We start from the raw sequence: 144179 nt of genomic DNA on the forward strand, positions 1-144179 counted from the left end.
CTCAAGGAACTGCAAATACATAAGTTTCACAGCAGCACCTTCCGAGTCCGGAAACATACATCCACCAATGATCAGTAATGCAACACAACGGGAATATTGTGCCACGTTCTTTTCAGTGCTTTGATCATTAATCATATTATTTAGGCAATGGTCTAGCAAAGCGGTCAGATAAAGATGTGCGCCTTTAATCTGAGAAGATGTAGGCGTAAAACCCAACCAAGTAGCGCAGCGCTGTTGTAAGGTATGTTTGTTGTACGCGGTATCTACACCAGTGATAGGAATGCCATCAATATTCAACCCCCAAATAAGAGCAACGTCCCGCAGAGTGATTGTTGCCTCGCCCACGGTAAGGTGAAATGTGTGTATCTCACGACGCCAACTCTCAACAATGGCTGTAAGCAAATGATTATCATAATATTTAATAGGACCACATTGAATGACACCATAGAAGCCCATGCGTGCAAGACATAGGCGGACACGGAGGTGAATCCCAGCATTAAGCAATCTCCAAAGACATTTGTCAGACCGTCGTGGCGGAATTATTGCATCCATGTTTTCAGCGTTGATATTATTTGATATGTGTCTACCCCACAAAATACAACACATTATCCGTATTTTCAGCCATCTTGCAAACAAAAAATCATTAGTTAACAAATATTATATTTTATATCAACAAAATTTAACAACATATTTTATAGTAAACGAAATTTATTTACAATTTTCAGCTCGAAAAAAGAAAACTTATATATTGATAACAAATTGGTAATAAAACTAATTACTGTAATTAAATAATTTTTAAAAAAATCAATATTACTTCATAAAACGTAACAAGTAATTATAATAAATACATTAGTAATAATAATTATTAAATATGGTAATAGTTATAAAACAAATACATTAGTAATAATTATTTATTATAACATGTAATTATAATAGTTACAAAATAGTTATTTATTATAACATGTAATTGTTTCTCAGATCGAAATTATATCAGTGTCAGGTCGAAGAAAATGAATTAAAATTATAAATTTTAAAAAAACAATGATAAATAACTAATAATAAAATTTGATAATATAAGAAATCAAATTCTCAACTCATAAAATAGTTATAAAACATATACATTTATTGTAACTAAATTAAGTATATTTATTATTTTACAATTAATATTATAATTATTTCAATAAAATAATAACTATTACAATTTTTACGTGATGCGTTCATTATTATACAATTATTAATATATAATTAATATTATAACTATTCCAATATTATAATTATATAGTTATTATTATACAACTAATATTATATTTATTCCAATAACACAATTTATATTACAACTAATTCCAACACTACAATTAATATTATAATTTTCGTAATTAAATTAGGTACAGTAATTTTTATTACTTAAAACTACTATGATGCGTTTATAAAGTGTCCGGCAATGCAAAAATTCTAAATTATAGCAATATAATTCCAATAATACAAGTAATATTATAACTATTATTATTACTTAAACTAATACAATTAACGAACAATAATAAAACAATAAACAAAAATAATATCGTTACTTCTGAATATTCTGAAAAAATATCGAAAACTTACGCTACTGAATAAATGGAATATTCTGAAGATGGGTGCTGGAAAGATGCTCGGGACTCGACGAATGGACAAAAAAAAGGAAAAAGATGCTCGGTGCTTGGCCAACGAAAATAAAAGAAGAAATTGATGGTCGGTACTCGGCCAACGAAACAAAAATAAAGAAAAGAGGAGGTGTAACGACCCGAAAATCAGACTATGTATAAGCCATGCATAATTATTACTATTTAAATTTAAAAATGATTTTTATGTATATATATATATATATATATATGAAAGGTCTAATTCATTTTGATATTTGACAAGTCATAACTATTTATTTTAAAAGCAAAAGTTTAGTTTTATTTTTCAGTTAAATACGCGAGGATGGACCGGAGTTTGAAAATTAGAAATAAGATTAATAATAAGAAAAATATCCCTAAATTTAATCTAAGTCAAGGAATAATTTAATTTAAAGAAAAAGAATGTCCTTGGGATTTAATAAATTAATTAGAGCTAAGTTGGTAAATAAGTTCTTTAGGTTAATATTTAATTAAAGATTAAATTAAAATATGTAAACAAATGGGGAAAAATTAATCTAAGTATAATACATTCAAGAAATTAATCATAGCATTTGAATATTTAAATTTGAGGTCATGAATGCCATGCAATATTCTAACTTAAATTTAATGTGTAAATTCACTAAAATATATAATGAGGGTGCTAAACTTTAACCAATTAAAATACAAGATTTAAACAATAAAATACCATACAAATTAGTAATAATAATTTTGAGTCCAACATTTAAAATAATTCAAAGGTTAGTAACACCCCATTTAAAACCACTCCTAATTGCACTTCATGGAGGATTCATGTCCCAACTTTAATTCACTAAGTAGTAGTAAATTCAAATACTATAATCCACATTATTTTCCTCAAACCATTATCTAAGTAAATTAACGTGCATGCAGTAGGAAATAAGAAACAATTCCAAACCCATTCAAATTCTTGACTTGTAACCCCCACCTTAATGCATTTTATGGCATCTTTAACAACTCTTGTAACCCTCATCTCCCTTACATAACACCCCTACATCCTATATACTCAAAAATATCAGCAACAATAAAATAAATTAGCAGCAAGAATAAGGGAAAGGGATCGGCAGAAAATTGGAATGAAAGTGTATTTCAAATTCCATCCAACTTCATCACTTGTAACTCTCCCCTAAATGCACTTCAAGACACCTTTAACCCCACCATTAACATTCATCTTCCTTACCTACATACCCTACACACATATGCACGAAATATCAGAAGAAAACATCTGCTGAAAAATCGTGAAAGCAACAGCAAAAACAGTAGCAAAAACAAGAGGAAAGAATTCGACTCCGTTCCGTCACGTCGTATTGATTTGTTTTCTTCAAAACAAATTCCAGGCATGTATATATTACTTCTTTGCTCTTCAATCAAGTTATACTAGCTATTTTAAAACAATATATGATCAAGAATCATGAGATCACGAAATTGCAGCAAGGTTTACCAAGCAAAATGTGCACAGATTTTTCCTAAACTCTTTTGTTTCCAACTTCATGGGTTTGCTAAGTTTTGTTGATTTCAGGATGTTTCTCGGTTCCAGGCTCACATGGCTGATACTAGGCATGAATTAGAATGTGTTAGGGTGTTTTTGAGGCAATGGTTCAAGTCCATACACGCACAACAAAGAATTGACAGCAACATTTCAAGGAGTTACAGCTTTGTGTCAAACATTTTTGTCATTGATTGTCTAAGGGATGTGTTCGAATCCTGGCGATCCTAGGGGCTGTAGCCATGGTTAGAACCCTCCCTTAGCATGTCTAGGATGTGGCTAAGGAGTCCTTTCCAAGTTTGGTTCATGGATCCATCATAATTTCATCAAAACAATACAGCTACATTATGTTTCTTCAAAATTCTGCATGAGCACACTTTCGGTTTTGGGTGTTTTGTTTGGATTATGGTTGGCTTATAGCCCATATCCATGGTTTATACAACACTCCATCATGTCTAGGTCGAGCCATGGTTGATCAAATTGCCATTGGAACGACCCAAGACAGTAAAACAAGTTAATACATCTCAAGACACAGCATGCTGTATTTCTCGGCTAGTATGATGCATTGTCCTAGGTGTTGGCTCCGTTTATGGTTGGAATTTAGCCCTTAACCATGGTCCAAGCCATGCCTTAGGATGTTGGTAAGAGTCCTTGGGCGGTGGTTCAAGCCCATAGTCATAAAATTCAGGATTTTCACTACAAAAGACACAAGCTGATATTGCTGCCTTTTTACAGCAACTTTGCGTCGCAGTTTAGGAGGTGGTTTGAGTTATTGGTTGGCTTTTAGCCCATGGCCTTGGACTGGACAGTACCTCAATGAGTTAGGAAGGTCATGTTTTTGGCCGTTCGTGATTTGGTCAAGTTTAGAGGTCGTACGGGAATTTACGGTGAAAGGTGCCAAAATGACTCTCGAAAGAGTGTTTTATGTTTTTGGATTTCTTTCACCTATTTTCGTGGTTTGCAATTCTTATGCATTTTTTTCAGTATGTTTGGGGTATTTTTAATCATGGTTAAACGTCGGTTTAATGTTGGTTCGGGTTGGTACGAAGCCATGATTAAAAATAAAGTTGTTGGTCCTAATCGTCTCGTTTTTGGTTTAGTGGTTAAGTTTTTGTCAAGTTAAAATTATTTGCATGTGTCACATATTAGAATTATGTCGCAGCGAGCCTGGGAGCGATCCAACTCATCCGGTAAAAATAAAGTTATAATTATATTACGTGCATAAAAATATAAAATGTTTATTTTTGAGATATATGCTATATGTCTTGTGGCCACCTTATGCTTATGGGTTTGGAAGTCGGTAGGAACAACCGAGGACCTCTCCGCCCGGTGACTTACGACCGGTTTATGATTATGTATGGGTACGGACATCCAGTCCAAGGGCTGTGATTGATCTCTACCGCCCAGTATACTGTGGTTTAGTCTGATCAGGCGCTTACGCTATGTTATGGGCCACTTGCTTAGAAACATTATCTCTACCAGAAAATTATGATATGTTATGACAGAGCTCCATTGAGCAAAGCTTTTACGTATGATTTTCAGATATGCACGTAGGTATAATTATTCATGATATGATTTTCATCGTACGCTTTACGAGACTTTAATTTTACGTTGCATGCGATTTTATGATATATATTACTTGTTATTCACGATATATACATGTTGAGTCTTTAGACTCACTAGACTTGATTGTTGTAGGTATTGATGAGGTCGAGACCGCGGGCGGAGACCAGTGAGCGATCTTGGGTCAGTAGTAGTAAACCTGAGGACCTCATGATTTAATTTATGCACCTTTTATTATGCAAACTCAGTTTTAATATGTTGGATTATTTTAAATTGATGTTTACGTTGGATTATTCTTAAATTGTTGGTTGAAAACATTATTCGCTTCCGTTGTTATTTTAAAGTTAATAATTATTTACATGCTTATTTAATTAAATGAGATAAAATAATTATTTACTTAGAAAATTTTTAATAATTCCGCAAAATTATGAATACAAAAATACGGGCCTTTACAGGAGGAGTGCTCACGGTGATAATGAAGAGGTGCGCCTCAGTATTTAAAGACGGGCTCTCACGGGTTACAAGAATACGTGACGACTGCCACGGATTCAGAGTCCGTGACTTTGTCACGGATTCTTATAATCCGTGAGTCTTAATTTTTAAAAAAATTTTAATTGAATCCGGGAATCTGATTCCCGGATTATAATATTTTGATAACACTCTTAATTTTGTTATATTTTAATGAATACCTTTTAAAATAATATTATTTTTTTAAAAAACCCCTCAATTCGACACGAGTCGTCGTGAAAAATATCAGGTTCGGATGTATTTTTGGGTCAAAATAAATCGAACCCAAACTCAATCCCATGAATTTTTTCAGGTGGGTTCAGGTTGACCTGATAAAAATATCATATCATTCATTAACTCGAATCCACCCGACTCACCATATTTTTTTTAAAAAAAATATGGTGCACTAGTTTACATCTTTCAATTTTTTTGTTTTAGCCTTTTGGTTTTTGAACTATATTAATGTCAAACCCAAATACCCAATAATATTCTTATGCCTCAATTCCTTTTTTTTTCAGGTTGCAGTGTTTGTAGATTTTTTGTCACTTGAAAGTTAAAAATTATTTTGTGATGTTTGAAGACATTTCGAAGAACTTTTGTTATTATGTATTTGGATTGAAATATTATCGTTATATATTTTGAATATTTATTTAATTATTATGTTAAAAAATTACATAATGTATTAGTGTTGCAAAAAAAAATCAGGTCGTTTTATTCAGGTTAATCGAGTTACTTTGGGTTCGAGTTTTCTATTTTCGAGTCGGTTCGGGTTCGATTTGAATATTTTTTGGTAATATCATGGTTCGACCGTACCTACCCAAATTGACCCTCCTGTCTTTTAATCAATTATTAGAACTGTGAAAAGAGGCAATAGTTACAGCTGCTAAAGGGTTAAAATGATATTATAAAATAGTGAGGGGTCAAATGAAAAATTACCAAATTTATAGAGTATCAAACTTGTCAGTATAGTAATAGAGGAGTCAATGACAAACGTAATTTTCAGTTTTGCTCTACAATATGGCGGAGGGCTATGAAATGTGCAACTCAACCAGCGGGCAGGTAGCAAAACATAATTTGGTGGTTGTTTCAATCATCATAAATGTGGCCCACACATTACTTGAAAATGTTTACATTTATCGATCGAGACAAGATCAGATCAGATCAGATCAGATCAGGTCAGGATTTTTAATATGATTAATTCTTTTGTGAGACGATCTCACGAATTTTTATCTATGAGACGGATCAATCCTACCGATATTCACAATAAAAAAAGTAATACTCTTAACATAAAAAGTAATATTTTTTATGGATGACCCACATAAGAGATATGTCTCACAAAATACGACCTGTGAAACCGTATCATACGAGTTTTTGTATTTTAATATTGTAATTTTTTTATTAAAAAAAATCAATGCTAAACGAGCAATAATTTAATCAACTACAAATAATAATATTGAGAGTTTCCAACCATCCTACCTCAACCAAACCAAGACCAAATAATTTATGAAAATAAGAGAACTCATAATATTATAAATTTCATTCAATCAATAGTCTAAACATTGGTCATATCCAATTATACAAACTCATAAATCTGAATCAGATACATCATCATCTACTGATATTTATCATAATATGACACCTTAATTTCATTAGTTTAATTAAAATCGTTCAATCACTACCACAAAAATAAAGGGTAAAACATGGTTAATTACTCCAGCCATCAAAATTGAATTCATGACCAAGAATTCATCAACCAATCCCCCTCCCTATGTACGGCTAAACAAAACTTAAAGTCGAAAACAATAAAAACTTAACAATAGTCTTCATCCCTTACCTGATGAGCTATGTGAAGATAAAAGTACTAGACAAAAACTTGAAAAGAAACTGCAACATTAATTCTATACCAAATCCTTTTTGAATTTCCTTTGTCTGCCATTCCTTCGGTCATTCAATTTGGTTCTTATGGTCATTCAATTCGGCTTGTTTGCTAGATTGAACCAAACTCATGATCATTCTGATTTAAATTTGTGTAGAACTCGTATCTTCATCGTCATTTATCAGCATTTTAAACTTCGATTCAGATTTTCACTTATAAATATGATTTGTAAATCATCGTCTTAAGACATACTGATAGACTTAATTTAATTGTGGTGATGATAGTCAAAACCAGTATATCACGTGAATAAAAACCTGAAGATAGTTTAAAGCAGTACTTAGTATAAAACCAGTAGTTCCCTTATCGCTTTTACAAAAGCAATACTCTTCGAGTACCTATCCGCTTAGAGAAACAGAAGCAGAACTTGACTTTTACTGAATCAGAACCAATCGATCTTATATTAAATGTTACCGTTACTCTACCAAGTACGAGTATTAAATGCTTCATTAATGCTGAAAAAAGTCATTTAATACGTCTTACCTATTTTGGTATAAAACAAGACTGATTGTTTTAAAGTCTTTTTGCAGGAACTCTTTTATGCAATAAAGCTGATTTTTTCAGAAGTCAAAGAAGCCGTTTTTATTTATAGACATTGGATTCAAGACTCCTATAAATACACGAGATCAACAACGTTTACAAGTTACCAAAAACCACGAGCTTATTCTCTAACATACGAACGTTGATTTGAGCACTCAGATTTTCTTATCAAAGCTCAACATATAGAAAAACAGCACACGCTTCACTTAAGTTATCTGATCTTTTGAGATCATATTGTGCTGACTGTTTCTTACTCTCTCTACAATCATTATCGCGTTATTACATATTTGAGAAGAGTTTGTAAACTGGAAAAGAGTCCTTTCCAGAACCTTATTGTATCGTTTTTATTGTGTTGAGAAACCAAGAGTTTCAGTAGACGAAGGATAAGTCGTACTGAAGTAGTGTGTACAAGTGTTGTACTGTAAAAACCAAAGTCTTTTAGTGATACCTTCTGGAAATAGAAGAAGGGGAGACGTAGAAGATTTGATCTTCGAACTTTCATAAACAGTCATTGTCTACTGCTTACTATTTTATCATTTTACACCCTTAAACCATCAGATCATTTCCGCACTATATTGTGGTCTGCTGGTTATACACTTGAACAAAATTTGCTATAATCTCTAACAGGATTCTAGCACCCATTTGCAAAAAGGACTGTCAAAGGAATAGAGTTTATTCACCACCCTTCTAAACTCCATATCGATCCCCAACAAGTGGTATCAGAGCAGATTTTTCTTGTTCTCTATTTACAACAGATATGACACACTTCAACAAGGTTCCTATGTTATCAAAAGAAGACTTTGATGATTAGAAGATCCGGATGCAAGCTCATCTTGCAGCCCAAGACGATGACATGTGGTATGTCATTACAGATGGTCCTTTGAAGATCTTAAAATCTAACACTGCTGTTGCTATTACTGAGGGAGCGCCTCAAATGGTTGAAAAGCACAGAAGTGAATGGACTGACGAAGATAAGAAGAAAGCCAATCTTGATAATGTTGCGAAGGACATTCTTTACAAATCCCTCGATAAAAATACCTTCAGCAAAATCAAAATGTGCTCTAAAGAGATTTGGGATAAGCTCATCCAAATCTGTGAAGGAAATGAGCAGACGAAGGAGAATAAACTGTCTGTAGCAATGCAAAAATTCGAGAATCTCAAAATGAAAGCTGGAGAAACTCTGAATGAGTTTGATGAACGTTTCAGCAGCTTGGTTAATGAACTAGCAGCTCTTGGGAAAGAGTACGGCAACAGAGAAATAGCACTCAAGGTGATGAAAGCTTTACCCAGAGAATGGGACGTTAAAACAATGGCTATGAGATTCTCTAAAGATCTAAACAAGTTGGAGTTACATGACTTGTTCGCTGACTTAAAAGCCTATGAGTTCGAACTGGAAATAAGAAGCGGAGAAGAGCCTTCAACAAATCCACCAACCAAGGCTCTTGCTGCTACTGCTGCTGTAGTTGTTCCACAAGCAGTACCTGTTACCATCATTGAGAGCACCTCTGAAAAGACTGCTGAAAAGATCAGCAATGATGCTATGTTTTTTTTTTGTGAAGAAATTCTCTAGATTCATGAGAAAGAATCACCGAGCTTACCAAAGCCCTAATCAGAACTTCAAGAAGGATTCACCACCTGGTGACATGGCGTGCTTTAACTGTGGAAAGATCGGTCACTTTATTTCTGATTGTCCAAAGCCCAAGAAGGATGACCAGAAGAAAAAGGAATACAAGAGGAATGACAAGAAATTCAGAAGAGACCGCAAAGCAATGATTGCTGAGGAAAGTAAATCTAAATGGGCGGACTCTAGCTCTGAGTCTTCTGATTCAGAAAGTCATTCCAGGAAAAGTGATGCAGAAGAGATCAAATGTCTCATGGCAGATATTGAACCAACCTCGACATCTGAAGAGGAACAGGAGAGGAAAGCCAAAATCACCAGCTCCACATGGTATCTGGACAGTGGATGTTCCAGACACATGACTGGACAGAAAAATCTACTACCAGAAATAATGAGTTGTACTGGACCAAAGATAACATTTGGTGATAACTCAAAAGGTAAAACCGTGGGTAAAAGTAAGATTATCCATGGTAACATTGCTATTAATGATGCACTATTAGTTAAAAATCTTTGCTACAACTTGATTAGCATTAGTCAACTGTGTGATAATGGTTATTCTGTAGCTTTTCAGAAGCACACATGCATAGTTAAAAATGCCGATGAGTCTACTGTATTAACTGGAAAAAGAGAAGGCAACACATACAAAGTCTCTTGGAATACAGATCCTATTAATGTTCCTACGTGTTTAGTTGCTTCTCTTAGTGATAAACATTGGCCATGGCACAAGAGATTGAATCACCTGAATTTCAAGTCAATCAATAATCTCAAGAAGTTGAACATAGTTGATGGTTTGCCTTATATTAAATTTGTTAAGAATCATGTTTGTTCTGCATGTCAACTTGGCAAGCAGGTGAGAGATCTAGCTTCAAGAACAAAGGTAGTAAATCAACTTCAAGGTGTTTATAATTATTGCATATGGACTTGTTTGGTCCAATCCCTATCATGAGCTTAGGGAAAATGAAATATACACTTGTTGTTGTTGATGACTTTTCCATATTTACTTGGGTAATATTTCTTGCTGGAAAAGATCAAACCAGTAGTCTCCTGATCGCTTCTGAAAAAGATTCAAAATGAAAAATCAGTTTCTGTCATTAAAATCAGAAGTGATCGGGGTACTGAGTTTACTAACAAGATTCTTGAGTTATATTTGAATGAACATGACATTCATCATGAATATTCAGCTGCTAGAATGCCTCAACAGAATGGAGTGGCTGAGAGGAGAAACAGAACTCTAAAGAAGCTGCTAGAACAATGCTAGCAGATGCATACATCTCTCAGCGCTTCTGGGCAGAAGCAATCAACACAGCATGCTACACACAAAACACAACCATGATCAACAAAAGGCACAATCAGACTCCATATGAGATATGGAAAGGGAGTAAGCCTAACGTATCTTATTTTCATGTATTTGGTTGCAGATGATTTGTTCTCAATAACGGTAAAAATTATTTATCTGCATTTGATTCAAAATCAGATGCTGGATTATTTCTTGGTTATTCAGCAGTAAGCAAAGATTTTAGAATTTTCAACAATAGAACTCTTAATGTTGAAGAATCTATTCATGTTGTCTTTGATGATGATAACAGTGCCCCTGGAGCTTCTAACGTGTCAAATCTAAGTAACAGGTTAGACATGATTCATCTGGAACTAGATAGTGAAGATGATGCAGAATCTAGTGTTAAATATGCTCAAAATCCAGAACCAGACATTCCTCTGGTAGAACCAATTGTTCAGACACAAGATTTACCAGAACCAGAAGTGAACATTCCAGAACCTGCTACTGCTCCAGCTGAGCCTATTTCGAATACATCAAACCAGGAAGAAATCTCTTTAAACCCTTTTGTTTGGAGGAAATCACATCCTCCATCTTTGGTTATTGGTAATCCTGCAGCTCCATTAAGAACCAGAAAGCAAATGATTAATGAATATATGCATGCTGCTTTATCTCCCTGGATGAACCAAAGAAAATTGAAGAAGATCTTCTGGATCCCAGTTGGAGCGAAGCTATGCAAGAAGAGCTGAATCAATTTAAGAAAAATGAAGTTTGGTTTCTTGTACCCAGACCATCTCATCAAGCCGTCATTGAAACTCGGTGGGTATTTAGAAACAAGATAAATGAAGAAGGCACTGTGGTCAGAAATAAAGCAAGACTGGTAGCTCAAGGTTTCAGACAAGAAGAAGGAATAGACTATGATGAAACCTATGCACCAGTAGCAGGGCTTGAAGCGATCCGAATATTTTTAGCCTTTGCTGCTTTCAAAAATATCAAAGTTTATCAGATAAACGTGAAAAACGCATTCCTAAATGGTCTACTGCAAGAAGAGGTCTACGTTGAACAACCTCCATGTTTTATCGATCATTTCTTACATCATCATGTATTTAAATTACACAAAGCCCTGTATGGTTTAAAACAGGCACCTAGAGCATGGTATGACACTCTATCACAATTTCTTGTCAACCATGATTTTACAATCGACACAGTAGATAAGACTCTATTTACCCTAGTTAAGAATAAGCACATTTTGTTAGAACAAATTTATGTTGATGACATTATTTTTGAGTCAACTAACCCCAAATTTTATGTGCAAAGTTTGCTAAGTTAATGCATGATCAGTTTGAAATGAGCATGATGGGAGAATTAACATTCTTCTTAGAACTGCAGATCAAGCAACTTGATACTGGAATTTTCATAAATCAAGCTAAGTATACCAAAGAGCTTCTGAAAAAGTTTGCTGATATTGTTGCTAAAGCACTGTTGGTCAAAGCCGGTACCTTTGACAAGCTAACCAAGGAGAAAGTTCAAGTGATGTTGGCCATCACCTCTGAATTTAAAGTAGATTGGAGTTCATTCCTGTTTCGAATCATGAAGGATATGGTGTTAAGAAAGAGTTCTGGGTTTGCTGTTCAAATCAGCAAGATGCTGGTTTTCCTCTTACTACTGATCAGGACGTTTCTTACATCACTATGGCTGATGCTGACAATGTGCTCGCCTTGAGGCCAAAGCCATCTGTTGCTGAATTCATTGTCTTGAAAAAGGAAGTGGGAGATGCTCAAACTGAGGCTCAAGGACCTTAGAAGAAGATAAAAAGAAAAATAGTGGTTATCTCCACTGATTCTGACAAAACAGTATCTGAGGAGTCTGCTGCTCCTACCAAGGCATCTCTACCAGCAACACCTAGCAAGAAGAAAGCTCGCACTGTTGTTCGCATCAAGAAAACAGTTGCAATCACTGATTTAGACATTGTTCTCTTGAGACAAGTGTTTCCAGAAGCCACCTCTTCTGTGCCAGAATCAATCCCTGCCTCTAGACCAGCAGCTACTTCTATTGCAACCACTTCCTCTATTGCTCCGCTCTTCAGACCAACTTCTGGAATTGTCATTCAAGAATCCACCGCTGGGTCTTCTGCATTTAGACCAGTGATGCCTATATCATCCTCTGACAAAGTCAAAGAAAAACTTGCTGTAGAATCACAATCTCTTGGCACCAAACCATCTGCCTTCACTGGTGTTGATTTTCACTTAGAGGAAATCGAGAGAACTGCCAATGAAGGTATGGAGTTTTTCGACGAATGGCATAAGGTTCGGATTTTTCATCCTCTCTCATATTTCAGGACAAAAGGTACCTTTGGAAGAATAGCGAAGTATGAGGAGAAAGTTTTTGAACTTGCCAGAACTGATAATGTGATTGGAGCGATGAGCAGGCGAAGCTTTATTCTTGAGCAACAGAAGCAACAGAAGCTGAAATCTGTCTTAAAGACTCTTCAGTCTAATTTCGACTCTTTGATTCCTACTGCTGCTCAAGATCAGCATGTCATTCGCATTCTGACTGATCGATTGAGAATAATGGATGAGCAACTTCTTGCTCAAGTACAAGCCTTTGGAGAACCTGCACAATATTCAGTAGGTTTCGTTCCAATCTTTACTCAGACTAAGCCAGTTGAGGAACGGACTACAGCTTAACCAAAAGCTAAGGTCTCCAGTACTTCTGCATCACCTACGCGGCCTACTCAATCTTCGTCTCTTATTTCTGTTCGAGAATTGTCTTCGGTGGACGAAGTCATTGAATCCATTGTTATTACTGCCTCCACTACACCAGAAGCAGTTCAGGCTGAAGAAGTGGTCCCACCAGCAGTTCAACCAGCAGACCTACCCATGGCAGTATCAGATGCTACTCAATCTCAATCATTGTCAAATCTAGAGATTTTCTCTGCTGAACATCGAGTGGAAATGGAAGCTATTTTGAATTATCCATCTATATCCATTCCAGCCACCAAACAAATGGAAACTTCGGAAGCTGCGGAACCACAAGGAAATGCAGCACATGAATCATCTACTGCTGCTAAAGGAATATCTTCTAAACAGCCCGTTGTAATCGCTACTGCTCCTACCGAACTTGTCTCTTCTACTGCACTTATTGTCCATGCTGAAGACTCCCCAACTCGTATTGCTCACGTTGCTCATCTTGCTGAAATCAAGCAACGTTTTCTGGCCAGAAGCCCCTCCCTAGAAGAAGAGTAATTCAATCTTGAGTTTGAGATCGATACACTAAGGCGATCTATTGATAGAATTTTCGAAATCGTCAAGCAGTTATATTTTGATCGTGCTGGTGAGGTCAGCGCCACCGACTTTTTCCGCAAATGCATAATGGATTATGTCCTTAAAACGGCATAATCATTGTCAAAGCTTGAAGTAGAATTTGATCTCTTCCGGAAAAATGTCTTGACAAGTCATACTAACCTCGTGCTCGGTCAAACTGATGTTCTTCGTACTATCTCTGCTCATGACTCGTCTCTTCAATCCATCTCAACTCAACTTGCGGCTACTGACTCCAACATCGAAACTATCAACGACAAGATTGAGTACCAATCTCAATCAATTCAAGCTCGGAATGAACATGTTTCGAATCAAACGCCAATTCTGGAGATACTGCAAAATGGTCTTATTACTCTTACTAGACGAGTGGATTTCTTACTTACTCGAGCTCAAGGGTTTGATGCCAAAAAAAGGGAAACAGAAGGCAGACCAGAAGCAGAAAGAAGGAGGACATCATGCAGAATCATCTTCTAGAAACCAAGATCCTCAGGATGAGGACACCTTGTTCCGAGACATTGGAACAGATGATTAAAACTCCTTAACGCTTTCTGAACTCTGATTTACTGTTTATTTTCTTAATTGCTTTTAAAGGCTATCTGCTTTTATATTCATCTTTATTAACTTCAAGGTTTTGGCATCACCGCAAAGGGAAAAATTGATAGACTTAATTTATTTGTGGTGATGATAGTCAAAACCAGTAAATCGCGTGAATAAAAACATGAAGATAGTTTAAAGCAGTACTTAGTATAAAACCAGTAGTTCCCCTATCGCTTTTACAAAAGCACTACTCTTCGAGTACCTATCCGCTTAGAGAAACAGAAGCAGAACTTGACTTTTACTGAATCAGAACCAATCGATCTTATATTAAATGTTACCGTTACTCTACCAAGTACGAGTATTAAATGCTTCATTAATGCTGAACAAAGTCATTTAATACGTCTTACCTATTTTGGTATAAAACAAGACTGATTGTTTTAAAGTCTTTTTGCAGGAACTCTTTTAGGCAATAAAACTGATTTTTTCAGAAGTCAAAGAAGCCGTTTTTATTTATAGACGTTGGATTCAAGACTCCTATAAATACACGAGATCAACGACGTTTACAAGTTACCAAAAACTACGAGCTTATTATCTAACATACGAACGTTGATTTGAGCACTCAGATTTTCTTATCATCCTTAAAGCTCAACATACAGAAAAACAGCACATGCTTCACTTAAGTTATCTGATCTTTTGAGATCATATTGTGATGACTGTTTCTTACTCTCTCTACAATCATTATAGCGTTATTACATATTTGAGAAGAGTTTGTAAAGTGGAAAAGAGTTTTTTTCAGAACCTTGTTGTATCGTTTTATTGTGTTGAGAAATTAAGAGTTTCAGTAGGCAAAGGATAAGTCCTACTGAAGTGGGTGTGTACAAGTGTTGTACTGTAAAAACCAAAGTCTTTTAGTGATACCTTCTGGAAACAGAAGAAGGAGATACGTAGAAGATTTCATCTTCGAACTTCCATAAACAACCATTGTCTACTGCTTACTGTTTTATCATTTTACACCCTTAAACTATCAGATCGTTTCTGCACTATATTGTGGTCTGCTGGTTATACATTTGAACAAGATTTGCTATAATCTCTAACAGGATTCTAGCACCCCTTTGCAAAAACGACTGTCAAAGGAATATAGTTTATTCACCCCCCTCTAAACTCCATATCGATCCCCAACCCCATACTGAAGCATTCCATTTGGATAACTGAGCTGATCATGCTGACCAAAATACCGCAACTGCTCATACCCAATTGATCCTTGCTGAACAACCAAACTGATGAACCTTCCTTCCATTAGTTTACTTAGATAACATCTGATTTAACCTAACTGATGTGAAATATGACTTGTCATAAATTGAGTTTTTTGTTTATTCACTTTGGCGGCTGGCCATTTGCATATTCGATATGGGATATATCATTGAAACATTGCAACTCGCCAGATTTTCAGTTTGCTAAATTCGAGTTTCAGCTTTCATCTTAAGTTAACAACTTCACATTTGAGTAAATATGTTAGAAACACAATAAAAAATTTATTATCATCAAAATAAATATTGTTAAAGTTTCAATTACTGTAATGTTTCAATTAATTGACTGAGAATTACATTAATTAAAATGAAAAATAGATCAATTGAAAAGTTCAAAGATTGCAAATTACATATTTCATCTCCCCTAATCTATTGACATAGAGTTTGTGGATGATAAATTGTTCATCTGTCATTTGTGAAGTTTCCTTCGAAAAGATTGCATATTCCTTCAGTTGAACTTTGGCTGCGATAGATTTTGCTTTCATCTCCTCTACTTTAAGTTGTTTTTGTTTCTTTCAATTTCAATTTTTTTTATGCTTGTATACTCAATAAACTTTGTAAACATGTTGTCTAAGTTTATTGTCATACACAACATGTAAACTGGCATCTTGGTTGGATGAGGTGTTGCTTCCTCCCGACTTCGAGGTCCTTGCCTTCTTCGTGCCAACAAGGTGATCAACAGACTGTAGAGTAAACATCGGACGATCTTTTACGATTCTTGCTTTATATTAAATGTGACGCCGTTATTTTCCTAGCGATATTTTCATACGCAAGCCGCAATATATCTTCATCATTGTGGTCGGTACGATACACACTATAAAGCCTATTGTAATTTGCGTTGAAGCAATGTACTTTTTTATGGTATTGTGTCATTGCGATCGTATGACACTTGCACTTCTATTGGACGTACCTGCAATACGATTCTTATTGTATTAGCTTGCAACACGTCCCCAGACAGCATCCGCCTTCGGATCATTGCCGATGATTGCGTCATCACTGATAGTGATAAACGATCTTGGTAAGACCTCGTCTTCGACCTTTCTCCTGGTTGACCTCTTTCTCCTGTCCTCAGCTCCAGAATCCGCCTTCTCCAAATTTACGAGTTCAACTAGGATTCACGGTCGAACAATTGAGTTTTCGGGACAAAAGACAGTGTGACAAGTTTATTTTCTGTCGAAGATGTAAAATGCATACCATTTTAATTTGGTGGATATGAATTATATGGATAATTTGGTTGATTAATGTGGATAATTTGATGTATATGGACTATATGAAAAGTTTGGGTGGAATTTGTGAATTTGAGGGAGAAAACATTTTCTTCCAGTATTTTTGGATAATTCACGAATTTTGTACAAAAAAACATCGTTATTTTCATCGATTATGGAAAAAAAATTATAAAAATAAATATTAAAAATAAATTGATATTATGAAAATAGTAGAGAAAAGATTATTGAAGTGCTTTATGATGTAGAATAATATGTTTGGATTTTTGAAATAATTTATGGAAGATGATGAATATTTATAGATGAAAAAATGATTTTTTTAAATAACCCTTAATTATTCGTTAAATAGGCGTTGAATTTTTTTGCTTTTTAAAAGAAATTTCAACCATTACAAAAATTTTGCAATAAAATATGTTTTTTTAGATAAAATATAAAATAAAACGTTTGAATAATTTAAAACAAAAAAAATTAAAACAACATTTTTAGAATAAAAAAGTGAGTATGTGGTGAACCAAGACTGTTGCTCACCAATTTTTATTTATTTATTTTATCCTAGCTATTGAACGTTGATTTGATATGCACTGACAACAAATATTTCTCAAATTTTCTACTACAAGGGCATCCAAATATTCACCACTGCACAGTATTGATTTGCGTGTCACAACAATACTCGGTTACAAATTTATAACCGGATATTGAATTTTTTTTAATTTCTTCAAGCCACGTGATTGAGACGCGCTTGTTTTTTGGGTCGAGCTCTTTTTTTGGGCAAGATGGGTCGACCCAAGCTCTTCAGCTTGGAGACCCAAGCTCTTCACACACTTTGAGTGAAGAGCTTGGGTGGTGAAAAGCTCGACCCAAGCTCTTCAGCTTGGGTCGAGCTCCTTTTTATTATTTTTTTAACTTTTTAAATATTTATTTAATTATAATTAATTATTATATGAAATATAAATAGACAATTGCATGAAATCTGCATAACGTTTTTTTTTTCTGATCAATTAAGAACGTTGGATTTTGAACGTTGGGTAACATTCAAATTTTTGTCTATAAATATTGTTTTGTGGAAATGTTATAAATATTGTTTTGTGGCAAATTAATTTTTTATAGTTCGTTAAAAAATTTTTTATTTTATTAATTTTTATTTTTTTACAAATTAGTTATTCAAAAATAATCGTTATAAGCATTCTAATTTTATATTTCAATAAAAATATAATACTAAATAATAGATAATAGTAATTAAAGTGGTGAAATGATTTTATTTAAATGAAAATAAAATATTAATTAAAGTGATCGTGGGACCCATAAACATTTGGTTGATGTGATATTTGATTGTGAAATATGATATATTTAAATAGAGAAATATTTGATTGATGACGTGGATCAGGGGGACTACAAATATTTGAAGGAAATATCCTCCTTATTGTGGATGGCCTAAATAAACGTCTGTACACTGAAATCATCACATAATCAAATCTATTCTTTTTGAAAAATGGTGATAGGTTCACTGCGCAACCTTATCAACTGCCACAATGTATCACCTATGATAACGGGCTCGATTACGAGTTCGTTCCGGTTAACATGAGGACCGATGAGCACAAAAAAGATCCTTTCATATCCTTCCAAGTAAGCACAAATAAGGTCTGTATTAAGTCTGTTGTATCCTAGGTTCATAATATAAAAATCAACTTTTTTGTACCATCTCAGCTCTTGTTTGAGACCATATAGGAATTTTCTTAACCTGCAAACTAAGTTCTTTTTGCCTTTTTTCTGTAAAATTTTCTGGTTGGAGCATATAGATTTATTCTTCAAGATCTCAATGAAAAAATTTTGTTTTTACATCTAGCTGTTCTAGATGTAGGCCAAACAACGCACACAATGTCAACACTACTCTGACTATTGTAAGTCAAACCACGGGAGAAAGTATCTCATTAAAGTTAATGTCTTCTTTCTGAGCATACCATTTTACCATCATTCTAGCACGATATTGTTTCACTTGAGTTATTGTCATCACGTTTGATCTTACAGACACATCTGTTACCAATGATTTTCCTTCCTCGTAGTGTAACAAGATCCCAAGTTTTATTCTTATCTAGTGAATCCAACTCTTCCTGCATTGATGTCATCCACATTGATACATTCGAGCTTTGATTAGACTCATAAAAACTCGATGACTCAACATCCTTCGTTAATAAACAATATGCAATGAAGGATCGTTTGTTGGGCATCTTTGGGATGCTTCAAACAAAATATTCCCCAATGATCTGCAATAGCTCGTGTTCTAAGAGTATTAACACCGATAAATTAAATCGAGTTTGGTTAAGAACCAAGCGGAAGAAACTCGAAGTAATCCTTCGTGAAGAAGACTGTTATATTAGAAAACATTTTTTCTTATGTAAACTGAATAACCGAAAAGGGACAAATTAGTTTTTGCATTCATCAGTTCAGTTATGGTGACAACTGAACTGAAGGATACTCTAACTGATCCAGACAGTTTAAAAACAATAGTTAAACAGTTAAATACACAAGATATGTTTATGGATGTTCGGAGACTTCAACTGCTCCTACGTCACCCCTTCTACCGCCTCAGGTAGGATCCACTAGAAGACTTTGATTTATACAAACACTTGTACAAACCCACTTAGCTAGGACTTACACTACTGCCTAAACTGAACTCCTAGACTAGACTGAAGGCAGCACCTTCCAGTCAACACTTCTTTAATGTCTATGTGAGAAAGACTACATACACAAGTTTAATGTCTTTGTGCAAGACTGTATTTTAGTGATTGAGAGTATATGTGTGTGAGAACTGAACAAGGATGTTCTCACGCACTGAGGGATATAAGCTTTTAATCTAAGCTGATACAACTGTGAAGAGTTCTCTCTGGGCTGATTGCTTCTGAAAGCTGATGTGCAATGAGCGTGCCCTTTCTTTTCTCTCGTATATGCTTAAAAGCTTTTTCACTCCTTATTCTTGTTCTTGTTATGGTTGTTGTTGTTGAGTCTTCACTGATCTTCTCTTTATATAAGCGGGAAAAAACTGATCGTACAGTGAGACTCATTGGTTTGTATCTGTTGCATCTTGAATTCGTTTCTTGGATTTTGTGTCTCGACTTTTCGACTGCCCTTCTGAAAGTTTTGTCTTTAATGCTCTGATGCAACGTCCATTATTGTCCTTTGACTGGATAATGGCTTTGTACCTTCACGTACAGCTGGATTCCACTTGAGAGAGTTTGTCTTCATTCATAACTGAAAGATTCTAACTGATGCTTCGAACTGGTCAGTTGAACTGATCTTCAGTTGGGCTGGTGAAATCGGTTGACTCGTCAGTTGAACTGATTTCACTCTAGTTCAGTTGGATTGATCAGCTAGGTTTCTTCATCAGTTGAACACTCTTTCGGCTGGCCAGGCTTCTGAGGTTCTCCTACTGAATCACCTATCAACTGGACAATCAGCTGAACTGCTCAATTGACGAAACCATTTAGACTGATTCTTTTTGTACGATCAGTTGGGTCTTCAGTTTTGCGATGTAAACGTCCCGTGAGTGATCCTAGATGCTGAACATTTAGGTAGATCATTAGTAACATAATTAACAAGTTTTGTTATCATCAAAATCAAGATTGCGAACTTGAAAAGTTCCAACATCCAATATTGCTTTCAGTGACATAATTTGAAAGCCAACTTAGTGGTCTTCTCTCTCAAGTTAACTGCCTCACTTTTGAAACCTTATACTCAATATGTTCTTGTTACTCGTGCTCTATTACTATTTCACAAGAAATTTTATCTTTGTCTGTCTTATTTTCCACTTGAATTATAGTAATTTCTGAATTCAATGTGAATTTGTCTCCCTTTACTGATAACAAGCTTGTAGGCAGTAAGATCCCACAAGCGAAACTCATTTACTACATCAACATAATCCAAGAAGACACAATTTCTGGATTTTGAATCCAACTTTGATTTACTTTTTTTTAAAATCATTGTACAAAATGTACAAAAGACTTCCAAAAATAGGCAAATAAGAATAATCAACTGGCTTTCCAGTACACATATCCATAGGAGTTTTCAGATCAATCACCACTAAGAAGAATGATCGATGATATAACAAGTGGTTTACACTGCTTCCGCCCAAAATGATTTGGCTAGACCTGCAATCCTCAACTTGAGTCTTGTTCTATCCAACAAGGTTTTGTTAATCTGCTCAGCAACTCCATTCTGTTCAGGTGTGTAAGTCGACATGAATTGTATTTTGATGTCTTCGTGTTGACAAAACGCATCAAATTCTTCACTTATATATTCTCATCAATTGTCATTTCTCAAATACTTGATTTTCTTTTTCAGAATCAAGTTCAACATGCGCTTTGAAATCTTTTGAAGACTGAAAAAACACATGATTTTTACTTGATTAGATACACTCATCTCCTAGAGAAATCATCAATGAAAGAGGTAAATTATCTCACTCATCTTAGGGATACAACTGGCACCTGTTAAACGTCAGAATGAATCAACTCCAAAGCGATTTTGCTTTTGGCAGTAGAAGTGTCAAACTTTAATTTGTACTGTTTACTGTTAACACAATACTCACAAAATGGTAGATACTTTTTTAAGCCCCAACAGCAGCCTCCGTTATGGGAGAATTTTCAACTCTCGTTCTAACATATACACAAACTTTATATGTCATAACACTGTTAATTATTCTCCAAAACCTATTTGATGCAACAACTAGTTCTGCTTCTTTGTGTATTTCCCATAAAATTACGTACATATTTGCAGAAACCTTTTTTTGTCTTCATTATTACAAGTGCAACCTTCACAATTTTTATGATCATGTTCTCGATGCTGGTTTTGCACCTGATATCATCCAATTGCCCCAAGGAAAAAAAATTCTTCGTCAGCCCCTTCACATGCCGTACCTCCTGTATGGTGTGAATGATGTTATTAAACATTTTTATTTTGATGGTACTGACTCCATCAATTTCCAAGGCATGATCATTTTCAAAGAATATAGATCCTCTCGAGACTGGTTCATACCGATCGAACCATTCTCTCGAGACTTCATGTCAATGTTGCTCTTGAATCCATAATCCATGCATCACAAAATTTGTGTCTGCCTTCTGCAACTTTAGCTGCTTCGCTGAATGGTATTTCACCACCGTCTGAAGTACCGATCACATTTCATTTAGAACCCTTCTCGATACTTGTACACTCTATTTTGAAGTGCTTTTTTTATCTCCAGATTTAAAAAAGTAAATATTTTTTCCTACTTCTCGACTTTGATCTACCTCACATGTGGTTCCCGCTGAAGTCACGGTCCATAAATCCTTATCATCGGTAAAGACTTGTCTACTTCGAAGTTACCCACCTATCTTCTTTATTCTTGCACCGAATTTTTTCTCCGAAAACCGCAGTTAAGACGTCGAATTTTAGAGAGGCCATAAAGATATTGTTGGCTAATTTGATAATTAGTTAATCATATCAATCTGATGGACTTTGAAGTAGAACCTCTCAACATTTATTTTCCTCTATTTTATGACCCATAAATTTAAGTTGACAAGTAGAGTATTTTGTGTTTTGATATTTTCGATCCTCGACGAGCATTCCACCATACAAATACTATAAAATATTCTTTTTATGAAAATCTTGTTGTGTAATAATTTAACTTCGTAAATTTTTGTTAGAATATCATAGATATTTTTTATCGTTTTTATCTCAAAGATGCTTGACAGTACTTCGTCTGCTATAACGAAATATAAATTGTCAACATCATTATCATTCATGTCATTCCACTTCTCGTACGTGATTTCCTTCAGTCTATCTACAATAGCCGCCAAACAATTATTCTTTATTAAAACTGCTTATATCCTTATTTTTCATAATATAAAATTGTTCTAATTGAACTTTGTTATCTGTCCGCCGTTATGCCTACAACAATTTAGTAGACTAAACAAATAATCTCGATTTAATAAAAAATATCAAAAAAATCTTTTTGATGTGGAAGATCAGTGCTGCAACCAAATAACATACTCGAAATTTTAAATCAAGACTCTAATATCACTTATTGGTCTTATGTGCGACATCTTGAGAAATGAATATGAAAATAAAGTATAAAATTGGACACCGAGATTTACGTGAAAAACCCGTAAAAATTGTTAGAAAAAAATCACGGATAAGATGAAAAAACTTTCACTATAATATTTTACAGTATAAAGCCGCTCACTGTATTTCCAAATATAACACACTCTTTTTAAATATAGGAGAATAATCACGTCACAAATATTATAGAACTACACTCAAATAAGAAGAGATGTTCAAGAGAAAAGCATAACAGATTTCTTTTTGAGATACCTTGAAAGAGCCGAATCATCATCTCAGTAAAATTTTATCCGGATGATAGGATCCAAATTTTTTGTTCGTCTGTCATCAACCATCTTCAACGAACAATGCTCCCACCTAATTCCATTAATTTGCCAACAAAACACAAGAAATCTAACCGTCATGATCCAACATACTTGTAAGCACAGAAGGATTCGATTGTGGACATTGTATAATCTTTCTATAAATATCTGATATAAGCCCCCAACAATCAGACTGCACCTGAATTTTTATCATAAATTTTTATACTGAATCAAGGGCAAGTAATCAATATATTGCATACGCTTATGCGGACAAGTGACAAGGGAACCCCGTTGATATTTCCAGAATCCAAAGGAGATGGCAAGCCCATTGGTATGGATGGAAGGGGAGGCGCAAAAGTATGATCTTGCAGCATCAAAGTTAACATGGGAACTCAGCTTTAAGCCGATGATGGGGAAGCTTACGGATGATGCTGTCGTTAAAGAATATGTATCTCAGCTGTCTAAAGTTCTTGACGTGTATGAAGCACGATCGGCACATTCCAAGTGAAACATTTTCACTCTAGCGGATCTCGATAATCTCCAAACATTAAGCTACTTGAAGGGGACAAGCGTCAAAGCAGTTTTTGATTCACGTGCTCATGTCAGAGCTTGATGTGAGGATATCTTGGAAACGGCCGCTTGGGAAAAGGTTGTTGTCATGAAAAACAACCAGTAACCCATAGGGTCTTCATCTTTATGTTTAGTCATTGTGGCTTCTCATCCTATCACTCTCTGTTTTGCTTCCAATTTCCCCTTTCAAATCTTCAATAAGAATCTCGTGGAAAGAATCTGCGCATGATATAATGTCTAGCTTACAGCTCTTTTTCTGAAATTTGAATAAGGATCTTGATTCATAATTTCATATTCTGATCAGAAATGTATGACAAAATATCGTTTCATATTGAGAAATGGATATCGTGTTTTGTTTAATGCAAGAAAATACATGAAGGATGAAAATATTTTCAGTAGCATTCCCCAAGATGTAGTACTATTAATTTCTGTAAGGCAGGTAAACCATGAATTTTCGGACACCAATAACACCATTGGTGGAGCCCTTCTCCTTCGCAATTCCTTAACAGGAAAAATCGTATGGAAATTGTGATTTTAATCTTTGGGAGTTACCTTGTGCATTCATTTAAGCATTATTCCTGTCTAGAGTAACAGTTCCAAGCAACTATACATATAACGTGTGGCTTGTAAAAAAAGAAAAGCCATTTTTTTTATCATAATGCATTCACATGTTTCCTAGGCTGACTACCATTCACTTTCTAAATGTTGTACCATGGCATCAAAATTCATAACGTGGCACAAGCACTAACACAAGGTCCATGCACCCTGGTGCATATATGCCATAAAATTCCATGCTAAACTAGGTCAACTATGTTACAGATTTCTTTCACACGCCTTCAATCAAAGTTATGAAAAAGTTTGTCTACACATGAGAAACTGGATGCAGCAATAAGCTGATTCTATTGTCCAAATATCCTATTCAAGTGAATGCAGAAATAATGCATTATATCAGAATGTTGAAATTCTGGGCACAGTAATTTTTCATCGTGCTATATTTTCTCCCAGAAACACAAAAGGCTGACTTACCGAAGAAGGTTTTCTCTCTCTCCCAAACAGCATAGAAAACAAACACGTCAGGCCAACCACTGAACACTGACTCCCTTGTGTTCATGTTCAACTGAACTGCTACCCACACGCTTCTTTGGTACCCTCACTTTCATCAAGTTCCTAACTTTCTCCACATCACTCCATCTTTCCATTACTGCGTACAAATTAGACAACACAACATAATAAGCACTATTCTCAGGCTCCAACTCCACAAGTTTCCAAGCAGCAATCTCACTCAGTTCCAGGTTAGTTTGAGCTCTACAACCAGAAAGTAGAGCTCCCCAAATACTCACAGTAGACTCAAAAGGCATCTCAATGATCATTCTATGAGCCTCTTCCAAGCACCCAGAACGTGCTAAAACATCGACCATACAAGCGTAATGTCTAACATCTGGTGAAAACCCATATTTTCCATCAACCAGTGAAGAAAATATCCGCCGCCCCATATGTACAAAACCCGAATGCACACAAGCACACAGCACCGCAATTAAAGTGACCTCATCAGGTTTAAGACCTTGTTCTTGTTCCATCCTGAAAAACCATGTAACAGCTTCCTTACCATTATTAGCTAGAGCTAGCCCTTTAATTACCGTGTTCCATGTGAACACATTCTTCTCATTCATTTGGCCAAAAACCCACAAACCCTCCTCGATTTTGCCACACTTCATGTACATATCGATCAAAGAAGTACCCAAAATCACATCCAATTCCCATTTACTTCTCTTTACAAATTCATGTAACCAAACTCCCATATCCAGCGCCCCAAAATCAGCACACACAGCCAAAACATTCACCACTGTCACCTGATTAGGCATCACACCTTCGCCTTTCATCCTCTCAAAGGCAATCAAAGCGTCATCCAACTTCCCAGCTTCCCTAAATCCAGAAATCATAACCGTCCACGATACAACGTCTATCTGTGGCATTTCATCAAATACTTGCCCGCACAAACCCATTTCCTCAACCGCTGCATATAAACTCATCAATGCATTCCCAACATAAATATCACCCAAAAAACTCAACTTGATCACCTGGGCATGCACCAAAGTTCCTTCTTTCACCAACTTCAAGTCCGCCAATGCCTTGAACACAAAAGGGAAAGTGTAATTGTTGACAAGAATAGAATTCCTGTGCATGTATGAATACAGGCTAAGCGCGTTACGAGGAGTGGTGGAATGAGAGAACAGTTTCAGAAAGGTGTTGCAGATGAAAGTGTGCGGTCTTGAGAGGTTGCTGGTGTAGAGGGGCAAGGCGTTAGAGTGGAGGAGGTCTAAGGAGTGGCAGGCGGTGATGAAGCGGTGGGCGACGGTGGTGTTGATGTGAAGACGAGAGAGGATGAGCTGAGCTTGAATTTGTCGGAGGTCTTGGGGAGTGGAGCAATGATCTAACAGGTGGATGATTCTGCTTGCCGTTGGTTTCAGATTTTGTGGGCTCATGTTACATTCAGACATGTGTATCCTTTTGATTATCATGGATTCATTCTTAGAAAATCAGGTTGTTTGCAGGATCGTCTCGAATATTAGACCTTTTTGAAGACGGTGTAATATGATATATAATTTTTTTATTTTTTTTAAATAATTATTTGACATATTTTTTAATTAATTTATATCGAATAAAAAAAATATTTTACTGATTTTGAATTCGAATCTAACATAGAAAAATTATTTAAAAAATATGGAGATGAATACAAAATAATTATATATATAAATATACAAAAAAATCGCATAAACATCCGTCTAAACCCATACTTTAAGGAGACGGTCTCACGAATCTTTATATATGAGACGGATCAACCCTATCGATATTCACAATAAAAAGTAATACTATTAGCATAAAAAGTAATATTTTTCATGGATGACCTAAATAAGATATCCGTCTCACAAAATACGACCCGTGAGATCGTCTCATATAAATTTTTATATACTCTAAGTTGTCGATGATCGTGCTGCTACCATTTACCTCTTTTTAGAACAGTGATGGTTTGATCATCTAGATGATTCTTTCTTGAAATTATATGTATTTCAAAAGATTACAAAGACAATGAGAGCATCCGATGATATTTTTTAGTTGATGTTAATATTTGAAATAACGTAATTAGAAAAATAATATCGTAAGAGTAGCTTCAAATTTAATGACATCAATTTAAAGAAACATTAATTTCGTATTGTTTCATTATATTTTTACATATGCTCGTATAACCATTATTTCTCAAATTTTCGTCACTCTTATTTAGATGTAATTACATATAAATTTAAGTTAAAGCAAAATACATTTTCGGCATTGACCATAGATATCAAAACAAAAATTTGTACGAGACGGTCTCACGAATCATATTTTGTGTGACGGTTTTTTATTTGGGTCATCTATGAAAAAATATTATTTTATGCTAAGAGTATTATTTTTTATTGTGAGTATCGATAAGATTGACTCGTCTCACAGATAAAGATTCGTGAGATCATTTTACAAGATCTACTCAGATATTAATTATAAAAATTTCATTTTATAATCCGTCACTTATAATTTTTAAGGTGGTTTAGGTTATAAAAAGATAAAATTGAAGTAAATAGAAGATGGACGAGAGCGTTGTACCCACGTGTCCCGCCTTGTCGCCATTGCGCGCCACCTCACATAGCCACGAAGCTTCTCTCCAATATAAAATCTTGCGAATAAATTTCCTTCTTCAATAAAACCCCACCACCTGGTAATTCCTGGTATGCAATATCGTTTCATTTCTTCTCCATTAATCTATTTCAATGGATTCCCGCGATCTCAAACATCGAGCCACAGAGAAAGATGAGTCGAATGTCATCGACGCCACCCGCCCTTCAGATCTCAGCTCTAGTAAACCGAAGAGAAAAGGCATGGCTAGGCGCGGCTTCCGCTCCTTGGCCATGGCCATCGCCTTCCCTATCTCCCTCGCCGTCCTCGTCATCTACCTCTTCGGCTCCACAAATCGCTTCGGCAATATAGAGAAACACTTTTACATCCCTCCCCTCTGGGCGCTCCACCTCGCGTGTCTCACATCCTCCTTCCTGTCAGGCCTCTCGTCTTGGCTTGTCTGGGCCGACCACGGCTTCCACCGCCGCCCAGTGGCACTGTATCTCTACATGGCTCAACTGGGGCTCAGCCTCGGGTGGTACCCGATCGTGTTAGGCGCCGGTGCTGTGAGAGTTGGATTGGCGCTCTGCGCACTGCTGTTTGTGTCGCTGGTCGGGAGTTGGCGGACCTTCAAGAGTCTGAATCCGATTGCCAGTGATCTGTTCGTGCCGTGTCTGGTGGCGGCGCTGCTTCCAGCTGCTGTGAATTACAGGCTCTTGAATCATCAGTGAGCGAGAAAGGAATTGTGTGGGGATGCTTTGCTTTTTCCAACTTGTTTGAACATGAATTTGTGTTGTAGTATAATAAAGAGGGATGTACTTTATGTTTTGCCACAAAGAAAATTGATGTTTTTAGCTGTCGTTAGAATTATATGATCCTGTACTATAATACAATATATTTTATAATGTCTTTATAATAAATATTTTATCATAATTATCATATAAATTTTATATCATCATGTTAGGTTATGGAAAATAAAATTTTAAAATACAGCAGTATTTTTATTTAATAACAAATATTATAAAGATTTATTTTAGTAAGTTTGTAAATTTTGACGTCATTATCATATTTACTTTCGAATTTTTTCAAAATGACTTAAAATATGTTTTTATTTTTATCTAAAATTGTGAAATTTTTATAAACATTTTCATATCATCATAAACATATTCATATTAAAAATGTTAATATTCATTTTTGTTGTATTCACATCGTTAATTGTGATTTCGTGTTCGTATGCGTATTGGTAGATGAATCAATCTATATGTAATCATAGTATTGAGCGGCGAGAACATCAGCAACACTTTCACTCGTTAACTGAGCCTACATATCATTGTATCAACTTATTACTCACAATTACTTCAATTTTTTCCATATTTCGTATTTTCATCACTTATAAAAATTAAACATGCATATAATGTTTTTTTAAAACCAAACATGCAATTTGTCTTTTAATATAAAATTTAATCATAAAATTCCATAAACATGCAACATTATTATATTAACATATAAAACAACATTCAGGACACTGCCATGACATTTACTAATTTTCGGGTGTAAAATTATCTTTCTACTCTTAAACGTAAAATTTTACGTTTTTGACATTTTCTTAATTCCGTTGACACTAGAACATCCCAAATAATTATTTAAGCTTACATTAATTTTCTCGTATTTTTATTTAACTTAAATCGATGACTTTTAATTTATTATTTAATCATAACATATTAATGTGTTTTAATCCCGAATTAAATCAAACTTTACTATAAAATTTCCAAACTTAAAACTTAGACTTATATTAATTATTTAGCCATCGTTGACCATGACTCGACCCCCGTTGAGCCATATTTCAAACTTCTAGCCAATAAAATCCTTGTTCGAACCTAAGCACTAAACCGTCGAGTCATCTTATTTTTTCACCGAACCACCCCGAGCCAACTTCGAACCAGAACCTTTATGGACCTTACTGGACCCTTAGAACCCTTAGGACTCGAACCCAAGCCCCAACCGAAGCCACAAAACCAAAACACATGCCATGGCCGAGAACCCTCCATGCACTAGGACTCTTCGATATGTGCCTAGGACTCTAGCCACTGGACCAGCCTCTGAACCAAACCCTTGTGCACCCTCTTAGGATCCTAGTGACTCGAACTAGCCCAAAGCCCCCTGGCCGAGCCATCCTTCCCCGCGCGGCTGCGCACCCCATGCGTAAGCTTGAAGCTTCTCGGGTGGAGTCCTAGCTTGCTAGGGCTCCTCCACAGCCCCTTGACTCGAGTCGTAGCCATCGAGTCCTAGCGTGGCTAGGACTCCTTCCTTGACCCTAGAACGTCCCTAACCCAGCCCTGGTTGCAGCCGTGCCAAGCCATGGACCAAAGACCCTTGAACCCGAGCCCTTGACATCGCCACACACGCGGTTGGTTCCAGCTTGTTTCTATTATTGTGTGCAGCGATTCGTGCGTGACTTTAGACCCTATAACTCGTGTAAAACATGACCCTTGTTTACTCCTAATCATGGCAACCCATTAAGAACATATCAAACATGTTTTTGGATCAAATACATGCTTTAAAAATCCACATATGATGCATGAACGAAAATATTTGAAAGCATCACTTGTTTTTCATGCAAAACACATTTAAACAAATACTATGGTGTGATGGATGAGTAAATAAAAGAATATGGTGTGCCTTTGACGCACTATGAAACGTTGGCGAATCGAAAAACGACGACGATGAGACGTTGGCTTGAAAACCTTGAAGAAATTCGATGCTTTCCTCTTCAAACTTGTGTGTGCCATGTGGTTTAGTGAAAAGGAGTCCTTGTGTGTTTGTTATATGGTGGAGGCGTGTGATAATGAGGTATGGGGTAGGTTTAAGGCTTTAAATAATTAATTTAGGACACTAACACTAGCTTAGGCCCATTAGAAAAGTTAATTATGCCCAATAAGTTCATTAGTGCTAAATAAAATTATTTTGATTAGTAAAGTTTGTGAAATTATTAGTGAAACGTCTACCGTTTTAAAAGTGCGAAAATATAGATTTTTTTTTTTAAGCTCGCAATTACAAAATAACATTTAAAGTAATCGTATTTATTTGCCAACAAGAATAATGCAATTTAAAAATAACTAACGTCATCCAAAATCAATGAAAGCGTAAACGTGTAAAAATCGTAATATCATCAACATATAAAAATGTGCAACTCCTCTCAAAAAACGTGAATCAATATGCGGAAAAATAATGGTCCTCGGGTCGTGTCACCGCGCATCCCGCCTGCCCACTCAGTCTTCGGCACCTCCGGTCCCCTGATCAAAATGCTCACCTGCACCACACACGCCTAGTGAGTCTAAAGACTCAACACACCTGTACCAGTAATAACAAGTACATATACGTAGCACACAGCAATGAAAAATAGCATAATCAAAATACATTTCATGAGCTTAAAAACATGAAATAAGCGTTTCGTGTAAAATCGTAACGTATCAAAACATGTCTCATCATGTTATCATATCATATGCGTAACTGTGACCTGTCAAAACATGGTAATAGCATGTATCATCGTATCAGCATATACGTGTTAAAATCTTAATTTGAATTTCGTTCATTAACTGTGACTTTCGTATCATCATGTCAGTCGATGGATCCATCTACGTGTAACCGCGGTACCCGGCGGCGGGGGACATCAGCGACACTCTCACCCGTCAACTGAGCCCGAGCCTATCATGTCATCATATCATGTCAATGGAAATACGATCGTCGGGCTCCCTCTGGGGCCTTCTCCCGTAAACGGGCTCCCTCTGGGGCCTTTTCCCTCACGATATCTCCAATCATATCATCGTGTCATCGTGTCAGTCACAACTAAATCACTTCATTCAAAATGTGTCATCATATTCATCACTTAATAAAATCATACATATACATAATTTTTTCTTTAAACCAAGCATGCATCATAATTATCATAATAGCATAAAAATCGTAAACATGATGCATAATCATTTAAAATATTATAATTTGTGCTCAGGGTGCTGCCAAGACCAAAATCTCACCCTGGGTGCAAAATGACCATTTTGCCCCTGGAAACCCAAAAATTAACGTTTCAACCCTGGACCTCTAAAATTTACCCGAAGCTTACCAAACTCTTTAAAATGTCCCAAAATATTTTCAAAAGCATTCCTAGACATAAATTCGAGCTCATTTTATAACTTAACCAATTCGTTTTGAAACTTGGACCGATGTCCCGATTTTAACCCGAATCGAACCAAAACTTAACCAAAACTTTCCCAACTTTTTTTCCACACCTAATACAATCATTTACGGCCTTAAAACCATCCAAGCCAACCCCCTAAACCTTAGAACAGTAGGCCACCAGCTGTTGGAGTTGCGACACTTTCCAATCCAACCCATCCTAGCGCACCGCTTTACATATTTGAGATCCTAGCCTTCTACTGATGGGACCAGCTGCGATCCACCCTTCCCTAGACCCCCTAGGTCTCCTCTGAACCTGCTGAACCCACCCACACAGCCCCTTCCCGCTGCTATCTTCTAAGAGCCGAGAAACATCCCAAAAAAATTCCTACTCGCGGCCTACCCGACTCAACCTTGCTCGATCAACTTTTCCACCGACTCCAGCATGGTTCGAGTCATCCCAGATCACGACTCAGACCCAACAGGGTCTGGTCCAGGGCTGGGGATGACCCTCGCACAACCGGGGCAACAGAATTTCCGATCGAGCCCCCACACAAGCCTCAACTCCAATCGGCTCTCAACAATCTCAACGACCCCGATCGAACTTCGACTCCAGCATCTAAATCTCATCACCCTCGACCTTAACAGCTCTCTGTCAACCTATTACAGCAGCACCTTACACCACAAACCAGAAAAATCATGAGTGAACAACAAAATAATGCAAGAAATACATTGTATCACCAAAATCTTTTATGCACAAGGGGGGATCGAAAGTTTTCTTGGATGTACACATTCAACAGCATATAAAACGTGTGTGATGAGTAAAGAAGAGATACAACGCGTGCCTTGATGATTTCTAAGCAAGAACGACGAAGAAATGAGCAACGGGAAAGCGTCGGAATAATTTATTTGCAAAGACAAGCCAAGGCCGATGCTATTCAGCTGTTAGGGTGCTGAAACCGAGAGGAAAACCTGCTGAGGGGAGGGTGTTTTAGGTTAAGTGAGGTTAAGGTGTTAATTAAATAATAATTTAGTATATAATGGGCCCTAAATTGCCAATTAGGAGTTTAAAAATATATTTAAGCACAATAAGCTTAAAAGTAGGTCCATTAAATTCAAACACACTCCCTAAAAATATTTCTTGTTGGAAAGTTTTTGAAAATAATAGCCGAGCCCTCAAAAAGTCTCCGATTCGACAAAATTTACGTACCGTTAAAAATAAAATCTTGCGGATAAAAATACCCAATAAATCCCATTTTTGAAAAATACACTTAAAAACATCTTAAAATAATTAATAAAAATTAATCATGTAGTAAAATAATTTTTTCTGATAATTTCTCGGTCTTCGTTCCTCGTTCGAGCGCGAAAAGCAACTTAAAAATCTATATTGCATAAACCTTTAAAATTTCATGAAATAAATTCTACCATGCAATAATTATGCATAAAATGCATGAAAATAATTAAATACAATTTAATGAAATAAACATGCATTTAATGCTTTAAAACAATTTAATAAAATACCAAAGAAATTTAATAACTCGCATGCATGTGGTTCACGTGGACCTTCAAATTTTTGGGACGTTACAATTAGCCGGGTTGTCAAAACATTTGTATTTTTGTTGAAAATCCAATGCCGATAAAAATTACGTTCCGGCGTATAAAATCAACTCAAAAAACTCCTTAATTTCAAAAATAAGAAAAAACATCAACCATATTTTAAATAATTAAAAACAATTATTTAATAAAAACATTTTCCATTTTTTAGCCTTCGGTCTCCGTTCCTCGATTGCAACTCGAATAACCCTTAAAATATATTTTAATGCATTTAAGTAGAAAAACTACTAAAACATCATATAAACATATCACATAATCAATTTAACAATTATTATCAATTAATTAACAATTTTCCATATTCCCTATATTTGCATGCAGTTGGATTATGTCGTCTTAATTTTGGATCTTACAATTCCTCCCCCCTAAATAAAATTTCATCAACGAAATTAAAACTTACCGAATAGTTCTGGGTAGCGACTCCTCAAGTCCCTCTCGGTTTTCCAAGTAGCTTCTTCTTCCGAGTGATTCAACCACTTGACATTGACAATTGGAATGACTTGTTTCGGAGTCTTCTTTCTTTCCTTCCAAAGATTTGGACAGGTCTTTCTTCATAAGTCATATTTGGAGTTAATTGTAGAGGTTCGTGATTTAGTACATGTAAAGGGTTCGACATGTACTTTCGCAGCATCGAAATATGAAACACATTGTGTACTCCAGAAAGCATCGATGACAATGTCACTTTATAGGCTAGTTTCCAATCCTCTCCAAAATCTCAAACGGGCCTATAAATCTTGGACTAAGCTTACCTTTATTGCCAAATCATTTAACACCCTTCATAGGTGCTATTTTCACAAATATGTGGTCTCTCACCGCAAACTCTAGGTCTCTTCGTCTCTTGTCAGTATAACTTTTCTGTCGGCTTTGTGCGGTCTTCATTCTATCTCGAATTTTGACTACTAGCTCGGCGGTCTCTTGTATCAAGTCCGGACCAATTTCTCTTCTTTCGCCAACCTCGTCCCAATGAATAGGAGATCTACATTTCCTTCCATAAAGCGCCTAAAAAAGAGCCATCCCAATAGATGATTGATAGCTATTATTGTAGGTGAACTCCAATAGAGGTAATTTCGGTTCCCAACTTCTTTGGAAATCGATCACACAAGCTCGCAGTAGATCCTCTAAAATTAATTAACTATTTTCCATATTTCCTAGATTTGCATGATGTTGGATTACATCGTCTTAATTTTGGACCGTACAAAAAACTTTAAAGATGAAATTCATGCATCTATCTATATATAAAAGCACAATTTCAGCCAAATATAGAAATATCCCGCCAAATTGATTAGTTAAAAAAGGAAATAAAGTGAGAGATTCTAATTTATTAATTTCGGTTCAAACTACTGACTTGAGCCTTTATGATTCAGAGTAAATGATTTGTCTTTCCCATTGTTAAATAAATTAAGTCTGACAAAATATCTTTTTTCAATAATAAATCAATAAATTAGGACAACAATCTTAATTCCAATCGTTTGGGCTACCTTAGCCTTATTTGAATTTGAATTCAAATAAGGCAGCCCAAGAGCCTAAAATAAAGACAAGACGTGTATAAATATTTGGTAAAATATTAGTCATTTTTACATATTCTGTCAAAATCAATCTCAAAATTATCAAATCTCAAATTCAAAAATTCCTCCATTGTTTAGCTCCATCTCTGAGGTGAACCTTACGAAGACACAATGGTGCCTTAAACTCAGATTGGTTCGAAGCTATGAAGTACATGTATTTCAAAAGGACACATATAGTTTAGAAAATGTCATTCATGATCGAGAAGTAAGAATATTTATTTCTCTATTCGACATCAATTTAAATTATTATGTATTAGCTATTATGAAAGTTTCTCATATATGACAGGGTTCACGCATACATGCTAGCATTAAAAAGGATGAGGTGATGCAAAGGTTGAAACCAATTCTCAGGGAAGGACATGTATTTGCCATAAAAAATATTGTAGTTGCAGAAAATAGAATGATGTTCAAGACCACAAAGAACAAATACAAAATTATTTTTATTGCAAACACTAATGTCAGTGAAATTTTCGAAGATACATTTCCCAATTTGATGTATGAATTCAAGTCTTTTCCTGTACTATCAACTGCATCACATGTAACGGATGAGACAACCCTTTTTGGTATGAGAATTTATAGTTTCATTTTCATGGGCATTTTAACTAATATTATTTTCCTACACTTTTGAATTTTTTTGGATAGATGTCATTGGACGATTGGTGGCAATAGATTCCCCACAAAACAAAGAAATCGAAGGACATCCGCGAAAGCTTATTGACATTGTTTTAGAAGACACGGAGTAAATATTAATAAAATAATTTGCATATTTATACATTTTTCACTAACCATCTAATATGTTTATTTTATTCAGGAATAATAGGTTACCATGCACTTTATGGGGAAATTTTGTTGATAAAATGACAGCCTATTTGAAAAATATTGGTGTGAAACCTGTGATTTTTATTCTTCAAATGCGTCGAGCAAAAAAATTTCGAGGTGAAATACGGGCATCAAATGTATACCATATCACAAACTTGGTAGTCAATGGAGATTTAGATGAAATTGCTGAATTCCGAAAAAGGTATTTCTCCATTTTTTTAATTTACTTTAAATTATTTTTTATTACATATTAAATAAAAAATAATAATATAAATCTTCATGGAAATTAACTAATTGGATATGCATTTAGGTTGGTCAACGAAATCAATACCCCAAAAACAATCAGTACCATTTCATTGGCTTCATTGGCATCAACTAACACAATTTTAGAGGAGCTTTCCAAAAATAATATTCGAAGTATAGAACAAATTTCTGAAGATAACCAGGTAAGAAAATGTCATAAATATACTAATTACAAAATAAAAATTTCAAATGATAAATTTTAAATTTAATATCATTTTTCATGTAATTTTTTAGGTCGGAAGTTTTTGGGTTTTCGCAAAAATTGTAGGTGTTGAATCTTCTCGTGAATGGTCATATTTGTCATGTAAGAAATGTCCCAAGAAAATGACACCAGTGGGTGATAAATTTTATTGTGAAAGGTGTGATCGTTTCGATGTGACTGGAAATTTAAGGTTTGATCAATAATTTTCAATTAAATTATGTTTTTTTTACCAAATATATTCTTTGATGATTACTGTTCGTTTTTGGATAAAAAGGTTTAAGATTCATCTTCGAGTTGTTGACAACACTGGAAACATTGTTTTCTTACTTTGGGATCGAGAATGTGTTGGACTTATAGGGAAGACAACACTACATTTGAGGAATGATGTCAAGGAAGAGGTTTTTGTATATTTATTTTTTACTTCTGCTTTGATATAACACAAGTTATACTAAATTTATTTTATGTTTCAGCTATCAAATTTAGAAAAAATCCCTAGAGAAATTGAGGATTTAGTGGATCACAAATTTCTTTTTAAAGTACAAGAACGACCAAATCAGATTCATGGATTTTTTTGGAACCTATACTGTCATGAAAGTCACTGTAGACCCCACTGCCATTGAAAAATATTGTGGAGAAACTTTTGAAAGTCATGTAAATTGATTTTTCTTTAAACATGTTAGAATTTATATTTCTCAAGAGACGTCTAGATTCTAATACATGCAACATTATATTTATTGTTCTACAGGAGTCTGACATTTTTTCAAATAAAAAGTGCAGACATTGGAGACATAAAGGAGGTAAAGATTAAAGTTTAAATCATTTCATAACATCAAAATTCTGACTGTTCATTTTTTAAAATTATAGATTTGTTCATCTGAAGATGAAGTAACAACTCCTTTGAAATCAACAGCCAAGGCCATCATTTCAAGCGATGTTTTCAATGATTCAACATTAAAGAGATCTCTAATCGATGAATTCTCTTCAACAGCTACCGACAAAAAAATGAAATCAACAATCAAGCAAGAGAAAGATTAAATTATGTCTTTTAACTTATTTTAGAGTTAAATCTTCAGTAAATTAAGAGGAGTGTGGTTCGGATTTGCTATATGAAGTTATCGTTATGCTTTCTTTTTCTTCATGATATGTTTCACAGCTATGTTGGTTGTTGGATTGTTGACTTTATAAGAATTTGCTTTTTAATAGTTGCATTTGATTTTATTTTTTACCAAAAGAACATATACCCTATTCCAACAGAGCCATTATTATGTCTATGCCCAAAACAATCTATGGGCATAAAAGTAAGTATAATACAACGGAATAAAAACTTAAAAAATTATTCTAACAAAAATTTTAAAGGGAGTTTAAATTTTGATTATGGCTATATTTGAGGTAATAATACAGAGAAAAACTACAATTGATGATACAACCAATAATGAATGGTACATATATAAGAATTCTGAAAACTAACATTACGAAAGTTAAGATTTTGAAACCTACTTTATTTTGGCTAATTAATTAAGTACTTATATAATATTTAAAGCCATAAAATATAAAAATACTATAAATAATTATCCCCTTAGATTTTTAAGAGTTTGAAGTGAACATTAAAAATAATCATACATTCAATAATTATTAGTTGAAATTGAAAAAATATTTCAGAAGGTAATTTTAACTGGAACGTTTGTAAAATGGACTTGTGTTTTATTTGGATTAATAAAGCAATCAATAATTACAGTTTAAAAAATAAACTACTGTGAAAATAATTATGATTATGTCATTAAATTATTTAGAGTTTCAATACATTGAAAAAAGAATAAACACAACCCAATGTTAAAATATTTACACAAGCCAACCACATATGCACAACCCAAGTACGAGCACCATTTTTCAAAAAAAACTCCTATAAAGTAGCTTTTACTCTTACAAGTAGAAAAAACAAAATTCTCAGAAGCTCAAGATAAACGGTATGTTTCTCAATTCTGTATCTTGAAACTACTTTTTGAGTGGAATAAGTTTACATATCAAATCTTAATTTTATATGTTTTTTGACAGATTTTCTGGACACAAAGAGAGAAGTTTAGGCTCCACCATCTTACAGAAGAAACACATCTCAAAAACTCAAATAGAAAATGAAAAGGTTGACAACATCTACGGTTATTAATAACAAGAGCACCAAGAGTAATACTCAAACAAACGGTATGTTTCTCATGTATTGGTCTCTAAATTTATATTAAATATAAATTATGGTCAGGAAAGTTAACTTATATTTCTCTGTTGTGTGCAAATAATCCAAATGTTTTCTTTCCTGCTGAGGACTGAAACTGCAAAAATATATATAAAAAACGAGATTTTTACATCTTCCACGTTTAACAACTGCCAAAATATAAATTTAAATCATACTAACTCTTTCGAAATGTATATACAATAAGAACAAAAGATTAATAAAGAAATATAATCCGAATATAATATGTATAAAAATTAATTATTATATTCAAAAAGTCAAAAAATACGAGAACATCAATGCACGAGACTTTTCCTTAATCTATCTGAATAAGCATTTTATCTAGGTTTGTTTTATATGTAATTTTTTTTAAAAAAAACATATCAAGAGATATAGTCACTGAGATATATGTTGAATTGAGATTGTTGTATCCAAACAAGAATATGTTCAGATCTTAAGTGTGTAATACTTTTAAATAAAGCTCGAGGTTCAGATCTGAATGAAAAATGTATAACATAGCTTTTAATCAAAATTAAACCGATTAGTTAAAAAAACATAAAAGAAATCATATGATTTCTCAAATCTGAAGTGTGGAATAGCTTTAAATAAAGCTCTAGGTTTATATCTAAATAAAAAATGTATAAAATAGCTTTTAGTAAAAAAACGAAATCGATCCAACAACATAAAATAAATCATATAATTTCTCAGATCTGAAGTGTGGAGTAGCTTTAAACAAAGCTCTAGGTTCAAATCTGAATGCAAAATGTATAAAAAAGCTTTTCGAATAGCTATTGAAATTCCGAAAAATATGTGCATCATGTCTCTTGAGAATCTTTGAAATCGATCCAACTACTAATCATGTTGTCAACAAATGTTGATTTTCAAGAGCACAGGAACCCTAAAAAATTAAAAACTTAAAAAAAACCGGTGTGAGTTTGTATTTTGAGACATGGGAAAACGAAAAGTGGAGAGAAGTGGTGTACAAAATAAAAGTTTTTGCGCATGTATTGTTTATATATTACAATAATTAGGTTAAATTTTTTCTTTGGGCCAAAACACACAATGTGAATATGTCCAAATATTAAATGTTATATTGGACCTTTGTTTATATGAAACTTGTGTTAAATTCAAGTTGGTGTGGGCCTTAAATTTTATACAATAGTAAGTTATGTTAGGAGTTGCAAAAAACAAACACAATTATAATTCAAAGGAAAAATTTGAGGTCAGATCGGGGTTTCAGGTTCGGGTTAGACTATGAATATGTCCTGGAAATAAAATTCGGGTAGGGTAGGGTAGGGTAGGGTAGGGTCGGGATCATGTTGACCCATTTGGACCCATAAGACGTTGCATCAAATTATGGATACACACTTTAAAAAGTCACTTAATTATTTGAAATTTATAAATTAAGATTTAATAAAACTTTCAATTTTTTTTTTATTTTTTCTTGGTTTCAAGGTTTGACAATTGTAAAAAATATCGAAAAGTGGAGCTTCAAATAATTAAGTTATTTTTTTATTCTTCATTTTTTTGTATACTGTTATCACAAAAAATTCAAAATTTAAACATGTAATATTTATTTTCTAAAAACTTATTATTTTTCCATTAATTAATCATTTCGAAACAAACGGGCTACTAAATTTAAATATATAAACACATGAAGCATAATTATCTTATTTTAAAAAATAATTCATATCTAAGTTTTTTAAATTTATATTTTTTCATGATTATATGTTTTCAACATAATCATCAGGTTGGCAAGTTGAACTGTTTAGTCGGATCGATTTTAGTTTTGTAAACACACGAAAAATAATTATCTTATTTAACGAAAATTTGATTATCATGTTTGTAAACATAAATAATTTTATTATGATTATATGTTTTTAATCTTTATAATTTTGTTGTATTGTGAACCAAAAATTTGGATTTCAGACCAAGAACATCTCAACGATGTAGCTTAGATGATTCAGTTAAGAGGATGATTTTTACAAGATCAAGATCTCCTTTATGTGATATCACAAACGGTATGATATTTTTGATTCAACCCGATAATATTTTATGTTTTTCATTTCTTTTTAATTATATTAGTTTGTGCACTTGTGCATTAAGCCAATTGTCTGCAAATTTTACTTCTCAAACATTTTCCAACTCATCCACAAAACTTTCAGCGATAATTGACCCAACAAATGATGTTGATTTTCATCTCTCTTCTTTTACGACCGATCAAAGAGTGAAAACATCGTTTGGTAAAATGAAGTTTGTTTCTCACTTTAATTCCCAAAAAATAATTTTGTTTTCCTGTTTGTAATCAAATGTGTATTTTTTTCTATTATGTTTTTTTTTTGTGTTCGATCTTGTGATAAAATACAAATGAAATTTTTGTTCATGTTCCATCGAGAGACATGTCACACATTATAAAAATATATACAATTTTGCACATTAATTAATTTTTTTTTTCGCATTTTATAAATCTTTTCAATTTAGCATAGTAATTAATTTCACTGTATGTGTTAAATTTTATGTAAATTTGTTTCGTTATACCAATAATTATACTGGTTTTGCAACTAACATATCTGTTCCAGTACCTCTAAACTTAACAACCACATCAGAGAATCGACAAGATTGCCATAATCAATTACAAATTATTTCACTGCCATCAATCGGTAAGATTATATTTTTGTGTTTCTATCTATTTTTAAATACATTTTCTAAAAGATTTTTTTCATTTTATTTTTCAAATATTAATTTTTTATTTTACTAATATATGTTTGATGCCTACACTGTATTCATAGATTATTGGGATACAGGGGATACATCATACAAACGTGAGTTTTGTGGTGCGATGTTCTGGTATGAAGAGAGGTTGTGTTCAAATAATAAATCTCAGAGTCCTAAGTACTCTTTATGTTGTATCCAAGGAAAAATACAACTTCCATTTTTTAAGAAACCACCTCAAATATTACATGATTTATTGTATGGAACGACCGACAAGAGCAAACACTTTTGTGAAAACATCCGATCATACAATAACATGTTTTGCTTCATGTCGATGGGAGGAAGGATAGTTTCAAGTCTAAATCAAGGCGACTCTCCTCCAGTTTTTAAACTTCATGGTCAAAATTATCATTTAATCGGAAGCTTACTTCCATGTCAAGGTGTATCCCCTAAGTTTGCTCAGCTATACATTTACGACATAGAAAATGAAATTTCAAATCGGATTTCTACTGTCAGGTATATCTACAAACTATATTTATATTACTTTATCATGTTTACGAATCAGTTCATACAAACTAAATTAAATTACGCCTCATCAATTTTTGCAGACAAAATAGCGACACAAATAATTTTCATTTCCAGATAATTTCAGATTTGAAGGTCATGTTAGATGAAAACAATGTTTTGGTCAAGTCTTTTAGGATGACCAAAGAAAAAATGATGGAAGAACGACGATCCGGTGTTAAATTAAAGATGATTGGTAGAAGATGTGGTGATGGAAGAAGATATAATCTTCCTTCTGCTTCTGAAGTTGAAGCATTGATTGTGGGAGATTTCGACGAGTCTCTAGGTGATAGAGATATTTTAGTCGAAACACAAACGAGAAAACTTAAACGTATCAATGAACTAAATTCTGCATATCTTGCTCTCCAATATCCACTAATTTTTCCCTATGGTGAGGACGGTTCTAGGTGATAGAGATATTTTAGTCGAAACACAAACGAGAAAACTTAAACGTATCAATGAACTAAATCCTGCATATCTTGCTCTCCAATATCCACTAATTTTTCCCTATGGTGAGGACGGTTATAGAGAAGATATCTCATTCTTAGAATCTAAATCAAGTTCTGTAGGGAGGAAAAAAGTGAGTATAAAAGAATTTTTTTCATGTCGACTTCAAGATGGGGATTGCGAATGTTCAACTATTTTATCTTCAAGAAGGATTTTTCAACAATTTGTTGTCGATGCATACACAATGGTTGAATCTTCAAGGCTGACATATATCCGGATGAATCAAAAATAGTTGAGATGTGAGATGTACAATGGTCTTCATGATGCACTTCTGCGCGGTGAAACAAATCCGACCACTTAAGGAAAACGTATTATATTGCATTCTACGTTTACTGGAGGGGCCAGATATATTATTCAGAACTATCAAGATGCGATGGCTATATGCAAATGGGCAGGTTATCCAGATTTGTTTATAACATTTACATGCAACCCAAAATGGCCAGAAATTGTGAGATTTGTAGAGGAACGTGGGTTGAAGCCTGAAGACCGTCCGGATATTGTTTGCAGAATTTTTAAAATAAAGTTAGATGCCTTGATTAAAGATCTCCGAAGCAATAAAATTTTTGGAAATGTTAAGCCAGGTAAAATAATAAAATTTTGGCAACTATATATTATTTATTATTATCATGAATATTAGAAAATTTAAATATTTTACTAAATATAACTAATTAGTCATCTTAAATTGTTGAAGTATATATACCGTTGAATTTCAAAAGCGAGGATTACCGCACGCCGACATTTTGCTTTTCCTCTGTAAAGAAGACAAATATCCAACACCAGAGGCAATCAATGGTATCATTTTTGCTGAAATACCTGACGAAAAGGAAGATATAGTTTATTACGGTGCAGTACGTGATCTCATGATGCGCGGTACATGTGGAGAGGCAAGAAAGAAATCTCCATGCATGTCCGATTTGTTGAGGCGGCGCGGAGAATTTTGGATTTGAGATTCAATACAGAGACCCACCTGTTGAGCGTTTGAGCTTTCATCTTCCGAATGAACAAAATCTTATTTTTTCTGATATCGATCAAATCGATACTATTCTTGAACGACATACTTTTAATCAAAGCATGTTTCCTGCATGGATGGAAGCTTATAAGAAGTATCCAGAGGCAAGAGAATTAACATATGCTGAATTTCCAATGAAGTTTGTTTGGAAAAGAGATACACGAGAATTTGTTCCTAGAAAACAGAGATTTTCAATTGGACGTATTTTTTATGTTCCTCCGGGTTGTGGTGATATTTACTATTTAAGATGTCTACTCAATGTAGTTCGTGGTGCCACGTGCTATGATGATATATCTATTGTCAACGGCGTTCAATAACGTTCATTTCGTGATGCTTGCTATGCATTAGGGCTGTTGAATGACGATAAGGAGTCCATTGATGGCATCGTTGAGGCAAGTCATTTGGCATCAGCACAATCCTTGAGAGTTTTATTTGCTACTCTATTGTCATCAGACAGTATCAGTCGACCTGAAGTAGTTTGGGAGTCCTGTTGGACATATTTATCGGATGATATTTTATACAAACAACGTAACTTGCTGCATCATCAAGGTATACACCAATATTTCACTGTATTTTTATGATTTATTATATTTTTGCAAGCTATAAGCATTTATATATTTTAAATTAATTTCTTTTGTAGAATTGGAATTGAATGAGGATGAAATTACAAGTCATGCGTTGGTGGAAATTGAGAAACTATTACGAAGCTATGGAAAGAGTTTACGTGGATTTCAATCAATGCCATTTCCAAGTGATGAATATTTTCAGTCTTCACGAAATAGCCTAATACATGATGAGATGAGGTTTGATAGAAGAGTTCTTTTCAGAGAACATCATAACCTCCTAAATAATTTTAACGATAAAAAACTCCAAGTATATAATACGATTATGACTCTTGTTGATTCGAATATGGGAGGGATTTTCTTTGTATATGGATATGGAGGTACTGAAAAAACATTTATTTGGAAAACTCTGTCTGCAAGCTTGAGATCAAATGGAGAAATTGTTTTGAACGTGGCATCCAGTGGTATAGCATCTCTTCTACTCCCTGGTGGAAGAACTGCCCATTCTCGCTTTTCAATTCCATTTAATCCTACTGAGGAATCAACATGCAATATCAAGAAAGGAATTCCTCTTGCAGAACTTATAGTAAAATCTAAACTTATCATTTGGGATGAGGCTCCAATGACGCACAAGTTTTGTTTTGAAGCTCTGGATAAAAGTATGAAAGATATAATGAGATTCGTCAATCCTTCAAGCCTTGATATTGTTCTTGTCACTATTAATTTATCGTACCTTTGGAGACATGGCAAAGTTTTGAGATTGACGAAAAGCATGAGACCGCAGAATTTGGGTTCTGATCAAGAATATGCTGAAATGAAAAAAATTTTCGGATTGGATTGCTAATTTAGGACATGGAAAAATTGGAGAAGCAAATGATGGTTATGCAACAATTGATGACGAGTCTCTAGGTGATAGAGATATTTTAGTCGAAACACAAACGAGAAAACTTAAACGTATCAATGAACTAAATCATGCACATCTTGCTCTCCAATATCCACTAATTTTTCCCTATGGTGAGGACGGTTATAGAGAAGATATCTCATTCTTAGAATCTAAATCAAGTTCTGTAGGGAGGAAAAAAGTGAGTATAGAAGAATTTTTTTCATATCGACTTCAAGATGGGGATTGCGAATGTTCAACTATTTTATCTTCAAGAAGGATTTTTCAACAATTTGTTGTCGATGCATACACAATGGTTGAATCTTCAAGGCTGACATATATCTGGATGAATCAAAAATAGTTGAGATGTGAGATGTACAATGGTCTTCATGATGCACTTCTGCGCGGTGAAACAAATCCGACCACTTAAGGAAAACGTATTATATTGCATTCTACGTTTACTGGAGGGGCCAGATATATTATTGCCGAAATATATTATTTCGGAAAAAGTTTGTTGAAGTGACATCAATTGATGAGGATGGATACCCAGTCTATAGACGCAGAGATAATGCACGAGCAATTCTAAAGAATAGTGTTAATCTAGATAACATTTTTGTTGTTCCTCATAATCGTTATTTGTTGATTTGGTACGGAGCTCATAGTAATGTCGAATGGTGTAACCAATCTTGAGCGATCAAATATTTGTTCAAGTATATAAATAAAGGACATTATCGTTTGACTGCATCATTTTATCAAAGCTCGAATAATGACAATTTTGGAAAAACTGTTGATGAAGTCAATACGTACTACGACTGCAGATACATTTCCCCATGTGAGGCGGCGCGGAGAATTTTTGGATTTGAGATTCAATACAGAGACCCACCTGTTGAGCGTTTGAGCTTTCATCTTCCGAATGAACAAAATCTTATTTTTTCTGATATCGATCAAATCGATACTATTCTTGAACGACATACTTTTAATCAAAGCATGTTTCCTGCATGGATGGAAGCTTATAAGAAGTATCCAGAGGCAAGAGAATTAACATATGCTGAATTTCCAATGAAGTTTGTTTGGAAAAGAGATACACGAGAATTTGTTCCTAGAAAACAGAGATTTTCAATTGGACATATTTTTTATGTTCCTCCGGGTTGTGGTGATATTTACTATTTAAGATGTCTACTCAATGTAGTTCGTGGTGCCACGTGCTATGATGATATATCTATTGTCAACGGCGTTCAATAACGTTCATTTCGTGATGCTTGCTATGCATTAGGGCTGTTGAATGACGATAAGGAGTACATTGATGGCATCGTTGAGGCAAGTCATTTGGCATCAGCACAATCCTTGAGAGTTTTATTTGCTACTCTATTGTCATCAGACAGTATCAGTCGACCTGAAGTAGTTTGGGAGTCCTGTTGGACATATTTATCGGATGATATTTTATACAAACAACGTAACTTGCTGCATCATCAAGGTATACACCAATATTTCACTGTATTTTTATGATTTATTATATTTTTGCAAGCTATAAGCATTTATATATTTTAAATTAATTTCTTTTGTAGAATTGGAATTGAATGAGGATGAAATTACAAGTCATGCGTTGGTGGAAATTGAGAAACTATTACGAAGCTATGGAAAGAGTTTACGTGGATTTCAATCAATGCCATTTCCAAGTGATGAATATTTTCAGTCTTCACGAAATAGCCTAATACATGATGAGATGAGGTTTGATAGAAGAGTTCTTTTCAGAGAACATCATAACCTCCTAAATAATTTTAACGATAAAAAACTCCAAGTATATAATACGATTATGACTCTTGTTGATTCGAATATGGGAGGGATTTTCTTTGTATATGGATATGGAGGTACTGAAAAAACATTTATTTGGAAAACTCTGTCTGCAAGCTTGAGATCAAATGGAGAAATTGTTTTGAACGTGGCATCCAGTGGTATAGCATCTCTTCTACTCCCTGGTGGAAGAACTGCCCATTCTCGCTTTTCAATTCCATTTAATCCTACTGAGGAATCAACATGCAATATCAAGAAAGGAATTCCTCTTGCAGAACTTATAGTAAAATCTAAACTTATCATTTGGGATGAGGCTCCAATGACGCACAAGTTTTGTTTTGAAGCTCTGGATAAAAGTATGAAAGATATAATGAGATTCGTCAATCCTTCAAGCCTTGATATTGTTCTTGTCACTATTAATTTATCGTACCTTTGGAGACATGGCAAAGTTTTGAGATTGACGAAAAGCATGAGACCGCAGAATTTGGGTTCTGATCAAGAATATGCTGAAATGAAAAAAATTTTCGGATTGGATTGCTAATTTAGGACATGGAAAAATTGGAGAAGCAAATGATGGTTATGCAACAATTGATGACGAGTCTCTAGGTGATAGAGATATTTTAGTCGAAACACAAACGAGAAAACTTAAACGTATCAATGAACTAAATCATGCACATCTTGCTCTCCAATATCCACTAATTTTTCCCTATGGTGAGGACGGTTATAGAGAAGATATCTCATTCTTAGAATCTAAATCAAGTTCTGTAGGGAGGAAAAAAGTGAGTATAGAAGAATTTTTTTCATATCGACTTCAAGATGGGGATTGCGAATGTTCAACTATTTTATCTTCAAGAAGGATTTTTCAACAATTTGTTGTCGATGCATACACAATGGTTGAATCTTCAAGGCTGACATATATCTGGATGAATCAAAAATAGTTGAGATGTGAGATGTACAATGGTCTTCATGATGCACTTCTGCGCGGTGAAACAAATCCGACCACTTAAGGAAAACGTATTATATTGCATTCTACGTTTACTGGAGGGGCCAGATATATTATTGCCGAAATATATTATTTCGGAAAAAGTTTGTTGAAGTGACATCAATTGATGAGGATGGATACCCAGTCTATAGACGCAGAGATAATGCACGAGCAATTCTAAAGAATAGTGTTAATCTAGATAACATTTTTGTTGTTCCTCATAATCGTTATTTGTTGATTTGGTACGGAGCTCATAGTAATGTCGAATGGTGTAACCAATCTTGAGCGATCAAATATTTGTTCAAGTATATAAATAAAGGACATTATCGTTTGACTGCATCATTTTATCAAAGCTCGAATAATGACAATTTTGGAAAAACTGTTGATGAAGTCAATACGTACTACGACTGCAGATACATTTCCCCATGTGAGGCGGCGCGGAGAATTTTTGGATTTGAGATTCAATACAGAGACCCACCTGTTGAGCGTTTGAGCTTTCATCTTCCGAATGAACAAAATCTTATTTTTTCTGATATCGATCAAATCGATACTGTTCATGAACGACATACTTTTAATCAAAGCATGTTTCCTGCATGGATGGAAGCTTATAAGAAGTATCCAGAGGCAAGAGAATTAACATATGCTGAATTTCCAATGAAGTTTGTTTGGAAAAGAGATACACGAGAATTTGTTCCTAGAAAACAGAGATTTTCAATTGGACATATTTTTTATGTTCCTCCGGGTTGTGGTGATATTTACTATTTAAGATGTCTACTCAATGTAGTTCGTGGTGCCACGTGCTATGATGATATATCTATTGTCAACGACGTTCAATAACGTTCATTTCGTGATGCTTGCTATGCATTAGGGCTGTTGAATGACGATAAGGAGTACATTGATGGCATCGTTGAGGCAAGTCATTTGGCATCAGCACAATCCTTGAGAGTTTTATTTGCTACTCTATTGTCATCAGACAGTATCAGTCGACCTGAAGTAGTTTGGGAGTCCTGTTGGACATATTTATCGGATGATATTTTATACAAACAACGTAACTTGCTGCATCATCAAGGTATACACCAATATTTCACTGTATTTTTATGATTTATTATATTTTTGCAAGCTATAAGCATTTATATATTTTAAATTAATTTCTTTTGTAGAATCGGAATTGAATGAGGATGAAATTACAAGTCATGCGTTGGTGGAAATTGAGAAACTATTACGAAGCTATGGAAAGAGTTTACGTGGATTTCAATCAATGCCATTTCCAAGTGATGAATATTTTCAGTCTTCACGAAATAGCCTAATACATGATGAGATGAGGTTTGATAGAAGAGTTCTTTTCAGAGAACATCATAACCTCCTAAATAATTTTAACGATAAAAAACGCCAAGTATATAATACGATTATGACTCTTGTTGATTCGAATATGGGAGGGATTTTCTTTGTATATGGATATGGAGGTACTGAAAAAACATTTATTTGGAAAACTCTGTCTGCAAGCTTGAGATCAAATGGAGAAATTGTTTTGAACGTGGCATCCAGTGGTATAGCATCTCTTCTACTCCCTGGTGGAAGAACTGCCCATTCTCGCTTTTCAATTCCATTTAATCCTACTGAGGAATCAACATGCAATATCAAGAAAGGAATTCCTCTTGCAGAACTTATAGTAAAATCTAAACTTATCATTTGGGATGAGGCTCCAATGACGCACAAGTTTTGTTTTGAAGCTCTGGATAAAAGTATGAAAGATATAATGAGATTCGTCAATCCTTCAAGCCTTGATATTGTTCTTGTCACTATTAATTTATCGTACCTTTGGAGACATGGCAAAGTTTTGAGATTGACGAAAAGCATGAGACCGCAGAATTTGGGTTCTGATCAAGAATATGCTGAAATGAAAAAAATTTTCGGATTGGATTGCTAATTTAGGACATGGAAAAATTGGAGAAGCAAATGATGGTTATGCAACAATTGATGACGAGTCTCTAGGTGATAGAGATATTTTAGTCGAAACACAAACGAGAAAACTTAAACGTATCAATGAACTAAATCCTGCACATCTTGCTCTCCAATATCCACTAATTTTTCCCTATGGTGAGGACGGTTATAGAGAAGATATCTCATTCTTAGAATCTAAATCAAGTTCTGTAGGGAGGAAAAAAGTGAGTATAGAAGAATTTTTTTCATATCGACTTCAAGATGGGGATTGCGAATGTTCAACTATTTTATCTTCAAGAAGGATTTTTCAACAATTTGTTGTCGATGCATACACAATGGTTGAATCTTCAAGGCTGACATATATCTGGATGAATCAAAAATAGTTGAGATGTGAGATGTACAATGGTCTTCATGATGCACTTCTGCGCGGTGAAACAAATCCGACCACTTAAGGAAAACGTATTATATTGCATTCTACGTTTACTGGAGGGGCCAGATATATTATTGCCGAAATATATTATTTCGGAAAAAGTTTGTTGAAGTGACATCAATTGATGAGGATGGATACCCAGTCTATAGACGCAGAGATAATGCACGAGCAATTCTAAAGAATAGTGTTAATCTAGATAACATTTTTGTTGTTCCTCATAATCGTTATTTGTTGATTTGGTACGGAGCTCATAGTAATGTCGAATGGTGTAACCAATCTTGAGCGATCAAATATTTGTTCAAGTATATAAATAAAGGACATTATCGTTTGACTGCATCATTTTATCAAAGCTCGAATAATGACAATTTTGGAAAAACTGTTGATGAAGTCAATACGTACTACGACTGCAGATACATTTCCCCATGTGAGGCGGCGCGGAGAATTTTTGGATTTGAGATTCAATACAGAGACCCACCTGTTGAGCGTTTGAGCTTTCATCTTCCGAATGAACAAAATCTTATTTTTTCTGATATCGATCAAATCGATACTGTTCATGAACGACATACTTTTAATCAAAGCATGTTTCCTGCATGGATGGAAGCTTATAAGAAGTATCCAGAGGCAAGAGAATTAACATATGCTGAATTTCCAATGAAGTTTGTTTGGAAAAGAGATACACGAGAATTTGTTCCTAGAAAACAGAGATTTTCAATTGGACATATTTTTTATGTTCCTCCGGGTTGTGGTGATATTTACTATTTAAGATGTCTACTCAATGTAGTTCGTGGTGCCACGTGCTATGATGATATATCTATTGTCAACGGCGTTCAATAACGTTCATTTCGTGATGCTTGCTATGCATTAGGGCTGTTGAATGACGATAAGGAGTACATTGATGGCATCGTTGAGGCAAGTCATTTGGCATCAGCACAATCCTTGAGAGTTTTATTTGCTACTCTATTGTCATCAGACAGTATCAGTCGACCTGAAGTAGTTTGGGAGTCCTGTTGGACATATTTATCGGATGATATTTTATACAAACAACGTAACTTGCTGCATCATCAAGGTATACACCAATATTTCACTGTATTTTTATGATTTATTATATTTTTGCAAGCTATAAGCATTTATATATTTTAAATTAATTTCTTTTGTAGAATTGGAATTGAATGAGGATGAAATTACAAGTCATGCGTTGGTGGAAATTGAGAAACTATTACGAAGCTATGGAAAGAGTTTACGTGGATTTCAATCAATGCCATTTCCAAGTGATGAATATTTTCAGTCTTCACGAAATAGCCTAATACATGATGAGATGAGGTTTGATAGAAGAGTTCTTTTCAGAGAACATCATAACCTCCTAAATAATTTTAACGATAAAAAACGCCAAGTATATAATACGATTATGACTCTTGTTGATTCGAATATGGGAGGGATTTTCTTTGTATGGAGGTACTGAAAAAACATTTATTTGGAAAACTCTGTCTGCAAGCTTGAGATCAAATGGAGAAATTGTTTTGAACGTTGCATCCAGTGGTATAGCATCTCTTCTACTCCCTGGTGGAAGAACTGCCCATTCTCGCTTTTCAATTCCATTTAATCCTACTGAGGAATCAACATGCAATATCAAGAAAGGAATTCCTCTTGCAGAACTTATAGTAAAATATAAACTTATCATTTGGGATGAGGCTCCAATGATGCACAAGTTTTGTTTTGAAGCTCTGGATAAAAGTATGAAAGATATAATGAGATTCGTCAATCCTTCAAGCCTTCATATGCCTTCTGGAGGAAAAAACAGTTGTTTTCGGCGGTGATTTTCGACAAATATTGCATGTTATTCCAAAAGGTAGTAGACATGATATTGTTCTTGTCACTATTAATTCATCGTACCTTTGGAGACATTGCAAAGTTTTGAGATTGACGAAAAGCATGAGACTGCAGAATTTGGATTCTGATCAAGAATATGCTGAAATGAAAAAATTTTCGGATTGGATTGCTAATTTAGGAGATGGAAAAATTGGAGAAGCAAATGATGGTCATGCAACAATTTATATTCCAGACGAACTTTTGATGAAAGATTACAATGATTCTATTGCAACAATTGTTGAGAGCACATATCCATTGTTTCAAAATAATGTCAGTGATGCAACATATTTTCAGCAAAGAGCTATATTGGCCCCGACTCTTGATGTCGTTCAGACAGTAAATGAATACATGATTTCAATGAACGATTCAGAGGGAAGATTGTATCTGAGTTCTGATACAACGTGTCATTCAGATAAAAATATTGACTTATTACATGATGTGCATACCCTCGAGTTCTTAAATGCAATAAGGTGTTCTGGAGTACCAAATCACGAGTTAAACTTGAAGGTAAGAACTCCGGTTATGTTGCTACGGAACATAGATCATTCTCTTGGACTATGCAATGGAACTAGATTGATTTTGACAAGACTTGGAAATCATGTTTTGGAAGGAAAGATTCTAACTGGAACTAATGCGGGTCATAAAGTTATTATTCCAAGATTGTCATTGACTTCTTCTGATCCAAGACTTCCTTTCAAATTCCAACGAAGACAATTTCCTTTGATTGTATCATATGCAATGAAAATTAACAAAAGTCAGGGGCAGTCTTTATCTCATGTAGGACTTCTTTTGAAAAAACCAGTTTTTAGTCATGGTCAGTTGTATGTCGCTGTATCCAGAGTTAGAAACCCTAAATGTCTAAAAATTTTGATATGTGATAATGATAGTAGTAAAAAAAATCAACGACAAATGTTGTATTCAAAGAAATTTTTCATAATATGTGAAGAAATTTGTTTCTTAATTATCTAATTTATAAGAAATTTTTTTGTATTCTTAAATTCTATAAAATTTAGAGTAACGTACCGTACTTTTAAACTAATTGAAATTTGCGAAAAAATAAAATTTTCTTAAATATAACATAACTTTAAGTTTACGTTCCTAAATCAATAGTTCATCCAAATATATTTGCGTTAAAAGAGATTGCCAATAAAATTTGCTAAAGAAATAAATACTTGTTTAAACATTGTAAACAAAACGTGAAATCAGAGTATTTTAAACATTTCATAAGATCTTTAAAATATGGCGGTCATCGGGTTTAGCCTCTCGCACAGTCTAAGCTAGCTCATTGGTCCTCACCTCTCGTCTCTTCAAACTCATTCTCACATGCATCGATCAAGTCTAGTGAGTCTAAAGACTCAACATGCATAAACTGGAAGTAACGAGTACTACGTAATAAAATCACATGCAGCTGTAGACTTGATCATAACTCACTCAATTTCATTCAAATATTTTGAATTTTATATCAAATCGAAGGTATCAAAAAGCTCTACGTTTCATATGTTTAAAGTTTTCCTAAAATCTCAACCGAAAAATTGCAGTAATTCAAAATACAGTAAAAACGAAATTCTGAGATCTAAAAATGTTGCATAGATTGATCAAACAATTTTTCTGCTCAAACCCTTTACATTACACATGGATTTTCTCGCATAAAAACATCGCAATACATAATATGACTAGATCGACGCAGGAAAAACAGAATATACACGCCTTTAAATCTTTAACGTTACCGAACGACGACAACTAAGTTGGAAGGATGTGAGAGACGATCCGGAACGAACGTGGCGCGATTTTCTTTGAAGAAAACTCAACGAAATCTTGCTGGAAAATCAGAGGGAGGGGGCGGCTGCTCTATGGTAGAGGAACCCTAGGTTTTCTCTTCTCAAAAATAATAAAATTCTGAAATCGTGATTTGAAACCTGTGTGTGTTTTGTCGTGTAAGTGAGTGTGAGAGTGTGGGTGTGTGCGTGTGTTTACTATAATTAGGGCCAAATTATTGCTTAATCAATAATTAACATTTAATTAAAAATATTAACCCTCCCCTAATTATAATAAAATCTCTAAGGTTAAAATAACTTGCACAAGTGTCATAACTTTAAAAGTTTTAAAATTCTAAAATCACTTAAATAAATAATTTAGGCTTTTAAAATGCTAAAACTTAATAAATTAATTAAAATACGCCAACCTTAACTTAAAATAAAATATCACGTTTAAAATTGTCAATTCGTCACCGGTCTCTTTTCCTCGATCCCGCATCGAATAATCGCCTGAAACATTAAACTCGAGAAAACATTTTAACGTGCATCACGTAAACATAAACAATTTAAAATAATGTAGTTTCATAAAACATGCTTCACTAAAATCATTTTAAACTTAAATAAATGATTTAACAATTAAATAAATGCATGGGTTTACGTGTATTGATTTTGGCTCTACATTTAGCATAGTAATTAATTTCATCCCGTGCATCGCACAGGTTAGATACTAGTTAATTCAAAAATAAGAGTCTATCAATATTCAAAATGTTCAATCTTTGAGTAATTTAAAAGAAACTCTTGAAAAATTTGCATCTGCACTTAATATTCATAAAAAAAAATTTCCATCTCAACCTTTAATCTTAAAAATCAACATCAAAAGTTAAATAATAATAAAATTGATCAAATAAATTCTGTTATTGTCCTTATAAGTGGTAAAATAATCAATGATCCATATAACAATGCAAACGAGGATCATCAAAATTCAAAGAGTAAGGATGTAGATCCTGATACTTCTGAAAATGATTATACTTTTGGAAAAAACAGTTGTAAGGTGTGAGAAGCCAAATAAATGAATGAAATTCAATTCCTATGTTAAAAAAGATGGAGATGTATGGAGTCGAAGAAAATTAGATGCAAAATATGAACATGCACGGATTGATATACCGTTATACTCCTTTCTTTTTACCTATTTCATCATGTCCAAGGTAAACCTGACTCAAATTTTGATATATGCCTGACAAGTCCTAACTATCTATGTTGTGGGTCGGAAATTAGTGAAAAAGGATGTGAGAAAGGGATAGTTACAACATGTTGATTAAAGTCTCTCGCAGCTTTGAAATTTGAACTGTTGAAATGTAGGATTCTCGAACCAATATCACACAAACGTTTAAAATCAATGAAGGATTGTAGTGTGTCAACTTCTAGGTGATGTGTGAAAATTATCATTGTGTTAATTGATGAAGGTCATGTTGGATATTCCCTGAGAGAAATCAGAACCATGAACACACCATCAAGATACTTCTTGTGTTGTTATGTCTTGTAACCTATTTTGCTCGGGGCGAGCAAAAGGCTAGTATGTGGAGATTGATAGGTGTCATTTTTGCATATTTTATTATGTTAATTTGAATACATTATCGCATAAGTTTAGGAAATTGAGTCTGTATTTTTATGTTTTAGTCATAATTTATGTATATTGTTTGCCCCTCACATATTTCTGTTGATTTGTTAGTAGACTTTATAAAAGAAGGGAATTTGGGCAAAAAATGCGAGCAGATTGCGCAAGGGCGGATGCTTTTACTCGCCCCAACGTGCAAGAGAGAGAGTTGCTAGGACCGCGTGCTGGGGCGGGTGAGCCAGCCTCTGGCACTAGGGTGGATGATTTTGCCCGACCCAACGTGCGCTTGAATGAAATAAGGCGAGCAGGTCGACTAGGGCGGGTGGTTTCGCTGCTACCCGTCACAGCACGACGCAATATGGAAACAACATCTTGACGATTTATTTCCTTATGTTGTGGACTTTTGCACCGAAATGAAAGATAGCAACCCATATACAAATTTTTGGGGACGAGATTTCGAGGATTCATCGGAGGAGGCACACGGAAAGAAGTTGAAAGCTAGGAGACGAAGGAGAGCAAAAGAACTCAACCGAAGAACACGAACTTTATAAGCGTTTTTCTTTTTTTCACTTTCTTTTAGTTGGGATTAAGGGGATCCTATCTCCAAAAATTTATGTTATGAATTCTTTTTGAAGGTTGAATATTGTTTAAGTATACTTTATTATGTTATTGATGTTTCTTGCAACTTTGGATTATGATCAACTTTGAAAGGATTTTATGCATTATAATTGAAACCGAGAGGAGATTTTATAACATGATATGATAACATAATTCATGTATTTACAACTTTCATAGACATACAAGGTTGGATAAATGTTGACAGCCATAGTCTAGTAGATCAAAAGCTAGAGGATTCCATGGTTCGGTAATGCGATTACAATTGCTAAATAACACAAGGACACTGAGTTACTGCATATTTTTTATTAGGTCAATATAGCTCGACATAGTACATTGATAGACTTGAGAATTCTGTAAAAATCACGACTTGATAATTGAAATTCAATAGTTAGAAGAGATTCAAGGACAGGTGAACCAAGATCCTAACAATTATTTGTTTATTAATTTGATTTATACTATTTATATCGTGTGTGTAAATTATTTTATTTGACCTTCAATTTAATTTATTAATTAATCCAAATTTCATTTTAATTAACTATAGAATTGTGTTTAAGTTAAATTTGTCTAATCAATCTCTGTGAGAACGATACCCGTACACTATATTATAACTTGACTCGTACACTTACGATTCATTCGTTCATAAACTTGCATGTTATTTTCATTGGAGATTTACTGTGCAAGAAAAGCTCGATCAAAGGGCTCCTCAATGCTCACCACGAAGTGAAACGTTCGCCATCAATGCGCCCTTTGTGGCTGGATCTCAGGCAACGGCGCATGCGCAGACTCGTGTTCAGTCGGTGCGTTACACCTCCCTCATCTATTGACTTGGAATGATTGACTTGATTATAGTAATTACTAGCATTACATAATTTTAGATAAAGAATGCTTTATTGGATTGATTTTCCAATATGAGACAAGTTCCCTCTCCTAACATTCAAAATATTACTAGGCTTAATTACTAAACTCGAAATAATTTCTTTATCATTCTCCCAAAATCGATCTTTCGGACATCAATATTTTAAAATCATCTACTCGAAATTTAGATTCCAATTTTACTATCAATTTCCACTTTTAACGGACGAATAACATTTGATTAATTTTTCAAATCTAATGGGCCTCAAAACATATTTTTTCCATCATATTCAAGGCTTTTTGAATATGAAGTTTACACGGATATATAGATAAAGTAAATTTCAGAACAACGAAAATGTAAAATATTATTAAAATAAATATTGTTTGTTAGAAAAGTCAATAAAGCTCTTGCCATTAATTGGCTTGTAGGATACCTACTCCTACAGTGATGATATGCATGTTGAGACTATATATATTCTCATTGTTTGTGAAAGAAATTTTGATTTAGAAAAATATAGAACTCAGATAGTATCTTAATTTATATGAAATCAAATCCATCGAAACTTATTCATAAACATCTCTGTCTAGGATACTCGATAGATGCTTGATAATTTTATATTTTATCTCATTACATTATATAAGATTCAATTTTATTTAAACCAATTTTCTTAATTAATTAAATTAAAAATTATCAAAACTTAATTGTCTTGATCCACGGGGTCACACTTAAATATCAAACAAATTTACCAAGCAAAATAGCATAGTAACCACCATTTTTTTTTACATTGGTGGATTGTGTGTGTGTTTTTCTTTAAAGTGGATTTAAACTCATGTGTTTCTCCTATTAGGAGATATTTTTATCAAAACACCACTAAAGGTTATGGTATAATAATCAATAATTGATGTATGCAATAAAAAAAAGTCTCTCTTAACATTTGGCACATTAATGATGACCAAACTCAATAGATTTTCATTATGTGAGTATATTGGGTTAAATATAAGGTTCTAAAATTCGTCAGACATTAATCGGGCGTTTGACCAACACCTAGCGCCTAACCCACCTAGGCGAGGACTAGGTGTCCTCCTAGGCAGAGAGCTCTTATTCATTATAAACAAAGAAAGGGTAAATTTTGGGGCTATACTCATTTATTTATGTATTTGTTTGTTTGTTTTGGCCGGAAAATAAGCTCATTTGAAAGTTAATGGATTTGTGGCCTAATAGCTTATATATTTATATCTTACCTTCTAATCCTTCCCTAGATCTTCTATATATTTCCAATTTCCAATTGTTCATCTCTTCCTCTCAGCATGTCTACACGCTATATAAATTTCGGAAGTTAGACGTTTATAATAGGTACAATCCAGACTACTTCCCTATACCATCCTAAGGCCACCTAGGCTGGGTGACTAGCACCTTTTAAATGCGGTCGGTTGGAGCCCGATGCTTTGACAACTGCCTAGGATGAAATTTAGAACATTGGTTAAGTATGAAAAAGTGATGATGCAGTCATGGATGAGTCTCTAAGTGAGCAAGCTCCTAATAAATCATGTGATCCACTAGAGTTGCCTGAAGGACCAATACGAGAGCGTGAAACAAAAAGTTTAAGGGAGCTCTTCAAAGACTCGTGGTGAGCTACCAAGAAGTACCAACTAACATGTCGTCAAAGCTCGAAGGGTTCGGGGAGCATGTAAATCAAGTTGGATTTCATTGCAATAGCATTCAAGTGTTCAAAGACCGAGAACCATCAGCCGCCCATGCCTCATCGAGCCAAACTCGCTCACCTAACACAGCTTGCTCGGCTAGAAGTGCATAAATTCAATATATTGCGTGCCCCAATGCGATTTCGTCGTGCCCCAACGTGCGATGAAACATTGAAAATTTTCCTATTTTAAAGTCCTTGAAGATTTTGAAACTTATCTTTTGCTTTATTAAACATATAAACAAAAGATTTCACCAATTATTGAAGATTATTGATAGTTTTGTGATTTTTTCTCTGAAACCAAAAATCTTGTATTTGTTCTTTTCAAAAATCAAACTTATCAAAATTTAATTTTTTTGGTGTTGATCAACTGTTCTTCACTCGGATTGTCAAAGACGAGTTTTTTGATGATTCATCTGAATTCGGTTGTTTATTCCCGTGTTGTTCGTTACTACGGGACAAAAAAATACAAGAATCCTTTTCGTTTTATTATATTGAGGGCGCGATTACATCCAAATTGTGATTTCTCTTCATGCGTACAAGGATTCATATCATTTGGTACCAAAGCTTCGGTTCTTTTTATTCAAGTTAATATCTCGTTTATTACTATTAAATTTTTATCGTGATATCATTTTCGTTCATTATTTCTTGTGTCACAAGATTTTTATTGAGAATCTTGATTATTGTATTCTTTGTTCGTGAATCTTGCGATCCTAAAAAATCCTTGAGTCTTTTTTTTTAAATTTTTTGTCGCGCAAGTTTCGCCGTTTCTTGTAGTGCAAGTTTTGTCAAAAAAATTATTGTCGATAAAAAAGATCGATTTACTGAAAAAAAGTATCGATAAAAAAGAGAAGATCGAATTGTCAAAAAAAAGAGAAGTATTATGTTTCAAAATTTTAGTGCTTATATTTTAGCATTGAAATTTTTGTTCTTGTCTTTAGTATGAGTCATATTGAAGTTCTTGGGAAGATCTTCAAATTTCTTGGTTTTGTGCAGTCCAAGTGCGACAATTGCAAGTTTCTACAAACTTGAACTTGTAAGTTTGATACACAACTACAAAGTTTAAGTGTACCCCTTGAGAGAATTTGCAAACTTAAGTGAAACACTTGAGTGCGAGTGATTTTTCTTTGGAGTGACTGTAAGGATTTGGTTGAGGAATATTTTTTATTACTTCTATTAACATTTATTGCAGGTACCATGTCTGGAAGAAAGATTGAGAAGGAATTAGGGGATGACTCGAACCAATGACTTTCCAAGGTTCAAACGGAGGCATTGTTTGGTCACATCACAAGGATGATGAGGGATAATTGGAGCCACTACATGAGAGGATGATTAGACTAGAGGTTAATACTACTAGTATGAGTAAATCTAAGTCTAATAATATGGGTAGAGGATAAGACAATGATGAATATGATTTGGGAGGCAATGATGAGAGTCATAATGAGAATTAGGAAAGAAGAAACGTGACATATGATTTAGGAGAGATAAAAGAGAGGTTGTATGTGGCAGGTACAATGATGGGGGCAGAGAAGAAAATAACGTGGGTACCATTAAGATGAATATCATGTTGTTCCAAGGTAATTCTGATCCAGAAGCATATTTAAAGTGGGAAAATGGTAGAGTTTGTATTCGACTATCACCACTACTCCGAACTCAATATGGTTAGGTTGGAACTGGTTGAATTCTTAGATTACACTCTTGTTTGGTGGGATCAACTTGTGAACACTAGGAGAAATTGCAATGAGAGACATAACATGAGATGAGATGAAGAGGGACATGAGGAAGACATTAGTGTGTAATCATTACTATCGAGAAATATTTAGGTGGCTACAAAGTTTGAAACATGGTACTAAGAGTGTTGAGAATTACTATAAGGAGTTGTAAGTATCCATGATTAGAAACAACATAGAGGAGGACAATGAGGCTACAATGGCTCGATTTTTTTGTGGTTTGAACATGGATATTCATGACAAAGTAGAACTTACACACTACTTGTACTTAGACGAAATGGTGCAAATGACGATCAAAGTGGAGAAAAAACTCAAGAGGAAATGAGTTAGCCTCACCAACCATGTGGGGAGTTCATCATCTTCTTGGCGTCCAAACGTTGTAAGACGTGAAGAAAGCAAGGTGGTGACCAAACCAATGATTGAAATCAAGCAAGAGATGCCTAAACAAGGAGTGCAAGGTAAATATGAAACTATGTTAATCGTTCTAGAGATATTAATTGTTTTAGGTGTCAAGGAGTTAGACATATTGATATCCAATGTTCAAACAAGATAGTGTTGACAATGAATGCTTATGGAATTTTGAATCTCAGAGTGAGAAAGATAACGAGGGTGATGATGAGGAGATGCCCAATTTGGAGGATCTTGATGAAGGATATGAGGCTATTGTAGGTTAAGCGCTTGTAACTAGACATATCATGAGTACGCAATTCAAAGAGGAGGAGACGAACCAAAGGGAAAACTTGTTCCATACTAGATGTTTTGTGAATGAGAAGGTTATTAATCATATCATAAATGGAGGGAGTTGGACCAATGTGACTATTTATGAGATGGAGGAAAATTTGGATTTACCTATATTGAAACATCAACCATATATGATACAATGGTTGAATGATCCTGCGGAGGTTAAAGTGCAAGTTTTGGTTCTTTTTTCAATTCAAAAGTATGTTGACAATGTATTGTGTAATGTGGTGCCAATACATGTCTGCCATATTTTGTTGGGGAGGCCGTGACAATATGATAAGAGAGTGACACACGATGGATTAAAAATAGGTACTCCTTTACCCTAAAGAAGGAACCTATTACACCTTTTTCATTGTCTCCAAATCAAGTGTTGGAGGATCAAATCAGGAAAAAAAAGAATAAATGACCAGGAAAAAGTGAACAAAAGAAGAAAATTATCATAGAGAAAAAAGAGGAAAAAGAAAATGAAAGGAAAGAGGCCAAGAAAAATACTTATATGACCCAAAAAAGGAGTTGAAACAAATCATGTACAAACATGATCCACTTGTGCTAATTATTTATAAAGAGGTTCTCCTAAACATAAATGATATAGCAAAATCCTTTCCGAGCATTGTTGTTTCCATTTTTGAAGATGTGTTTCTGGAGGAGCTACCACAAGGACTACCACAGCTGAGAGGAATAGAAAACCAAATTGATTTGGTGCTCAGAAGTGCTTGATTTGGTGCTCAGAAGTGCCTTGCCAGAGCGACCAGCATATAGGAGCAACCCGGAGGAGTCTAAGGAGCTTCAGCGGCAGGTAAGTGAACAATTAGATAGAGGGTTTTTGTATGAGTCCATGTCTCCTTGTGTTGTACCTATTTTACTAGTTCATAAGAAGGATGGTTCATGGCATATGTGCATTGATTGCAGGACAATTAATAACATCACCATCAATTATATGCATCTCATACCTAGGCTAGATGATATGATAGACTAGTTGCACGGTGCAAGCATTTTTAGTAAAATTGATCTTAAAAGTGGATACCATCAAATTAGGATGTAAGAGGTTGTTGAGCGGAAAACTGCTTTTAAAACCAAGTACAGTTTGTATGTTTGGTTGGTCATACCTTTTGGACTTACTAATGCACCTAGCACTTTTATGAGATTAATGAACCATGTTTTGCGTGCACGTGCACATGTAGGAAAGTTTGTTGCGGTTTATTTTGATGATATCCTAGTGTATACCAAGAATTTGGATGAACACATGAGCATTTGAAACTTATACTAATAACACTTAGAGCTGAAAAGTTATATTCTAAAATCAAGAAGTGTGATTTTTGTACAAGTAAACTTGTTTCCCTTGGTTTTGTTGTGAGTTCATAAGGTACGAGTGTATGAGGACAAGGTAAATGTTATTCGAGATTGGCCAATGCCTACTACTATTGGTCAAGTTCGAAGCTTTCACGGTCTTGCAAGCTTCTACAAGAGGTTTGTAAAATATTCTATCATGTTGGCAACATCGATTATGACGGTAATCAAGAAGAACGTTTCATTCAATTGGGACAAGGAGAAAAAGAAGTCTTTTAATGATATTAAGCGGAAATTAATCCATGATCATTTACTTGTTTTGTCTAACTTTACTAATATTTTTAAAATTGAGTGTGATGCGTATATGTATTGGAGGAGTTTTGATGCAAGGAGGACGACCCATTGCAAACTTTAACGGGAAGTTGAATGAAGATGCGTTGAACAACCCAAGCTACGACAAGGAGTTGTATGATTTGTTAAGGACTCTTGAGACATGATAACTTAAGGCCTAACGAATTTGTAATTCATACAGATCATGAATCTCTAAAGCACTTTAAGGGGCAACAAAAGCTAAACAACAGGCACACCAAGTGCCTATCTTTCATCGAAACATTCCGTTACATGATCAAGTACAAACAAGGTAAGGAAAATATTGTGGAAGATGTATTATCACGGAGGTATGTACTATTTTATACTTTGGATTTGAAAATATCGGGGTTTGAGCATGTTAAGGAATTATATGTGTTGGATGGAGACATTAAGGAGATATTTAAAACATGTATGTATAGTTCACATGATAAATTTTATTTGATTAATGGTTTCTTATTTAGAGATGACAGATTGTAAATTTCTAGATCTTCAATTCGTGAATATATTGTTATGGAATCACATGGTCGGGGTTTAATGAGACAATTTGGTTTGGCTAAAACATTGAATGAACACTTTTATTGGTCACATATGAAGCTTGATGTTAAGCGTGTTTGTGAAAAGTGCATAACTTGTAGACACGCTAAATCTAAAACACAACCACATGGATTATATATTCCGCTTCTCGTTACTAATGAACCTTGTGTTGACATTTCTATGGGTTTTGTTTTAGGGTTGTCTATGACTAAGAAGATGAGATATTCTATATTTGTTGTTGATAGGTTTTCTAAAATAGCACATTTCATCTCTTGTCAGAAGTCTGACAATGTGTCTAACATTGCATATTTGTTCTTTATAGAAGTCGTTAGGTCGCACGGTATGCCCATGACGATTGTATCTGATCGTGATGCTAAATTTTTGAGTTACTTTTGAAAAACATTATAAGCTAAAATTGTTAATAAACTATTGTTTTCTACCATAACTTTAGGGACTTTGTTGCGAACCATAATAAAAATGTAAAGTCCAAAAATCAGTACACGTAAAATCCATGCATTTATTTAAATTTTTAAATTATTTATTTAGTTTTAAAATGATTACTAGCGATGCATAATTTATGATTTTTGTTATTTTAAATTTAATATATGTTTAGTTGATGCACGTTACAATGTTTTCTTGAGTTTCACGTTTAATGCGAATGTTCGATGCAGGATCGAGAAAAGAGACCGACAACGATTTGGGCGATTTTTAAAATGGATTATTTTATTTCAAGTCAAGAAAATTAGTATTTTAAAAGATTTATGAAATTTTTAGTATTTTAAGCTTAATTTATTTATTAGGTGATTTTTAAGATTTTAACTTTTAAAAATTTGGCACTAGGACATTTTATTTTAATAATTGGGGGATTTTAGTAGAGTTAGTATGTGATTAACTTTAATTAGCATGCTAAGTAGTTGTTAGATATATTTTAATTAATTTAATTAGCCCCTAATTAAAAATAAAACACAAGCACACACACATACTCACACACACATACACGACACACAACACACACATACACATACACATTACATGTCATTTCATTTTGTTGAGAGGTAAGTCTAGGGTTCTTAGGCTCTTTCTTCAGCACCCATACCTCCACCCTCCCCCTTCAAAAATTTCAGCAATTAACGTCCATTTTCTTAGAAATCGTGCTGCAACTCGTCCCGGATCAACCCTCGCATCTCTCTGCTTCGTTCTTTGTCGTTCCGTGAGTATAATCATCAAAGGCATGTATATTCTTTCGTTTTTGCATCGATCTTGTCATAGTATTTGTTTTGATGTTTATTGTGCGCAAAAAATCATGTGTGATATGCAAAGTTTGAGCAAAAATGGTTGGATTGATTTTGAAACGATTTTTAGATCTCAAAAACCGAGTTTGCTACAATTTTGATTACTGTGAATTTTCGGTCGACATTCTGGAAAAACTTTCAACATATAAAACGTATTACTTTTCGATACCTTCGATTTGACAGTAAATTCATAATTTTGGACAAGAAACGAGTGAGTTATGATCATTTTCGTGGGACTGCTCAAGCTGTGAAATTTATGTGTCACAAAACCCGTCACCCTTTGTTATTTTGAATTCTGCGACTTATAGGTTGGTTTTCCGGAAATTTTTTCAACATAAGATTTGTAGTACTCTGTGTTATCTTTGATTCAATAGCAAATTCGTAATTTTTTTATATGAAATGAGAGAGAGATGATTTTTATTGTAAATTCACACAAGCTGTGAAATTTCTGTATCACAAAGCCCGTCACCCTCTGTTATTTTGAATTCTGAGATTTATAGGTTGGTTTTCTGGAAATATTTTCAACATGTGATTTGTAGTACTTTGTGTTATCTTCGATTTGATAGCAAATTCGTAATTTTATTAGAAGAATTGAGAGAGATATGATTTTTATCATAAAGCCGCTCAATCTGTGAAAATTTGTGCATGTTCTTCACGTTTTCTAAAGTTTTGTTTACAGGCTTCGTTGGGATCTTCTGAATCTTTGCTGATGTGGTTAGGGCAGCATGTGTAGAGTGTTCCAACAAAGCCTTCGACGTTTTTAAGTATGTTCGACGTACAAAGAAAATTTTTATGTTTTTGAGGTATGCTAAATGTCTTGTGACCAATTATGAACGGGTTTGGAAGCCGATGAACGTGACCGGGGACCTCTCCACCCCGATAAAGCATGACCGGGTTTAGATCAAGATTGAAAGCGGTAAAGAATGACTAGGGACCAATCCACCCGGTAAAGCATGACCGGGGATCTCATGTATGTGGTAGTGGACTTCCCTGTTAGCCCAGTACTGTGGTTTAGTCTGATCAGGCGTATTTATGTATGGATCACTTGCTTTGAAACATATCTCTACAAAAAATGATGTTATGCATGTTCATGTATGTATGATGCAAGTATGTTTATGAAAAAATTTATGAAATGATGACACGTCTATGCTTATATAATTACGTTCAAGTTTAAGTATGTATGGTCTACTTTAAAATGCATGTGGTTTTATTAAGTATTACTTGTTTTTCTCAGTTTATACATGTTGAGTATTTAGACTCACTAGACTTGATCGATGCAGGTGAGGACGAAACCGAGGATACGAGGGGTGGGGATAAGTGAGTTGGCTCAGACTGCGCGGAGGCTAAACCTGAGGACCGCTTACGTTTTAAGAAATGTTTATGCACGTATCAAATACTTTGATTTTCACGGGTTTACTTTACGATGTTTAAACAAGTGCTTTTGCAAACTTTGCTTGTAGTTGTTTTATTTCAAATATTTTAGACGAGCAGATTATTTTTATCGCATTTTGAAAGTTTATTATTTTTTTAAGAACATTTTTATTTTTCAGCAAATTTCAATTAGTTCAAAAATATGGTACGTCACAAAAAAGAGTTTAAAGATCTGAGAAGAATGTTTTCCTTTTGTTGAATTTGTTTATAATCATAGCATGCACTCTGCTACAAATTTTTTTTTCGTTTGAAATTATTTATGGTTTTTACCCGCTAAATCATATGGACTTGTTATCTTTGCCTATGAGTGAAAGTTTGAACATGAATGGTAAGAAAGGCGGAGTTTTTTTGAAGTTTGCACGAGAGAGTAAATTCCAAAATTGAAAAGAGAACTTGCAATACACGAAGCAAGTCAATAAGAGGAAGAAGAAGGTGATTTTCGAACAAGGGAACTCAGAGTGGTTGTACTTAAGGAAGGAGAGTTTTCTCTTAAAGCATCGTTCAAAACTCCTACCAAAGCGTGGTGGACCATTCCAAGTGATTGAGAAGATCAATGACAATGCATACCTACTGGACTTACCAGGTGAGTATAATGTAAGTTCCACTTTTAATGTTAGTAACCTTTCGTTGTTTGATGTAGGAGATGAACAAGATTTGAGGACATATCATTTTCAAGAAGAGGAAGATGATGCGATCATGGATGAGCCTCGAAGTGAGCAAGGTCCTAAGAAAGCATGAGATCCGCTAGAGTTTTCGAAAGGAAAATAAACGAGAGGGCGAATCAAGAAGTTTAAGGAAGCTCTTCAAGGACTCATGATGAGCTACCAAGAAGTCCTACTAACATGTCGTCAAAGTTCAAAGGGTTCGGGGAGCATGGAAACCAATTGGAGGTCATTGCAATATCATTCAAGTGTTAAAAGACCAAGAAGACAACAGTCACCCGTGCCCCATCGAACAACAACAACGCTCCTCAGCACGCCCCACCGCATCCTGCTCGGCGAAAAGTACAAAAATTCAATATCTTGCATGCTCCAACATGATTCCGCCGCACTCCAGTGCGTGATGAGACTTAGTAAAGACTAATGTTCCTATTTTAGAGTCCTATATTGTTAGGAAACTTAAATATTATTATATTTTGATTTATTAAACATGTAAACAAACACTTTTACACAATTATTGAAGACTACTGATAGTTGTGAGTTTGTCTCTCAAAACAAAAATCTTTGCTTTTTATTTTTCAAAAATCATAGTAATCAAAGTTTAATCTTTGTGGCATTTATCAATCGTTCTTCATGCGGATTGTCAAAAACAAGTTCTTTGAAAGTTCACTTGAATTTGGTTGTTTATTCTAATGTTATTTGTTACTAAACTTCATAATTTAGGGGTGAATTGCTCAAATTACTTGTTTCAAAGATTGAGATAAAAACATATGAGAATCATTTTTGTTTTATTGAATTGTGAGCATGATTACATCCAAATCATGTCTGCTTTTCAAGTGTACAAATATTCATATCAAGTGCGAGAAGTAATGTGATGAGTGATCTCATGGAAGAGGCTCGTGTGCGTCATGTTTCTGACACGGTGTCATTTTATCTTGTTGGCTAAGTGGTCGTAAAAAGAGGGATGTCATATCTTAATAGGTAAGACTATCTCTTTTGGGGATAACACCAACGACAGGACAAGCGTAAGACTGATCTCAAGGGAGTGAGACAACACCTGCAGTGAGGCACGACCCCAAAGCCCTTCTCGTATTCACGGGCCTAACACCTCAACCCATCAGCACCCACATCGGTGCAGCCTCTCACGTTCACCTATAGCAAGGCTCTCCTCTACCAAAAGTATAAGGAAATAAAGTTGCGTCTTGGCCAACAACTATAACTTTTGTTATATTGGTAAATGCTCGATCCTAACAACTAGTATCAGAAAGAAGTCATGAGTTCGAATATACCAAGAAGAATATTTATATACTTTTGGGGGAGGATTGTTAGGTTATATGCGCAAGGGTGAGAGAAGTGCTGAGATGAGTTACCTCCTGAGAAACGCTCATGTGCATCATGCTGCTGACATTCCGTTGTTTGATCTGATTGAATAGGTAGGCCATAAAAAGAGGGACGTCAGATCTTAATGGATAAGACTGTCCTAGCTGAGGATAACACTAGCGGTAGGGTATGGGTAAGACCGATTTCGAGGGACTGAAACAACATTAGCAGTGAGGCATGACCCTAAATCCCATCTCAAATCCACAGACCTATCAGCCCAGCCCATTTGGCTCCTAGAGTGATGCAACCCCTCATGTCCACCTATCACGGGGCTCTACGCTGTCATAAGTATGAGAAAATAAAGTTGTGTATTTGTTAGCAACTATATTTTTTGGTTTAGTGGCAAACGTTTGATCATAGCAGAATATCACTTATCTTCAAATTTGTCGTAATCAAAATCCCTTCAATATGTAGACCGTTGTCTATTGAAAATTCCACATTTGTCTTTGATAATATATAAATTAAAATCAGACCGACTTGGAAAATATTTGACATGTATTTGAAATTATAGAATTCGAGCCAAACTTGAATATGTTCAACAAAAATTCGAGCCGAATTCGAGCTCAAATTCTTTTGCTAATACTTCACGAGCCACTCACGATCTTTAAAATTTTATTAAATAATTCAAGATTGAGAAAGAATTTTTTTTAAAATAAAAAATGAAAGTTATTATTTTTTGACAATGAAAAATAAGAAAGAAGATATGACAAAGATAAATGTAAGATTAGTAGGTCTCTTATGATATTGTCTCGCAGATATTTATTTGTGAGATGAGTCAACTCTGACCATATTTACAATAATAAGTAATGATTTTGACATAAAATGTAATACTTTTTCATTGGTGACTCAAATAGAAGATCTGTCTCACAAAATTGATATGTGAGAACGTCTCACAAAAGTTTTGTAATGCAAAATAAGATCTATACGGAATTAGATGGCTAAAAGATTTTTTTTTTTTATAAAATAGCTTCACTGACATACTAAAAGTTAGCTACTTTACTATGTTTAAATTTATTTAATAGTATAAATAATATAAATGTATAGTAAATACATATATTTTGAGTCTTTTGAGCAGTAGCTCGAGAAGCCCGCGAACATGGTCAAAGCTTTCGAGGTCAACTCGAATTTGAGAAAAAAAAAGTTCAAGTTCGAATACATATAATTCGAATCGAAAAATTTTCTTCACTTTCAGCTAAATTCGATTAGCTTAAAACCAATATTTCGGAATTAAGGTCTTAGCGATGATCCTCAATCAAAAAATTATCTCGAAAAAATTAAATAGAGCTACCAAATCAAACTATCTCTTGATAAGTTTCTCCAAAAAGTCCAATCCGTACAACCTCACCAAATCGCTTACTTAATTTTACAGGATTTGTTTCTATAACTTTTCGATATGAAAGATAATACAATCGCATACTCCATACTAATAAATAAAAGGGAAAAAGTTACCTATCAAAATGCTTACATTATTTAAAATAATAACGTCGATGGGGAAAATGAGGAAAATCGCATAGTCTCGCTCGAGCAGACAAAAGCGCATTGTCACCGAAGTCCGCTTATCCCCCAGAACTACCAAAAATAAAAAATATGTGCCCAAAAGCCAAAGGTCAAAGCTCTGTCTATATATATGACACAACCTCCTACTGTTGATTCCTTCTTCCTCTCCGCTGCATATCATATCCTGTCTTTCGGGCTAAAGAATAATAGATTTATTTATATACACAAACACATTTATCGGAATACCTTTTCATCTTGGTTCGGTGGCGTTCTTGATTGGGTTTTCTGTCTGGGAACTGTGATTCTTTGTGCTTTTTTTGTAAGATTATATCAGAAACATGGTTGAGACGAGGCGGAGCTCTTCTTCTAAGCGTCCCCTTTCTTCTCCATCGTCTTCGCTGCCTAACGGGAAGCGATCCAAGGTTTGGTTTTTATTGTTTGGATTTTTTTAGCTTGTGGGTTTGGGTGGAATGCTGAATTGGGTTTTTGTTACTGTTTTTGGTTCGCGGTGGTTTTGAATTTTGGGGGTTTTGTCTGTGTACAGGCGTCAGAGGCGTCTTCCTCGTCGACCAACGATTCTCCGTCTGCGAACGAAGTGGTAGGTGAAGCGGTGGTAACGAAAGAATTGACTATAGATGAGGCTGGATCGGCTGATCTGGCCAACAGTGGCAACGTAAAGCAGTCGGATGCTATGGCGGTAACGAAACAGCCAGGAGTGGCGGTGGAAGGTGAGACTTTTGTTTCTTCGATTATGATTATCGATCTTGTAACCTGGGTGTGTTTTGATTTCATCAAATTCTTGTTTCCCGAGGATCTTTTGCAAATTCTTGCTCAATGTTTGGTTTCATTTTTTATGTTTTGGGCACATGTGATTTGGATAAACATTTCTGTCGATTAATTTATGTGATGCAAAGGTAGTTTCTGAATTATGTTTTGAGCTTTTCTGGGCATGTCCAAATGAAAGGTTTCATCATGTAAATATATGTTTAATATGATGGTTGTATAAATAATGATAATGTGTGATTTATTTGAAAATTTTAAAATATTATGTATTCTGTTGTGTACATTGATGCCACATATTTTTTTAGGGAGCAAATTAAAAGTTAAATTTAAATTAATAAATTTGGAAAATTAGAATGAGACTAAGATTGTAATGTTTGTTCTATTCTAGGAACTGAGAAATGGGTTTAAAGAGTGAAATAAAAAAATTGTGTTGCTTATCTACTTCTTCTAACTTCTTGAATTTTTTATTTGTTGATATTTTTGGTGTTGTTGCAGGTAATTCTGCAATGGATTTGGAAAATGGGAAACCCAGTGGACTGTTAGTGAATCGAGGGAAGAAACGGCAAGTTAAATATAACTTAGGGGTTGCATGGGGAAAACTTCTTTCCCAGTGCTCCCAGGTAGGCTTATGTCTTTTACTCTATTTCACGTTTTATTTGTTTAAAAAGGTATAGAATGCATAAGGTTATCTTTATGAAGCGTTTTAGTCCTTAAACTAGAGATACTTGTAGAATATTTTATGTGACTGACAAAAATCATTTCGTTACTGTGTGCTCAAATGTGCACTGTCAGTAGAGTAAATTTTGTAGCTTTGGCTGGTTTTTTTGGTTGTTCATCATTGACTCAATAACATCTTTGTCATTTCAGAATATGTTTTATCTCCCCGACAAGTTAATTTTCCCTAAAATGCCCAAAGCCTACTACAATTAAATAAACTAAGGTCAAGGGAGAAGTGGGAGAATTTGAACTTTGAAGAGATTTTGCAAAATTTAGATATCGTTGGTGTGGAACAAATTGTTCTTTTGTTGGCATAAATTCACTATTAAGTTTGTGTTCGTGCTATTCAAGCTACAAATATGAGTGTGCAGTGTGCTTCTATCAAAAGGAGTAGATTGGGCATTCTGTGTGCGTACGTCCCAGTGTTCGCCTACAATGTTATGAGGTCGTGCCTGTCTATCGATAGGTTTATGGTGGCACCATACGGTTCATAACTATTACAATATATCTGCTGCGACTAGTTGCTTGAAATCTTTGATTTTACGGAAAATGTTTGAACAATATTTTAGATTAATTTGGGATGTAGTTTTTCAAGCCTAATAACTCTGTAAGTAGTGTTGGAAAATACATTATTTTGTCTTGAAAAGTGTATTATTCGAGATTTAGATTGATTTGTTGGTATGTGTATCATGTCCACTTTTGCTTTTGTCTTTGAGAGTTGTCAATTAACCTGTCTATCTCCATGCCGGTTAACTGTGTGTCCGTGTGCTGCAGAGTCCACATATTGTCATGCATCGCCCCACATTCACTGTTGGTCAAGGTCATCAGTGCGACTTGTGTGTAGGAGATGCCGAAGTTAGTAAATCCCTTTGTAGTCTGAAGCACATTGAGTCTGAGGTAAATGTTGATTTTTTTTTCGCATCTTGCTGCAATGATTCTAGATTTCGGATATTCATTTATATCATTACTTTTTCTATTCGGGCCTCACTTTTTTGTTATCTCCAGGGAGGAGTATCAGTTACATTGCTTGAAATAACAGGGAATGAAGGGGCTGTCCAAGTGAATGGAAAGGTTTATTCCAAAGATTCGAGTATTCATCTAAATGAAGGAGATGAAGTGGTTTTTAACTCGTCTGGTAAACATGCTTATGTATCCTTGTTACAGAAGCATTGCTAGTATTATTGTTTTTACCTTTGTTTTTGTGAGTCATATTTTTTTGTTTATAGTTATTTGAGTCATCCTTGTTTTCTAGTTTACTTCACATGGATAAACTTGAGAGGTATACACCTCTTCAAATTGTATCAGACAATAGTGTGTTTCCTTGACGGACTTTCAGATTTTTCAACAACTCACCAATAACGGTGATGCTACAGTGGGTGTGCAACATTCAGTCTTGTTAGAACGTGATAATGAACCAGTAAAAGGATTACATACTGAAGTAAGATCAGAAGACCGATGTACTGTTGCCTCAACGCTTGCATCACTATCCAATCTTACTAAAGAATTATCCCTTCTTCCTCCATCTCAAAATGATGAAGATACACGACACTGTTCTGAATTGCCAGCATTACCTTCTGCGTGCGAAGAGTTAGACAACCATGTGGAGGATGCTGAAATGAAGGATACCTCTGATCAAGAGGATGACATTCCTCTATCAATTCTTGGAAAGACTGTTGCTCCATCTCCTGATGTTGCCAACGAAAATTTAAGTGTTGATGCAGACAGTGGGAAGATTGTTGCGGAAAGCAATGACTTGAGGCCATTTTTGCAGGTTCTAGCTGGTTCTACATCTCATGGGTTTGATATAAGTCACAACATATCTAGAATCCTTGATGAGCATAGGGCATTCAAAGATCAGCGAAAGGAATCAGATGTTTCTGTTTCATTAAGGCACCAGGCATTTAAAGATGGTTTACAACAAGGACTACTTGATTGCAAAAATGGTGACGTTTCATTTGAAAACTTTCCATATTATCTGAGGTAAAATACTAAAATTTTGTTGTAGGCATCGGCGTCTATGTACGTCTTTCATTAGGTTCACTTCCCATTACTATTAACCTCTATCAATATAGCAACAATAATTATTGAAATGTCTCCAAATATATGTCGAATATGTCATTTAACTACTTGCCGTTAGAAAGACTGAAGCATATGTTCTATGTTGGAAGTCAAGTAAAAAACGCATTGTTGTGTGATCGAAAATTGTTATATCCAGTATCATCTTGTTAATCTCAATCAAAAGCGTTTCTCTGTTTATTGTGCTATTGAACTGAACTTTGATAAATATACCTTGGTGTTTGTATGTATTGATTTATAAATAGGCATTTATTCCTGTATTTGGTGCACATTGTTTGTTCTTATCTGTGTGCATGAAACCAGGCTTTTATGTACTTACCAATCCTCTGCATTCAATACTCTGTCTGTTAATGGACTTAAGCTATTGACTGTTTCTTTTGTTTTCGTGTGATTAACCATTATCTGTGTGTGTTGTTTGCTCTTTCTTACTTGAAGTGGTTTTTTTTGCAATTTTTTCCTTGTCTCGACAGTGAAACAACGAAGAATGTTCTTATCGCATCAACATTCATACATTTCAAGTGTCACAAATTTGCAAAATATATTTCAGCTCTCCCTACCTTGTGTCCGAGAATTTTGTTGTCTGGACCTGCAGGTGATTGCTCTTCCCTTTTTTGTTTTGTTGTGTTATTGATATTTCTTTTTCTTCCTTCTTAGTCTTCTTCTTTTTAGGTTCGGAGATATATCAGGAAACCTTGACTAAGGCACTTGCGAAATATTTTAGTGCGAGAATCCTTGTTGTTGATTCTATTATACTGCCTGGTGTAAGCTTCCTCGCCTTCTTTTCTTTAATGTGTTCCTGGTTTCCTTGATGAAGTGGTTCATTAAGCATCTAAAATCATGTGGTGTATAATGATTGAAAGTTATAAAAAATTTTCCAGGGGACAACATCAAAGGAACCTGATTCTGTAAAAGAAACATCAAACCCTGAGAGAACAAGTGTATTTACGAAACGGGCCGCAGCTGCTACATTGCAGCTAAAGAAACCTGCCTCAAGTGTAGAGGCTGACATAACTGGTGGTTCTGCTATAAGCTCCCAGGCCCTGCCTAAGCAGGAGGCATCTACTGCTTCATCGAAAAACTATGTTTTCAAAAACGGTACTCATATATTTTCGTGGTTTTTTTTTGAAACTCAAATATGTTCTTGTTGATATGCTCTATTTTGCGTGGATAGCATGTTCTTTGTTGGTTGAAATTCTTTGTTTTTTCGGCAGGTGACCGAGTCAAGTATGTGGGGTTGTTACCATCTGGGTTTTCTCCTACTCAAACTCCAATAAGGTAAATGTCCTACCGAGTTGATTTAGTTTCCTAAATAACAACAAGTTTTGGAGTTTTCCTGATTCTTTGTCTACACTTATGTATATTGATAGAGTTGACCATTAACTGATGTTGATTTCCTGATAACAACAAAACTGCTGTGTTCATGGGTTAGTGTTGGTAGGCACGCCAAAACATTCTGTAGGAGCACTGATGGTCTGATTTGGCTAGGTGTTTACTGGTTAGGACGGAGAATGGAGATAGATATAAAGGTGCCCTGTACGCTTGTCGTTTCTTTTAAGTCTCTTTTAATACAAAGTACAGTTTCTACTGTGTACTTTCAGGCTCTCAGTTGTGTTTTTGTGTGCTTGTTTTATGGGGAATTATGCTTATCAATCCTCATGACGACCAGGAAGTTCTTATGTTTCTTCTGTGTTATACTTACCCTAGTTTTTAAATTTACAATAATCAACATGTTATACACTTGTTTTGATACAGAACTAAGATTGAGGATAAAAAACATACCAATTTCTGGGACTTGATAACGTATTATCTGTCTTTGGATTCATTCTTTTCTTACGTTGGTGGTGGTGTTGTAATTTGTTTTATGTGCAGGGGTCCAACATATGGTTACAGAGGCAAGGTGGTGCTTGCTTTTGAGAAAAATGATTCTTCTAAAATCGGAGTTAGATTTGACAGGACAGTTCCAGACGGTACTGATCTTGGGGGAATCTGTGAAATAGAGCATGGGTTTTTTTGTGCTGGTAAATGTTTCCTATCTGTCACTTTTCCTCCATTCAATACCTGTGATCAAATATAATCTCATTCAATGCCTGTGATCAAATATAATCTCATTCAATGCCTGTGATCAAATATAATCTCATTCAATGCCTGTGATCAAATATAATCTTCCTTAATACAGTGGTGGTCGTTTTCTTTCTATGCAGCTGACTCGTTACGTCTTGATAGTTCTAATGCTGATGACATAAACAAGCTTGTTATCAATGAACTGTTTGAGGTGATTACCTTAACTATAATTATGTTTGCTATTTCTAAGAATAATTTCTGTCATGCTTTGTATTTCTGTTCTACCTGAGGTAAATATTGTAATTTTTGTAGGTTGCTTCCCTAGAAAGTAAGACTGGCCCATTAGTTTTGTTTGTGAAAGACATGGAGAAATCCTTGGTGGGAAATGCTGAAGCATATGCGGCTTTTAAAAATAAGCTTGAAAATTTACCCGAGAATGTTGTTGTAATAGCTTCCCATACTCACACAGACAACCGGAAAGAGAAGGTTAGTTTAGTGTTATTTTTCTTATCCATTTTTCCCTGCATATTATAGGACTTACACCACTCATGCTTGCTGCATCCAGTCTCATCCTGGTGGATTATTGTTCACAAAATTTGGGAGTAACCAAACTGCACTGCTTGACCTTACCTTCCCGGTATGTCAAATAACATCTTTATTTATCCTCTTTCCTGTTTTTTTATTAGTTTGTAAGTGATTCGTTCATTATTATTTACCTGAAACTTCTTTGTTCTAATTTGCGTTACAACAATTTTGGTTTATTTCAAAATGATTCAAGGGGTGAGGGAACTCTACTCTAATTGAGAACACTGAAAAGACATGTGACTACATATCTTTTCTTCGGTGGATTCATGTATACTTGTCATTGCCCATGGGTGATATTTGTGCATGCATACATACGCACTCTCCTGTTCTTGTTCATGCAGACTATCTAAACTATGGTTACACTTCATTTTCTTTTCAAGGATAATTTTGGTAGATTGAATGATAGAAGTAAAGAAACTCCAAAAACAATGAAGCAGCTTAGCCGTCTTTTCCCGAACAAAGTGACTATACAGGTTCCTCAGGTAAAAAAAATGTTGATTTATACTATTGTGGCTGTCTATATTTTATTTTAGCAAGGAAACAGCCTGTAAAGGTTGTTTAACTTTTACAGGACGAAAAAGTTCTATCGGACTGGAAACAACACCTGGATCGTGATGTTGAAACAATAAAATCGCAGTCGAACATTGCTAGCATTCACTCGGTCAGTCTCATCTGTCAACCGACCCATGTTTACATTTCCAATTGCTTGGATCCTTTGAGAGTTTGTAGGAGCTAAATGCTGATAGACTCTTTCTTTTAGCTGCACCTACCTCGTGCAATGTATCAAGAATATACGAAATTGCATCTAGTTTACTTGATTGGCTAGGATATGGTGGCTCCATCATGTGAATTTATATTTTTCCAGGAGTGATGAGGGGGTTATATTTGGTCAGTTCCTTGGAAAGCTACATTAAATTGATCACCAGTAGAGAGAAAGTGTGACAATAGCGGCATTATTCCTAAATGTAGAATGGAAATGTCATGAACTATTTTTTCCAAACTTTTCTCACTGGTTTAACTCAAATGTTTACTGTATGGTTTTAATCTTTGAATGATTTTACACATTTTCTTTCTACGTATTAATATGAATTTCAGGTTCTAAATCGAATTGGCCTCTATTGCCCTGATCTGGAAACTTTATGTATCAAAGACCAAGCTTTGACTACTGAAAGTTAGTCTATTTACACGATTCAAAAGCTTCAAATAGATACTATGTACTTGAATCAATTGGTAATGTTGTTATCCTCGTGGTGACAGGTGTTGAAAAAATTGTTGGCTGGGCTCTAAGCCATCACTTTATGCATTGTTCAGAGGCTTCAAGCAAAAAGTCGAAACTTGTCATTTCAAGTCAGAGGTAAACTTTATATGTATATTTTTTCAACACTATCCACAGATTGAGACTACAAGATAACTGGAGATGCAGCATAGCAAAAATAACTATCTCGTCCTGGTTTACATTCTTATGGTTTTCCCTTCTGGCCTTGTCTTGCAGTATCAGTTATGGGCTCAACATTCTGCAGGGACTTCAAAATGAAAACAAGAGTTTGAAGAAATCTCTCAAGGTGAATTAATGTCTCTGTTCCTCGTAGTTAAGTTTGCTTCGTGGTTTCCCAATATTTCATGCAACCCGGTGTAAGAGAATGACTCTGCTCGAATTTCAGGATGTGGTTACAGAAAATGAATTTGAGAAAAGGCTCCTTGGTGAGGTTATTCCGCCCAGTGATATAGGAGTTACTTTTGATGACGTTGGTGCTTTGGAAAATGTGAAGGAGACTTTGAAGGAACTGGTGATGCTACCGCTGCAAAGGCCAGAATTGTTCAGCAAAGGGCAGCTAACGAAGGTAAGTGGATTTTGGATGTTTTACATCTTTAGAAGTAAAACCAGTCATCATTTATAGATGTATTGTAGTAGGATAGGTCATCTATTTGGTGTTTTCTTACTGACTTTGCGGCTCGTGGCAGCCATGTAAGGGAATATTGCTATTTGGACCTCCTGGTACTGGCAAAACTATGCTTGCAAAAGCTGTTGCGACTGAAGCTGGTGCAAACTTCATCAACATATCAATGTCAAGCATCACATCAAAAGTAAACTACTTGATTAGCCCTCAAGTTGTATCATTAATGCACAGTTCTTTTGGTGTTTAAATAATAACAAGTCCTATTTTTTTAAATAGTGGTTTGGTGAAGGAGAAAAATATGTGAAAGCAGTCTTCACTTTGGCTAGCAAAATTGCCCCTAGTGTTGTTTTTGTTGACGAGGTTCGTGTACTATTCTGATAATCCTCTTGTTTTTCCTTCTTGGCATTCTTCTATTCCTTCATTTTTTTTTACCTTTTCTGCCATAGGTTGATAGCATGCTAGGGAGACGGGAAAACCCTGGTGAGCATGAAGCAATGCGCAAAATGAAGAATGAATTTATGGTGAACTGGGATGGCTTGCGTACCAAGGATAAGGAGCGTGTGCTAGTACTTGCAGCTACAAACAGACCTTTTGATCTTGATGAGGCTGTTATTAGGAGGCTTCCACGGAGGTCTTTTGTTGCGAAACCTAGTAACTTTTGATTTTTTTACTAAAAAAAAACTTTTAATGCATGTGAGCAGACCACAAATCTAAAATACTATTATTTATATTTGGCGCAGGCTGATGGTCAACTTGCCAGATGCTCAAAACAGAGAGAAAATATTGAGGGTGATGTTAGCCAAGGAAGAATTGGTTCCTTCAATTGATATCCAAGCTGTTGCTAGCATGACGGATGGGTATTCGGGAAGTGATCTAAAGGTTTGTGTAGGATGTTTCATGAAATTTTTGCATTTTATTTGTCATCTCAACTCAGTTTCATTTTCTGTGTTTGGGATTCTAGTCATTGCCATAGATCTGGTTTAAATTATAAACAAGTTTTCCTCTTTTCCAGAATCTCTGCGTGACAGCTGCACATCGTCCTATAAGAGAAATTTTGGAGAAGGAGAAAAAGGTTTGTATATTTGAGCATATATATATGTGTGTGTGTGTGTGTGTGTGTGGTGATGGTATATCCAGAATTTTGCTGTCTTGTAGCAGCTGCTGGGCACTCTCATGCTATTTCTACCCACGTAATCTGTAAAACTATTCATACTGATATATAATGTGCTGCAAATTTATAGGAGAAAGTGTTGGCAGAAGCAGAGATGAGACCTTTACCTGCATTATATAGCAGTGCTGATATACGGCCCCTGAGTATGGAGGACTTCAGATATGCACACGAACAGGTGTGTTTTTTTTGTCTATCCATCATTTCGAGTTTCAAATGTCGCCCCCCCCCGGGTTACAAAACAAATTTGCTTTGCATAAAAACCCAACAGGTCTGTGCAAGTGTATCATCAGAATCACAGAACACGAACGAGCTTCTCCAATGGAACGAACTCTATGGAGAAGGCGGATCAAGAAAGAAGACGTCGCTTAGCTACTTCATGTAGAAGAATATACTGTACAGATGCCAATATCCAGTTTTTGTTAACCTTCAAGTTTATGTATCATATGTTTAGTTAGTCCTCTATTATTTTTTGCTTTACCTTCACTATAATATAATTGCATCTTATCCCCGTGAGGTTTGACCCTTGTCGCCCAAGACCTATTTATACTTTGATTAAATTTATGAGATTCCTTAATAATCTCGAAACGGGGGGCTTATTTGTTTGGATGCAGAAAGAATAACAGGAGGCAAAAATTAATTACTCGCTAATAATATTGATAAAAAAATACAGTATCTTAAAAATTTGATAGGATTAGGATTGAAACTTATTTAATATCGAATATTACATAAACCTAGTTCTGAAAATTTTAATGTATTTGTTAACTTTCAAACCGAAAAATACGATAATGTGGATCGCACCGAAAATACATATGGAATAATATAGAGGAAATTTGGAAGAGATTCGATCTATATTTGTAATGAATTTTGGTTATGCATTTAGGATAGAGCTGATAAACGTTTTTATGATCATCATGTTTGATCTTCATCAAATTATAATCGTCAAATTTCAATTCCAAATTTTGACTATCTCAATGAGAACACAAAATCTAATACTTGTTGACCTTCAATGATTCACGAATACAGCTAGCCGTGAGTTCACATCTACATGTGATTCAGAATAACATTTATTCTTATTCGAGTTTAGCCTAGTTAACTCTATTTTTTCATCAACTCCTTGATCAAGAATGTCAGAACTCATTTCTGATTGCACCCATCGGATCATGATAAGAGCGTCTAGTAGCATCGTCCCATGATCTCCTAGGTATCACTGATAGTGCATGCAAGAACCTCTAGTCATAGTTAGCGTACAGTACGGTCTTTTCAATACATATATCTCGATCGAATCTGTAACCATTGGTATATCGAGAGTTGCATATAAATTCGATAATGATGTGATTTATCTTTGAGTAATAGTGTCATGGTATGCGCAACTGAGGAAACACCTTCCAAATTGTAGATGTCTTGCTCTGGCCACAAATTTCTTGCACTATTAACTAATGAGATCACATAGGATATCTTTACCCGTAGGCAAACGGTGAATCCCCGACTACAATGCATTTGGTCTTATGTATTTCAAAACTACACTCAACCTCGCCACATGATAACCCTCAATGGAGTTGGTAAACGAATCAAAGTGCATGTTAGTACGTATATCCCCTACATTGTTCCGGGTCAAATGACTAATGATGTACAACCATAACCACTGACAATTCCAGTCGATAAGTGAGAACCATTTGGACAGTCCGAGGAAGGGTTGTTCAATACATCATCGTATGATAATCCATCTGTGTAAATATGCCATTGCCAATAAAACATGGTGTTTACACCACATATGCTAGTCTCAAGTTCGAGCGATCTTTATCTTTGTTTTAGGCGGTTGATCCGATTAAGAACTTGTTTAGAATATACGGTACACTTCCTAATGAGTTTCATGATCTTACGATGCGAGGCAGATATCATGATACTATTGTATATTCAAGGACTTTATCTATGTAGCTTGCATGAGTATATAAATAAAATATAATGCCATAATCGAATGAAATCGTAAAATATTATTAAAATAAATATTGTTTTACACAAGTTGGCTTATTAGGCACCTACTCTAACAATCTCTCACTTGCCCTATAGCCAACTACTCATAGATCTTTGACCCATTGCTTTGCGATGATTCTCAAACAATGGTCCTTGCAGGGGCTTCATCAGTGGATCGACAACGTTATCTGTGGAGGCAACTCTCTTCTACTGATATGTTTCCTCTTTCCACAATCTCCCGAATTATGTGGAACTTCTTCAGTATATGTTTGGATTGCTAATGAGACCTCGCTTCCTTCGCTTATGCAACGACACCGGTGTTGTCACAGTAGACTGGAACTGGATCAACTGTTTGAGGAATGACACCCAACTCTTGGACGAAATTCCTCATCCAAACACACTCCTTTGCTGCAGTCGATCCAGCTACATATTCGGCCTCAGTGATTGAATTCGCTGTGGTGTCTTGCTTAGAACTCTTCCAAGAAACAACACCACCATTGAACTTGAATACAAATCTAGAGGTCAATTTCGAATCGTCCACATTTGATTGGAAGTTAAAATCAGTGTAGCCTTCCAATTTTAATTCTCCACTTCCGTATACCAAGAAAAAAATTCTTAGTTCTTCTCAAATACTTAAAAAAATGTCATTTACTGCTTTTAAATGCAGTGGTCCGGGATTCGAGTGATATCTGCTTGCAACACTTCATGCATATGCAACATCAGGTCGAGTAGATATCATACCATACATAATACTGCCTATAGCAGATGCATATGGAATGCGGCTCATGGTTTCTATCTCTTCATTAGTCTTAAGGCACATAGACTTGGATAGGCTCACACCATGTGATATTGAGAGATATCCTTACTTAGACTCCTCCATAGAGAATCTCATCAGTATGGTATCAATATATGTGGATTGAGTGAGTTTTCGCATCCTCTTTGATCTATATCTATAGATCTGTATTCCTAATACATATGATGTTTCACCCATATCTTTCATGGAGAACTTACCAGTCAATCATACTTTAGTTGACTGCCACATCTCTACATCATTCTCAATGAGTAATATGTCATCAACATAAAGTACCAGGAATGTTACTGCACTCCCATTGACCTTCTTGTATACATTAGGCTCCTCGGATTTTTGCCAAAATCAAACTTTTTGATAGTATTGTCAAATATAAGGTTCTAGCTCCTTGATGCCTGCTTGAGTCCATAAATTGATCTCTGAAGTTTTCATATTTTATGTTCACTTCCTACTGTAACGTCTAAAAATCAATCCACGTAAACCACATGCATGTAAATAATTTAAATGGCTTAAATTGCTTTATTTAATTGATTTTAAATGGTTAAATAATACATATTGTATGATTGAAGTTTAATTGCATGGTTTCATGAAATTTAAGATTTTAACCGGATATTCGATAATAGGCTGGGGAAAATAGACCGAGGAGGACCAGGATAAAAATATTTTTCGCTAATTGTTTTTAAAGCTCGATAAAATGATCAATATGACTAAAATTTTCTAAAAATGCTGGAGTCCAAATTATTTTACGAGTCGAGCCCTAATTTATCCGGGAATCCGATTTTAGTCAAACAAATGACATTTTAAGGCCCACAAATTATTATTTTTTTTAAAAAATATTTTGTAAACTTTTATTTTACAATTAAATATGTCTTAATTGACTTAATTTACCTAAGATTAATGGACCTAATTATTTCAAATCAAGAGTCCTAGTGATCCTAAATTCTAAACTTCTAAATCACCTAAAACCCTAAATTATAAAACAAAATCCTAGACTTCTAAAGAGATGGAGTGGCTGAAATTTGTACACACCACACACAGTAAAATTTCGAAAATTTGAGAGCAAAAATTCAAGGATTTTTGTCGTCCGTTCGTTTTTTTTCACAACCGACGCCGACGATCGAATATTCGAGCGTTCTAAACGCAACCATTCAAATCATATTATGGATGATTTATGTTTTCTAACATGAAAAACATTTGAGTCCAAAATATTTAACGTTTTGACGATTATCTTCAAAGTTTTGATGATTCTATGCCTATATGAACGTGTTACAAATTATAACGGGTACACTGCCAATAGAAGACATTTAAGGGACGGAAAAAGTGTCGTTTAAGGGAGAAATGAAGGGTCGACAGGATCAAGAGGAGCCGTGCATGGTTGATAGATAGAGGCTAGGGTTTGGTGGATCTACTTGAGTTTTTACAGCTAGGCTAGGAGGGCAGCGCCTGGGCTCGGCCAGGGCTTGGTCAGGGCTTGGTGTGGTTTTTTTTGAGGGGCTAGAAAGAGTCCTAGGTTAGCTGGACACTGCTGCGTGCACATAGGAAACAAAACCGCAAGTTTAAGGGTGAAAAGGCACGCGACTTGGCCTGGTTGCAGGGGTGTGCGGCGTGGCTCAAGGCTGGTCAGAAGGGGGTCGTCTAGGGTCCTAGGTGGGTTCCTAAGCAGTTAGGATAGGTTTGCTCGGAGGAGTAGCAGCTGCGAGCCCTAGGAGCTCCATGCGTGTGATTGTGCACGGCTTGGGTGCAGTAGACGGCTGTGGTCAGGTTAGGCTGGTCAGGTCGAGTCTAGGGTGGTCTAGGAGGGTCTGGACGTGGTCTGGTCAAGGGCTGGTCCAAGAAGGCTCGAGGGTGGCTCGATGGAATAGGGAGCATGGCTTGGGATTTGGATAAAGGGTTCGAGAAAGGCTAGGAAGATGTTGAAACATTTCATATTCGCAATATTGATTTTGATGTTAACAAAACTTGTTTATTTGTTTCTAAAGAGTTTACCTAAGTGCGCAGAAACTGAAACTGATTTGGCTTCGAACTGATCAGTTACCAAGCTTAAACTGAAGCTATTGAGACGCAAACTGAAAGTGCCAACTGATTGATCGAACTGAATCAGTACAACTGAAGTATCAAGAGAAGTTCAACTGATTGTCCAGTTGATAGGTGGTTCAACAGAAGACCTTCAGAAGCCCTGCCAGCTGATGAAGTGTTCAACTGATGAAGAGCCCAAATGACCATTTCAACTAAATCAGTGAAATCAGTTCAGCTGACGAGTCAATTGATTTCACATCACCACTTCAAGACCAGTTCATAACAATTAGTTAGGAGCAAACCATTTTGCAAATACGACAAGCTTAATCCAGTTGTGCAAAAAGGTACAAAAGCTATTGTATGATCATGGTACAATAAGAGACATTGCAGCAGCACTTAAAATTTAAACTTATATGATGATTTGGATAGGCTCGAGTCAATAAAACTAAGCAGAAAATACTCGAAGTAATCCTTCATAAGAAAGCTGATACATTTTAAAAGCTTTTAGCTTGTGTAAACTGGTTAACTGAAATAAGGAAAATCAATTCGAGCTTGTATCAATTCAGTTATGGTGAGAACTCAACTTATCAAATCAGTTTCCAACAAAATTTAAGCGGTTAAATACACAAGATATATTTATGGATGTTCGGAGACTTCAACTGCTCCTACGCCACCCCTTCTACCATTTCGGATAGGATCCACTAGAAGACTTTGATTTATACAATGATTTGTACAAATCCACTCAGCTTAGGACTTATCCTAATGTCTAACTGAACTCCTAACTTAGACTGAAGGCAGCAACTTCTAGCCAACACTAGTTTAACATTTATGTGTTAAAGACTACATACACAAGTTTTATGTCTTTGTGCAAGACGAAATTGGAGTGGTGGTGTATGTGTGTATGTGAGAACTGATATCTGAAAACTACCCAAAAGTATTCTCACACACTGAGAAAAATATGCTTTTAAAACTAAGCTAATAACACATTGAAGTGTTCCATCTGGGCTGATTGTTTCTTCAAAGCTGATAAGCATTATGCGTGCTCTCTCTATATTTTATCTTTTCACTCGCCAACTCTCATCATCATCTTCACTGAGCTTCGGCTTCTATTTATAGGCGTTTGGCTGAACGTACAGTGAGACTCAGTGAATGAATCCGTTGCAGTTTAAATTTTTTCCCCCATGATGATTTGGATAGGCTCGAATCAATAAAAGTGAGAAAAAATCAACATCGAGAATTTGGAGTCCAAGGGTAAAATGGTCATTTTACGTCCCGAGTAGTACGAAAGGTCTAGCATTGTCCCCAAGAATCATAATACATGCCAAATGATATTTTTAAAAGTTTATGATGAAAATATGATATTTTATGATATATGCTAAAGTTGTACGATTTTTTCTGAAAAATTTTATTTTACGAGTTTTGAAAGATGATGTTTTATGAATAAAAGGAAAGGAAAATATTTTGAAGGATATGAATTGACAGTGACAAATATGATATGATATGATTTGTTGGGGATGAGGGAGCCCGACAATCGTAATTCCACTTTTTGGCTTAGGCCCAGTGACGTAAGTTGCTGACGCCCGCCCCATGTACAATGCTGAGTTAAGACTGATTAGTGGACCACATGATGATACGCTTACAGCTAATCACTTTCAAGGATCAAACTTCAACCAAAATGATATATGATGATGGAAATCTTTACAATTTAATGATATATTATTTATTTACGATTACAAATTTATGCTAGATTATTTTAAATAAAAGTATGATTTTAATGCATGTGCCTGTATATGTATTATTTGCTACGTATGGTTAGAACGTGCGGAGTCATTAGATTCACCAGGTTTGGATGGTTGCAGGTGAGGATGATTTGAGGGAGGCGCTGAAGCTTTAGTGGATCGAGTCCGACAGTATACTCCCAAGAGACTTTATTTTCCGCATTAGATTAAGATTTAAAGTTTGTGTTAGGATCGGTTAGAAGTTTCTGTGTTTAGAAGGGGTGTTGAATATACACTTTGAGATATTGACTCTCTTTCGATAATGGTGAATCAGTTTAGTGACAAACTGATTCCAATGATCTTGTTGTCGGTATCAGTCAGTTAACTAGTATAAGTGCGGAAATAAACCAACTGATAGATTGAATACTTAACGAGTAACTGAAATATTGAACACAAAGATTTTATGGATGTCCGGAGGCTTCAAATGCTCCTACGTCACCCTTTTTATCACAATGATGTGTTTTTCACTAAAAGACTTTGATTAATTACAGATGCTGTAATAAACAATTTCAGTTTGAACTTAAACAATGCCAAACTGAAACTCTTAGTTCCTTTTACAATTTATCAGTTTACAACTGATTTTCTTTCTCATCACAACTGATCTTACAAGATCGAATACAACAGTGTAATGTGCTAGTACTTTATCTCAAATGATAGACTGAAAGCTATGAATGTTTCTGTGAAGTGTGAGATTTTATGTATGAATATATTGACAGAAGATGTATAACTGAATTTGAAAGTCAATCAGAATAATTGTGAAAAAGTTCTTGTCTCATCTGAAATTTTCAACTATTTATAGGCTTTTCTTCCAACGGTAACATTGAATGCATTAAATGACTCATATCTGTTTATTGTCCTTTCTAAATATGTCAACATTATTCTGACAATATTACACTGAGGCAGTCTGCTATATGGCGCTCCTTCTGATAGTTGCAGTCTTCTGCATATGATTTGTCGTTTGGTAGATGCGCTTTAACTGATGACGTGTCAAACTGATTAGCAGTTGACTATATAGCCGATCAGTTGAACTGACTATATGACTGATCATTTCCAACTGATAATTCAGTTAACTTTACAGATTCAGTTAGCTTTGATCAGTTCGATTGCCTCCGATTATTTAACTCATTAATTATCAGTTCATGCAATTTCAGTTTAGGTAGTTTCAGTTCGAATTAATTCAGTTGAGCTGATCAGTTCTGCAACCTTCAAAAACTTTATTTGTCAAACTCCAAAACTTTGATTCTAACAATTTCATCCTTTTTGATGTTTGACAAAAAATAGAATTCAAGAACTGATAAATATTATTGTAGATAAAACAATCTTCAAATGTACAGATTCTGTAAGGACCATGTATCGTATTATCGTAAATTTTATGTGATTATCGATTATTCATGAAATTATCATGTGATTATGTATATGATGTATATCATGACAATGAAAATGAGAAAATAAATATTGATAATGAAATATCGTACCAGATATTGATTAATTAACAGAATTGAAGTTGTAAGAGCTCGAGTGGAGAAGCCGGACGCCGATACAATACAAGGGAAATAGGTTGGACAGAACCTCTGGCGCCCGAGCGGTAGAAAATGACCGCCCGAGCGCCAGTGTATAACAAATTAGTTCTCGGACAGAAGTGTTGGCGCTCGAGCGCGATATTTTACCGCCCGAGCGCAGCACAAACAGCACTCGGGGGCAGAACATCTCGCACTCGGGCGCGAGAATTCTACCGCCCGAGCGCGGTGTATGTCACACTCGGGGACAGAATGTCTCGCGCTCCGGCGCGAGAATTCTACCGCCCGAGCGCAAAGGCGGTGGAGATAAGAATAAGTCTTCTGGTTCATTTCTTTCTTCATTCTCATTCAGCAACTTCGAAGAAACATAAGAAAATCGATTTCTTTTGTACTAAATCACCTCGAAACGTTATCCAAACGCGAAACAAATTATATATTTGGAATCCTCGCGTCGAGAGCTTCCTTTTGAGGTAAATTTCTTCTAGTTTCAGCAGCTCTAAATATTAAAGTACTGGAATACATGTATTTGAAATCGAGATTCATATATGTGGTAGAATAACCGACAAGAAACTCATATTCGAAGTCGGAATTGAATTATGTTATGATTTCTATTTGATATGAATTTTTGAAGTTTCAAAAGATATTTAAAACTTATATTGTTGATTTTGATTGGTGTTATTGATTGAAATGAATATGTTATTGATGTAGATAGCTTAGTATACTGATATCTTCAAGCTACATTAACTGGAACGAAGAATTGAGATATGTTGCGACCGAGTAACATACGACATGTATCTGTATCATATGATATATGTTTGATTGAATTGATTGGAAATATGTGTCTATAAGCCTTATGTGATGACTTGATGTGGCATACATGACATTGTGATTGGTATATCGATGTATAAAATAAATATTTTGTTAACACACATCGGTTGATGCATACATCGATACATGACATACACGTTGAGCTATGATCCTTGGATACCCTGATATGATTTGATTGGATTCTGGGGTTTGTGAACACAATGCAATGTTTGGTATTACATGACCCTTAAAGCATAGTCATTTGTGGCCCCGACGATTGATTGAGATTTGGGATTTGATGGCGCTTTGTCGACGCTATCATACGAGTATCCCTGATTGAGGCCGGTGTGCCAGCTCGAGCATTGATTTGATAGCGATTCGTTTGATTCTGACATGTGCTCAGTGGATGGGCATTTGACCTGATACCTCCACGACATACATGCATTGCATATCATATATCATCGTTTAGATATCTGTTGTATATATGATGGTTGCTCCATACGGAGCTTTGCTCACCCCCAAGGGGGGCTGTGGTTGTCTTTGTGTGTGGACAATGGCAGGTACTCCAGGATATCAGGAGGCCGGAGAGGGTACTTCTGGAGGGAGTCACTGTTGAGTTGAGGTTTTATGCTTTGTTTCCCAGTATATATGTATATGTATTTATATACCGGGGCATGTCCCGAGAATATGAGTTGTTGGCTTGTAGTTTGATCTGGATTATGTGTGGGCTTGTTTTATATTGTGACATGTTGAGACGAGACTATATTATATACTATTTTTTTAGTATTATAATTACAGTTAACATGTTTTGGGCTCATTGTAAAGAAAATTTAAACTCGTTTTCCGTTGTAATTAATTAACCCTAATCATATTGTGTTGTAATAACGATTAGGAGCTAAGGGCCCCAAATGAACACTCTTGGCATTGAAAATCTTGAATTTAGATGACTTGTCAGACGAGTCATCCACCAAACCGTTGTTCTTTAACAGATAGATGAGTTGTACATCATATCCCTTAGAATCTTTGGATGATTGGAGCATATTTTGAGAATGGAAAATATAATGGTGGACCAATTCAGTCTGCGTCCAGCCATAATCGCAGTTATCACCTGGAACTTTTCCAAGGTGAGAGCAGCAAATGAACCTGCTTTAGCAAGGAGTCCCTTGGCCACGATGTCAGCCAACAAATGAATCTCAAGCTTCAGCTCTTTCTACGGATCAGAGACCTTGATCTTCCGTCCTTCTGCAGATAGCATTTTCTGCATCTCCTCCACATCAGATGTTTTGACCTCAGAAATATCAGTCAGGCCATCAAAAGCCAGTTGGAAGAGGTTGCTGAAAGAATCTTCATCAATGGTCAGCAGTTGATTGTTGACAATTGTAGTGATTTTTCCATCAGCAGAGATGAAAGCATTAGCATAGAGATGATAAATCTCTTTGGGATAGATTTCCTGAGATGATAATCCCATAAATTTCTTTAGTCCAGCTGCGTCCAGCTTGAGAAAGATAGCCTTGATAGCTTCATCTTTGACAAACAAAATTGAGTCAAAGTCAACAGCCATAGTGTTGAGGATGTAAGCTGGAACTTGATTTGCCATTGCTGACAATCAGAATATCTGCAAGGAAAAAGAAACTCTGTGTATTGGATTTTCTCTGAGAGTTGTAATGCGCGTAAAGAAACTGAAATGAAGCAGGTTCAATTTCTTATGTTTGTGAGTGTTCAAATTTTTGGACACGTATCAGTCCAAGATAAAATCGTGTTTACGTGCGGTGAAAACGTGAACATAAGTTTTAATGAACCACATGACATCAATGAATGACATTAAAGACGTAATTTTAACAGTCACATCACTTAATATGGAATATTTATCGATTAATCAGTTAACATATTGGATAAGATCAGTTAGGTTAGTAACTGAGTGATCAGTTAAAACTGAGTCAGTTCATTTGAAGACCAACTGACTATTGTCTTATCAGTTAACCATTTAAATCGATATTCCCCCTCAATAGATGCATATAAATAAAATGATAGAAGAAACTTAGTCTGAATCAGTTAAATTCATTTTGTCTCTTCATCTTCTTCTATTTCTTCAATAAAGGTCTGTCTATAAATAAGATCACTGTCATTAGATAATAAAATCACCAATTAATCACAGATGGATAGAGCAAGCAGTTCCAACAACCCTCTTCCTGCATCAACACTTCGTCGATTGGAATGTTTGAAAGAGGCTATAGAGGAGCTTATCTTGTTGAAGGTTATGTCCACCTGGACTAAAGTACAAGACTTCCAAACTATTCAGCGGGAAGGATTGGTTGCTACTGAAAAATAGAGGGCAACTGAGATCAAGTATAAACGGCGTATTGATGTGATCAACACTTCAGATCTTGCTACTGATGAAGGTCTGTTGGAGTTGATGCTGCTGAAGGAGCAGAGAGAGCTTGAAAAGATAGTCTTATCGGAAGGCTATAGAAAAATTGCTTGTAATGAATTATCAAGTTGGATGCCCCCTTGGCTAGATGCCGTAGAAAGGGAACTGACTCGTGTAATATGTGAAAGATATTATCAATAAACTTGTTATTACGATTCATCTTTGTTTCCTTTTCTGCATGGTAATTGATTTTAGTTGACTAACTAACTGATAATCAACTAACTGTACATTTATCAAAGGACTGATAATTAGTAATAACTTACATATCAGCGTTAAAACGGATATAATTAAGACAGATCAATTAAACCTAGAATATTGCGAAAATGAGAAAACTTAGTCTCGGGTAATGGTTTGGTGAAGATGTCAGCTCCTTGCTGATCAGCTGGTACATATTCAGCTTGATTTCCTTTTTTAGAGCGTGATCTCTGATGAAATGATGTCTGACATCAATGTGCTTGGTCAATGAGTGAAGAACTGGATTATATGTAGTCGCAATTGTGCTTGTATTATCACAAAATATTGGAGATTCTTTTGCAATGACTCCATAGTCTTTCAGTTGTTGCTGAACCCATAGCAGTTGAGCGCAGCAGCTTCCAGCAGCAAGTTATTCTGCTTCAGTTGTGGAAGTTGCTATGGATGTTTGCTTCTTGCTGAACCATGAAATCAGTCTGTCTTCTAGAAATTGACATGATCCACTGGTGCTTTTACGATCAAGCTTACACCCTGCATAATCTTCATCTGAGTATCCAACTAAATTGAAAGATGAGTCCTTAGCATACCATAAGCCCACATTTTTATGCCTTTAAGATATTTCAATATACGTCTGGCAGCTAAAAAGTGCGATTGCTTAGGATTGGCCTGAAATCTGGCACACATGCAAACAACAAATACAATATCAGGAAGACTAGCAGTTAGGTATAATAAAGAATCTATTAAACCTCTATAGAGTTCCGTCTCAATTGATATCCCCCCTTTATCATTATCTAATTTAATAGATGAACTCATGGGAGTAGTTGCAGCTGAACATGTTTAAATGACAAATTTCTTAAGAAACTCCTTCTTGTATTTGGTTTGACTGATAAAGATACCAGTTTCCAGTTGTTTCACTTGCAGACCGAGAAATAATGTCAGTTCACCCATTATACTCATCTCGAATTTTTCTTGCATTGACTTGGAAAATTTCTCGCATAATTTGGGGTTAGTTGAACCAAAAATAATATCATTAACATTTGTACGAGTAAAATATGATTATTATTTGAAAATTTGAACAGAGTCTTATCAATTGATCCAACAGTGAAGTCATGATCAGTTAGAAATTTTGAAAGTGTTTCATACCAAGCTCTTGTAGCTTGTTTAAGACCATATAGAACTTTGTTCAAATAATAAACATGACCAGGAAGAGAGTGAATAACAAAACATGGTGGTTGTTCGACATATACTTCTTCCTGCAACTGAACATTCAAAAATGCACTATTCATATCCATTTGGTAGACTTTAAAGTTTTTGAATGATGCATAAGCAAGGAATATTCTGATTGCTTCCAGTCTTGCAACTGATGCATATGTCTCGTCGTAATCTATTCCTTCTTCTTGCCTATATCCTCGTGCTACAAGCCTCGTTTTATTGCGCACAACTGAACCATCCTCGTTCTTTTTGTTTCTGTATACCCATTTTGTACCTATAACAGTTTTAGAAACTGGTCTTGGAACTAAGTTCCAGACATTGTTATGGGTAAACTGATTTAGCTCTTCTTGCATAGCATTTATCCAATTAGGATCAGCAAGAGCTTCGCCAGTTTTCTTTGGTTCCAGTTGTGGAACAAAAGCTGAATGAATAAATAGATTAATCATTTGATTTTGAGTTCTTACAGGATCAGATGGGTTACCAATTACTAATTCTGGTGGATGAGATTTCTTCCATCTATATTCAGTATTTGTTGCATCGATCTCAGCAACTGTTTTAGTTGGCAACTGAATGTTTCTTCATTTTCAGTTGCTGCTGCTTCAGTTGGTATTTGAATATTATCATTTTGCTCTACCAACTGATTATCAGGAACAATTTCTTATTCAACTGATTGATCCAGCACTTCTGGTTCTGGTGTTTTAAGGATATTTTGATTGATGTGATTTTCTTCTTCAACATCATCCTCCAAACTTATATCTGTAAAGTGATCAATTAGCTCAACTGGATCAGTTGGCTTATCAGTTAGTACAGTTTCATCAAATACCACATGAATTGACTCTTCGACATTGAAAGTGCATTTGTTAAATACTATGTGTAAGCTTTACTAACTGATGAATAACCAAGAAATATAACCTCTGCAGATTTAACATCAAAAGTTTTTAAATGATTTTTCCCATTATCGAGAATAAAACATCTGCAGCCGAATATTTTAAAATAAGATACCACACTTTTACGTCCATGCCAGATCTCATTTGGCGTTTTCAAATGATTTTTATTAATCATCGATCTGTTTTGAGTATAACACGCAGTATTTCTTGCTTCTGCTTAAAACCTTTGAGAAATACCAGAATCAGCAAGTATTGTTCTAGCAACTTCTTTAAGGGTTCGATTTTTTCTCTCAGCTACGCCATTTTGCTGAGGTGTTCTAGCTGTTGAGAGCTCATGCTTGATCCCAGTGTTTTCTAAAAATTGTGAAAGAGTTTGATTGATGAATTCAGTCCCTCGATCAAACCTTATTTTATCAATAACAACTGATTTTTCATTTAATAATCTTTTGAAAAGTTTAATCAGTTGTGCAGCAGTTTGGTCTTTTGATTTTAAAAAGATAACCCAAGTAAATCTTGAAAAATCATCAACAATCACCAAGGTGTATTTCATTCCCCCTAAACTCATGACTGGTATAGGATCAAACAGTTCTATATGCAGTAGTTCTAAGCATCTGGAGGATTATTTACTACCCTTGTTTTTAAATAAAGATCTTATTTGCTTACCAAACTGACATGCTGAACAAATTTCATCCTTTGAAAAATCTATTTTGGGCAAACCAGTTACAAGATCATGGTTACTCAGATAAGCAATAGACATAAAATTTAGGTGGTTCAACGTTTTATGCCATAACCAGTTCTTAGAATATTTTGAAGATATAAAACAAACTGGTGCATTAGGTTGATCAGTCCAACTTAATTTGTAAGTATTTCCACAACGATTGCCAGTTAAGCTAATCTCATCAGTTGAGTTTCTAACTGTGCACATATGTTTGCTGAACTGAACTGAGAAATTTTTGTCGCATAACTGACTGATGCTAATCAAGTTATACTTCAAATTCTCAACTAGTAAGACATCTTTAATAATAAAGTTATCATGGATAAGCTTACCCTTACCCAAGATTTTACCTTTGGAGTTGTCTCAAAAACTGATGTTTGTGTTAGAGTAGATGCCCTGCAAGCCAACGGTTGGCTAGAGAATTTATTGACTCAAGTGTAATAAATAATCTTTATTTTAATATAATTTAAATTTTCATGGTCTTGTTTTACTTTATTTATATACCCATGCAATCAGCATAGATAAAGTCCTTGATTATACTTTAATACAAATGAATCATAATTCGATGTTGAAACTCATTTGTAAACACTGTATGATCTAAATTCGTTCCTAGTCGATTCAGCCGCCTAAAACATGGATAAAGGTCGTTTGAGCTCGAGACTAGCATATGTGATGTTGTGTACTGCGTTTCTTGGTAAGGGCATAGAGATGTCCAAACATGCAGATGGGTAGTCATATGATGATTATACCGAACAAACCTCCTTCGGATTTTCCAAGTGGTTATCATTCATCGAGAGGATAAGTCCGAGGTTATGATTGTACACCATTAGTCCTTACGACCCGGGACAACACTGAGGCTCTATATGCTAGGGCTGTACTTTGACTCGTTTATCGGCTCCAGGAGAGTCATCAGGTGGCGAGGTTGGGTACAGTTGCGACACATATAGGAGCCAGTGCATTGTAGTCGGGGATTCACCGCTCACCTACAGGTGTGGATATCCTATGTGATCTGATGAAATAATAGTGCGTGGAATCTCTGGCCAGAGTATGAGATGTACATTGGAGAAGGAGTTCTCCAATGGTACATGCGATGCCACCATTTACATGTATCACATAGTTCTCGAATTATTATGCAACCCTTGATGAACCCATGGTTGCAGATTTGAACGGGATATATGAGATGAAGGGACCGTACTGACATTAATCATAATCGACTGGTTCGTGCAAGCACTATCAATGATACCTAGGGGATCATGGGGCGATGCTACTAGACGCTTTTACCATGATCCGATGGGTGCAATCAGAAATGAGTTTTGACATTCTTGATCAAGGTGTTGATGAAAAGAATGGGGCTAACTAAGGTAAGCCCGAATAAGAATTAATGTTATTCTGAATCACAAAGAATTGTGAACCCACGGCTAGCTGTATCCCTGAACCATTGAGGGTCACACAAGCACTGGATTGTTTGTTCCCGTTGAGAGAATAAATTCAAGGAGTTGAATTTATATTATGATATAGTAAATTCAAGGAGTTGAATTTATGATAATTAAATTTTGAGAAAATAAATTCAAAGAATTGAATTTATGAGATAGTAAATTCAAGAAGTTGAATTTACATATTTATAAATTTGAGAGAATAAATTCAAGGAGTTGAATTTGTAAAATTTGAGAATTTAATTTAAACTCAAAAGTTGGGTTTATTAAATATTAAATTTTGGAGGTGATAAAATTCAAGGAGTTGAATTTATAATTTAAATAATAAATTCAAATGTTGAATTTATAATCGATTTTATTTATTAAGCTCAAAAGTTGAGTTTATTAAATATTAAATTAAAATTGGTGGAAAGTATGTTTAATGGGCTTGTAGGAGTACAAGTCAAACATACTAAATAATTAAAGTTCTTAATGGACTTTGGTTAATTAATTAAACTAGTTGGACTAGGTCAATTAATTAATCAAGCCCATTAATGTTAATTATGGTTATTAGGCTATGACTTAATTATAAATAGGAGTAATCAAGCCATAACCCTAGCCACCACCTTCACAAATTTCGCAAAAACCTCTCTCCCAAAGCTTGAAAATTCGGTCACTTCCTTTTGAAGGATTAGTTTGAGCCGTCTCTCGTTTTCAATCTCCAACGTAAAAACTTCTTCCAAATTTTCTAGTGCAATTTGGAAGAGGAACAAATTATCTGGTCGTGGACCTAATTAGAAGAATACATAAAAGAGATGTGAAGAAAGTTCGTAGGGAATTCATCAAGAGCTATCTCCGCTAACCCCGGAATAGTTGGAGCCTAGTGATCTATTCACCAAATGTATAATGATTTACTTCCTATGAAAGTTTAATTGTAAAAACCATATGAGTGTCCAAAAGAATCTTGAAAGTCAAGATCTAAAATTTTTAAAAACTTCCGCTGTGTTTGGGCACGTAGAAAACCGAGATCCAACAGTTTGGACCAGTGTAATTGATCAGTTGGGATAGAAAATTTGCATTTCCTGTCATATGCCGCGAGCAATCACTATCCAGATTCCAGATTGATTCTTTGTTTGTACCTGTCACCTGCAATTACACACAATGAATAATTTTGGTACCCATATCTATTTGGGGTCCTAAATTGATTAATCTTTTAGGAACCCAGACTTGGATCAGTCTAACTGACTTTCCAGTTGCTGTGTTCCAAATGGTTTTTCCCATCTTGTGTGTGTTAGGTGTGTTGTGTGCAGATGAGACAATATGTGCTTTAGCCTTGTTCAACTGGTTGTTCAGCCGATATCTTTTCTGAACTGGCTTACAGTTATGGTAATTGGAATAGTCATTTTGAGAAATCAGGTGTTTATTGCTGAACCTTTTAGATTGCCAGCTACACGAATCAGTTGAAATTTAAGAGCTATAACCAATTTCATGCTTTTTAGTCTTGTTCTTATTTTCAATAGAATGTTCAACTGGTCTACTTGACTCAGGTTGTTCTTGCACCACAAATGATTTGACAAAATGAATGTATTTTCCTTTGCCCATGTTCAGTTTTGGCTGAGTATCACGGGTAGAAGTTTCATCATGATTGATAAAGCCTAAACCGGTTTTTTCGGTAACTGATTTTTGCATATTTTGTATTTCAGTTAGTGCAACTGATGATTTATTCCATGCCTGAATAAGCTCAGTTTTCTTTGAATTCTCAAGCATTAACTACTGAATCATAGATTTATTCTTGCTTCTTTCAGCATTTAGCTCAACAATCTCCCGTTTGAGACTCAACAATTCAAGTGATTCATCAGTTTATCGTCGTTGGGATCAGTTTGCTTTGCTTTAGCCTTCTCAACTGAGAGATCTAGCTTGTGATACTCGTTGATCATGTCATGTAATGTAGAAATAAGTTCATCACGTGTAAAGTCAGTTGAACTAAAATCGAATACCTGCTCACTGGTTGATTCTAGTTTTGTGTCATTAGCCATCAGATACTTGACTTCCTCATCATCACTGTAGCTGCTCAAGCTCTCAAGTTCTGATTCATCGTTGTCAGATTCAGCCCATTTGGATTTACTTTCTTCAGCTAGAAGAACTTCATGTTTATTTCTGAATGGCTTCTTCTGAGCTCATGAGATTTCTTTCCATTCTCAGCTGATACTCGACTATCCTTCTTAAGAATTAGGACAATCAGCAATGAAGTGTCCAGTTTTTCCACAGTTGTAGCTAGAATTTGGTTCTTTCTTGGTGTTGTTCCTCTGATATTGTCTTTGAAAGGAGCCTTGATTTCTTCTCATGAATCTTCCAAATTGTTTGACAAATAATGACATTGCGTCATTGCTTAACTGATCAACAGTTTTCTCAACTGAACCAGTTGATTCCAGTTTGACAGCACTAAGAGCTGTTGTAGTTGCTAGGGTAGAAGGTTCTCATTCTCTCGTTTGTAGCTCAAACTCGTAGGCTTTTAGATCAGCAAATAGGTCGTGAGGTTCGACCTTATTTAGGTCCTTTAATTCTCGCATGGCCATGGTCTTAACATCCCATTCTTTGGGAAGACCTCGAACAACTTTCAGTGCAACTTCTTTATTTGAATACAACTTTCCCAGTGCATTCAGTTCGTTCATTATTCCACTGATTCTTTCATCATATTCGTGCATATACTCACCAATATTCATTTTGATGTTGTCGAATTTTTGAACAACAACTGAGAGTTTATTCTCTTTGGTTTGCTCATTCCCTTCGCAGAGATGGATCAGCTTCTTCCAGATTTCTTTTACGGTCTTGCACATCTTTATTTTGCTGAAAGTGATTTTATCCAGCATTTTTTACAAGATATCTTTGGCCACTTTGTCCAAATTTGCTTTTCTTTTGTCCTATGCTGTCCATTCTTCTCTTGGCTTTTCAATGCGATGGGGTGCACCATCAGTTATGGCAACAACAGTATTCGCTTTCAGTATTCTCATGGGTCTGTCAGTAATGACATACCACATGTCATCATCTTGTGCAGCTAGATGAGCCTGCATTCTAATCTTCCAATCATCGAACTCTTCTCTTGAGAACATTGGAATTTTGTTGAAGAAGACATGGTGATCAGATTTTGTAGATAGGAATATTCAAGAACAAGATTCAACTGCTCTGATACCATTTGATATGATCGGTTGGTAGATGACAGTGTGTTTAGAAAGGGGGTTGAATAAACACTTGAAAATTATAACACCTTTTTGAATGATGAGTCTGTTTAGTGATAAACTGAAGTCGAGAATCTTGTTATGTCAATATCAATCAGTTAACTTATGAAAGTGCATAAATAAACTGACTGAGAGATAAAATATAACTTAAATTTAGAGACTCAAGATTTATGGATGTTCGGAAATTTCAATCACTCATACGTCACCCCTTCTATCTATAAGATAGGATATTAACTAAAAGACTTTGATCAATACAAGATTTGTACAGACCCCCTTCAGTTTTGGACTTAACAATGCCAAACTGAAACTCTTAGTTTCAATACAGTTTATCAGTTCTCAACTGATCTCAAACTACTTAGCACAACTGATCTCTTTAAGATCGAATAATACAACGATATATGTTAGAGCTTGTAAGCTCATATATAGCCTTTGAATGCTATGAATATATACGCTAAGTGTGAGCTTTTGAAATATTTGAGTATGAATAGAAAGCTTAGTGAGAATTTCCATGAATAGAAACTTGGTTCTATGTGTCACTTTTTTTCTCAGCTGCTCTTCACGGCTATTTATAGTCTTTGCTTCCAACGATAACAATGAATGTGTTTGAATCTTTCTATCCGCTGTTTGCCACGTCAGTATCCTTCTGACAGACGTACACTGTAGCATTACTGATATGCGGCGTTACCACTACATGTTACAGTCTGGTTTTGTACAGCTGTCGGTTGATAGTTACATTTCTTAACTGATGACGTGTCAAACTATCAGTTTTACACAGCCGATGGAACTAGCTGATAGCTCACAACTGATTGCAGTAAGACTGATCAGTTCCAACTGATCATCTAGTCGACTACACACTTCAGTTAGCTTAGTTCCATTGCCTTGTCTACGCACTAGTATTCAGTTAGGAAACTAATATATTTTGTGTATATTTTGTATCAGTTCTATTCAGTCTTCTTGATCAGTTATTTCAATCTTTAATCGCTCTGTTTGTCAAACTTCCGAAATTAAGTTTCCAACAATATCCTTGGTAACCTGCTTGAGGTTTTTCATAGTATTCTCCTTGAGGAAATCAAATTTGAGTGTGTGCATCAGCTGAGTCAATTTAATTTCAGAGACTGTTGCTGTCAAATGGTGTAGACTAGATCGAATACCTTCGATCATGATATCAGTATCAATGGGTACTTCAGGAGATAAGGCTTCAGATATTTTGGGTGCTTTGCCTTTGCCTTTCTCGCTGAAAGTCACCATTGCTAGGGCTTGGGATTCAGTCACAGCCAATTGTTTCATTTTAGTAATGAAATCTTCAACTGCTTCCTACTGAATGTCTGGAACAGAGGTATTGAGCTGAGGAGCAGTTGAGCTTGACGGCACATCAGTTGGCTTTTGCATATCATATATCTATTTAGAATGCAACTGAGACGCATCAGATTGTTATTAAGTCATAACAGCTGACTGAACCTTATCTTCAATTTCTTTTAACATAGCCTCCAAGGATAGTTGTTTTATTGAGTTTTGTCTTGCATCTTCCTCAGCTGGTTGAGCAGATTCAAAGATCAGCTGGATGTCAGTGGCAACTGATCGGACTACGTAGTCAACGTTGGCCAATGACAACTCAGCATTTGTATATAGAAGTGGTCCAGTTGGTGAATATGATGAAGGTGCAACAGAAATGGATGGCTGAATCAGTTTAGGAACAGATCTAGTTTCTTGCTCAGAAACTTGTTCAGCAACTGACTTCTTGACTGCTTCAGTTGGCTCACTTTGTTCAGTTGAATTTGGACTTGCGGTCTCAACCAGTATGTACAACTGTTGATCCATCTCCCATAGTTTGATTTTCATTTGCAGTGAGATGAGATCTGATTTCAGCTGCTGAAATACTGCCATGTCATCATAAACAGTTGGACTGGTTGGATTGTAATTCAATTGGTAGGCTTGGTCTTCTGTGACCCAGGTTTCTTCACAATCTTTGGAGACGGTGTCTTCTCCGAATCACTTTCACTGACAATCAGTGTCCTCTTGATTGTCAGTTTCTTAGCCATCTCCTTGGCTTTGGCTACTTTAACAGATTTTGGAGCAGCCATCATCCCAATCTCAGTTTTAATTTTCACAAATTTAGCTGGGGAGATGTCCAACTTGGTTCTGTGTGGCTGAAAATTCTTGGCGTTGAATACATTGAACTTGGACTGTCTTTTCAGCTGAGTCACTGATGAGACCAGAGTTTTTCAGCAAATAGCTGAGCTGCAAAGCGAAACCATTTGAGTGCTTTGATGACTGAACCATATTCTTCAGAATATTGAAAATGATGGTTGACCAGTTCAATCTTGTGCCCTTCATGATGGAAGCCATGATTTGAAATTTTTCCAATGTGAGGGCAGCGAAGGAACCTGCCTTGTCAAGGACGCCTTTTGCAACGATATCAACCAGCAGTTGAATTTCTGGCTTTAGTTCCTTCTTGGGGTCCGATACTTTGATATTCTTCCCATCAGCAGATAACAGAGTCTACATCTCTTCAATGTCAGCTATTGTGACCTCTGAGAAGTGAGGCAGACCTTCAGTTGAGGGTTGGAAGAGGTTGCTGAACTTCTTGAATCTCCTTCGGGTAAATGACTTGGGTAGCCATTCTCAAAAATTTCTTCAGACCAACAACTTGGATTTTCAGAAATACTCTCCTAGCAGCTTCATCTGAAACGGATAGAACAGATTTGAAGTCGATGGCCATTGCATTGAGAATGAAGGATGGGGTTTGGCTTGCCGTTTGCGTAGATTCTGCAAAGAAAAATGCTTTGAGTTTTTGAATGTTTGAGAGTTTAGGAGGTGAGTGAATTGAATTAAAGTCAGGCGGCACGAATATATATGTTTGTGACTTTACAAAATTTTGACACATGGAAGTCCGAGAATAATTTGAATAAATAGCATTTATTTTATATGTAAATATAGAAAGTAAATCGATGGTACGACTTGTAATTGAATTGCCAATAATATTCAGTGAATAATATAATTAATGAAATGATCTTGAAAGTCACAAAACTTATTGTGGAAGCTTAACTTAATCGAGAATAAGTTAACATATATGATAACATCAGTTGAAAACTAAGTTAGTTCAGTTAAAGACTAATTGATAATTGTCTTATCAGTTAACAAAATATAGTTCGATGTACACCCTAAATACATGCAATAAATATTAAAATAAGGTTAAATGATCTCATCCTCGGAGAATGAACGTCGATGGTTGTCAGAGATCTCTTCATATTCTCCTAACAATAATGACAATTGCAACCCTTCATATGGTTCGAGTCTATCTATAAATAAGATCAAACTAGTTAGTTACAAAATCACTTGAAAATTTAAGCAGATAGTACAATATCGAAGCAGTTGCAAATGGATAAGGTAGTCAGTTCAAGTCAACTTGATATGGCTGAAGAGTTCCAGCAGTCCATAGTGGCTACTAGGAAACTGAAATTGGAGGACAACATCTTGAAAAAGGCATTGTCTACCTGGAGCAAGCTCCCGGATCTGCCGTCCTTCCATGAGGAAGAGCTTGTTGCCACAAGGAAATGAGTGTCAACAGAAAAATAGTGTGAGGGGTTCTCTGCGTCACCCATACTGCTGACATCTTCAAGGATGAATGTGTATCTGCTGGTGCTCCTCAAGGAGCTGAATGTTCTGAGGGATCGCTTTCTCAGAGGACTTCTTGAAGACCGCCGTCGGCGGGTTAAGCGTCTAGCTGACCAGCTGGAGGGAGACAATAGTGTTGGAACATTTCATGTTCGCAATCTTGATTTTGATATTAACAAAACTTGCTATTTTGTTTATAATGATTTACCTAAGTGCAGGAAGTTGAAACTGATCAGGCTTCGAACTGATTAGTTAAACGAGGTAAAACTGAAGCTATTGAGACGTAAACTGAAAACACCAACTGATCGACTAAACTGAATCAGTCCAACTGACATTTCAAAGAACAGTTAAACTGATTATCCAGCTGATAGGTGGTTCAGCAGAAGACCTTCAGAAGCCCGATCAGTTGATGAAGAGTTCAACTGATGAAGAACCCAGCTGACCAGTTCAACTGAAAGAGTGAAATAAGTTCAACCGACGAGTCAACTGATTTCACCAGCCCTATTGAAGATCAGTTTAGATGACCAGTTGGGAACATCAGTTAAGAATCAATCAGTTGCAAATCTAGACAAGCTTATCTGAGTGGATTCCAGCTACGCACAAAGATACGAAAGGATTTGTACGATCAAAGATACAATAATGGACTTTGCAGCTAAGATTAAAGCCGGGAGATTCCTGGAGGCATGTCAGAAAAGTTAAGAAACGTATATCAAGGAACGCATTCAAGCTAAAAAATCACATGTGATGAGTCTTGAAGTATGGTCTCAATGCCTCTATAAATACAAGCTCAAGACCATCAGCAAGTAGACGAGTATACAAAAGTGTGTGAAGATACAAAGAAAGGGCACATTTATTTACTTATCAGCTTACAAGAAGCAATTGGCCCAGAGGGACAACTCAAGTCATATCAACTTAGTATAGAAGCTTACTTTCCTCAGTGTGTGAGAACACCTTCGTGGCGCATTTCTTGTTCAATTCTCAGATACGCACACACACCACCACTCAAATACAGTCTTGCACAAAGACAATAAACTTGTGTATGTAGTCTTTGACACACAGACGTTAAACAAGTGTTGACTGGAATATATTGCCTTCAGTCTAGTCTAGGAGTTTAGTTAGGCAGTGGTAAGTCCTAAGATGGGTAGGTTATTACACTTGTTGTAATTAATCAAAGTCTTCTAGTGGATCCTACCCGAGGTAGTAGAAGGGGTGACGTAAGAGCAGTTGAAGACTCCGAACATCCATAAACATATATTGTGTATTTAATTGTTTAACTATTGTTTTCAAACTGATTTGATCAGTAGGAGCATCCGTCAGTTCAGTTTTTCACCATAACTGAACTGATATATGTCACAACTGATTCCTGTTATTTTTTTGTTATTCAGTTACACATGATATAAAATATATCATTGTTTCTTAACGAATGATTATTTCAAGTGTTTTCCACTTGATTTAATACCAAACTCGATCTAATTCATCGGTGTATACATTCTTAGAATACGAGCTATTGCAGCTCATTGATTTATTGTGTTCAATGCACCTCAAGGTGCCCAGCACACGATCCCTCAAGTAGATAGGGAAATATATATTGTAAAAGCTTAACTTTATCAATAAAATTTTTATTATTCCATCAGCTGATGCCTCCGCTGGAGCGTTTGGCGGAATTCCAACAATTTGTTTAATCGATACAAATTGTGACCCCGATCTTATGTTCAATGCTGGTTTCCTTTTATACTTTATTATTTCCTGCACTTAATCCTGGCAATGAATCAACATATAACAATGTTAAACAAATTAAGATAAATTAAATCAATCCAAGAATCTCGGGTAGTGGCTTTATAAATATGTATGCTGCCAGTTGTTCAGTTGAAATGTATTCCAGTCTGATCTCCTTCTTGAGAGTATGATCTCTGATGAAGTGATATATCACATCTATATGTTTTGTCCTGGAGTGAAGAACTGGATTGTATGTAATCGCAATTGTGTTAGTTTAATCACAAAAGATTGTTGAATCCTCTGCTATGACACCATAATCTTTCAGTTGTTGCTGAATCCAGAGTAGTTAGGCGCAGCAGCTTCCAACAGCTAGATATTCTGCTTCAGTTGTTGAAGTTGCTATGGATGTTTACTTCTTGCTGAACCAGGAAATCGGTCTGTCTCCCAGAAACTGACATGAACCACTAGTGCTTTTTCTATCAAGTTTACATCCTTCATAATCTGCATCTGAATAGCCAACTAAATTGAAATATGAGTCCTTAGCATACAATAAGGCTCACATTTTTTTTGCCTTTAAGATATTTCAACATACGTTTGGTAACTGAAAAATACGATTGTTTAGGATTTACTTTAAATCTAGCACACATGCAGACAACAAACGGATGGCTAGCAGTTAGATAAAGTAAAGAACCTCTTAAACCTCTGTAAAGTGTCATTTCAACTGATATTTCTCCTTCATCTTTATCTAATTTAATTGATGAGCTCATGAGAGTATTTGTAGGTGAACATGTTTCCATGCCAAATTTTTGAGCAATTCTTTCGTGTATTTTGTTTGACTGATAAGTGTATCAGTTTCCAATGGCTTCACTTGTAGACCAAGAAAAAATATCAGTTCACCCATCATATTCATCTCGAATTTATCATGCATCATCTTAGCAAATTTCTCGCATAATTTGAGGTTAGTTAACCCAAAAATAATGTATCAACATAAATTTGTACGAGTAAAGTATGATCTTTCTTTGAAAATATGAAGAGTGTTTTATCAACTGTTACAACAGTAAAATCATGATCAGTTAAGAATTTTGATAATGTCTCATACCAAGCTTTTGGAGATTGTTTGATACCATACAATATACTTTGTTGAGATGATAAACATGATCTGGAAATGAGTGATTTACAAAATTTGGTGGTTGTTTATGTAACGCCCGAAAAATCAATCCGCGTAAACCGCATGCATGCAAATTATTTAAATTGATTAATTGTTTTATTTAATTGATTTAAAATGCTTACTTGATGCATATTATATGATTAAAGATATGATTACATTATTAAATGATTATATGGAATGATTTCATGATAATTGTAGATTTTATCTGAATATTCGATAATAGGCTGGGGAAAGGAGACCATGGACGACCAAGACAAGAATAAATAATTTTCACTAAATATTTTCAAGGCTTCTTAATAGATAAAAAGTGATTAAATTTTTCTAAAAATATTAAAGTTCGAATTATTTTGCGAGACGAACTCGATTTTACCTGGGAAGCTGATTTTGAGCAAATGAAGATTTTTAAAAGATCAAAAATGTTATTGTTGGAAACTAATTTTTATAAACTTTTATTTTACAATTAAATAAGTGTTACTGTGTCCAATTTAATTAATTTTGAGTAGACCCAATTGCTCTTATACTTGGAAGCCCAAAACCCAAACCCATTATCATGCAAACATATACATCAGCCGATTTTTACACACACAAAATTTGAAATTTATCAAGGAGGAAAAGCAAGGGTTCTTCGTCGCCCATTCGTCTCTTCTCGTGCCCCTCGCCGACGATCGCGTATTCGAGCGTTTTAAAACCCAAAGGCAAGTTTTCTAAACCCTTTGATGCATCATTCAACCATAATATGCATGTTTCAATTTATTTTTACATGAAAAATATTTTCGTTTGATGGTTTAACGGTATGACGATTATTTTTAAAAACAATTGAACGTGTTTACGTACATATGAACATATTATGATTTTCAACAAGTACGCTGCCAACATAGGATGAATTATGGATAGAACATGAAAAAATTTAAGATAAAACGAGGACCGGACAGTGAGCTAAGTGCTGCACGTGAGTTGCTAGAATAATCCTAGGGTTTTGGAAAGGTTCACACATGATTCAAGGAGCGGCTCGGTGTATGGCTGCGCAGGGCTCAGCTAGGTGGCTGGGCTGGACGTGGTTTGGTGTAGGGAAGAGTCCCAGCATAGCTAGGACTCCTTGGTCGCAACCTAGGAGGAGTCTCTTGGGGTGAGGACTCCTTGCGCGCGCAATCTGTGTACTGCGCTTACAAATTATCCAAAATCCAAGTTAGTAACTCATCTGGGACTGGGCGGTTCAGGTTTGGTCCAGTAGAGTCTAGGGAGGATGGTAAGGGGCTGGTGCATGGTGGCTCAATAGTGGCTCGAGCAAAACGTGAGAGAACTCGCGCAGTTCTTGTGTCTTATACACAGGGCTCGTGCAGCATGTAGGGGCTAGTTAAAGGGGTCAGGGCTGGTTGGTTATGTACTTAGGAGGTCTGGTCAGATGATGGCTCGAGGTGGCTTCACCATGGCCCAAGAAAAATGAGATTTGGCTCGATTGTACATGAAGGGTCTCTCGCGCAAGTGTGCAGGTGAACAGGGGCTGGTCTTGTGTCTAAGGGCTAGTTTGCTGGGTTAGGCTAGGTCAGTGAGGGTCCAGGAGGCTTGATTGAGGGTCTGGTCTATGATGGTCCGGGGGTGGCTCGATAAAATCAAGCCGTGGCTCAATGGGATATGGATAGGGTTCGAATTGGCTAGGAAAAAAGGAAAAAGGGTTTGAGCCATGGTCCACAGGGGTCAATTTATGGTTCACAAGGGTAATTAGGTAATAAAAAGCTATGTTTAAAATACGGGAAGAAAATATTAAAGTTTGAATTAATTCGAGAATTAAACTCCTCACGAATTAGTAAGTATGAAATTAAATCGAAGCCTCGAATTTAAGCTGAATAAAAATATTAAAAATTATATTTAGCTTAAATAATTATTTGGTAATAAGCCCATGTCAATAAAAGTAAGAAATAGTCAAAATGGAGAAATACTACGTCTTGGGGCAAAACGGTCGTTTTACACTTGAGTAATACGTAAAAGGTTGGCAGCGATCCGAATGGTCATAACGCGTGTTAAATGATTTATTATGATGAATTTGATGAAAACATGATATTTTATGATTTATGGTGAAACTTTGCAATTTTTACTGTTAAAATATTATTTTAAAAGTCATGATATTTTATACTTTAAAAAGAAAAAAAAAATATTTTGAGATATGAATTGTCTGTGACAAAGGATAGAGGATATGTCGGGGATCCGTTTTAAAAAGTAACGGTGAACTTACAATTTTATGGGAGTTTTGTGAGGGAGAAGGCCCCAGAGGGAGCCCGTTTACGGGAAAATGCCCCAGAGGGAGCCTGACGATCGTATTTCCATGACGGTACCTAGTGCCCGTCCCCATGGGCCATGTGAAGCTGAAGATTGATCAGTCGACCAGAGGATAAAATGCTAGTCACTTTCAAGGATCAAACTTCACCCAAAATGATAAATGATTGAAAGCTTTACGATTATATGATTTTACGATTTACGATTTATTTATGCTCAAAAGTTATTTTAAATAAAAGTATGATTTTTAATGCTTGTGATTGTATATGTATTATTTGTTACTCATGTTTAGAATGTGCTGAGTCGTTAGACTCACTAGGTTTGAATGCCGTAGGATTTGAGGATATTGAGAGAGGCGCTGACGCTTGAGTGGATCGAATGCGGCAGTACACTCCCGAGGAACATTTATTCTCCGCATATGCTTGATAGATGAAAAATTTGAAGGATTTATGTTAATAAATTTATTAGAGATTTGTATGCTTTAGGTTGATGATAATGGATCTTTTTAAAGGTCGACGTATGATTTTTGGTTAATTGACGATTTATGGATTTTTATGCACTTGAGATTTCAAATGTTTAAATTATTATGTTTTATGGAAATGTTAAGTTATTTTAATTAGTAATTTTTGAGTTTATAATTTTTTTAAAAAGTAGAGGACGTTTCAGTTGGTATCAGTGCCAAAGATCCCCAAAGGGTTGTGTACTGTCACTCCGAGAAACTCAAGAAGTCATGCCTCAAGTATGTGAGTTTTTACTGCCTTATTTTTATATGCTAAAATTATTTTAAATGCTTTTATGATACATGATATAAATGTTAGTTGCATGTTCCATTTAAAATGTTAAATGCATGTTGGTTACGTGGTTTAGACGGCATGTACAGAGATGCCTCCTAGAAGAATTTTACGTAGGAATGATGAGGATAGACATGAGGAGGAGATTCCACAGCCTCCACCTAATCAGGATGCTAGTGCCCATGTACTAGCAGGTATGACTCGTTTACTAGAGCAACACGTAGGAAATGGTGCAAGGGTCCGACTAGAGGCTGCATAAGAGCGTTTTAGGAGGATGAACCCCGAGGATTTTCATGGCACTACTAATCCATTCATTGTTGAGGGATGGATTCGATCTTTGGAGGTTATTTTTTGTTATATGGATATGGAGGATGTTGACCGAGTTCGTGGTACCATTTATCTACTGAAGGGCGACGCTTCCTTATGGTGGGAGGGAGCAGAGCGAGGAGTGAATCTAGCGACATTGACTTGGGAGGACTTCAAGAGGGTGTTCTACGACAAATATTTCACATATGATGTCCGTTCTAGGCTTAAGAGAGAGTTCATGAGTCTCCATCAGGGGGATTTATCTGTGGCCGAGTTTGTACAAAAGTTTGATAGGGGCTGTCATTTTGTGCCCTTGATTGCTAATGATGATGCGGAAAAGTTACGACACTTCTTAGATGGTTTGAGGCCGACTGTCCATCGTGATGTGATGCAATCCTACTGATTATACTACTGCCGTTTCCAAAGCTTTTAGAGCCGAGCAGTCACTCAAGGATATTGAGTGGGAGATGCAACAGCGCAAGAGGAATCGTGCTCAGCAGGCTAGTCAGCAAAATAAAAGCCTTATATGGGACCACCTAGGCAACCGGAACCGCCGAAACCACAAGGACAACCATCTCAATAAAATGTCCCTAAGACTGCTGATAAACCACTTTGCAATGAGTGCAATCATCAACATTATGGCAAGTGCATGTGGGACACCTACAAGTGCTTCAAGTGCGGAGATATGAGACACAAGGCTGGGGATTTCCCAAAGCTCAAACAACCCACGACTGGAAGGGTCTATGTGATGCAAGCTGAGGAGGCTGAGGCAGATCCGACACAACACTAATTACTGGTAAACTAATTGTTTATCATTTTTTACGATGCTTCTATTGCATGAAATGTTAAAGTGGTTATGAGAATTGATTGAGATAATGAAGAACTTAGAGAAGAATAGGTTGCACGCCCTACCTGAGCTGGATTTTAGGGACGACATTGAAATTTTTTTGGATAGAAATACGATTTTCCAGATTGTGAAGACCGAATTGAAGAGAAAAATTTAAGCTAGAGGGCTAAGTTTGAGGTGAATAAGGGATCCTAAGCTTCTCAATTATCAAGACAAGGCAAATTTCGAGAACGAAATTCTATTTTAGGGGGGAGGGGGGAGAGATTTGTAACGGCCGAAAAATCAATCCATGTAAACCGCATGCATGCAAATTATTTAAATTGCTTAATTGTTTTATTTAATTGATTTAAAATGCTTACTTGATGCATATTATACGATTAAAGGATTATATGGCATGGTTTCATGATAATTGTAGATTTTATACGAATATTCGATAATAGGTTGGGAAAAGAGACCAGGTACAACCAAGATAAAAATAAATAATTTTCACTAAACATTTTCAAGGCTTCTTAATATGATTAAAAAATGTTATGGGCAAATGAGGAGTTTTTAAAAGCTCAAAAATGTTATTGTTTGAACCTAATTTTTATAAAATTTTATTTTACAATTAAATAAGTGTTATTGAGCCCAATTTAACTAATTTTGAGTGAGCCCAATTGCTCCTATATTTGGAAGCCCAAAACCCAAGCCCATTATCATGCAAATTAAAATCTATAAATAAGATACCTAGGCTTTGGAACACACACATCAGTCGTTTTTACACACACAACACACACAAAATTGAAAAGTTATCAAGGAGGAAAAGCTAGGGTTCTTCGTCGCCCGTTCGTCCCTTCATGTGCCCCTCGCCGACGATCGCGTATTTTGAGTGTTTTAAAATGCAAAGGCACGTTTTCTAAACCATTTTATGCATCATTCAAACTATAATATGCATGTTTCAATTGTTTTGCATTAGAAATATTTACGTTCGATGGTTTAACAGTAGGACGATTATTTTCAAAAGTTTTTAACGTTTTTACGCACATATGAACGTATTATGATTCCCAACAAGTACGCTGCCAACATAGGATGAATTATGGATAGAACATAAAAAAATTTAAGATGAAATGAGGAGCGGACAGTGTGCTAAGGGATGCACGTGAGTTGCTAGAAGAATCCTAGGGTTTTGGAATGGTTCACACATGATTCAAGGGGAAGCTCGGTGCATGGCTGCGTAGGGCTCGGCTAGGTGGCTGGGCTGGACGTGGTTAGGTGTAGGGAAGAGTTCTATCATGTTTGGACTCCTTGGTCACAGCCTAGGAGGAGTCCCTTGGCATGAAGACTCCTCGCGCACGCAAGCTGTGTGTTGCGCACGGCTGCAGGGGATTGCGGCTGGGGCTAGGCAGTTCAGGGTTGGTCCATTAGGGTCTAGGAGGATGGTCAGGGGTTGGGTCAGGTGCTGGTGGAAGGTGGCTCGACTGTGGCTCGAGGAAAACGTGAGAGAACTCATGTAGCTCTTGTATCCTCTACGCAGGGCTCGTGCGGCATGTAGGGACTGGTTCAAGGGGTAAGGGCTGGTCGGTTAGGTCCTTAGGATGTCTGGTCAGGTGATGGCTTGAGGTGGCTAGACCATGGCCCAAGAAAAACGAGAGTTGGCTCGATTGTACATGAGGGGACTTGCGCGCAAGTTTGAATGTGCGCAAGGACTGGTCTTGTGGCGGGTTTGCTGGGTTAGGCTAGGTCAGTTAGGGTCCAAGAGGCTCGAGTGAGGGTCTGGTCCATGATGGTCCGGGGGTGGCTCGATGAAATCAAGCCATGGCTCAATGGGATTAGGATAGGGTTCGAATTGGCTAGGAAGAAAGGAAAAAGGGTTTGAGCCATGGTCCACGGGGGTTGATTCATGGTTCACAAGGGTAGTTACGTATTAAAAGGCTATGTTTAAAATATGGGAAGAAAATATTAAAGTTTGAATTAATTAGATAATTAAATGCCTCACAAATTAGTAAGTAGGAAATTAAATCGAAAGCCTAGAATTTAAGCTTAATACAAATATTAAAAATTATATTTAGGCTTAAATAATTATTTGTGGATAAGCCCATGTCAATAAAAGTAAGAAAATGTCAAAATCGAGAAATATTACGTCTAGGAGAAAAACGTTCATTTTACACTTGGGTAATATGTAAATGGTTGGCAGCGTCCCGAAGGGTCATAACGCGTGTTAAATGATTTATTACGATGAATTTGATGAAAAAAATGATATTTTATGATTTATGGTAAAGCTGTGTAATTTTTACTGTTAAAATGTTATTTTTGAAAGTCATGATATTTTATGCTTTAAAAAGAAAAGGGAAAATATTTTAAGAGATGTGAATTGACTGTGACAAAGGATAGAGGATATGTGGGGGTATCCGTTTTAAAAAAGAACGGTGAACTTACAATTTTATGAGAATGTTGTGAGGGAGAAGGCCCCAGAGGGAGCCCGTTTACGGGAAAAGACCCCAGAGGGAGCCCGACGATCGTATTTCCATGACGGTGCCTAATGCCCATCTCCATGGGCCATGTAGAGCTGAATATTGATCAGTCGACCAGAGGATAAAATGCTAGTCGCTTTCAAGGATCAAACTTCACCCAAAATGATGAAAGATTGAAAGCTTTACGATTTATTTATGCTCAAAAGTTATTTTAAATAAAAGCATGATTGTTAATGGTTGTGATTGTATATGTATTATTTGTTACTCATGTTTAGAATGTGCTGAGTCATTAGACTCACTAGGTTTGAATGTTGCAGGATTTGAAGATATTGAGGGAGGCTCTGACGCTTGAGTGGATCGACTGCGACAGTACACTCCCGAGGGACATTTATTTTCCGCATTAGCTCGATAGATGAAAGATTTGAAGGATTTATGTTAATGAATTTATTAGAGATTTTTATGCTTTAGATTGATGATAATTGATCTTTTTAAAGGTTGAAGTAGGATTTTTGATTAATTGACAATTTAGGAATTTTTATGCACTTGAAATTTCAAATGTTAAATTATTATGATTTATGAAAATGTTAAGTTATTTGTTATTTTATTTATTAATTTTCGAGTTTATGATTATTTTTTTTTTTAAAAAAAGTAGAGGACGTTTAAGTTCAACATAAAGTTCTTCACGTAGCTGACCGTTTAGGAATATACTTTTGACATCATCTGGTAGACTTTGAAGTTCTTGAAAAAGGCGTAGGCTAGAAATATTCTTATTGCTTCCAATCGAGCAACTGGTGCATAAGTTTCATCATAATAAATTCCTTCCTCTTGTCTGTATCCTTGTGCAACAGACCGAGCTTTGTTGCGCACAACTGAACCATCTTCATTCAGTTTGTTTCTATAAACCCATTTTGTACCTATAATTGATTTTGAAAGTGGTCTTGGAACTAAGGTCTAGACATTTTTATGGGTAAACTAATTCATCTCCTCTTGCATAGAATTTATCCAGTTTGAATCAGTTAGAGCTTCATCAGTTGTCTTTGGTTCAAATTGAGAAACAAATGCTAAATGTATAAATAAATTAAACATTTAATTTCTAGTTCTTACCGGATAAGATGGATTACCTATCACCAAATCTTGTGGATGTGATTTATTCCATCTGTAATTGGAATTAGTTGGATCAATTTGCATAACTGTTTTAGTTTGTAACTGAACATTTCTTTAGTTTCAGTTGCAACAGTTTCAGTTGGTATTTGAATATCATCGCGTTGTTCCACCAAATTATTTTTAGGATCAACTTCATGTTCAACTGTATGATCCACAACTTCAGGTTCTAGTGTTTGAAGGATGTTTCGCTTTATGTGAACTTCTTCTTCACTATCATCCTCCAAGCTGATTTTTGTTAAGCGATCAATTAGCTCAACTGGATCAGTTGGCTTATCAGTTAGTGCATATTCATCAAATACAGCATGAATTGATTCTTCTACATTTAGAGTACGCTTATTAAACACTATGTAAGCTTCGCTAACTGAATAGTGACCAATAAATATTCTTTCATCAGATTTAGCATCAAAAGTTTTCAGGTAATTGTTGCCATTATTGTGAATAAAATACCTGCAACCAAATAATATGAAGTAAGATACCACGTTCTTCTGTCCATGCCAGATCTCATATGACGTTTCTAAATTGTTTTTATTAATCATTGATCTGTGTTGAGTATAACATGCAGTGTTTACTGCTTCTGCCCAAAATCTCTGAGATATACCGGAATCAGCAAGTATTGTTCTAGCTGCTTCTTTAAGAGTTCGATTTCTTCTTTCAGCTACACCATTTTGCTGAGGTGTTCTGGCTACTGAGAACTCATTCTTAATTCCAATATTTTCTAAAAATTGAGAAAGATTTTGATTTGACAAATTCAGTCCCTCGATCAGACCTTATTCTGTTAAGTCCAACTGATTTTTCATTTAAAAGTCTTTTGAAAAGCTTAATCAATTGTGCATCAGTTTGATCTTTTGATTTGAGAAAAATGCCCAAGTAAATCTTGAGAAATCATCGACAATTACCAGCGTGTATTTCATTCTCCCTAAACTCATGACTTGTATAAGACCAAATAGATCCATATGCATAAGTTCTAAGCATCTGGAAGAAGATTTACTTATCTTATTTTTGAAAGAAGATCTTACTTATTTACAAAACTGACATGGTCAAAAAAATTTATCTTTTGAAAAATCAATCGTAGGCAGACCAGTTACAAGATCATGATTACTCAGATGAGCGATGGATTTGAAATTTAAGTGCTTAAACCTTTTATGTCATAACCAGTTCTTAGATGAATTGGAAGCTACAAAACAAACTGGTTAATTTGGTTGAATAGTCCAACTTACTTTGTAAGTATTACCACATCGATTTCCTACCATGATGATATATCAGTTGAGTTATTGACTGTGCAAGTGTGCTTGTTGAACTGAACTGAGAAGTTATTATCACACAACTGACTAATGCTAATCAAGTTGTATTTTAAATTATCAACTAGTAGAACATCATCGATAATAATGTTACCATGGATAAACTTACCCTCACCCACTGTTCTACCTTGTGAGTTGTCTCCAAAACTGATTTTTGGACCAGAATATTTAATCAGTTAGGATAGCAAATTAGTATCTCCTATCATGTGTCTTGAGTATCCACTGTCCAGATACCAAATTGAATCTTTTGTTGATGTTCATGTCACCTGCAATCACACACGATGAATAACCTTGGTACCCACATCTATTTGGGTCCTAAACTTATTAGTCCTTTACAAACCCAGACTTGTATTAGTCTAACTGACTTTCCAATTGATGTGTTCCAGATAGTTTCAGCAGCTGAATCATAGATTGGTTCTCATTCATTTCAGATTTCAGCTTATCAATCTCTCTTTTAAGACTCAACAGTTCAACTGATTCATCAGTTTCAGTTTTATTGTCTTGGGGATCAGTTTGCTTTACTTTGGCCTTCTCAAATGAGAGAGCAAGCTTGTCACTGTTTGATTCAAGTTTTGTATCATCAGCCATCAAGAACTTTACTTCTTCTTCATCATTGGAGCTGCTCGAGCTCTCAGATTCTGATTGATCACTGTTAGTTTCTTCCCATTTGGACTTACTTTCTTCAGAAAGTAAAACTTCATGATTCTTTCTGAATGATCTCTTATAGTCCTTAGCTCTCTTCGTGTGCTCGAATGAATTCTTTTCTTTTTCAGCTGAACATCAACTATCCTTCTATGGCTGAGGACAGTCCGCAATGAAGTGTACAGTTTTGCCACATTTGTAGCAAGCATTTGGTTTTTCCTTGGAGATATTCTTGTTAGATTGTCTTTGGAATGAACCTTGGTTCTTTCTCATGAATCTCCCAAACTTCTTGATGAACAATTACTGGCATCATTCCTCAGCTGTTCTACAGACTTTTTAGCTGAACCAGTTGGTTCAAGTTTCATTGCACTGAGGGCAGTTGTGACTGGTGGAGTTGATGGTTCTCCTTCTCTAGTCTATAATTCAAACTCGTAGGCTTTGAGATCAACAAATAAATCATGTAGTTCCACTTTATTCAGGTCTTTGGATTCTTTCATTGCCATTGTCTTAACATCCCATTCTTTGGGAGGACAACGAATAGTTTCAAAGCAATTTCCTTATTTGAATACACTCTCCCAAGTTTGTTCAGTTCATTGAACAAACTTTTGTCTCTCCAGTCTTCATCTTGATATTATCAAACTTTTGTATAGCAACTGAGAGTTTGTTTTCCTTTGTTTGCTCGTTGCCTTCACACAACTGGATCAACTTTTCACAAATCTATTTGGTTGTTTTGCACATCTTGATTTTGCTTAATGTGATCTTATCCAATGTTTTGTACAGAATATCCTTTACCACATTGTCCAGATTTGCATTCCTCTTGTCTTCAGAAGTCCACTCCTCTCGTTGTTTTTCAATACAGTGAGGTGCTCTATCAGTTAAATCAATAAATGTATTAGCTTTCATTATGTTCAGGGGTCCGTCAATTATAACATACCACATATCGTCATCTTGTTCAGCTAAAAGAGTCTGCATTCTAATTTTCCAATCATCAAACTCTTCTCTTGAGAACATAGGAATTTTATTGAAGGACGACATGGTGATCGGGTGTACAAGTGAAAAATTAGTCAGAAACGAGATTGAAAGCCGCTCTGATACAACTTGTTAGGATCGGCTAGAAGGGTCGAAGTGTTTAGAATGGGGGGTTGAATAAACACTTTGAGATATTGACTCTTTTTCGATAATGGTGAATCAGCTTAGTGACAAACTGATTCCAATGATCTTGTTGTCAATATCAGTCAGTTAACAAGTATAAGTGCGAAAATAAACCAATTGATAGATTGAATACTTAACGAGTAATTGAAATAATAAATACAAAGATTTTGTTCGGAGGCTTCAAATGATCCTACGTCACCATTTCTATCACAAGGATATGTTTTTCACTCAAAGACTTTGATTAATTACAGATGATGTAATAACCCACTTCAATTTGGACTTAAACATTGCCAAACTGAAATTCTTAGTTTCTTTTGCAATTTATCAGTTTACAACCTATTTTCTTTCTTAGCACAACTGATCTTACAAGATCGAATACAACAGTGTAATGTGCTAGTACTTTAGCTCAAATGATAGCCTGAAATCTATGAACGTTTATATGAAGTGTGAGCCTTTCTATATGAATATCTTGACTGACGTGTATAACTAAATTTGAAAGTCAATCAGAATAATTGTGCAAAAGTTCTTGTCTCAGCAGAACTCCTCAGCTATTTATAGGCTTTGCTTCCAATGGTAACATTGAATGCATTAAATGACTCATATCCGTTGATTTGTCCTTTCTGAATATGTCAAAATTATTCTGACAATAGTACACTTTAGCAGTATGCTATACGGCGCTCTTTCATATAGTTGCAGTCTGCTGCATACGATTTTTTGGTTGGTAGCTGCGCTTTAACTGATGACGTGTCAAACTGATTAGCAGTTGACTATATATCCTATCAGTTTAACTGACTGTATGACTGATAACTTCCAACTGATAGTTCAGTTACCTTTACAGATTCAGTTAGCTTCTATCAGTTCCATAGCCTCCGATTATTTAACTCATTAATTATCACTCCGGGCAATTTCAGTTTAGGTAGTTTCAGTTTGATTTAATTTAGTTGAGCGGATGTTCTGCAACATTCAAAAACTTTATTTGTCAAACTCCGAAACTTTGATTTTAACAGTTTGAAGTAAAAGATTTTGAGGATTATTTATTTAAAGATTTTGTGCTTTATTTTGAAGGCTATTTTTGGATTATTTTAAAATTTGATGGTTTTGGTGGTTGACGATTTATGAATTTCTATGCGTTTAAGATTTTCAAAGGTTGAGTTATTTCTAATGAATGTTTCGAATTTTATGATTACAAAAAAAAAATTAGTAGGATTTTAAAGTGAAAAAGTAAGGGACGTTTCAGTACTGATGTGAATCCTTCAGGTTGAGACATGTAAATCTCTTCCTTAATATAACCATTAAGGAACATTGTCTTCACATTCATCTGCAATATTTCATAGTCATACCATGCTGCTATGACTAGTAGTATCCTAATGGACTTGAACATTGCGACTGAAGAAAATGTTTCCTCATAGTCAATACTTTGCCTTTGAGTGTATCATTTTTCTACCAATCTAGCTTTGAAGGTCACCACCTGCTCCAAGTTTCCTTTTGTAAATTCATTTGCATCTTACGTTAACCATTCCCTCAGGTGAATCTATTAAGGACCTGTAACACCGTGGATTTGATGATTGTCCTCACCGTACCAAGACGAGTCTTCTCAGCGTGCTTATGTCCTCACTCAAACGTACCCTGGGAAATTTTCCGGAGTGTTACTCATCCCAGAATTGCCCCAAGTCAAGCATACTTAACCTTGGAGTTCTTATGTGATGAGCTACCGAAAAGAAGATGCACCTTCTTAATATGAGTAGTACCTATCAAATCTTTTAAACACTCCTCAACTGCACAGTCTCATACTTGACCAGTGTTTGGAATCCTTCTCCTTCTGGTGTAAGATCGGTTCATTCATGTTCCCTTCGTCTATAAGGCTGCCAGGAGCTGCTCATTGTCCGTGCAACCTCATGGCATCGGAGATAACCCCCGCCCTATTCCGTCACGGCCTCACATGTCCACCGGCTTCTTCTTGGTTCATCCCCGAACCACACTGTACTAGGAGAAATCGGCTCTGATACCAATATTTTTCATTCATCCCAGGACATCCCCATACTTACAAATCTTTCTAACTTCCTCAATCACAATTCCTTATGTAACCCTTAATGTTAATTTACTTGCCGACTACATTCAATTAGTACCATTTATTTTTCTTAAAACTGCAATCTAAGTCCCAAAGTTCTCGGATTATTCGAGTAAACCTAAATTATCGCATTCCAGCCCCTCAACCTATCGAATTTAATGCAAAACGGCTCCCTTAACTTTCAAATTTTGCTAAATTGACACCATAATTTTCTTAAAATTTGCAATCATGACCCAAAATTCTCGAGTTCTCAAATTTAGCCCCAAAATTTCACATTTTAGCCCTCATAGTTTTCGAATTCACACACCTAAACGCCCATACTTCTGAATTATAGAAAAATCACCCCCAATATTTTTGACAACTTGCAATTAAGTCCTTCAAAATTTTAAATTATTATAATTCAGTCCTTAAGTTCTTGATTCCTTAAAATTCAACCCACACCATCAACTTCGAAATTCTCTTCCTACACAGTGTAGAATTTGAAACATGCAGTCCTAAATCACCAAGTTCAATTCGCCTCAACTTAATCTTAGGTAGTGCAAAATTCGAGATACACAGAAACCAAATTCTCCTCAGGTCTCCCCTCTTCTCCATGCCCATGAATAACACGTCTCGGAGACATGGTTGTACATACGTCCAAACCACGTAATAAACATGGATTTAATTTAGGAAAATATCCGACTTACAAATTTCTATATCATAAAAGCAAAAAAATTTCTGCATAAAAAATTTAAAGCAGTAAAACTCGTAGACTTGAGGCTTGACTTCTTGAACTTCTCGGAGTGGCAATAACACAAACCTTATGGGATCCTTGGCTCTAATACCAACTATAACGCCTCAGATTTGATGAATGACCTCACCGTACCAAGACCAAGACGAGATTTCCAACGTTCTTATGTCCTCACTCACACGCACCCTAGGAAACTTCCCATTGGGTTACTCATCCCAGAATTTCCCCAAGCCAAGCATGCTCAACCAAGCTACCGAAAAGAAGATGCACCTTCTTGATATGAGTAGTACCTATCAAATCTTTTAAGCACTCCTCAACTGCACAGTCCCATACCTGAGCAGTTTTTGGAATCCCTCTCCTTCCGGTGTAAATCGGTTCATTCGTGTTCCCTTTGCCTTTGAGCTTGCCAGGAGCCGCTCATTATCCATGCAACCTTATGGCACCTGCAATCACCCCCCGTTCTCTTCGGTCTTGGGCCTCACAGGACCATAATTGGTTCGAATATATGGAGTCCATTTCCGAATGCATGGCTTCAAGCCATTTAGATGAATCGGCATCAGACAATGCTTCCTTAAAATTTCTTGGATAACATCCAGGAATGGGCTCACCTTGGACATCTTCAGGAAGCAGGCTCAACCTATTATGCGACCTTGAAATCCTTCCAGATCTCCTAGCAGTTTATGTTTCTTTGATTGGCAGTTGGGGCATGGGTCCTGCTACTTGTGTAGTGGGTGGTTCTCGAATCTCATCGAGTTCTATCATCCCGCATTTTCTATCTAATAGAATCTCCTTCTCTAGGAACGTGTCATTCCTTGAAACAAACACCTTTGTTTCACTAGGATAATAGAAGTAATATCCAATAGAGTTCTTTGGATATCCCACAAAGTAGCACAAATTGGCTCTACTATCCAATTTTTCTCCTACTGCCTGCTTCACATAAGCAGGGCATCCTCATACTCTTAAGTAAGAATAGTTTTCCCATCCATATCTCATATGGAGTTTTATCAACTGCCTTTGTATGGACTCGATTCAAAAACCTTGTCGTTGTTTCAGACGCATATCCCCATAGGGATGGCGGCAATTTAGTGAACCCAATCATAGATCGGACCATATCTATGAATGTCCGATTACAACGTTCTGACACCATTCAACTGGGGTGTGGCATTTGGAGTCCACTGTGAGAGAATCTCATTCTCTTTAAGGTAGTCTTGAAACTCAGTACTCAAGTATTCTCCACCTTGATCTGAACGTAATGTCGTAATTCTCTTTCCTAACTGTTTAACTACTTATGCTCTGAGTTCTTTGAACTTTTCAAAGGCTTCAAACTTGTATTTTATTAAATTACACATACCCAAACCTCGAATGATCATCGGTAAAGGTAATGAAGTAGGAATGGCCAAATTTCTTGTGGTGAGTCTTATCGGGCCGCACACATCTACATGGATCAAATCCAACAGATCATGTGCACATTTCACTTTCCTTAGGAAAGGGGCCTTGGTCATTTTTCCTTTTAGACATGACTCTCATGTCTCTAGAGATTTTACGTCTAACGAGTCAAACATGTCATTTCTCACTAACTTGTGCATCTTTCTTTGGGAAATATGTCATGGCCTAGTTTGCACAATTGGGTTTGGTTTAGACTATCTTGTTTTTTTTTGTTTGTCATTGTTGTTATCGTGTTTACTTGACCATTCACTTATCATTGCCAAAACATTTCTGGCCCAGATAATTTCTTATATCCAGACTTCTTGCAGTGAAACAAACATGTTCTGCTTAAGGCTTTGTTTAATTCCAAGCCCATCACCTTCTCAATAAACTCAATCATACTTACACCACACTCATGGGCCGGAGCCCCATCTTGTATGCGTGTAGTCATGAGTTTCTTGAAGTTGGTGTAGATCATTATACGAGTTTCAAGCACCATGCAACTCTTGCATGTGTATTCGAATGTCAGCAGCATTCATCATTTCCTCAAAGTGTCTCTACAGTTTATTTGACATAGAAGCAAGCATATTACACTTTAGTTTGTATACTATGATCCCACCATCTTGCATGCTTTGTCAGTTCAGCAAGACTGACATTAGTGTGTATGCTATTTTCTCCGAATTTAGAACAATTTTCCCAGCCAATCTTGAAAATTTGAGTTTGGTTAGCTTGTTTTAATAACAGAAATGGATTACATGACGAAATCGTAAATATACTGATATGAAAATAGAATAAACGTTATTGTCTATTTTAAAATATTTTGTAAGACGTAAAATATGGACTTTTGTTTTTACGAATTTCCTCCCACTATTTTGACATTTTCACCACCCTCTGATGAAAACGGGAAATCCAATTTATTTAGTGAGTACGCAAGGCCTAATTGGGAAATAATGATCCCGAATATTATCAGTCGATCACAATTTCCAAAAGATAGAGCCCAATTGCAACTCCTTGCAGCCATTATGTAATTTTTACCTCACGTTTGAAGAGGGTCCAATAATATGATCCACTTTTTTCACGTTTCGAGCCCGACCCATCAATGTCGAACTTTAGTTGACGGTCACCATGAGATCCTCCAATAATATGAGCCAAAGTCATGGGAGTTCCACGTAGTTCACATCAAATATGTCAGTGAAAGTCACAGCTTTCCGGCGTCCAGGCCTCCCCAATAATATGAGCTAGACACTGTTGCGTGTAGTGTTCATCATGAAACCTCCATTGATGGAAGGCAATGAATTATTAAACTTTCTTTTAATTATCCTTTTAATGGGCTTGATTTAAATTTTGGATCTCAACCAAAATTAGGGATTTTAATTTTAAAATTTTGTCTCATCATTAATTTTAAAACTCGTGCCATGATTGTTTGTATGATTGTCGAATTCATGCAACTCTTGTTATTATTTTAATAATAACGCACATACTAATTATTTATAACATATGACATACATCGTAAATAATAAAGGACGATCGATAACCGAGAGCTAATTGATCTGTACAAGCCACATACAGATCCATGTCCATAACCTAGGTAAATGCAGGGATGCAAATGCAATATTACATAAGCTTCCAATATTTTACATATCTTCGATCTTCAAAACTTCTTCTGAGCATCGGGCCACCGTCTTCAAATTTTGATCTCCCACTAGTTCTAATATTTTCATTAAATATCGATGGAACATTGAGATACACATTTAGGGGGTGTGAACGGACCATAAACCAGATTCACTTTTTAATTATCAAATAATCAAAATCACAACACGTAAAATATCCTAACATACACACCTATCACATTGTTCATGGCTCTCGGTCATCCTTTTGCCATGTGATATCATATATTATATTAATAATATAATATCACATATTATCAACAAATCGTGTATCTCGTATATTATCAGTAACCAGCATAATTATCAAATTAAATAAACATATTTTACCATAAATAATTAAAATATTATTTCAATTATTTATTTATTTTATTAATTTTATCAAAATTATTGTAGGGATCAAATCATGTATATTTCATAAAATATCAATTTATCCGCCGAATTTTTGATAATTCAGAAAATGCCTCGGGGACTCTCGAAAAAGAGTCCCCATCGGGCAAGACTGCCCGAGGCTTCCCTTCTAACTGTTCCGGCAGCAGCTTGTAGAGTCCTAGTATTACAAGGATTAGGAGTCTTTGTGGGAGAGGGATTCCTAATTGGATTAAGAGTCTCATTCTATATATACACCATGAGGGGTCATAAAATAATAACGAAACTCTTGCACACAAAATACACAACAAAATCTCTCCTCCTTTTACCTTGAAGCCATCAGCCACCACAAGAAAGTTGGTGAAGAAATTTTGGCCCACAAAGCAAATTAGATTTGCTTAATGATTGATTAAGAATCAATTAGTACAAAATACATGATTAAGAATCTTGGAACTCCCGGCCATCTTATATCCATGAACAAGAAATTTTGGCTAAGCCACTTCTTCCATCGCCGTGTTCTTCCGACGCTGCAATGACTCCGGATTTTGGAAATTCGGAGCCCATAGTCTCAACGAACAAATCATTTGCGATTTCTAGTGCAACCATGCAGAGAATATAGCTTCTGATCGTGGACCTAATTAGACGATCAAGTTCAAAGATCCGTTTGTAAGGAAATACAAGAATGACTATTTCCGCTTAAAAAACAAAATACTTTAGAGGCCACCATTATATTCGCACAAGTATAAAATCCTAACACCCTATGAATGGTTTTAAACATACAAAGCCCAAGAAACGTGTCGATCGTCGAAACGCAAAAATTTTAAACTTCTGCTTCGTTTTGGGTGCGAGAATTCGATGTCCCAACAGAGTTACCCTGTTTGAGTTCAAGCATGATAAGATATTCCTTTGAATTGAAATGATTGAAATGGAATTTTTGTGTGGTCCAGGTATAAGCCAGACGTGATTAAAGGAGACATGATTTCAATTAGAGCTGGAGTTTTGGAATGCTATAAAAATCTACATATGCTCAATAAAATAAAGGGCGTTGGTATTTTTTTTTTTAGTTATAAATTGGTTGTTATAGTCCCGGAACTTCTTTGTAGGATGGATAATTTATGTCTTGATCTTAAATAACTTCTGGTGAATTATCGCTATGGAGATTAGTAATTTTACGATTGGATTCTTTTCAATTTTTTATATGAACATGAGTACATTCCAATGCTTGCTTGGTGATTCAAAACACAAAATTGATCCCATCTGTTTGACTGAGCTCATATGTTCTTTGAAACAGTTTGTTAGTTATTTAAGAATTTTTAAAAATACTTAATAAAAGGTAGGGTCATACTTGTTAAAAGTAAAAATTTAGGGTAAAACGTAAAAAGCTCAAACTCACAATTAAATTACACACTTTATAAAAAAATTTCTACTCAATTGTGTGTTTTCTTCACAATTTGAGAGACCTATTTATAAAATTTTTTTTGGAAATAATCTAAAAATAAATACATGGTTACATACATTATCACACTAATTTTCAATATTTACAACTCTTAATTTCGACATTCAATAATCTCAACTCTTATTTTCAACACTCCCCTTGTGATGATGATCATGTACAATGATTGTCTTAATTACGTGATTTTATACTGCCTCATTAAAAACCTTACTAGGAAAAACCCATTGGGATAAAAACCATAGTAAAGGAAAAAGAGTGCAGTCACGTAAAGTCCTCCTCATGTTAACCCGAACGATTCTTCACAAATTTCGTAGATTGCGCATCCTAATATTATATTTTATGCTTTCTGAATATTGTCGTATGAAGTACTTTTGTAAAGAGATCTGATTAGTTTTCACTTGAGTGAATGTGACGAATATCAATATCTTTATTCTTCTCAAGCTCTTGGGTTAATGCGAAAAACTTAGGGGGAATATGTTTAGTTCTGTCGCTTTTTATGCATCTTTCTTTCATTTGAGTAACGCATTGATAGGATCGATTAACGTATCAAGAGTGTTTAGAAGGGGGGGTTGAATAAACACTCACAATTAAAACTGATCTTTTCGAATTTTGAGTTCAGTTTGGTGACAAACTGATTCTCGGAATCTTGCTGGTCAATGACAATCAGTTAAACTAAAGTAGTTGCGGAAAGTAACTGATTGAAAAATAGAATACAAAACTGAAATAAAATATACAAGGATTGTTTCTGGATGTTCGGAGATTTCAATTACTCCTACGTCACCCCTTCTATCTCAAGGATAGGATTTCCACTAAAAGACTTTGATCGAATACAAGATTTGTACTGACCCACTTCAGTTTGGACTTATCACTGCCAAAAGCTGAAACTCTTAGTATTACAAAATGTTCTCAGTGCGTAACTGATCTTAGCACTATCGAATTTAACGATTATTACAAAGTGCTAGTGAGCTCAAATTGTAGCCTTGACTGCTACGAATAAACCAAGAAAGAGTGAGCTAAGATTTTGGCAGAGTAACAGCAAGCTTTGAATAGAGTGATCTCCTTTTCTTTAGTTGTTATTCTGTCATATTTATAAGCTTCCCTTCCATCGGTAACTTGAGATATATTTGAATCTTTGTATCCGTTGATTGCCACTTCATTATTTCTTGGGCATTGTTTGCTTCATTTATTGTAATGCGGCGTCTTAACTGCTTTAGCCGAAATGCGTTGTTCTAAGCTGTATTGATTGAAGTGCGGCGTTTCATATTCAGTTGCAGTCTTCTATGTCTCTTTGTCGGTTGAATGTTCTTTCCTGAGACATGTTCAGTTGAAGGATGTTTAGCTTAAAAGCATACGGCTGAATGTATCAACTGATCGGTTTCAAACTGATCAGTTTTCTTTATTAGATCAGCTGATTTCAGTCGTTAAGTCCAGTTGCTGAATATAATTGCGCGTATCAGTTGGCTCATATTTTGTCAAACGCCGGAATTTAGTTTCCAACAATTTTCCCCTTTATGGTGTTTGACAAACTAAGTAAATAATAACTGAACGTCTGAACTCATTGTAGATAAAATAAAAGATTGATCAACTGAATAATGGACTACACGAATCTGTAGAGATTTTTCTTCAACGAGAAGATTTCTTTTGTTGTTCTAGAATCTCTTTGATCTCTTCCCCCTTTTTGTCAAACAACTCCATCTTCATTGAGAATTTCCGAACATCTGTTGATAAAACATTGACAGTAGTGGATATGCTAGAGACAACAGAGAGCATTGTGTTTTGCAACGAGTCTATTTTTCTTGTTACAAGCGTCTCTAGATTTTCAACTCGTTTACTGATAACGTCTTGAGTGATGGAGAGACTCTCAGCCAAACCTTTGTTCTTCTTAATTGCTTCCATTGATTGAAACAGAGAGTTTAAGGCTTCTTGAATTGCTTTCAGTTTCTCTGAGTTGAATGCCTCAGAATGTTCTAGCTTCAGAGAATGTTCTAATTGAGTATGCTGAATCTTGTACAGATCATTAATCACTCTATGTATATCATGCTGAATTTCTGCAAGAACAAAATCAAGATCTTTGGCGGAGTTAAGATTTGGCTGATCCGACGCTCCAGCTTCCTATGAGATTTGATCAAAAACCACCATGGTTCTTTCAGATATCATTGTTTCAGCAATATTTGGTTCTGGAACATCTGTTTTAGTTACTGCCACTTGGACCAGATGAGGTGAAGACAAATGTTGTTCAGCATTTGAGCTTTCCTGCTGAATGTGAGAGTTTGCAGGATCTTCAGCTAGTGAGTCATGAACTGATGCTTCTGCTTGATAGTCATCTGAGATTCGAGCTGACTCTTTAGTTGGAGGATTGTCAGAAGTAGGCAACAGAGCCTCCAGATTCTCAGCAATTTGGTGATCTGGTGATTGAGCATACATCATTCTTGGATCATTTGGTTCAGAAATGGCGGCCTTAATTGGCTCTTCAGTTAGGATGGTATTCTCTTCAGCTGCTTGATCAGCGGAGTGATCAACTGATAAAGGTTCATTAATAACAGATTCTGTCACCACTGCTTGAATAATTTCATCAATGTTGGCAAAATTCAACTCGGCTTCAGAGTACAGCTGATGTTCCACAGCAGATGATTGTGGCACATCCTGAACTGTTTCTTCAGTTGTAACAATAGTTTGTTCTGAGGGTGGCTCTTTCTGCTGAGAGTAGGGTTCTTCTTCTTCTTCTTCAGAGGCTTCCTCAGGAAGAACTAACTCCTGATCCATTTCCCACACTTTTATCTGAGCTTGCAAGCTAGTAAGATCTGTATCTAGCTGAGTGATCACAGCTCGATCATTATAAGCAGTTGGATTGGTGGGAATGTAGTTTGCCTTCAATTTCTCAAGCAGTTGAGATAGCTTCTTAGCTCGAATTTGGTCAAAAAAATAGGTTTTCCTCTCCAAAACCTGAACAATTGTGGCAGCTTTGACCATCTTGAGGACAATTGCTTCCAGTTTGATAAACTTGTTCAGCTGAGATTTCTTTTTCAGCTTCTTAGCAAAAATCTGAGTTCTGTAAGCGGTCCAGGCATCATAGGATTGAAGTTTTGATGCTGCAAAATTATTAACCTGTTCCCAAACAAGGTCAATATGAGATTGAATGGTTGGATGGCCTGGGCTCTTCAATCAATTTGCCCTTGCCTTTTTCAGTACTGAGGATGTGTGGAATTTCCAATCCAATACGAGTAGTATCCACCAGTTCTATAATCTTTATACCTTTGGGTCTGGCAGGTGCTAGAACAGCAGGACGATTGATATGGATTAGAGGAGCTTTGATCCTAACTATTTCCTTTGTTGCACCAGCTGAGATTTCTGGTGGGATGATCTTCAGAGGAACTGCTTTGATAGGCTGTTGGGCATCCAAAGATTTCAGCCTTTCAGTACGAATAGATTCTATTGTGGTTGGTAATTTTGTCCTTTGTGTTCTTGGTTTCTTGGCAACTTTTGGAGAGGGCGTCTTCTCGGAATCGGATTCACTGATAATCAGTTTTCTTTTAACTGTCTTCAGTTGAGCCAATGTCTTGGTCTGTTTAACTGATTTTAGAGCAGCCTGTTGCGTTCCAATCTCCTTTTTCATCTTCACGAACTGATCAGGAGAGATATCTAATTTAGGCTTGGGTGACAGAACATTCTTCCCATTGAAAATTTTGAATTTAGATAATCGCTCCGAATCATCAGCCACCAACCCTTTGACTTTCATCAAATAGCTCAGCGGCACTGCAAATCCTTTGGATTGCTTGGTGGAGGAAAACATATTCTTCAAGATACTGAAAATAAGTTGCTTCCAGTTGAATTTTATTCCAGCCATAATAACAGTAATAGCTTGAAACTTTTCCAAATTCAGGGCGGCATACGATCCTGCCTTAGCCAATAGCCCTTTGGCTACGATATCAGCCAGCAACTGAACCTCATGCTTCAGTTCCTTCTTAGGATCGGAAACTTTGATTTTCCGTTCATCAGCAGAGAGTGCAGTTTGCATTTCTTCAATATCTGATGCTTTAACATCAGCAAGGTGTACCAGTCCATCAGAAGGTAATGAAAAGATTTCTCCGAAAGAATTTTCAGAAATGGTCACCAACTGACCATTAACAGTGGAAATGATGCTTCCATCAGAGTTGATATATCCATTTGAGTAGAGGTCCTGGAGTTCTTTTGGGTAAATCTCCTGCGAGTATTGCCCCAAGAATATCCTCAGCCCAGCTGATTCAAGCTTCAGAAATACATTTTTCACATCGACTTCTTCAACTGATAAAGCTGATTCAAAGTTTATAGCCATAACATTCAATATATGAGCAGGGATCTGATTTGCCATTGCTGAAAGTAAGGAAACCCAACTGAACGATCAGTTGTAAGACTGTGTCCTTTCAGTTGAGAGTTTACTAAAATTTGTCTTCTCAGTTAACCTCTTAAAAACTGATATTCCCCCTTAATCGGTGCATAGAATAATTAAAGTGACGATATAAAAATAAATTTAAAGGTCAGAAAGATTATCGTTTGCTGAAATGTTGACGGCCCTTCAGCTTCCATGATTTTCTGCTATAAATAGAAGTAACACGGTTAGTTTCAGTCATATTGGTGAAAATATTCAAGACTAAAAGAATGGCAGATACGAGTAGCTCGAGTGCTTCGCCGTTTGCTCTGGAGACCAGGAAGGCTGTTATAGAAGATGAAGTCTTCTATAAGAGTCTTCACTACTGGGAAAAGTTACAGAAGCTTGAGTTCCTGTATAATACTGGAGAGGCTATCATTTCCAATTTGTTGTTGTGTTCTTATTTTCTGCAAAGAATTTTATTAGTAAAACAGCATCAATAATAATTTTAAGACAAGTCAATTAAACCAAGAATATTGCGAAAGTAAGAAAACTTAGTCTCAGGTAATGGTTTGGAAAAGATGTCAGCTGCTTGTTGCTCAGTTGAAATATACTCCAGTCTAATGTCCTTCTTCAAAGCATGATCTCTAATGAAGTGGTGCCTGACATCTATATGCTTGGTCCTTAAGTGAAGAACTGGATTATAGGTGATGGCAATTGTGCTCGTATTGTCACAAAATATGGGCGATTCATTTGTAATTACTCCATAATCTCTCAGTTGTTGCTGGATCCAGATCAGTTGTGCACAACAACTACCAGCAGCAAGGTATTCTGCTTCAGTTGTTGAGGTAGCTATGGATGTCTGCTTTTTGCTGAACCAAGAGATCAGTCTGTCTCCTAGAAACTGACAAGATCCACTTGTACTTTTACGATCAAGTTTACATCATATTAAACCTCGATATAATGTCGCCTCAACTGATATTCCCCCTTGATCAGTGTCCAATTTTACTGATGAGCTCATGGGAGTATTTGCAGCTGAACATGATTCCATGCCAAATTTCTTCAGCATCTCCTTTGTATATTTAGTTTGACTGATGAATATACCAGTCTCCAGTTGCTTCACTTGCAGTCCAAGAAAGAATGTCAGTTCACCCATCATGCTCATTTCAAACTTATCCTGCATTAGCTTAGCAAACTTTTCGCATAATTTGGGATTAGTTGACCCAAATATGATATCATCAACATAAATTTGAACTAATAAAATGTGATCATTCTTAGCAAATTTGAACAAGGTCTTATCAACTGATCCAACAGAAAAACCATGATCAGTTAGAAATTTTGAAAGAGTTTCGTACCAACCTCTGGGAGCTTGTTTAAGACCATATAAGGCTTTGTTCAAATGATATACATGATCAGGAAAGTTGTGATTTACAAAACCTGGGGGTTGTTCAACATATACTTCCTCTTGTAGTTGATCGTTCAGGAATGCACTCTTTACATCCATCTGATAGACCTTGAAGTTCTTGTGTGATGCATAAGCAAGAAAAATTCTGATTGCTTCCAATCTTGCAACTGGAGCATACGTCTCATCATAGTCAATTCCTTCTTCTCGCCTATATCATTGTGCCACTAATCTTGTTTTGTTGCGTCCAACTGAACCATCCTCGTTCAGTTTATTTCTGTATACCCATTTTGTACCTATAATAGTTTTTGAAATTGGTTTTGGAACTAAGTTCCAGACATTGTTATAAGTGAACTGATTTAGCTCTTCTTGCATTGCATTTACCCAGTTAGGATCAGCAAGAGTTTCATCAGTTTTCTACGGTTCTAGTTGTGAAACAAAAGCTGAATAGATAAATAAATTTAGCATTTGATTGCGAGTTCTTACTGGATCAGATGGATTTCCTATTATTAGTTCAGGTGGATGTGATTTTCTCCATATGTACTCAGTATTTGTTGTATCAGCAATTTCTTCAGTTGGTAACTGAACACAGTTTTCAGTCTCAGTTGGTGCTTCGTCAACTGGTATTTGAATGTTATCATTATGCTCTATCAACTGATCATCAGCAACGACTTCCTGCACATCTGATTGGTCCAGTACTTCTGGTTCAGGTGTTTGAAGTATGTTTTGATTGCCATTACTTTCATTTTTGTCATCATCTTCCAAACTGATATTCACAGTTCTACCTTTGGAATTGTCCCCGAAACTGATGTTTGGACCACTGTATTTGATCAGTTGAGATAACGCACTTGCATCTCCTATCATATGTCGCAAACATCCACTGTCCAAATACCATATTGAGTTCTTGTTTGTACCTGTTACCTGCAATCACACACATAATATAACTTGGTACCCATATCTATTTGGGTCCTGAACTGATTAGTTCCTTAGGAACCCACACTTGGATTAGTCTAACAGACTTTCCAGTAGCTGTATTCCAAATGGTTTTTCTCGGCTTTTGTGTGCTTGGTGTGTAGTGTACAGATGATACAATATGTGTTTTAGCTTTATTCAACTGATTGTTCAGTCTATATCTCTTCTGAACTGGCTTGCAGTTATAGTAATTGAAATAGCTATTCGAATAGTTCTTGTGAAACCTCTTTGATGACTGACTTTGTGAATCAAATGAGAATTTTTTATTATAACCAATCCCATATCTTCTAGCCTTGTTCATATTCTCAGTAGGTTGCTCAATCAGTTTACTGGGCTCAATTTGTTCTTGTACCACTGTTGTTTTGACAAAGTGAATGTATTTCCATTTGTCTGTTTTTAGCTTTGGTTGAGTATCATTTGGATACATTTCTTCTTGAGTGTTGAACCCTAAACCAGTTTTATCAGAAACTGATTTTTGTGAATTCTGCATCTCATTCAGTGCAGTAGATGACTTGTTCCAAGACTGAATGAGCTCAGTCTGTTTTGAGTTTTCAAGAATCAACTTCTGGATTAATGACTGATTTTTGTTTCTCTCTGCTTTTAACTCAGCAATTTCCCTTTTTAGACTCAACCCATCAGCTGATTCATCAGTTTTGGTTTTATTGTCTGTGGGATCAATTTGCTTTGCTTTGATTTTTTCAAATGATGATGCAAGCTTTTGATACTCATTTACCATGTCATGTAGTGTTAGAATGAGTTCTTCTCATGTGAAATCAGTAGAGCTGAAATCAAATACCTGTTGGCTAGATGATTCTTCTTCTGCATCATTAGCCATCAAGCACTTGACTTCCTCATCATCACTAGAGCTACATGAGCTTTCTAGTTCTGACTCCTCACTGTCAGTTTCTGCCCATTTAGATTTGTTTTTTTCAGCTAAGAGTACCTCATGTTTATTTCTGAAGGACTTCTTATCTTCCTTGGGTCTTATTTTGTGTTCATATGATTTTTTTCTTCTATTACTTGAGCCTTGACTGTCCTTCTTGGGTTTAGGACAATCAGCAATAAAGTGACCTGATTTGCCACAGTTGTAGCAGGCATTTGATTCATCTTTGGAGTTGTTCCTTTGGTATGGCTTCTGGAAGTTTCTTTGATTCTTTCTCATGAACCTTCCAAATTTTTTGATGAACAATGACATAGCATCACTGCTCAACTGATCAGCAGATTTCTCGACTGAATTGATTGGTTCTGTTCTGACAGCAGCTAGAGCAGTTGTGGCTGCAGGGGTAGATGGTTCCCCTTATCTGGTCTGCAGCTCAAATTCATAAGCCTTTAAATCAGCAAACAGATCATGAAGTTCAATCTGGTTCAGATCTTTGGACTCCCTCATTGCCATGGTCTTGACATCCCATTCCTTGGGAAGACCTCTCATTACCTTCAGTGCAATCTCTTTGTTGGTATACACTTTTCCAAGTGCATTTAACTCATTGATGATACCGCTTACTCTTTCATCATACTTGTGCATTGGTTCTCCTGCTTTCATTTTGATGTTATCAAACTTTTGAACAGCAACAGAAAGTTTATTTTTTTGGTTTGATCATTTCCTTCACACAGCTGTATCAGCTTTTCCCAAATTTCTTTGGCTGTCTTACACATCTTTATTTTGCTGAAGGTTACTTTGTCCAGCGTTTTGTACAGAATGTCTTTAGCCACATTATCAAGATTTGCTTTTCTTTTATCTTCAGTTGTCCATTCATCTCTGGGCTTTTCTATTCTTTGTGGTGCCCCTTCTGTTATGGCAACTGCTGTATTTGTTTTTAGAATCTTCATGGGTCCATCAGTTATGACATACCACATGTCATCATCTTGTGCAGCTAAATGAGCCTGCATTCTGATTTTCCAATCATCAAATTCTTCTCTGGAGAACATAGGAATTTTGTTGAATGAAGTCATGCTAGCAAGTTTATAGATCAAAAGTATTCAAAAACAAGATTCAACCGCTCTGATACCACTTGATAGGATCGATTAACGTATCAAGAGTGTTTAGAAGGGGGGGTTGAATAAACACTCAGAATTAAAACTGATCTTTTCGAATTTTGAGTTCAGTTTGGTGACAAACTGATTCTCGGAATCTTGCTGGTTAATGACAATTAGTTAAACTAAAGTAGTTGCGGAAAGTAACTGACTGAAAGATAGAATACAAAACTGAAATAAAATACACAAAGATTGTTTCTGGATGTTCGGAGATTTCAATTACTCCTACGTCACCCCTTCTATCTCAAGGATAGGATTTCCACTAAAAGACTTTGATCGAATACAAGATTTGTACTGACTCACTTTAGTTTGGACTTATCACTGCCAAAAACTGAAACTCTTAGTATTACAAAATGTTCTCAGTGCGTAACTGATCTTAACACTATCGAATTTAACGATTATTACAAAGTGCTAGTGAGCTCAAATTGTAGCCTTGACTGCTACGAATAAACCAAGAAAGAGTGAGCTAAGATTTTGGCAGAGTAACAGCAAGCTTTGAATAGAGTTATCTCCTTTTCTTTAGTTGTTATTCTGTCATATTTATAAGCTTTCCTTCCATCGGTAACTTGAGATATATTTGAATCTTTGTATCCGTTGATTGCCACTTCATTATTTCTTGGGCATTGTTTGCTTCATTTATTGTAATGCGGCGTCTTAACTGCTTTAGCCGAAATGCGTTGTTCTATGTTGTATTGATTGAAGTGCGGCGTTTCATATTCAGTTGCAGTCTTCTATGTCTCTTTGTCGGTTGAATGTTCTTTCCCGAGACATGTTCAGTTGAAGGATGCTTAGCTTAAAAGCATACGGCTGAATGTATCAACTGATCGGTTTCCAACTGATCAGTTTTCTTTATTAGATCAGCTGATTTCAGTTGTTAAGTCCAGTTGCTGAATATAATTGCGCGTATCAGTTGGTTCATATTTTGTCAAACGCCGGAATTTAGTTTCCAACACGCATGCAGCATTATCTTCATATAGTGTCACATGTTTGTTGTCTAATGATAATCCGCATGAGATTTGGATATGTTCGGTCATTGATTTTAGTCACACACATTCACGACTTGCTTCATGTAGTGCAATAATCTCGGCATGATTTGATGACAATTACGAGTATTTGTTTCTGTGAACGTCAAGAAATTGCAGTGCCTCCACGAGTAAATACATACCCGGTTTGGGAACGTGCTTTGTGTGGATCAGATAAATACCCAGCATCAGCATAACCAATTATGCTTTGATTGGTATCTTTTGAATACAAAAGTCCCAAGTCTATCGTTTCTCGTAGATAACGGAATATTTATTTAATCTGTTCCAGTGTCTCTTTGTTGGATATGAGCTAAATATTGCCAATAAATTTACAGCAAAAGATATAGCAGGTCTTGTACAATTTGCAAGATACATAATAGCACCACCAATAGCACTTAGATATGGTACTTCTGGACCAAGAAAAAATTCATCATATTCACATGGATGGAATGGATCCTTTTCTATGTTTAATTATCTAACAACCGTTGGAGTAGTTAAAGGATTTGATTTATCCATATTAAAATATTTAAGGACCTTTTCTGTATAATTTGACTAGTGAACAAATATTTCACATTCTTTTTGTTCAATTTTCAAACCTAGAAAATACTTTGTTTTTCCAAAGTTCTTCATTTCAAATTCCTCCTTCAAGTACGACACAACTTCTTGAATTTCCTTATTCGTTCCAATAATATTTAAATCATCAACATAAACAGCAATAGTTACGCATCCAGATGTTGTTTTCTTAATGAAAATGCAAGGGCATATTCAATTGTTTGCATATCTTTTTTTATTAAGTGTTCACTTAGCCAATTATACCATATTCGACCGGATTGTTTTAGCCCATATAATGATCTTTGCAATTTCGCAGAATAATATTCTTTGGGTTTTGAACTTTGTGCTTCAGGCATCTTAAATCTTTCGAGTATTTTCATATATATATTACTATCGAGTTATCCGTATAAGTAAGCTGTGACAACATCCATAAGACGCATTTCTAAATTTTCAGATACGGCCAAACTAATCAAACACCGAAACTGTAGAGCCCAAATTCAGTACACGTAAAACCCATGCATTTATTTAAATTGTTAAATTATTTAATTAAGTTTAAAATGATTTTTGGTGATGCATGATTTATGAAATTGCATTATTTTAAATTATTTATGTTTATGTGATGCACAATAAAATGTTTTCTCGAGTTTTATGTTTCAGACGATTATTCGATGCAGGATCAAGGAAAGGAGATCGACGACGATTTTGGCAATTTTATAATGTGGTATTTTATTTTAAGTTAGAAAGGGGTATTTTAAATGATTTATTAAGTTTTTACCATTTTTAAAGCCTAATTTATTTATTTAGTGATTTTAAGATTTTTAAAACCTTTAAGATCTAGCAAGTGTGTATTTTATTTTAATTAATGGATTTGTTAAGGTTAGTCTGAATTAATTTTTTAATTAGCATTTTAATTAGTTAATTAAGCAAAAAATTTCTCCTAATTAACACACACATATGTTACCACACCTACACAGACACACTCTGACACACACACACACACCCACCTACACTCACCCCTTCATTTTTCATTGTTTCATTCCTTATTTTTGAGAGAAACCTTAGGGTTCTAAAAGCTAGAGCATTCGCCTCCTTTTTCCTTCATTTTTCTAGCAATTTTCGTTGGGTTTCTTCAAGAAAAATCATGCCACGTTCGTCCCGGATCGTTCCTCGCATCATCCCCGCTTCGGAATCGTCGTTTCGGTAACTTTAAAAATCAAAAGGCATGTATAATCTATTATTTCGACATAGATCTCGTTATATTATGTGTTCTGGTGTTTATTATGTGTAAAAATTCATGTATATTGTACTAAGTTTGAGCAAAAATTGGTTGGATCGATTTTGAAAAGATTTTAGATATGGAAACTCGAGATTTGCGGTCATTTTAAATACTGCGACTTTTCGGTCAAATTCTGGAAAAAATTTCAACGTTTAAATTGTAGAACTTTTTGATTCCTTTGATTTGACAGTAAATTCGAAATATTTGGATAAGAAATGAGTGAGTTATGATGGTTTTAGTGGGACTGCTAAAACTGCGATTTTCTGAAAATGCGTTCTTGATGTGTTCTTGAAGTTTTATTGTTGCAGGCTTCATTGGGGATTGACGGATGATCGCTGCTGCGTTTAAGTATGTTGAGTATGATGTTGGGATGGTTTTTGGTGTGTCGGTTTGCGTCGATAGGCACTTGATTGCGTTAGAAGTCGTAGGATGCGTTTTGGTGTCAAAATGTCGTGTTTACAGGTTGTGTTGTGTTGTGTTGTTTGGAGTGCGTCCTCGTTTGGGGCGTTTTTATGGGTTTGAGTTAAAGACGTAGCATCCTAGGATGGGTCTGGAGGCGTTGGTTCACGGTCCGTATGATCAAGTTAGGAGGAATAGGCCATAAGTGTAGTGTTTCTCCGTTGGTTTGCAATTCCAACATGTACACGGACCCTTAGCCGAACCCTGACACGGGGTCCGTGCCCTTGTTTCCTTCAAAATGCAAAATTCCAGCATCTACCCGGACCCTTACATGGGGTCCTTGTCCTCCATAAAAAAAATTTTAATTTTTTTTAAGGATTGTTTTTGGGTTTGATGTCATGATTTAGTACGATGATTAAACGAGGTCGAGTCCCGAGAGATTTAGAACGTCATAAGAAAATTTGTCATTTTTAGGTGTGAGCATGACTAATACATCTAAGTTATGAAAGATAAGTGTTTGAACTCATGTTAGTATGTGCAGCAGTGGCCCCAAGCGAGATCCAACAAATCCCTCAATGCCAAGTAAGTTTGTTCGACGTGCAAAATAAAATATTTTAAGTTTTGAGGTATGCTAAATGTCTTGTGACCAAATTATGAAGGGGTTTGGAAGTCTGTGAATATGGCCGAGGACCTCTCCACCCCGTAAAGCATGACCGGGTTTAGATCAGATTGAAAAGCGGTAAAGCATGACCTGGTACCAATCCACCCGGTAAAGCATGACCGGGGATCTCATGTATGTGGTAGTGGATTTTTCCTACCAGCCCAGTACTGTGGTTTAGTCTGATCAGCACATTTATGTATGGTTCACTTGCTTTGAAACATATCTCTACGCAAAATGATGAAGTTTATGTATGTTCAAGTATGTATGATGCAAGCATGTTTAAAAAAAATTTTACGTTGATGGCACGTCTATGTTATGTATGTATGTTCAAGCTTATATATGCATGTTCAAGTTTCAAGTATGTACGCTCTATTTTAAAGATGCATGTGGTTTTATTATGTATTACTTGTTATTTCCAGTTTATACATGTTGAGTCTTTAGAATCACTAGACTAGATCGATGCAGGTGAGGATGACTTTGAGGAGACGAGGGGTGGGGACCAATGAACTGGCTTGGACTGCGCAGGAGGCTAAACCTGAGGACCACCCATGTTTTTATGAATACTTTTATGCATGTTGTTTCAAATACTCTGATTTTCATGAAGTGGTTTATGATGTTTAAACGATTATTAGTTTAGGCAAACTTGGTTGTGGTTGTTTTTATTGCAAATGTTTTTAGACGAGCAAGTTATTTTAATGCAAATTTGAAATTTTATTTTGTATTTAAGAAAATTTTAATTTTTTCGCAAATTTTAAAATAGTTAAAAGTACGGTACGTTACAGTTTGTATCAGAGCGGTGTTCTTGTAAAGGGTTATGCCTACTGCAAGTTTCGAGAAGCTCACGAAGTCACACCTCAAGTCTGTAAGTTTTAAAGTTTTAAATTCATTCATGTAATATGTATCCAGTCATGATTTCAGCATGTGCATGTTTGAGTTCAATTTACATCCATCTTATGATATTAGTATTAAATTCATGTATGTTGAGTTTACGTGTTCGGTAAATGTTGGAACAGTATGCCTCCCAGACGTAGGATTGTGCTGAAGCGGGCGATGAGAATAGGGAAGCCCAAGATGGGGAGAGGGTCAATCCTCCTCATACACCCCCAGATATGCAGGCCCAGATGCTTGCAGGAATGACTCAGTTCTTCGAATAGTTGGCGGGGAACCAAGCTACCATGGATACAGGGGCGAGGCCCAGACTTGAGGCAGTTTACGGAGGTTTAGGAGGATGGATCCAAAGGAGTTCTCAGGGACTACTAACCTGATGATAGCGGAAGAATGGATTAATTCCATCGAGGTAATCTTTGCGTTTATGGAGCTACAGGATGCAGACAGGGTCAGGTGTACCACATTCCTTCTAATAGGAGACGCTAGACTTTGGTGGGAAAGCGCATCAGTGTCAGTGAACTTACAAACACTGACGTGGAATGGGTTCAAGGAGGTTTTCTACTCCAAGTACTTCACTGAAGAAGTACGCTCCCGCCTGACCACGGAGTTCATGTCGCTGCGATAGGGAGACAGAAGCGTGGCAGACTTCGTCAGGAATTTGAGAGGGGATGTCACTTTGTGCCTCTGATTGCAAATGATGCCGGGGAGAAGCTGAAGCACTTTATGGATGGGTTGCGGCCGATCTTGCACCGTGATGTTCGATTTGCTGGTTCTATGACTTATGCAGTTGCCGTGTCGAGAGCTTTGGCGGCAGAGCAGGACCAGAGGGACATTGAGGTCGGTAGGCAGGACAAGAGACCCTATCAGGCACCTCAGCAGCAGCAACAACAGCGACCTCAGTTTAAGAGGCCTTTCCATGGACAGCAGGGGAAGAGGCCATTTCAGGGCCGCCGAAAGGCAAGGGTCCTATTCCTCAACTGAAGGCTCCACAGAAGCCCAGTTAGTACCCAGTGTGCCCGAAGTGCCACCGCAGCATCCGGGACAATGTAATGGGATCGGGAAAATGCTTCAAATGCGGAGCCAGCGATCATATGTTGAAGGACTGCCCACAGTGGAGGCAGCCGACCCAGGGTCGAGTGTTCGCCATGCAGGCAGATGAGGCAAACCCAGACACGACCCTGCTGACCGGAAACTTATTTAATTCAGCACCACATTATTTTGCTATGCATGTTTCAAATCTTTATTTGGGATTATTAGTGCGCTAGTTAGTATTGTTGGGTGATTTGTGTAGAGATTTTTCTACTATGCTTGAGGTTAAGATTATAATTTTGGGATATAAGTTTTGTGTTGTACCAACGTCTTTCAGGAAATATTTTCATTAAGAGGGTAGCCACGAAGGCCTTGATAGATTCAGGGGCCACTCACTCTTTTATTTCGGAGATGTTCGCTAATCATCTGGACGTCGAGTCTATTGGACTCAACGTGAGCTATTCAGTGACAGTCCCATCAGGGTAAGAATTGTCAGCTACTAGCGTGGTCAGAGACATCGATCTCGAACTGCAAGGCCACCTAGTGTATGTCGATCTAATCGTGTTTCTGATGCCAGAATTTGATATTATCTTGGGAATGGACTGGCTGACGAATAACAGAGTTCTCATTGATTTCCTGAAATGGTCAGTGTTGATAAGACCTTTGGGCATGGAGAAGTTTCTCTTTGAGCCAGATAGGTGGAGGAGTTTTCCTCGCATGATCTCTTGTATGCAGGCACGGAGACTTATTCATAAGGGTTGTCAGGATTTCATGGCCAGCATTGTTTCCGCACCTGACGTACCCACTCCGTCGATATCTGATGTACCGATTGTCAGAGATTTTCCTGACGTCTTTCCAAACAACGTCACAAGCCTTCCACCAGAGAGAGAGGTGGAGTTCGCCATCGACCTTATGCCAGGCACTGTGCCAATTTCAAAGGCACCGTACCGTTTAGCTCCAGCTGAAATGTTAGAACTCAAGCAGCAGATTCAGGAGCTCTTGGATAAAGAATTAATCCGTCCTAGTTTCTCACCATGGGCGCACCAGTACTCTTTGTAAAGAAGAAATATGAGAGCATGAGGTTGTGTATCGATTACCGAGAACTAAACAAGGTAACGATCAAGAACAAATACCCACTACCGAGGATCGATGAATTGTTTGATCAGTTGCAGGGAGCCACGGTGTTCTCTAAGATAGATCTACGATCTGGGTATCATCAGCTGAAGGTAAAGGATGCAGATATTCATAAGACAGCTTTCAGAACCAGGTATGGGCATTACGAGTTCTTAGTAATGCCATTTGGACTGACGAATGATCCAACGATATTTATGAACCTCATGAATCGAGTATTTCAGCCCTACCTAGATTAGTTCGTCATAGTATTCATTGACGACATTCTTATCTACTCGAAGAGCCAAAAGGAGCACATTCAGCACTTGGGTACAGTTTTGCAGGTCTTGCAGAGTCAAAAGTTGTTTGCAAAATTCAGTAAGTGTGAATTCTAATTGGAAAAGGTAGCGTTTTTGGGGCATATAATATCTAGCAGTGGTGTCTAGGTGGATCCAGCCAAAGTGGAAGCAGTTAAGGAATGGGTTGAGCCGAAGAATGCGTCAGAGATCCGCAGTTTCCTAGGCTTAGCAGGCTACTACATGAAATTTATTCAGGGATTTTCTTCAATTACAGTGCCACTCACTTCATTGACTAAGAAGAATGCTAAATTCATATGGAGTGGAGAGTGCCAGAAGAGCTTTGATACGTTGAAGCAAGCTCTTATCTCAGTGTCAATGTTAGCCATGCCAGTAGGGCAAGGCAATTTCGTGTTGTACACCGATGCATCTAAGCTCGGGTTAGGTGCAGTGTTGATGTAGCATGGTCGGGTCATAGCTTATGTCTCCAGACACTTGGAAGTACATGAGAAGAATTATCCGACTCATGATCTTGAGTTAGCCGACGTTGTCTTTGCGTTGAAGATATGGAGACTACTTGTATGGCGAGAAATGCAGATATTTACTGATCATAAGAGTCTCGAGTATTTCTTCACAAAGAAAGAGTTAAACATGAGACGAAGACAATGGTTGGAATTAGTGAAAGACTACGATTGTAAAATTAGCTACCATCCGAGGAAAGCTAATGTTGTGGCAGATGCCTTGAGTAGAAAAGTTGCAGTCGTAGCACAGATGTCAGCGCAGAGATCTCTTCTGTCATAGATTCAGAGATTTGATTTAGAGGTGTATCCTAAGGTCAGAGCTCTTAAGTTGTCTAATCTGACAGTCCAGTCTTCTTTGTTTGACCGAATCCGTAGAGGTCAGCCTTCAGATGAGCAGTTGCAGAAATGAAGACTGAAGGATGAAGCTAAGGGCAGTGTACTCTACGCAGTGTCCGATGGTATTGTGAGGTACAGAGGAAGGATGTGGGTGCCTAGTGTTGATTCAATCAGAGAGGATATTCTGACAGAGGCCCATGCATCTCCGTATTCCATTCATCCAGGAGGTACCAAGATGTACAAGGATTTGCAGATTCCGTGTATGTGGCCAGGTATGAAGAGAGACATCCGTCAATTTGTTTCTGAATGTCTCACTTGTCAGCAGGTGAAGGGAGAGTATCATAGGCCAGTAGGGATGCTTAAGCCGCTCCCTATCCCCGAGTGAAAATGGGAGAATATCACCATGGACTTCGTTGTTGGTTTGCCGAGGTCAGTCAGAGGATCCAATGCTATTTGGGTTATAGTGTATCGACTTACTAAGTCGGCACACTTCTTGCTAGTGAAAACGACTTTCTCTTTAACGCAGTATGCGGAGCTCTACATCAGGAAGATAGTTCGGTTGCACGGGATCCCAGTTACTATAGTGTCCGACAGGGACCCGAGGTTTACATCGTCCTTCTGGAAGAGTTTGCACGTAGCCATGGGGAAGAAATTGCTATTCAGTACAGCTTTCCACCCTCAGACAGATGGCCACCCTGAGCGAGTGATCAGATTTTGAGGATTTGTTGAGAGCTTGTGTGATTGATTCCCATGGGAATTGGGAATCGAAGCTACCTCATCTATAGGTATGGCTCCCTACGAGGCATTGTATGGGAGGAAGTGCAGATCGCCGATTCATTGGGATGAAGTCCGTGAGAAATCAGAACTTGGTCAAGAGATTGTTCAGTAGACTGCCGATGTGGTGGTCAAGTTCCGAGACAGGATGAAGACCTCCCAGAGTCATCAAAAGAGTTATGCTGACAAGAGAAGAAGGGATCTTGAGTTTGCCGTAGGTGATCACGTTTCTGTAAAGATAGCACCTATGAAGGGTGTTGTGAGATTTGGGAAGAGAGGCAAGCTTAGTCCGAGATTTATTGGACCGTTCGAAATTTTTGACAGAGTTGGGACACTAGCTTATCGTGTAGCCCTACCATCGAATCTGACCGGTGTACACAATGTGTTCCACGTCTCGATCCTGAGAAATTACCTAGCGAATCCTTCGCATTTTTGAGCTATGAGTCGTTGGAGCTTGCTCCATATCTGTCGTATGAGGAAAGACCTGTCCAAATCCTAGACAGACAGGAGCAGAGACTTCAATACAAGGTGACCAAGCTGATCAAAGTCTGGTGGCTGAATCAATCAGTGAAGGAGGCCACTTGGGAGACCGAGGCAGATATGAGAAATCGCTATCCGGAGTTTTTTGGTAAGACGTAATTTCGAGGACGAAATTTATTTAAGTGGGGGAGGAACTGTAGAGCCCAAATTCAGTACACGTAAAACTCGTGCATTTATTAAAATTGTTAAATTATTTAATTAAGTTTAAAATGATTTTTAGTGATGCATGATTTATGAAAATACATTATTTTAAATTATTTATGTTTATGTGATGCACGATAAAATATTTTCTCGAGTTTCATGTTTCGGGCGATTATTCGATGCGGGATCGAGGAAAAGAGACCGACGACGATTTTGGCAATTTTATAATGTGGTATTTTATTTTAAGTTAGAAATGGGCATTTTAAATGATTTATTAAGTTTTTAGCATTTTTAAAATCTAATTTATTTATTTTGTGATTTTAAGATTTTTAAAACCTTTAAATTCTAGCAAGTGTGTATTTTATTTTAATTAAGGGATTTTTAAGGTTAGTGCGGATTAAATTTTTAATTAGCATTTTTAATTAGTTATTTAAGCAATAATTTTCACTTAAGCTTAGTGTGGAAATTTGTCATTTTTACGTGTGAGCATGACTAATACGTCTAAGTTATGAAAGATGAGTGTTTGAACTCATTTTAGTATGTGCAGCAGTGGCTCCAAGCGAAATCCAACGAATCCTTCAATGCCAAGTAAGTTTGTTCGACGTGCAAAAGAAAATATTTTAAGTTTTTGAGGTATGCTAAATGTCTTGTGACCAAATTATGAACGGGTTTGGAAGTCGGTGAACGTGGCCGAGGACCTCTCCACCCCGGTAAAGCATGACCGGGTTAAGATTAGGATTGAAAAGCGGTAAAGCTTGACCAGAGACCAATCCACCCGGTAAAGCATGACCGGAGATCTCATGTATGTGGTAGTGGACTTTCCCTGTCAGTCCAATACTGTGGTTTAGTCTTATCAGGCACTTTTATGTATGGGTCACTTGCTTTGAAACATTTCTCTACGCAAAATGATAAAGTTTATGTATGTTCAAGTATGTATGATGCAAGCATATTTAAGAAAAGTTTTACATTGATGACACGTCTATGTTATGTATGTACGTTCAAGCTTATATATGCATGTTCAAGTTTCAAGTATATACGCTCTATTTTAAAGATGCATGTGCTTTTATTACATATTACTTGTTATTTCCAGTTTATACATGTTGAGTCTTTAGACTCACTAGACTTGATCGATGCAGGTGAGGATGACTTTAGGGAGACGAGGGGTGGGGACCAATGAACTGGCTTGGACTGTGAAGGAGGCTAAACCCGAGGACAGCCCATGTTTTTATGAATACTTTGATGGATGTTGTTTCAAATACTCTGATTTTTATGAAGTGGTTTATGATGTTTAAACGATTATTAATTTTGGCAAACTTGGTTGTGGTTGTTTTTAATGCAAATGTTTTTAGACGAGCAAGTTATTTTAATGAAAATTTGAAAGTTTATTTTGTATTTAAGAAAATTTTAATTTTTCCGCAAATTTTAAAATAGTTAAAAGTACGGTACGTTACAGAAATGTAATTGCATCTGTAACAGGAGAATACGTTTCTTCATAATCAATTCCAGGTCTTTGATAAAAACCTTGTGCAACAAGTCGAGCTTTATATCTTAATATTTTCTTTTTCTCATTTCGCTTTCTAATAAAACCCCATTTGTACCCAACAGGTTTTACATCTTCGGGTGAAAGGACTATAGGTCCAAAAAAGTTACGTTTATTTAGCGAATCCAATTCAACCTGGATGGCGTCTTTCCATTTTATCCAGTCCTGTCGATTTTTACATTCACCAAAAGATTTTGGTTCTTGACCTTCATTGTCATTTATGATGTCAAATGCCACATTGTAAGAAAATATCTCATCAATTTCTTTTATATCTTTTTGGTTTCATATTTTTTCAGTATTATTATAATTGATAGAAATTTCACGATTCTCATCAGTTTGTGGTTCTAATAGAACATTTTCATCATCATGTATTTCTGCCGGAATATCATTCTCTATTTTGTGATCATCGTATTTCTCTATGCCTTTTCTTTTTCGATGATTTTTATCGTTGGAACCGATTGGCTTTCCACGCTTCAATCGCTTTATGACATCATGAGTGTCTTTAATTTGTTTCTTTGGAATTTCAATTCGAGCAAAGACATTTACAACAAGTATATATGATTTAGTTACCCTTTTTGTGTCTTCAAATGCATCTGGTATTTGATTTGCTATTCTTTGAAAATGTACAATTTGCTGTACATCTTTTTCACATTGTTTAGTTCTTGGATCCAGACGTAACAATGATGATGTATACCATGTAATTTTTTTTCGATATGTTTCTTTTCTCTCCCTAACATTGGGAAGATTTCCTCATTAAAATGACAATCAGCAAAACGTGTTGTAAACATGTCGCTTGTTTGATGCTCAAGATATGGAATGGTTGATTGGCTATCATAACCAATATAAATTCCGATCTTTCTTTGAGGTCCCATTTTTGTTTGTTGAGGCGGTGCAATAGGTACATATACCATATATCCAAAAAAATTCAGATGTGAAATGTCTGGTTCTTTACCAAAGGCAAGATGCAATGGGGAGTATTTATGATATACACTTGGTCTGATGCGAATTAACCCAGCAACATGTGAAATTGCATGTCCCCATATAGGAACAGGGAGTTTTATTTTCATAATCATTGGTCTAGAAATTAGTTGTAGACGTTTAATCAATGATTCAACTAATCCATTTTGTGTATGTACATGAGCAACAAGATGATCAACAGTGATTCCCATTGACATACAATAATCATTGAAAATCTGTGAAGTAAATTCACCAGCATTATCAAGTCTAATTTTCTTGATTTTATGATCAGGAAATTGATTCCGCAATTTTATTATTTGAGAAAGTAATCTTGCAAGTGCCACATTCCGAGTTGATAATAAACATACATGTGACCATCTGCTGGAGGCATCAATCCATACCATAAAATATCTATATGGTCCACATGGTGGATGAATTGACCCATAAATATCACCCTGAATACGTTCAAGAAACATAAGTGATTCGGTTTGGATTTTAGCTATTGATGGTCTTATAATAAGTTTTCCAAAAGAAAATGCTTTGCATTGAAACTTATTATTTTGAAAGATTTTCTGGTAATTCAGCGGATAACCATGTGTATTTTCTATAATTCTTTGCATCATTATTGAACCAGGATGCCCTAATCGATCATGTCAATTGATTAATGTTGAAAAATTATCAATTACCATGTTTGATTCAATTGGACTTACATGTGTATAATACAATAACCAAAAGTATAGGGACCTAAAGGCTGTTTTCGAATTTTTGGGATCAAATTCTTAAATTTTGAGAAATTTAAAGTTTAA

General features: G+C 35.9%; 4 protein-coding genes, 1 long non-coding RNA gene and 2 pseudogenes across 7 annotated transcripts; 6 read left to right on the plus strand and 1 right to left on the minus strand.

Moving 5' to 3' along the window:
- Window positions 1-14253: 14253 nt before the first annotated feature.
- LOC142530585 (glutathione S-transferase PARB-like) lies at window positions 14254-23882 on the plus strand. The gene is made up of 3 exons (XM_075636413.1): window positions 14254-14417; window positions 18480-18618; window positions 23674-23882. Exons 1-3 carry the CDS (start codon window positions 14254-14256, stop codon window positions 23875-23877), a joined length of 507 nt encoding a protein of 168 aa, XP_075492528.1. The 3' UTR covers window positions 23878-23882.
- LOC142530866 (pentatricopeptide repeat-containing protein At5g66520-like) lies at window positions 23882-26497 on the minus strand. Of its 3 annotated transcripts, none has more exons than XM_075636749.1 (2): window positions 24966-26497; window positions 23882-24158 (listed from the first exon to the last, which is right to left on the minus strand). In XM_075636749.1, the coding sequence occupies exon 1, from the start codon at window positions 26456-26458 to the stop codon at window positions 25013-25015; it is 1446 nt and encodes a 481-aa protein (XP_075492864.1). In that variant the 5' UTR covers window positions 26459-26497; the 3' UTR covers window positions 23882-24158; window positions 24966-25012. The 3 variants fall into 3 exon arrangements, with proteins under 3 accessions (XP_075492864.1, XP_075492863.1, XP_075492865.1); XM_075636748.1 differs by having other exon boundaries at window positions 23882-24195; XM_075636750.1 differs by having other exon boundaries at window positions 23882-24235.
- A 1157-nt stretch (window positions 26498-27654) lies between these two features.
- On the plus strand, window positions 27655-28454 carry LOC142530868 (translocator protein homolog). The gene has a single exon (XM_075636751.1). The coding sequence runs from the start codon at window positions 27740-27742 to the stop codon at window positions 28313-28315; it is 576 nt and encodes a 191-aa protein (XP_075492866.1). The 5' UTR covers window positions 27655-27739; the 3' UTR covers window positions 28316-28454.
- A 7584-nt stretch (window positions 28455-36038) lies between these two features.
- On the plus strand, window positions 36039-36655 carry LOC142530869 (uncharacterized). Its single transcript, XR_012816180.1, has 2 exons — window positions 36039-36447; window positions 36532-36655. It is a non-coding gene; the product is annotated as an uncharacterized LOC142530869 (long non-coding RNA).
- A 4584-nt stretch (window positions 36656-41239) lies between these two features.
- Window positions 41240-47045, plus strand: LOC142530586 (uncharacterized; annotated as a pseudogene).
- A 1038-nt stretch (window positions 47046-48083) lies between these two features.
- Window positions 48084-52667, plus strand: LOC142530588 (uncharacterized; annotated as a pseudogene).
- A 16650-nt stretch (window positions 52668-69317) lies between these two features.
- LOC142530337 (uncharacterized) lies at window positions 69318-78986 on the plus strand. The gene is made up of 27 exons (XM_075636137.1): window positions 69318-69604; window positions 69727-69910; window positions 70461-70585; window positions 71457-71579; window positions 71688-71831; window positions 72019-72662; window positions 73229-73350; window positions 73428-73519; window positions 73637-73853; window positions 73970-74033; window positions 74628-74776; window positions 74960-75030; window positions 75132-75305; window positions 75385-75456; window positions 75785-75886; window positions 75976-76065; window positions 76500-76575; window positions 76662-76758; window positions 76897-76966; window positions 77066-77245; window positions 77367-77489; window positions 77579-77662; window positions 77749-77933; window positions 78043-78181; window positions 78315-78374; window positions 78544-78648; window positions 78742-78986. Exons 1-27 carry the CDS (start codon window positions 69521-69523, stop codon window positions 78853-78855), a joined length of 3690 nt encoding a protein of 1229 aa, XP_075492252.1. The 5' UTR covers window positions 69318-69520; the 3' UTR covers window positions 78856-78986.
- The last annotated feature ends 65193 nt before the right edge of the window (window positions 78987-144179 follow it).

Source organism: Primulina tabacum, chromosome 17 (assembly GCF_025594145.1).
Source record: "Primulina tabacum isolate GXHZ01 chromosome 17, ASM2559414v2, whole genome shotgun sequence".
Lineage (NCBI taxonomy): Eukaryota > Viridiplantae > Streptophyta > Magnoliopsida > Lamiales > Gesneriaceae > Primulina > Primulina tabacum.

Excerpts from the sequence above, each read along its gene's own strand:
- LOC142530585 (XM_075636413.1), top strand. The coding sequence starts at position 14,254 with ATGGTCTTATTACTCTTACTAGACGAGTGGATTTCTTACTTACTCGAG. Across the intron at positions 14,418-18,479 it reads CCTCAGGATGAGGACACCTT|GTTCACTGCGCAACCTTATC; the intron begins GTTCCGAGACAT and ends AAATGGTGATAG. Across the intron at positions 18,619-23,673 it reads TCCAAGTAAGCACAAATAAG|AATCCAAAGGAGATGGCAAG; the intron begins GTCTGTATTAAG and ends TGATATTTCCAG.
- LOC142530866 (XM_075636749.1), bottom strand. The coding sequence starts at position 26,458 with ATGATAATCAAAAGGATACACATGTCTGAATGTAACATGAGCCCACAA.
- LOC142530868 (XM_075636751.1), top strand. The coding sequence starts at position 27,740 with ATGGATTCCCGCGATCTCAAACATCGAGCCACAGAGAAAGATGAGTCG.
- LOC142530337 (XM_075636137.1), top strand. The coding sequence starts at position 69,521 with ATGGTTGAGACGAGGCGGAGCTCTTCTTCTAAGCGTCCCCTTTCTTCT. Across the intron at positions 71,832-72,018 it reads CGTCTGGTAAACATGCTTAT|ATTTTTCAACAACTCACCAA; the intron begins GTATCCTTGTTA and ends ACGGACTTTCAG. Across the intron at positions 77,246-77,366 it reads GCAAAGGGCAGCTAACGAAG|CCATGTAAGGGAATATTGCT; the intron begins GTAAGTGGATTT and ends GGCTCGTGGCAG.